Here is a 144,179-nt window from a genome sequence, read left to right on the forward strand (position 1 = left end):
TACCAGAACGTTAGAACACCTGGAACGCCTAGGTTGGATTATAAACCTAGAAAAGTCGTCCCTACAGCCTGCTACCAGGTTGGGGTATCTGGGCATGGTCATCGACACCGCTCAGGGTGGGGTGTTTCTACCAAGGCCAAAAGCCATGGCTATAGGGGATCTGGTGCGCCTAATTCTGGGCAGAAGATCTTCCCCCATTCGGTTGTGTATGAGACTGTTAGGGAAAATGGTTGCCTCCTTCGAGGCCATTCCATTCGCCCAGTTTCACTCAAGGCCTTTGCAAAGATGCATCCTTGCGGCTTGGAACAGGAAGCCCCAGGCCTTGGACCTTCCTATGTGTCTATCCCCAGGGACACGCAAGAGTCTTGTTTGGTGGTTACAGACCAAAAATCAGCTGAAAGGCAAAACTTTTCTTCCTCTTCCATGGAAGATTATAACTACAGATGCCAGCCTGACAGGCTGGGGAGCAGTATTGGAGGAGACGTGCTCACAGGGGAAATGGTCTGCAATCGAGAAGCTATTGCCCATAAATGTTTTAGAAATCTGGGCAGTTTATATGGCTCTCATAAACTGGTCTTACAGACTACAGGGTCTCCCTGTTCGAGTTCAGTCCGACAACGCCACAGCTGTGGCCTATATCAATCACCAGGGTGGCACCAGGAGTCTGGTTGCACAAAGAGAGGTGAATCGCATTCTTGCCTGGGCAGAAGGGCATGTTCCATGCCTTTCTGCAGTCTTTATTCCAGGAGTGGAAAATTGGCAAGCGGACTTTCTAAGCCACCAACAGGTATGCTCAGGAGAATGGGCTCTACACCCCGACATATTTTGGAACATATGTCACAAGTGGGGCACTCCGGACGTAGATCTGTTTGCGTCCAGATTCAACAGGAAACTGGACAAATTTGTGTCAAGGACAAGAGATGTACTTACTCAGGGGTCAGATACTCTGACAGTTCCCTGGGATCGGTACAATCTAATTTATGCCTTCCCACCATTCCACTTCTGTCACGGTTCCTGGGAAGAGTCAAGAGGGTAACAAAGTCGGTTCTTTTGGTAGCCCCGGTTTGGCCCAGGCGTCCATGGTACGCAGAGATCATGAAGTTGGCAGTAGGCAGGCCGTGGATCCTCCCTCTCCGGCCAGATCTACTCTCGCAGGGTCCAATTTACCATCCTGCTTTACACAGTCTGAATTTAACGGTTTGGCTGCTGAGACCCACATTCTGAGGGATCGTGGACTTTCGGAGCCAGTCCTTGCTACTCTGGTCAATGCCAGAAAGCCGGCCTCCAGGCTTATTTACTACAAGATCTGGAAGGCATATGTTTCCTGGTGTGAACCCAGGGGATGGCATCCTAGAAAGTATGTCATTAGCAGGATCTTGGCTTTCCTCCAATCAGGCCTAGAAATGAATTTGATCGTAAGCACTATCAAGGTGTAGATTTCGGCCTTGTCAGTGTTTTTCCAGAAGTCACTTGCATCACATTCCCTTGTGCAGGCTTTCATCCAGGGGGCTATGCAGTTAAGGCCGCCAGTCAAACCTCCGATATGCCCATGGGATCTGAATTTGGTTGTCTCGGCATTGCAAGGGCAACCATTTGAACCTTTGCATCAGGCTTCATTAGTTCTTTTGACTAAAAAGTTGGTTTACTTGATAGCCATATCCACAGCTAGAAGAGTGTCAGAACTAGCAGCTCTCTCCAGCAAGGAACCTTATCTAATTATTCATAAGGACCGCATAGTAATGCGTCCTAATAGGTCCTTTCTACCTAAGGTAGTTTCAGGATTCCATTTGAATCAAGATGTAATTCTACCATCCTTTTTTACGGATCCACAGTCCGCAGAAGAAGAGTCTTTGCACACTTTAGATGTGGTAAGGGCAATCAGTATCTATCTTCAGGCAACTGCTCAGATAAGGAAAACTGATTGCTTATTTATTTTGTGGGAAGGCCCTAGGAAGGGCCAGGCGGCATCAAAATCCACTCTCTCAAGGTGGATTAGACAGGTTATTTTTCAGGCCTATGGTGTAAAGGGGAAGAGTCCTCCTTTTCAAGTGAAAGCACACTCTACTAGGGCTGTAAGTGCTTCTTGGGCAGTGCATCACCAGGCCTCCCTGGCTCAGATCTGTAAGGCTGTGACTTGGTCATCAGTCCACACATTCACCAGATTTTATCGGGTGGATGTCAGAGGGCAAGAGGATACTGCCTTTGGGCGCAGTGTACTGCAGGCTGCAGTTTAGATCCTCTGGTCCATGGCGGTCTATGATTCTGATCTGTGTCTCCCTCCCCTCAAACTGAGCATTGCTTTGGGACATCCCACTATGTAATGAAGCTCCTGTGTCCCGTGATGTATGGTCAGGAAAATAGGATTTTTATATACAGCTTACCTGTAAAATCCTTTTCTTGAGAGTACATCACGGGACACAAGACTCCCGCCCTTCTTGAGTTTTACGTGGTTTCATATTGCTTTGCTACAAAACCATATGGGAGGGGTTATATAGGGGAGGAATTCTCCTTAATTGGGGGTTAACCAGTGTCCAATCACCAGAGGTGCCTATATAACCCTATATAACCCACTATGTAATGAAGTTCCTGTGTCCCGTAATGTACTCTCAAGAAAAGGATTTTACAGGTAAGCTGTATATAAAAATCTTATTTTTTTCCCCAAAAATTGCTTTTGAAAAATCACTGCACAAATACTGTGTGAAAAAAAATTGCAACACCCACCATTTTAATCTGTAGGGCCTTAGCTTTAAAAAAAATATATAATGTTTGGTTGTTCAAAGTAATTTTCTTGCAAAAAATAATATATTTTAATGTAAACAAAAAGTGTCAGAAAGGGCTTTGTCTTCATGTGGTTAGAAGAGTGGGTGATGTGCGACATAAGCTTCTAAATGTTGTGCATAAAATGCCAGGACAGTTCAAAACCACCCAAATTACCCCTTTCTGGAAAGTAGACACCCCAAGCTATTTGCTGATAAGCATGTTGAGTCCATTAAATATTTTATATTTTGCCACAAGTTTCAGAAAAATTACACTTTTTGTTTTATTTTATGCACAAAGTTTCCACTAAATTATATATTTTTCAAACATGGCAAGGTTATATGTGGAATTACACCCTAAAATATATTCTCTACTTCTCCTGTGTACAACGATACCATATGTGTGAGACTTTTTGGGAGCCTAGCCGTGTACAGGACCCCAGAAAGGTTAGAAGAGTGGGTGATATGCGACATAAGCTTATAAATGTTGAGCATAAAATGCCAGGACAGTTCAAAACCACCCAAATGACCCCTTTCTGGAAAGTTGACACCCCAAGCTATTTGCTGATAAGCATGTTGAGTCCATTAAATATTTTATATTTTGCCACAAGTTTCAGAAAAATTACACTTTTTGTTTTATTTTTGCACAAAGTTGCCACTAAATTATATATTTTTCAAACATGGCAAGGTTATATGTGGAAATACACCCTAAAATACATTCTCTACTTCTCCTGTGTACAAGGATACCATATGTGTGAGACTTTTTGGGAGCCTAGCCGTGTACAGGACCCCAGAAAGCAAGCACTACCTTTAGGTTTTCTAAGGCGTAAAATTGTGATTTTATTCCTCACTACCTATCACAGTTACGGAGGCCCCGAAATGTCCAGCTAGAACCCCCCCCCCCCCCAATGACCCCATTTTGGGAAGTGGACACCCCAAGGTATTTGCTAAGAGGAATGATGAAGAAAGAAAATAAATGTTATTTTTTCAATTTTCAAAACTTTGTGACAAAAAGCGAGATCTGCAAAAATACTCAACATGCCTCTCAGCAGATAGCTTGAGTAGTCTACTTTCCAAAATGGGGCGCGTTGCCCCCTGTACGTCTATTTCCCCTCTGTACCCCCCTGCACGTCTGTTCCCCCCCACACATTTATCTGTTCCCCCTCTGTACCCCACTACATGTCTGCCATCCCCCACATACATATATCTGTTTCCCCTCTGTACATCTGTCCCCCCCAAACTCACGGATCGGATCGTTCCTCGGATCAGAGTCACGGATCGGATCATTTTTCAGATCAGCAAATAACTGAATTTGCAAAAACCTGTGAAAATTCCACTGCCGTATAGTCCCCACTGTAATATCCACAATCTCCCCACTGTAATGTACATCTACCCCACTTTAATATCCACAATCTCCCTCACTGTACGACTGGGTATCACCGAGTATGGCTGGGTATTACCGAGTATTGCAGAGAATGGCTGGGTATTACCGAGTATTGCAGAGTATGGCTGGTTATCACTGAGTATGGCAGAGTATGGCAGATTATGGCTGGGTATGGCAGAGTATTGGCTGGGTATGGCAGAATATTGTCAGGGTATTGCAGAGTATTGGCAGGGTATTGCAGAGTATTTCAGAGTATTGTCAGGGTATGGCAGAGTATTGGCAGGGTATTGCAGAGTATTGTCAGGGTATTGCAGAGTATTGGCAGGGTATGGCAGAGTATTGTCAGGGTATTGCAGAGTATTGGCAGGGTATGGCAGAGTATTGGCAGGGTATGGCAGAGTATTGGCAGGGTATTGCAGAGTATTGGCAGGGTATTGCAGAGTATTTGCAGGGTATTGCAAAGTATTGGCAGGGTATTGCAGAATATTGCAGAGTATTGAAAGAGTACTGGCAGGGTATTGGCAGGGTATCGCAGAGTATTGGCAGGGTATTGCAGAGTATTGGCAGAGTATGGCAGAATATAGAGGGATGGCTGTGACTGCAATTGTCCCAGGGCAGCGCTGTGGGCACTACAGATCCAGCCCACAGTGCTGCTGGCATCCGATCTCTCCCCTCCACTATACAGATCTGTACACAGAGGGGAGAGAGGAACAGGTGTCATCATGATGCCGTTTTTTTTTACAAGTGATCGCTCCATCATTTGACGGAGCAATCACATTGTAAATGGCCGATGGGAGCACCAAGATGGCCGCCGCTCCGGAGTTAGGCCGAAGCCGCGGCCTTTCCTAAGGCCAAGGCCACGGAGCGCTCCATGAATTGCGACGGGTAACGACAGACTTGCAAACCCCGTGGGTGCCGGGCGATACAGAAAACAGGCCACTATGGGCCTGATGGAGGAGGGAGAAATGCCAGCTGTCCCTCTGGGAGCCCAGGAACGATGGCCAAGGAGGAGGAGGAGAGCAGACCAAGGACAGGAGGAACAGGCAGGCCGCTATGATAACATCAGGTAAGGCAATGGTCACTCTGCATTTTCCATGGTAATGGTGTCACTCTGCATTTCCTATGGCAATGATCAGGCTGCATTTCATGGGCACTGGAAAATATTTTAGTTCACCATTTGGTTCAGAATATTTTTTCTTATTTTCAACCTCTAAAACCTAGGTTTGTCTTATGGTCAGTTACGCCTTATGGTCTGTAAAATACGGTAGCTTGAAGTGTCTTCTTTCCAAAATGGAGTAATTTCATGGCCCCTGACACTGTTATAGGTAGTAGGGATAAGCCCCTTGTTCGAGTTGAGCATAAGTTTGACTAGAACATCTTGTGTTAGTCTGTTTGCTTAATAGCGAACAATTTGGGATGTTCCCTGCAAATTCGAAAGCCACAGAACACCCTTTAAAAGTCTATGGGAGAAATCAAAAGTGCTAATTTTAAAGGTTTATTTGCATGGTATTGTCATAAAAAGTGTTTGTGGACCTGGGTCCTGCCCCAGGGGATATGTATCAATGCAAAAAAAGTTTTAAAAAATGGCCGTTTTTCGAGAGCAGTGATTTTAATAATGTTTAAAGTGAAACAATAAAAGTGAAATATTAATTTAAATTTTGTACCTGGGGGGTGTCTATAGTATACCTGTAAAGTGGCGCATGTTTCCCGTGTTTAGAACAGTACGAGTGCAAAAGGACATTTCTAAAGGAAAAAAGTAATTTAAAAGTACTCGCAGCTATAATGAATTGTCGGTCCTGGCGATACACATAAAAGTAATTGAAAAAACAGCATGGGATTCCCCAGCAGTCAATTACCAGCCCCTTAGGGTCTGGTATGAATATCAAGGGGAACCCCAAAACACAAATAAAAAAAAAACACATGGGGTTCCCCTTAAAACCCATACCAAACCTGAAGGGTCTGGTATGGATTTTGAGAGGGACCCCACACCAAAATGTAAAAAAAATGGCGTGGGGGTCCCCCTCAAAATCTATACCAGACCCTTATCCAAGCATGCAAACTGGCAGGCCGCAGGAAAAGAGGGGGGACGAGAGAGCGCCCCCCCTCCTGAACCATGCCCCCCAAAACACCTTGTCCCCATGTTGATGGGGACAATGGCCTCATCCCCACAACCCTTGCCCAGTGGTTGTGGGGGTCTGCGGGCGGGGGGCTTATCGGAATCTGGAAGGCCCCAGATCCCGCCCCCCGTGTGAAATGGTAACGAGTAAATGCACCCCTACCATTTCACAAAAAAAGTGTCAAAATGGTAAATAAACAAAAGACACAACTTGGGACAAGTCCTTTATTAAAAAAATAAAAAAATAAAAATGTCCCACAAAGTCCATTCAACTTCTTTGCTCCGTCAAACCGAAAAAAAACCCAAAAAACTGCACGCCGCCACCATGGGAGGCACCCACCATAATGACCGGCCTCTCAAGTGACAGTTTTTTTTTTTAACTGAGGGGGGCCACATGATGATGTTGCCGGGTGACCCCGTCCCCCTCTGACGCACGGGGGCATCCCTATGGCTTTCCCGTAGCGTGAGAAGGGGGCACGGCCATTTTAAAACTTTTTTTGCATTGATACATGTCCGCTGGGGAAGGACCCAGGTTCCCAAACACTTTTTATGACAATAACTTACATATAAGCCTTTACAAATAGCTTTTGATGTTTCATGTTCGTGTCCCATAGACTTTAACGGTGTTTGTGTGTTCAATCAATTTTTTTTCCTGTTCGCATGTTCTGCTGCAAACTGAACTGGGGGGGGGGGGGGGGTGTTCGGCTCATCCCTAATAGGTAGTGAGGAAGTGAAATCACCATTTTACGCCCTTAGAAAGCCTGGGGTGCTTGGTTTTTGGGGTCCTGTATGTGGTTAGGCTCCCAAAAACTCTCACACATGTGGTATCCCCATATTCAGGAGAAGCAGCAGAATGTATTTTGGGGTGTAATTCCACATATAATCATGGTATGTGTGAGCAATATATCTTAGTGACATATTTAGTGACAACTTTGTGTAATTTTTTATTTTTATTTGTTGTCATATTTCAATCACTTGTGACAAAAAAATAAAATATTCAATGTGCTCATGACTCTCAACAATTTCCTTGGGGTGTTTACTTTCCAAAATGGGGTCATGGGGGTTATATTGCCCTGCCATTTTAGTACCTCAAGAATTGAGATAGGCAGTCATAAACGAAAAGCTGCGTAAATTCCAGAAAATCCACCCTAGTTTGTAGACGCTATAAATTTTGTGTGAACCAATAAATACATGCTTATTGACATTTTCTTTACCAAAGACATGTGGCTGAATACATTTTGGCCTAAATGTATGATTAAGATTGAGTTTATTACTTTTTTTTATAACAAAAATTTGAAAATATATATTTTTTTCAAAATGTTCGTTCTTTTTCCGTTTATATTGCAAAATATAAAAATCACAGAGGCAATCAAATACCACCAAAAGAAATCTCTATTTGTGGGAATAAAAGGGCACAAATTTAATTTGGGTACAGCATTGCAAGATCACGGAATTACCAGTTAAAGCAGCGCACTGGCAAATTGTAAAAAGTGCTCCGGTCATTTAGCAGCCAAATCCTCAGAGGCTGAATAGTGGTTAAAATTAGCATTTTTGATTTTTCATGTTCGTGTCCCATAGATTTTAACAGTGTTCTTCTGGTGCAAACCGAACCGGGGGTGGGGGGGGGGGGGGGGGTGATCGGCTCATCCTTATTCATGACCAAATCAAATCATCAAGATTATTCCAAAAAACATACAATCCAGTCCAAACATTATCGCAAATATCGTCCCCCAATTTTGCTAGCCATACACTACGTGGAGAGGCATTCCTGCTCATCTTTACAATCATTTAAAGAGTCTAAAATGATAAATTCCGCCTATTGTAACCTTTTGAGATATCGTTCATTTAGCAGGATTCCTCCAGACCTGTCATTAGTTTCCTTGGCACAAAGCGCCCCCCAACATCTACCAATTTTTGTCCGCTGACTTAACAAAATACAAACAAACCCTCCAAACAGAGGGCCAGTTTAGTCTAATTAGATTTACTAGGCTTAGATTACTAGATTTTTATCCTTTACCCTATTTAATAATCGTAATTGTATTTTAGATGATAGAAAAGGAATTGTTTTCGAATAAAGTTCCCTAGCAGGCATATGCATGGCCTCAATGATTCCCTATTAAGTCCCACACTAGGATAAATTAGCAGCTCTCAGCATGACATAATTTTAAATGCTCCTTTTAAAACTAGAAAAAGTGGCTCTGATAACACCTGTCTAAAACCACTTTTCAGTTAATAAGGTTAATGACTTATTTTCCATGTGACAGTTATATGATTTTATAAGGTGATTAGAGTCTTTAAAAATGATTTATAGAAGACTCCTGTTGCTAGGCTTGTATGTGTCATGTTTCTGTAAAAAGCACCCGCAACTAAGGCTCTCAGACTCATTATCTCACAGCAGTGGTTTACAAGCAAAGGCTCAGAGCCATTAATTTGCACCAAAAGGGCACCTGTCACTTTAGTGCAAACAAGCTCTGCCCAGCTGTATGTTTACACTCTCTCTCATCTTTCAATCATTAAGAATTGTACTATATGACACAAAATATGTTTACTGTAAGACATGTTTTTATCTGCTGTGTTTAATTCATGATATATCAAAAAAATATATTGTGTGCTTGGCCCCGTTTTATCAGTAAACAATGCTGTTTATGATGTTTGATTATCCACTATCATGTAATAAAAGAGACCACCAATCACATGGGGTAATATGAGTCAACCAAAAAAAATAAAAAAAATAAATGGTGTACAGAAAGATTGATATGTTTCTGAGGTACCAATTGTTTGTCTATTGATAGTTCAAATTGAAGAGGGTTTTACAGATAGAAAGTCCACAATGAATTTGAATGTCTTTTTTAAATGTCTATATGACAAAGAATAAGAAGATTACAAATATGCAAAATACTTTTGAGCAGCTATTCATAACAATTATATTGTTCCCTTAAATTGGGAGTAAGGCCGGCTTAATACGGTTCGAATTTCGTCTGGTTCCCGCTGAACAGGCCGGGATTCGAACCGTTAGTAGGCAGGCTGAATGCACCAAGTCAATCGAACAGCTTGAAAACAATCAGCCTGTGGATTTCTCATGTGATTATCACTAGTGGCTGCTATAGCCGCTAGCAATAATCACTGTTTTCTCCCAGGAAGGACGGCTTCCCCTTCCCTGCCCCTGCCCCCCCACTGGGAGAAGACAATTGCTGATTCCCCTGTCAACACTATCTATGGGGGGATTGTGCAAATTTCTTTCCTGCAACCTGGGGTTACAAGAAAGAAATTTGCACTGTGTTTTGCCAACCTAAGCATCTCTAGCTTTAATAATAGGGAGTGGTGACTAGTGAATCCAAGACAAAAGAAGTGGCGTTAACCCTTATTGTTAGGTATATTATAGTGTTATTTTGTGTATTAGTTATGTTTTTGTTTGAGGCAGGGCTGTGTAGATTAAAGTTACCAGATTTTCAAAAACAAAAATCCAGGGACACCACCATTTGTAGTCACATTTACAAAATCATGCAACTATTTTTAACACACCCTCAAACAACTGGGCACAGGCTTTTGTAACAAGAACAGGCAGACATTCAAGTTCAAGTTCAAGTTAAAAAGACGAAAAAAATTCAAATAAGGGGCACCAAAATGTGCATACATAGTAGATAGGAGGGAGGCCCTCAAGGAGTCAAGAAGAAAAATGTTAAGCGCAAATCACATGCAAACATCTAAAGACATATCAATAAACTGGGTGATGCTACTTGGTGTATGGTTTGTAGTAGTATTACAGGACTTTGGGTATGGCAAATGGTATAGGTTATAAAAAAAGCAAATGTAAAAAGAACTGGAAGACTTATAAGCATCTGAATTTTTACATATTTAGCATTTGGTTTGGTAACAAGCCATACTGACCACTTGGAAAATAAAGTAAATGGCAATTATAGATTTTTGTGTCTTTACTCAGGCTGATCATGGTTATGACCTAAGGCCTTACAGGCTGAAACTCCTCAACTGTCTTAATCTGCGTTTGTTTACTGTGGCTATCCAATAAAATAAAGACATTTTAAGAGCAAAAACCAGCATGCAGATAATTTTTTTCACATTACTCTAATCAGCCAGCGACTGTGGATCGAGCACCTGGGAGCTCTGCTATCTATGTGTTGTATGGGTAGTAGTACTGACTTTTCTGTTTACGCTCAGGCTGATCTGCCTTTATTGTCCAGGCAACTTTCCACCTGGAGAATCAATATAAATCAATGGGAAGTGCCAAAAATTTCAGAGAACCCAATTCATGTACAACATACTGAGCCATTTGGCAGCAGCTTGGTGGGCATCACAAGCACACAGTATAAGCCCCTTGTGTTAATTTTATAGGTTAATGTACATACCTAGTTCACTTTAGTAGGTACTACAAATGTCAACATGCTTCATGAGGTTTTACACGATTTACAGGTTGTAGAAACAGGTCTAGGTGTAACACTTCAATGAGAACTATAGCTAGAGCAAGGGAGGGTTATACCCCCTGTCAAATTTTTTTCACCATCTTTGTCCCATTGCATAGATTTCCCTTCACTTCCTGTCCCATCGCCAAACAAGAAGTGGCAGGAAATAGCTGCAGCTGCAGGCGGAGAAGGGAATGTGGCATACCTGGGAAGAGGGGAGGATGAGCAGAGTGCGGAGGACAGGGAGGAAAAAGGAGTCGCAATGGGAATATTATTGTGGTGTGCATCTCTTCAGGGAAGCCTATCTTGCCTCCACCTAACAACTAAATGTTTGTTTTTCCATCAGCTCATACCTCACAGGTATTACCTTTTGTACCACTTATGCCGCGTACACATGTATCAGACTATCCGGCGGACTTAGTCTGGTGGACAAACCGCCGGACTGTCCGCCGAACTTTCCGAACGAGCTACCTGCGCACACACGGCACTTTTGCGGCGGACTAGGTTAAAATACTAAGTCCGCCGGACTATCCGCAGTTCCGCTGGACTATCCGCCGTACTTTTGAAATGAACGGACTCGCCCACAAACACGGAGGAAAGTCCGTTCATTTTGAGTGTGGCTCCAGGTAGCCGGGACCAGCGAAGGAGGCCTCGCTGGCACCGTCACCTGGTATGGACTTAAAGGGGAATCCCTACGCCGAAAAAACGGCATGGGGGTCCCCCCCGGGTCCATTTCAGAAACTTATCCGAGCACACTACCCGGCCGGCCAGGAAAGGGGGTGGGGACGAGCGAGCGGTCCCCCCTCCTGAGCCGTACCAGGCCGTGTGCCTTCAACGCGGGGGGTGCTTTGGGGAAGGGGCGGCCGCATGGCCCCCCCACCCCAAAGCACCTTGTCCCCAGGTTGATGAGGACAAGGGCCTCTTCCTGACAACCCTGGTCGTTGGTTGTCGGGGTCTGCAGGCGGGGGGCTTATCGGAATCCGTGAGCCCCTTTAATAAGGGGGCCCCCAGATCCCCACCCTATGTGAATGAGTATGGAGTACAATGTACCCCTACCCATTCACCTGTGAAAAAAATGTAAAAAAAAAACACAACACACAAGGGTTAATAGTTTATTGCACAGCTCCTTGGGTCTTCATGATGGGCGGGGACATCATCCGGCGATGTCCCTATATAAGTCGCCGCACGCCACGTGCCTGTCATTGTGACCAGAGACAGCGACGAGGCAACAGCTCAAGAAGAGAAGGAGAGAAGAAGAGAACAGAAGACAGCGGCGACAGAAGACCGGGCCACCGCTTGTAAAAGAGCTGGAAGAAGGTGCGGTGGCAAGACCCCCGAAGAGGGGGACAAGACCCCCGAAGTCGGAAGAAGAGGGCAGCGGCAAAGAAGAAAGCCAGGCTCCTCCGCTAGTAAAAGAGCTAGCAGAAGATAGCGAAGGAGTCTGGCGAGAAGACCCCCGAAGACGGAAGAAGACCCACGGAGCTGTGCAATAAACTATTTTAACTCTTGTGTGTTGTGTTTTTTTTTCACAGGTAGCCGGATATCTGGTTGTCGGCCTGATGGCCTGGAACGCACGCCATATCAACAATTACGGAAGGTATACACTGTATCCATCGGATTGTGTGGTTTTTCGAAGGCGAGCAGCCCCAGTGCCGGGTCGGGCACATGACAATGTAAGAAGCCCTTTGGCTGTTTGTTTTATATTTTCTTTTAATAAAAATCAGTATTACGCTATGGATCTGTTGTGCCCTCTCTCTATATACTGCCTGAGATTGTGAAGGGGGGCGTACTATCCTGTGTATCCATGTCAACATTCATGTGAACAGGCAATTACCTGTACAGGCGCTGTTTGACTTACTTTTTAATTAAAGTGGTCAAACATATCTAGTAAGCAGATTGTATTTGCATCTCACGAGTGGGTGGCGTTGTTCCTCTGTAGAGGTATATGCAAGCTCGCTGGATCTGCTTTTTTATCACAGTTTACAAGATTTCCTGCACTTGGTGGATTTGGGATCATTCATCAAAGAAGCTGGAGTGACACACTTATGGGACTTTGTGTGATTGAACTATAATTAAGTTGTGAACAGTGTTCTTTGGTCACTTGATCACGAGTAGAATACTTATTATTATCGATGTCACATTTATTGTTTATTCATTTTGATTATTGAGTTGTTTTAGGTAATTTACATTATTAGAGTAATTAATTAAGAGTGCCCCTAAACCATTATTTTCACTATTTAGGAGGGTGTGTTTTTTTCACCTCACGTATATAAGGTGCAGCTTTTTGTTTTATTATTTGAATTTTGCTACATGGCGCAGAATTTGCACAATTGAGCTTCAGTTGTTTTTTCATGTAATATATTCTGCCCGATCCTCCCCTCCCTGTGACAACAGCATGGGGAGAAGTTCCCCGTACTAGCCGTCAGTTTTTTAAATCAGTGTGGCCATAAGTTCTGTGTATGAATGAACTCCAAGTTCCGACATCCTTGTTGGTGTCAGCCTGTAGTTCTCAATAAACTACTACGGTGCTGCGGAGCCCCATGGTAGTTTATTGATTCTTCCTGTCAGTGTATCTGCTCACCCATACAGGATGTGCTGGTACACAGATACACTAACACATCTGCAGGAGACCTGCATGGCACCAGCAATCTACTGATTCTGGTCCCTTAAAGCAGATTACACAGCACGGTGCTTGTGCTGTGTAATCTGCTCCCCTCTAAACTGTAAAAAAAAATCCTCCCTGAACCTGCCACTTCCTGTATGCCCTCTCTATACTGAACACGATAACCAGGGCTGCTCAGCCCTGGCCACCATATTCAAAGTATGTCCCTCTGTCATATGCTGCCCTGCTCTGCTCCCCTCTCTCCCCCTTCTTTCTGCCTGTCAGCTGTGTCTCTGTTTCCGAGACATTTCTTCTATGAGAGGTCACGTAATCTCCCAGGCTGATATCAGAAGAAGATCACACCCCATCCCGCAGAAGCAATGTCTCCAACCTGTAAAGTGGCCACGAGTCATGGGAGCTGCCTGAAGACAGCGCTAAAGAGGTATTTAGAATGCTTGTTTTTACAGAAGACTTGCATAGTGTGGCATGCCAGCCTCTAATTGAAGGACTGGCAGTGAATATACTATTTGCATTAACAAACACTTTGAAGAAGAACTTCATTAAAATAGTCAGGGGCTGCTTAGCAACCAGCAAGAGACAATAAACACTTTGGTCAGAAGTATGTAATGTGCAATATAGTGTACAGTACCTAGTGCAGGAGTCTATTAGGCACAGAAAGCAGGGGTGCAAGAGTTAGGAGTATGCATTGCATAGAGTGCCAGTGTCAGGTTTAAGAGTACAAAACATAGCTTAGGGGTGTGAAATTACAGAGCACAGAATCAGGAGTGTGTAATCAAATGAATTGAAGGGCCAGGGGTATGTAAGACACAAAATGTTGTGGTCAATCCCAGAATTTTGAGTTCAGGGGTCAGGAATTCATTAGGCACAGAGTGCAGGAGTCATGTGTATATAATGCACAGAGAGCAGTGGTCAAAAATACATAATACACATAATGCAAAGATCAGGCATGTGTGATGCACCATGTGCAGGGTTCAGGAGTATTTAATGCACAGATTTCAGAAATACAATACAAAGAGATTGCAGGAGTCACAGTGTGTAATGCAGGGGTCAGGAAAATAAAACAAAAAGAATACAGGAATCAGGGGTATGTAATGCAAAAGTGCGGGAGTCAGGAGGAAGCAAAATTCCCCCACAAGCAACTCTTGTGCATACTCCCCTCTCAGCAAAAAAGCCTCATTCCCCAAAAAATAAGCACTAATCTGCATGCTCATCCACACCTCCCCCCACCCATATTCCCTCTGCAAGCCAAAATTTCCAACAAATAAAAATGCTAAAATGACCCTCTCCTTCTAGGCTTTAATCCCCCCCCCCCCCAAGGAGAGATATTTGTTCTCTCAAAATCCCCACTCCCAACAACCCCCCCCCCCCACCACCAAGCACACACACTTCTCCGATCCCATCACAAATCTTCCCTCCCAAATCCCTCCTTCTAGCACAAATCGTGTAGCCCCGCAAATCCTCTATTTCAGCACAAATCTTCCCTCCCAAATCCTCCTCCCAGTCCACATCCTCTTCCTGCCCCTACAACTCTCCCCCTCTAAACTCTTTCCCCTCTCCAAACCCTAAAGACACTTGGATAGGATTACAGTGTATAAATATTGTAACCTTGAGGTGCCCGAAATCATCCACCAAGCACATTGTAAAAGCAAACATTCTTTATTTTCAAAAACAGGCCAACAGAAAAACAGCTTATCCTCGGAAAAACAACAGTCCATCAACTGTTGGTAAAAAAATAAAGGGTTGACTTACCACTAGTCACACTTGTTTCAAATTTCCTGTCTATCTTAGGGGTTCCAAAGGTGAGGTCTGTCAGGGCTGGCTTAGCCCTTCCTCCTCTGGGCTGGCCGCTCAGGTGTCGGCTAATTGCCAGCTCTCTTCTCTTTCCACAGTTACTAGCTGTTCTCGATGATGCTCGTCTGACCTGCCTATTTAAAGCCTTCCTGCTCACTTTTTCATTCACGCTGGTCACATCATAGGGAACCATCTCCTGCTGTTTGTTTTAAGACTGGCTTGCTGACGTCCCACCTGGCTTCTTATCCTGCTTGCGGTTGCTCTCCTTGGATCCCTGACTTCTGGCCTGGCTGATTACCGATCTGGTTAATGAACTTTGGACTGGCTGACTACCCGATCTGGTTACAGGACTCTGGCTATGCTTGACTACACTTTTTTCTATTTAACTTTTTATTTTTATTAATAAACAAGTGTGATTTGATCGTACTTCTGTCTCAGTCTGTTTCATGGTTTCTGACAAGGTCTCCATAGTTCAGCAATCGTTTCTCAGTCATAAGCCCCCACAGTCAAAGCTATGTTCTGCTCTATTCTACCTCGTAGACAGATGCTGGCTGTTTCCTCTTCTTTTTCTGGTCTCTGATGCAAACAGGTTAACCCTTTCAGGACCAAAGTCCCTGTAATCAGGCTTTAGCCTTTGTACACACGGTCGGAGATTCAGACGGAATGTGTTTGATCAGACCGTTTTGTCGGATTATCTGACTGTGTGTGGTCTTCATCGGACTGTTTCCGTCAGAGTATCCGACGGACCAAGTTTTCCAACTTGTTGGTAAAATTTTCTGACAACATGATCCAATCGGAACTTGTCCGATCATGTGAAGAGAATTCCGATTGAACAAAGTGCCACGCATGCTCAGATCTAATTCCTACACCAAAGCTATTGGCTACTAGCCTGAACGTAGTCCCGGCGTAACAAAATAACGTCATCACGTTCTGAACCATCGGATTTTCCGACAACTTTGTCTGACCATTTATATGCAACAGTTTTGGACAAAATCCGATCTTTTCTTTACTTTCAATCTGGAGTTTGAGACACAAGGCTGAATTCTTCAGGAATTGCATTGACAAGCTTTGGACCTGTGTCGATGGCATCAGATTAACATATTAAGACACTTCTGAGATCATACAAAATTCAGACAGATGCATTTGACCTACAGTTGACCTCTTTCTGACCTGCATTTGACCTACTTCAAGTGGGATTTGCATTCTCATAGAGCTTATTGGAAATGCAAATCCCGCCTAAACCGATCAAAAGCCCTACAACTCAAGTTCATATTCTGGCTTTAAGTTGTTTAAGTTATTAAACAAATTAAAAAGTTATTTGGTTGTTAAAATCTAGTGTTAAATTTAACCTCAATGAAGAACCTTTGTCGTCAAAATTCAAATTATGGTGTCTGTCATTAGTTTGAGTATATAATTGATGCCCTATGGTTTATACATTTATAGTTGCTGATTGTTGCTTAAATAGCATAGGCCTTTACAGTCCCATATGTAGGTCATGGGAAAATCCCCTACTGGCTTCACAGAAGTCACTCTGCAGCAGACTGCAAACAAAGTGGACTGTTCACATTCCTACTCACACTCTGGATAGACCGGATAGTGTATAGTGCAAAGATATATGTAAATAGTGACTTCTTACAATGCAGGTGCTAAGTGAATCAATAACACCCTTTCAAAAAGATGCATTAAGACAACCTGGAGCAAATAGGAGTAACCCCGATATAGAATATCAAAGCATATGGGTCTGAAAAAATTATACCTCAGTAAATAAAGGCCATCCACAAATGTCTAATGGAGTGTTTTTTCACAAGTCTATAAATATATATAGAGGTCCAAACAAAGAATTCACAGTTTGTCCTCATCTGCAGTCTCTACCCCAGGTAGGGTCTGAGGTATTTTTCACTGATGTTCATGTAAGATAAAGAAAACAGAAGAGAGAGAATGCGCCGCTATCTGAGTGTAGTATACCTTACAACACACAGGTAAATAACAGTACAGTCACAGATATTCTCAGATCTGTGACTGTGTACCATTCACATTACGACTCTTCACTTTCTCTGCGTAGTACAAATCTGGGACTTGGCAGCTAGCATGAAGAGGAATACCTTGGAGGGTAAAAAGAACTTTAAGGGCAAATGGTGATAGATGGTTATAGATGTATTACAAACAAATTAAAATTACTGCGCTATCAAAAAATCTAATGAAAAATGTGAAACCAAGCTGCAACTGTGCAAGATGTAAACACATTGCTTCCCTGGAAGCCCAGGTTCTGAATCTGGGGAAGCAACTGTCAGCACTAAGAAGTCCCTCCATACTAAAGGAGAGCCAGGACATAGATAGCAGGTGCCGGCAGGGGCCATCACAGAGGCACATGGAGACAAAGAGGTGCAGGCACTAGGAAAGAGTAGGTGGGTGACAGTCAGAAATGGTAGAGGGGGAAGTGCCAGGGAGGCTGATCCAGGGCTGGAGCATCCCAATAAGTATGCTCCATTCAGTGACATTGGTGAAACCAGTCAGGGACCAGCATTGCTGGAGCTGAGAAACTCTCCTAGCTGCCGGGGGAAGAACTCCTCCACTGAGAGTAGGGGAGTGGGGGGGAAGCGAAGGGAAAGGAAATACATATTGTGGTAGTAGGGTGCTCAATTCTTAGGACAGAGAGGCCAATATATAACAAAGACCTGAAGCGCTGAACTGTATGTCTACCGGGCGCTTGGGTTCGGCACATCACGGATCTGGTGGACAGATTACTGGGAGGGGCTAGGGAAAACCCATCTGTAATGGTGAATGTTGGCACCAAAGTCAAAGGCAGATAGAGTGTCCTAAAGAACAATTTTAGGGACTTGGGAGCTAAATTGAGGAAAAAGACCTCCAAGGTAGTATTCTCAGGAATGCTACTGGTACATTGAGCTACACCAGAAAGGCAGAGGGATATTGGGGAAGTAAACAAGTGGCTGAAGAGCTGGTGTAGTAAGGAGGGGTTTGGGTTCCTGGAGGACTGGGCCGACTTCTCAGTTGATCACCAGTAGTATAGAAGGAATGCACTACACCTAAATGAGGAGGGTGCAGATCAGCTGGGAAAGAAGATGGCCAAAAAGTTAGAGAGGTTTTTAAACCAGGCAAGGAGGGTCCAGAGGTAGAGATAGTCAGCGTGGAACATATTCCAGAGGGTAGTATTGGGGGCATTAGTGTTAGGGGCTAAAGATCTAATTATCTCCAACATCTACGCCCCTAATAACCCCCCTAAACAATTCTTTAGCGAATTATCCACCTGGCTCCTTGGGGACCCACACCTCCCACATATTATCGGTGGGGACTTTAATGTGACCCTCTATCCAATAGATGACAGATCCTCTACCAGATGTCCCTGCTCTCTACCCCAGAGATCTGACCCTACTCGCCTCCACAATAGAATCCTTACACCTCCATGATGTTTGGCATCTCAACCACCCAGCTGACAGGGAGTTCACCTTTTATTCTAACCCACACAACGTCTTCACCAGGATTGACTACTTTTTCTGCTCAGACGACATTGTCCCAATGATCTCGGACACTGACATCCATGACATCGCTAGCTTGGATCACGCTCCTGTATCAGGGACCCTTGACATCCCTGATCTACACCCAAATCCCAAACTATGGCGATTCCCCTCTTACCTACATAATATTTCTGATTTCCTACAGTATATGGAAAAAACATGGTCTGAATACTCTTCGGCCAATGCTCCACATCTTGATAATAACCGTAACCTATTTTGGGAAGCTGGGAAGGCTTTCCTTAGAGGTCGGATAATATCATATGCGGCCTCTTTCAAAAGGAACGCACTATCGCAGTACAAATTGGCTAGCTCCCAACTACACCAAGCTCCCTATACACAGCTGACTCCCCTGACAATAGGAAGGCCTGGCAAGTAGCTAAGCTAACCTTTGAATCTTGGGCAGACACTCTTGAATCAACAAAAAAGGCATACTTAGTGCATGCATCCTTGATCAGTAGCCACTGATGTGGTGGAAAGAATCCAAGGTCCCCTGACCCTGTCCTGGTGCCATACTCACACAGGTACTCATTGATGGCCCTCTGCTGTGTGTGCAGCCGCTGCAGCATTGCCAATACCTGGTAGGCATATCACAAAGGAGGCGGTTGGTGGGCAGGTTGCATTCTCTTTGAATGTCAGCCAGCTGAGCACTGGCATTGTATGACCGGTGGAAATTACCACAGACTTTTCTGGCCTGTCTTAGGAGATCATGTAAGCCTGGGTACCTGCTCAAGAACGGCTGCATCACCAAATTCAGGACGTGTGCCAAACATGGAACATGGGCCAAGTGTCCCTGTTGGAGGGCGGAGAGAAAGTTGGTGCCATAGTCGCATACATCCATTCCTGGATGAAGCTGGCATGGTGTCAACCACCTCTGAGCCTGCCCCTGAAGAGCTGACAGAATCTCTGCCCCAGTGTGGCTCCTGTCCCCTAGGCACACCAACTCAAGCACTGCATGGCATCTTTTTGCCTGAGTGCTTGCATAGGCCCTTGAAAGCTTACGGAGCACTGCTGGTTAAGAGAACAAATTTGCAGAAGAGGCCATAAAGGAAGAAGAGGGGAGGGGGAGAGTGTAGTGGCAGAATAACCACTAGCATTTTGGAGGCGTGGTGGCGGAACAAGCTCCAACAATACTGAACCATGTCCTGCATCCTTCCCAGCTACTAGTAGAGTTACCCAGTGCGACATGAAGGAAAGGTAACGTCCCTGCCCATGCCTGCTAGACCATGAGTCAGCGGTAATATGCACCTTACTGCTGACCGCCCTGTCCAACGAGGCAAAACATTGCCTTCCGCATGCTGGTAGAGAGCTGGAATGGCCTTCTGTGAAAAGAAAGGGCATTTTGGAACCTGCAACTGAGGTACAGAACATTCCACAAATTCACAAAAGAGGGCAGAGTCTACCAGCTGAAAAGGCAGCGATTGCAGTGCTAGCAATTTGGCCAAGCTAGCATTCAGACGCTGAGCATGTGAATGGCTGGGACCAAATTTATTTTTACAGTTTAGGAACTGGGGTAGGCAAATTTGCCTGCTAAAATCAGATGGTGGTGTACTGTTAGCAGATTGGCTGCAAGTACTTGGGACATCTATTGCTATACCTTTATTCCTCTCAGTGCAGGTTTTTGAGAGGCCTGGAAGTATAGTAGGAGATCCCAGATGAGGAGCAAGGAGAAGTTCTGCCTTTTTCTTTGATGTGGGTCTTTCAAGTGCTGTTGCCAAACGGCTTGTTGCCTTATGATTTTATGTGAAATCTCCATTAATAGCTGTAAAATATTTTAATTGTGAATATATTTTATTTAGCTTGTATCTATGTAGGGCGGAACATATTATCTTCACAGAAATCTCTGGTAGACCAGACAAGTCGGTGCCTAGGCTTGTGTATACAAACAATGGGATCCAAACCTCATTGTTTTACACATACTCACTTCAAAGAATCCCATGCTGGGATATGCAATGAAGGGAGGCCAACCCGTAATCAACTTCCTGGGAAAATTTAAGTTAATCTCCTGCTCAGAATAGTCACAAGGATTTGCATTAAAGGGGGCTGATTTATGCAAAATATAGGGATTGGAGATGTAGCCAATCCTTAACCAGGAATAGGGAAGCTCACCAATCAGAGCCATGCTATGCCAACCAATGAGGCATCAGCCTGTAATGATATACACAGACTAGATGGGAGGGAAACACACACTTTTATTTGAGAGCAGTCATCAGAATGGAACCTTGGTGCAAAGGGTAATTATGGGAAAGGTCTGCATTTTACTTGAAACTAAATATGTTTGTAGATTAATGCTTTAAGGAATATACTCAGTATTCCATCATGTAATTCTCTTTTTTTAACCTAATATTTTATTCCATGGTGTAGACTATAGATGGAAGATTGTGTATTAGACTTTCAACTACTCACCAATAAATGTTGTTATTTTGTTAAAGCTTTCACTCATGGTCAAATAACGCTCATTTAACCCAAATCATATCTGAGAGATTTTAAATCCCAAATATAGTATACGGGAACAGACTGCATGGGAGGTCGCCATATACCTGCTCAAGCATGTGGTGCCCAAGTGGCTACTGTTCTGACCACGCTTGATCCGCTTCAGACATAGGTTGCAAACAGCCACTGTGCGATCTGCTGCTCACGTGTCAAAAAAGGCCCACACCAAGGAACTTTTCAAAATCAGCAGGGAGTCAGCAGCGTCCTGCACCTGCGGAGCTCTGCAGTGAGATGCAGTAGGGTGGCTGCCCCTAAGCTGCCCCCTAGAGGACATCCTGCCTCATTGGAGTTGTGCCTCCTCTCTTCTATTAGGCACCCAAGTAGAGTCAGTGACCTCATCATCCCCTCACTCCTCGTCACTGGAGCAAACTTGGCACTATGCTGCAGCTGGGGGAACATGACTGCCAGTTTCTAGTCCTTCTTTGGTACCCCCTCTCTCTAGGCTCACATTACTCCCTTCCTCAACCTGGGAACCAACATCAGAGCCTTCAAATCCCTGTGCATCCTCCAGCAGCATGTACCCGACACTGTGGTTGAATAGTTCGGGGGACTCCTCCGCGCATTATGGTGGGGCTACGGAGTGACTGTGGACAAGGAGCCAGTGGAATAGGCCATTTTGGCAGCTGCATAGGAAGGCAAACTACTCTGAGCCTGGGTGACAGAGGATGAGGAGGATGAGGACGGCTTTGTTATCCACTCCACCAACTCTTCTGCATGTTCTGGCTCAATAACATGGCCATCAGCAGAGAAATAGGACAAGCATGCCCCCTGGCCACCTTCAGAGGATGCACCATATCCACGACCAGCACTGTTGACTATAGACACAGAGCCTGCTTGCCCTCTTTTAGTGGCCTGTGAGCGTCTGCCTCTCCTTGGTGGCCTTCCAGACAGATGTATATTTTGTTTTGCAACACCACACTACACTGTATTGTGTACTGTGTACACCACCAGAAAAGTAGTATCAACTGTACTATGGCTGCACTGTATTGTGTACTGTGTAAACAACCAGAAAAGTAGTAGCAACTGCACTACAGCTGCACTGTATTGTAATTACAATTTTTTATCTAATATTTCACAGCAGGGCCCATTCCTGCACCCACCAAGACTATCTGGGAGGGGTTACAGTGTCCTGGTACAACCAACACCTAAGGCCCAATTGTCTGCAGAGTATATAGGGCAGGCCATATAGTATATATACTTCTGTTCAGAGAATATAGTGGCGGGGGCCCCCCCACGCCATTTTTTAAAATTTGGGTGCGGGGTTCCCCTTAATATCTATACCAGATCCAAAGAGCCTGGTAATGGTCTGGGGGTGGGGGGTGACTTTTTTTCTCAGTAATTTTTATCTATCTTTCCGAGACCCGACAATTCATTACAGCCGCAAGCAGTTTTGAATTATTTTTTCCTTAAGAAATGTCATTTTGCTGTGGTATTGTTCTAAACACAGGAAAACTGTGCCCCTATACAGACATACTATAGACACCCCCCCCCCCCCCACCACAGCCATGATATTTAAAGGAATATTTCATTTTATTGTTTCATTTTAAGCATTGTTAAAATCACTGCTCCCGAAAAAACAGGCGTTTTTTAAAACTTTTTTTTGTATTGATACATGTCCCCTAGGGCAGGACCCAGGTCCCCAAATACTTTTTATAGCAATAACTTGCATATAAGCCTTTAAAATTAGCACTTTTGATTTTTCACATTCGTGTCCCATAGACTTTAACGGTCTTTGCATGTCCAAACAAATTGGCGCAAAATTTAACAAGGGAATCAGGTTTATATAAGTCAAGAGCTGGAAGGCTCTCTTCTTCTTCTTCTCTTCAATTCTAACAAATCTACAGAAATCTGCATACAGACTACTCTCAGGACAAATGAAATTTCAGCCGACAAGCGCATGGCAATGTACGTCGGCACAATGGCACAGCTGGGGAAAGGCACATACAGGTACGTTCCCTATAAATCATGGTGCTGTGAGCGTGCTCTACGACCGTGCCCACAGATCCCTTGGAATTGATGTCCACCAGGGGCCCGCAATCATTTCCTGGAGCGGAAGAATGGGGGATGCCTTTGTAAACAAGGCATTTCCCTGTTCTGCCTAGTGAAATGACAGGGAGCTACTACTCCCTGTCATCAGGAGCCGTGATTGCTGTCATGTCAGTGGAAGCCCATCCCCCCACAGTTAGAACACCTCCCTAAGACAATGGTCCCAAAATAGTGTCAAAAGTGTCCGATCTGTCCGCCATAATGTCACAGTCATGATAAAAATCACAGATTGCCGCCAAATGTAAAAATAAAAATGCTATAAATCTATCTCCTATTTTTTAGACGCTATATCGTTTGCGCAAACCAATCATTATACGCTTATTGTGATTTTTATATATATATATTTTTGGAGATATTTATTATAGCAAAAAGCAAAAAATATATATTTTTTTTTTCAAAATTGTCATTCTTTTTTTGTTTATAGCATAAAAAATAAAAACCGCAGAGGTGATAAAATACCATCAAAAGAAAGCTCTATTTGGGGGGAAAAGGGATGTCAATTTTGTTTGAGTGCAACGTCGCACGACTGCTCAATTGTCAGTTAAAGCAACACAGTGTCGTATCGCAAAAAGTGCTCTGGTCAGGAAGGGGGTAAATCCTTCCGGGGCTGAAGTGGTTAAGCACATGTCTTGAACTTATATTTTTGAAACAAACAACTTTATCTTATAATCTTTAATCTCACTTGAAGCAATATTTATTTTGTATTTGAATATACAACTTTTGTATGTATTTTTGTACCTTTTGTGTGGAAATAAAATCACACTATTTGATTCAAGCTGACTCAGTCATAGAACTAAGAAATCTATCTCACAATCATCCAGAAAAAGAAGAGTCTTTTCACAGCTATATTGACTTACATTGTCACATGCCATCCAGTATCAATTTGGCAGAATTTTTTTTTTACCACTTCCTTCCTTGATCAGAGGGGAGAAGTCATGTACTGAAATCAAAACTTCAGAAATGATTGAATGAACTTGGAAGAAAAATTGATTGATGATTGTGAAGACCTGAGAATTTCATGTGGAAATCAGAAGTCTTGAAAGATGGTTATTTGAGATCAGCGCATAAAGGGAAAAGTCCTATATTCGGTAAGTAGAAATCATGGAATGTGTTGATTGTCTAGCTAATTTAAGCAAATTGGAATTTAAAGGTTTAGCATTAGAGATGGACGAACTTCCGACGGGACGGGACTGGATGTTTCGCGAACGCGAACTGCGAACGCGGCCGAAAGTTTGCGAACCGCAAAGTTCGTGGCGGGCCCCATTGACTTCAATAGTAGGCAAACTTTAAAAACCTACAGGTCATATTTCCAGCCGCAAAATAATTACTAGCTGTACTCACATAGTCCCACCACATGGCCACTGACATAACACAGGTATGAAGTGAATCTGGGATCGACAACTACAAGTATTCTTTTTTTATCTGTGAAATTTTGACAATTCAGGACTCAGTAGTGCATGAAGGCAATGGAGGAGAGGAAAGGTCAGGGTAGGCTATGAAGAGGGTGCAGGAGATAATCACCAGCACCGTGATATAGAGCACTGACGCCAGCACCGTGATATAGAGCACTGACACCAGCACCGTGATAGAGTTCACTGACACCAGCACCGTGATAGAGAGCACTGACACCAGCACTGAGATAGAGTGCACTGACACCAGCACCGTGATATAGAGCACTGACACCAGCACCGTGATATAGAGCACTGACCCCAGCACTGTGATATAGAGCACTGACCCCAGCACCGTAATAGAGTGCACTGACAGCAGCACCGTGATAGAGAGCACTGACACCAGCACCGTGATAGAGTGCACTGACCCCAGCACCGTGATAGAGTGCACTGACACCAGCACCATGATATAGAGCACTTACACCAGCACCATGATAGATAGCACTGACACCAGCACCGTGATATAGAGCACTGACACCAGCACCGTGATAGAGTGCACTGACTCCAGCACCGTGATAGTGTGCACTGACACCAGCACCGTGATAGAGAGCACTGAGACCACACCAGCACCGAGACAGAGGGCACTGACACCACACCAGCACCATGATAGAGAGCACTGACACCAGCACCGTGATAGAGAGCACTGACACCATGCCAGCACCATGATAGAGAGCACTGACACCAGCACCATGATAGAGAGCACTGAGACTACACCAGCACCGAGATAGAGAGCACTGACACCACACCAGCACCGTGATAGAGAGCACTGACACCAGCACCGATATAGAGAGCACTGACACCACACCAGTGCCGTGATAGAGAGCACTGAGACCAGCAGTGAGATAGAGTGCACTGACACCAGCACCATGATATAGAGCACTGACACCAGCAATGTGATATAGAGCACTGACACCAGCACCGTGATATATAGCACCGACACCAGCACTGAGATAGAGAGCACTGACAGCAGCACTGATACCAGCAACTCGCTGCTGGGCCCCAAAAATATGACACCGCTCAACTTCTTCAAACAGGAGGGTACGGGCATATAGTACGGTGTGCTTTTTTTGTACAAGGAAGTGAGCCAAATGTAGAAAAAAGGTCTGTGTGCTAGATTAAATACATTGTTTATAGAGATATACATGGGCTACTGGTCACATGTGTTGAATTCCTCTGAGATCCATGCCTCATTCATTTTTAGAAATGTAAGGTAGTCAACACTGTCGTGACCTAGGCGAGTGCGCTTATCGGTCACAATCCCCCCTGCTGCGCTGAACGTCCTTTCGGACAGGACACTGGACGAGGGGCAAGCCAACAGTTCCATTGCAAATTGGGCAAGCTCTGGCCAGAGGTCAAGCCTGCCCACCCAGTAGTCCAGGGGTTCATCACTCCTCAGAGCGTTCACATCGGCCGTTAACCCGATGTAGACAGACACCTGTCGGTCTAGGCGTTCCCTGATGCTGGATCCGGATGACACCTGTCGATGGGTCAGCTGAAAGAATGAACCCCTTTAAGAAGTGACCAACACATCTTCAAACCGCCCTCTTCTTGCAGGTGCCGTTGGATTGGTACACGCAACTCTTTCTCTGGGAGTGGGAATTGCTCCTCTGTCAGCGCACGCAAAAGCAAAATGCCTAATTTCTCGAAGCAAGGCCTGTAAGTGCTCCATTCTGACAGCCCTCTGTGACGGTGTTAACATTTCCGCCATTGTGTCTTTGTACCGGGGGTCTAAGTACGTTACCACCCAGTACTGGTCCTTGACCCGTATGCTTTTTATACGGGGGTCCCTGTTAAAACACTGGAGCATGAAGGCCCCCATTTGCACTAAACTGGAAGCGGTGTGGTGGCCAAGCTCCTGCTCATCATCCAGGATAATGTCGTCCTCCTCGTTCTCCTCTCCCCATCCACAGACAACAACAGGGATCCCAGAAAGGTTTAAAGCATGCTCTTCTTGCTCCTCCTCATCCACCCCGGCACAATCCTCCTCTGACTCCTCTTCAGACTCCTGTTGTTGACTTGTTTCAGATAGAGTAGCCCCCCTGGGAATTCATCCAGCATTGCGACTACCTCATCTTCCCACTCCTGCTCCTCCATGGCTTGATCAATGACATGATGCAATGCAGGCTCCATAAAGAAGGTATAAGGCACCATGTCACTGATGGCGCCATGGCGGCGACTGACCAGTTTGGTGATCTCATCAAATGGCCGCAGAAGTCTGCATGCGTCATGCATGAGCAGCCACTGGCCCGGCACCATCCTCCTCTGACTCCTCTTCAGACTCCTGTTGTTGACTTGTCTCAGATAGAGTAGCCCCCCCTGGGAATTCATCCAGCATTGCGACTTCTGCATCTTCCTGTTCCTGCTCCTCCATGGCTTGATCAATGACACAACGCAATGCACGCTTCATAAAGAAGGCATAAGGTACCAGGTCACTGATGGTGCCATGGCTGCAACTGACCAGTTTGGTGATCTCATCAAATGGCCGCAGAAGTCTGCATGCGTCGTGCATGAGCAGCCACTGGCGCGGTGAAAAAAACCAAGCTCCCCAGAACCTGTTCTGCCGAAGAGGGCATACAGGTAGACGTTAACTGAACGTTTCTGCTGGAGCAGCCTATCAAGCATATAGAAGGTTGAGTTCCATTGCGTCGGGCAAATCGCAAATAATACGTCTGACCGGCAGATTGTGTCGCCGCTGAATGTCAGCAAGGCAAGCCATGGCCGTATAAGATCTTCTGAAATGGGCCGAGATTTTCCTTGCCTGCCGCAAGATGTCCTGGACCCCAGGGTATTTGACAACGAGTCGCTGCACAACCAAATTTAAGACGCGTGCCATGCATGGCACGTGCGTAATTTTGCCCTGTTTCAATGCGCTAAGCAGATTGGCACCGTTGTCACACACCAATATACCAACTGTCAAATTGAGCGGTGTTAGCCACTGATATGCCTGTGAACGCAAAGCTAAAAGCAGTGCTGGGCCAGTGTGGCTCTTGGCTTCCAGGCACAACGGACGCAGCACGGCATGGCAACGTCTCACCTGGCATGTCGAATAGGTTCTGGGGAGCTTGGGCGGTGCAGCAGAAGAGATGCTAGCAGCGGAAAAGGAGGAGTCAGCCGAGGAGGAGAGGGAGGAGGATGGAGTAGGAGTAGGAGGAGAAGAAGAGGCAGGCCTGCATACAATCCGTGGCGGTAAAACCAAATCTACACGGGTGCCACAGTTTACCTGCTTGACGGCCGTCAGAAGGTTCACCCAGTGGGCAGTAAAAGTGATATACCTTCCCTGCCCGTGTTTGCTAGACCAGGTGTCTGTGGTCAGATGTATCTTGGCACCGACACTGTGTGCCAGAGATACATTCACTTGCCGCTGAACATGGCCATATAGCTCTGGGATGCCCTTCTGTGAGAAATACTTCCTTCCTGGGACCTTCCATTGGGGTGTTCCAATGGGCACAAATTTTCAAAAGGCCTCCGAGTCCACCAGTTTATATGGCAGTAGTTGGCGGGCTATCAGTTCTGACAAGCCAGCCGTCAACCGTTGGGCAAGAGGGTTATCCGGCGTCATCATTTTTTTACGCTGGAACATTTGGCCCACTGAAGCCTGCCTTTTTGCAGAAAACGTGAGCTTGGCAGACAGAAGGTGGAATGGAGGACAATTGTGAGGAGAGAGGAGTAGGAGAAGTAAAAGACGAGGCTGGACGGTGAGAGCCTGGAGTGTGGCTTTGTGTGTTCCGTTGCTCCCACTGGGCTCGGTGATGGCAGCTCATGTGCATTATTAAGGCGGTCGTCCCTAGGTGAGTGTTGGGCTTACCGTGACTTATGTGCTGACTGCAAAGATTGCAGATGGCAACACTATTGTCAGCAGCGGACACGTTAAAAAAAGCCCACACTGCGGAGCCATGTGCCGGTGTCCTGGGAGCGCCAGATGTGACCGTACATGGTTGATGCCTCGCTTCTGATAAATTCACATTCTCCTTTGTCCCTCCTGTGCAATCTAAGTTCTTCCTGCTTCTCCTCCCTATCTGCTGGTCCATATCTCCCTCTGAACTCCCCTCCTCTTCCTCTCTTGTGGGCACCCACTGTCAGGAACCATGAAACAGACAGAGACAGAAGTACAATCAAATCACACTTGTTTATTAATAAAAATAAAAAAGTAAATAGGAAAAAGTGTAGTCAAGCAAGCCAGAGTTCAATAACCAGATCTGGTAGTCAGCCAGTCCAAAGTTCATAAACCAGATTGGGTAATCAGCCAGTCCAGAATTCAGAGATCCAGGGAGAGCAACTGCAAGCAGGATGGAAGCCAGGAGGGATGTAGCAAGCCAGTCTTGAAACAACAACAGGAGATGGTTCCTAGTTATGTGACCAAACGTGAAGACAAAGGAGAAATGAGCTGGAAGACTTTATATAGGCAGGCCAGACGAGCATCATCGGGAACAGCTGGTAACTGTGGAGAGAGAAGAGAGCTGGCAATTAGCCGACAGCTGAGTGGCCAGCCCAGAGGAGGAAGGGCTATGCCAGCCCTGGCACCCACGTGGCATCACTAGACATGTCATCATCGACGTCCCCTTCCCCACCGCTATAATTAGAGATCTTGGAGTAGGAAGCAACAGCGGGGACAAACCTCCTCCTTGGGCTGATCTGGGTACTGTCGTCAGATTGCTGAGTGGCGGTTGTTGCTACCTCCTCTTCCTGATCCAATGCCAAGAGTGGCTGCGCATTGGAAATGTCTTGATACGAATCAGAAAATAATTCCTGTGACTCAAGCGGAAGGTATATGGTGGTGTTGGTGGTAGTGTCCTTGGGGGTGCACATAGCAAAGAGTGAAGAAGAGGGTGCAGATTGAGAGGATGAGGAGGGTGCAGAAGAGTGAGGCCGCGTACACACGCGCGGACTGTTCGCCCAACCTTGTTCGGCAAACAGTTTGTCAAACAGTCCGCTCAAAATTTGCATGAGCGGACTTGCCCACACACGAGCGGACTGTTTGACGAACAAGGTTGGGCAAACAGTTCGCTCAACTTTTGAAATGAACGGACTCGCCCACGTAAGGAGGAGGCAAATCCGCCCATTTCGAGCGCGTGTACAGGTAGGCGGGGCCCGCGAAGGAGACGTCGCGGGCTCCGCCGCCTGGAATGGGCTTAAAGGGGAACCCCAACGCCGAAAAAAATCGGCGTGGGGGTTCCCCCCAAGTCCACACCAGACCCTTGTCCGAGCACGCTACCCGGCCGGCCAGGAAAGGGGGGCGAGCGAGCGCGCCCCCCCTCCTGAGCCGTACCAGGCCGCGTGCCCTCAACATGGGGGGTGCCTTGGGGAAGGGGGGGGCCGCGCGGCCCCCCCACCCCAAAGCACCTTGTCCCCATGTTGATGAGGACAAGGGCCTCTTCCCGACAACCCTGGCCGTTGGTTGTCGGGGTCTGCGGGCGGGGGGCTTATCGGAATCCGGGAGCCCCCTTTAAGAAGGGGGCCCCCGGATACCGGCCCCCCACCCTATGTGAATGAGTATGGGGTACAATGTACCCCTACCCATTCACCTGTGAAATAAAGTACAAATAAAAACACAACACAGGGGAAAAAATATTTTATTGCACAGCCGGGGGTCTTCCGTCTTCGGGGGTCTTCTCGCCGGACTCCTCCGCTATGTGTGTGTAGCTCTTTTGCCAGCGGAGGAGTCCGGCTTTCTTCCTCCCCGCCGCCGGCCTCTTCTCCCGACTTCGGGGGTCTTGTCCCCCTCTTCGGTTCTTCTGCCGGGCCACCGCGCCTGGTCCGGTGGCCCGGTCTTCTGTCGCCGTCTTCCGTTCTTCTGTCGCCGCCTTCGGTTCTTCTGCCGGGCCACCGCGCCTTCTTGTAGCTCTTTTACAGGCGGTGGCCCGGTCTTCTGTCGCCGTCGCCGCCTTCCGTTCGTGTTCTTCTTCTTGTTCTTCTCCAGGCGATGTTGACACGTCGCTCCCTCCGGCCGGAATGCCAGAGCCGCCCTGCGCTGTGACTTATATAGTGACAATGGGGCGGGGTCACATGGTATATGTCACATGGGTTGATGTCACATGGTGACCCCGCCCCCTTACGATGTCATAGCCCCCATGTGACATCAACCCATGTGACCAACCCATGTGACATATACCATGTGACCCCGCCCCATTGTCACTATATAAGTGACCGCACAGCGCGTCCCCGGCATTCCGGCCGGAGAGCTCGTCGAGTCAACATCTCCAGGAGAAGAACAAGAAGAACAAGAAGAAGAACACGAACGGAAGGCGGCGACGGCGACAGAAGACCGGGCCACCGCCTGTAAAAGAGCTACAAGAAGGCGCGGTGGCCCGGCAGAAGAACCGAAGGCGGCGACAGAAGAACGGAAGACGGCGACAGAAGACCGGGCCACCGGACCAGGCGCGGTGGCCCGGCAGAAGAACCGAAGAGGGGGACAAGACCCCCGAAGTCGGGAGAAGAGGCCGGCGGCGGGGAGGAAGAAAGCCGGACTCCTCCGCTGGCAAAAGAGCTACACACACATAGCGGAGGAGTCCGGCGAGAAGACCCCCGAAGACGGAAGACCCCCGGCTGTGCAATAAAATATTTTTTCCCCTGTGTTGTGTTTTTATTTGTACTTTATTTCACAGGTGAATGGGTAGGGGTACATTGTACCCCATACTCATTCACATAGGGTGGGGGGCCGGTATCCGGGGGCCCCCTTCTTAAAGGGGGCTCCCGGATTCCGATAAGCCCCCCGCCCGCAGACCCCGACAACCAACGGCCAGGGTTGTCGGGAAGAGGCCCTTGTCCTCATCAACATGGGGACAAGGTGCTTTGGGGTGGGGGGGCCGCGCGGCCCCCCCCTTCCCCAAGGCACCCCCCATGTTGAGGGCACGCGGCCTGGTACGGCTCAGGAGGGGGGGCGCGCTCGCTCGCCCCCCTTTCCTGGCCGGCCGGGTAGCGTGCTCGGACAAGGGTCTGGTGTGGACTTGGGGGGAACCCCCACGCCGATTTTTTTCGGCGTTGGGGTTCCCCTTTAAGCCCATTCCAGGCGGCGGAGCCCGCGACGTCTCCTTCGCGGGCCCCGCCTACCTGTACACGCGCTCGAAATGGGCGGACTTTCCGAGCGGGAACAGTCCGCTCATTTCGAAAGTACAGCGGACAGGCCCACACACGGGCGGACTGTTCGCTCAAACACAGTTTCAGCGGACAGTTTTTCGGAATTTCCGAAAGACATTGTCCGTCCAACTGTCCGCTGAAACTGTCCGCTGAAAGCCCACACACGAGCGGACTGTCCGCCCAAACACTGTTCAGCGGACAAGGTTGGGCGAACAGTCCGCCCGTGTGTACGCGGCCTAAGGCTGAGTGAGCCACTCAACCAAGTCTGGTGCGTCCTTTCACGTAATCGCACGCACCTTCTGCAACTTGCTACATTGGCTCAAGTATGTTGCTCCTTTCCTACCCCTACCACTCCTGCGGAAGGGCCTGCCTCTTCCTCTGCCTGTAATTTTTTAAATAACCCTGTGACAAAGGTCTCTAGAGAAGTGCACTATGTATGTGGAAGAAGGTATATAACACCAGCTTCAATCTGTTGTCTTTGGGGGCCACTGGTCTATCACACCAGTTATAATACTTTTTTTTATGGTGTTTGTCACTCTTTGTAGTATCGCTGCAGAACCGCTCTGCAGTCACAATGCTGCACAGTGGAAATGCACTATACTATGCTTTCTATATGTGCAAGTATTTTATATGTGTATTACACACCTATATACTGCACACCAAATAGTACACCTATACCAGTCCTTACAAGGACCTTTGTGGACCTAGTAGCTAGTAATTTTCAGACTGTACCTCAGTCCCTACACTGATAAAGGACTGCTGCAGAATAGGGCAGTAATCTGCAGCACAGCCCTGCACCAGCACCCTATATATTGTACACCTATACCAGTCCTTAAAGGACCTTTGTGAACCTAGTAGCTAGTGATTTGCAGACTGTACCTCAGTCCCTACACTGATAAAGGACTGCTGCAGAATAGGGCAGTAATCTGCAGCAGTGCACCACAACCCTATATATTGTACACCTATACCAGTCCTTACAAGGCCCTATGTGGACCTAGTAGCTAGTGATTTGCAGACTGTACCTCAGTCCCTACACTGATAAAGGACTGCTGCAGAATAGGGCAGTAATCTGCAGCACAGCCCTGCACCAGCAACCTATATATTGTACACCTATACCAGTCCTTACAAGGACCTTTGTGAACCTAGTAGCTAGTGATTTGCAGACTGTACCTCAGTCCCTACATTGGTAAAGGACTGCTGCAGAATAGGGCAGTAATCTGCAGCAGTGCACCACAACTCTATATATTGTACAACTATACCAGTCCTTACAAGGACCTTTGTGAACCTAGTAGCTAGTGATTTGCAGACTGTACCTCAGTCCCTACACTGATAAAGGACTGCTGCAGAATAGGGCAGTAATCTGCAACAGTGCACCACAACCCTATATATTGTACACCTATACCAGTTCTTACAAGGACCTTTGTGGACCTAGTAGCTAGTGTTTTGCAGACTGTACCTCGGTCCCTACACTGATAAAGGACTGCTGCAGAATAGGGCAGCAGTCAAGTATAATATTCTTTCTATATTTGGAAGAAAGTATATTATACGTGTACAACCCTATATACTGTACACCTATACCAGTCCTTAAAAGGACCTTTGTGGACCTAGTAGTAATAGCTAGTGATTAACCACTTTCAGACCGGACCATTTTGCTGGTAAATGACCAGAGGTCTTTTTACACTTTGGCACTGCGCTGCTTTAACTGGTAATTGCGCGGTCATGCAATGTTGTACCCAAACAAAATTTGCGTCCTTTTCTTCCCACAAATAGAGCTTTCTTTTGATGGTATTTGATTGCCTCTGCGATTTTTATTTTTTGCGATATAAACGTAAAAAGACCGCAAATTTTGAAAAAAAATGATATTTTCTACTTTTTGTTATTAGAAAAATCCAATAAACTCAAGTTTAGTCATACATTTAGGCCAAAATGTATTCAGCCACATGTCTTTGGTAAAAAAAAAGTCAATAATTGTATATTTATTGGTTTGCGCAAAAGTTGTCACATCTACAAACTAAGGTACGTTTTCTGCAATTTACGCAGCTTTTAGTTTACGACTGCCTATCTCATTTCTTGAGGTGCTAAAATGGCAGGGCAGTACAAAACCCCCCCAAATGACCCCATTTTGGAAAGTAGACCCCCTAAGGAAATTGATAAGAGGCATGTTGAGCCCATTGAATATTTTATTTTTTTGCCTCAAGCGATTGAATAATGACAAAAAAAAATTTTTTTTTTTTTTTTTACACAAAGTTGTCACTAAATGATATATTGCTCACACATGCTATGGGCGTATGTGAAATAACACCCCAAAATAAATTCTGCTGCTTCTCCTGAGTACGGGGATACCACATATGTGGGACTTTTTGGGAGCCTAGCCGCGTACGGGGCCCTGAAAACCAAGCACCGCCTTAAGGCTTTCTAAGGGCGTAAATTTTTGAGTTCACTTCTCACTACCTATTACAGTTTTGAAGGCCATAAAATGCCAAGATGGCACAAAACCCCCACAAATGACCCCATTTTAGAAAGTAGACACCCCAAGCTATTTGCTGAGAGGCATGTTGAGTTCATGGAATATTTTATATTTTGCCACAAGTTGCGGGAAAATTACAAACTTTTTTTTTTTTTTTTTTTTTCACAAAGTTGTCACTAAATGATATATTGCTCACACATGCCATGGGCATATGTGAAATGACACCCCAAAATAAATTCTGCTGCTTCTCCTGAGTACGGGGATACCACATATGTGGGACTTTTTGGGAGCCTAGCCGCGTACGGGGCCCCGAAAACCAAGCACCGCCTTCAGGCTTTCTAAGGGCGTAAATTTTTGAGTTCACTTCTCACTACCTATTACAGTTTTGAAGGCCATAAAATGCCAAGATGGCACAAAACCCCCACAAATGACCCCATTTTAGAAAGTAGACACCCCAAGCTATTTGCTGAGAGGCATGTTGAGTCCATGGAATATTTTATATTTTGCCACAAGTTGCGGGAAAATTACAAACTTTTTTTTTTTTTTTTTTTTTTCACAAAGTTGTCACTAAATGATATATTGCTCACGCATGCCATGGGCATATGTGAAATGACACCCCAAAATAAATTCTGCTGCTTCTCCTGAGTACGGGGATACCACATATGTGGGACTTTTTGGGAGCCTAGCCACGTACGGGGCCCCGAAAACCAAGCACCGCCTTCAGGCTTTCTAAGGGCGTTACAGTTTTGAAGGCCATAAAATGCCAAGATGGCACAAACCCCCCCCAAATGACCCCATTTTGGAAAGTAGACACCCCTAAATTTAGGGGTACACTAGTGAGACTAGGTAATAAATGGCGGGTGCCCTGAAACTATAAAAAAATAACTAACCAACCAGCGTCACCTGTAACAGTTATATGGTGATCACTGGTGAAAGGGTTAACTAGGGGGCAATCAGGGGGCTTTATGCGGTAGTATATGGGGGTCCCTGGCGCTATAAAAAGCTGCGGCGAACCTAAATACCTACCTGCCTAACTAGCGTCACCTGTGACACTAATACAGCGATCAGAAAAACGATCGCTTATTAGGCTGGGTTCACACTGGAGCGATGCGGGAACGCCACGAATGCGCGGCGGGTTCCCGCATCGCATGCCTCCCGGCGGCAGTTCACACTGCCCTATGCGAACTGCTGGGAGTGTCAGTGAAATGTTACTGACACCCCCAGATCAGTTCGCATATCGCAGTGCGATCTGCAAACTCGGATCGCATGGTGTGAACACCCATGCGATCCGATTCTGCTGCGGGCCAAAAAAAGGGTCCCGTGCGAATTTGCGGCGGGTGCGGCGGGTGTGGCGGGTGCGGCGGGTGCGGCGAATGGCTGAACTCGAATCGCACAGAGATCGGATGTGATTTGCACTGCAGTGCGGTGCGAATCACATCCGTTCTCATAAACCGCTGCAATGTGAACCCAGCCTTAGTGACACTGGCGACGGGGGGTGATCACGGGGTTAAACCTTTATTGGGGGGGTTAGGGGGGTACCTTAGAACTAAAGGGGGCTAACCCTAACTGCCCTAACAGTTATTAGTCACAAATGACACCCGCCGGGTGATCAGGGGGTTAAACCTTTATTAGGTAATAAATGGCGGGTGCCCTGAAACTATAAAAAATAACTAACCAACCAGCGTCACCTGTAACAGTTATATGGTGATCACTGGTGAAAGGGTTAACTAGGGGGCAATCAGGGGGCTTTATGCGGTAGTATATGGGGGTCCCTGGCGCTATAAAAAGCTGCGGCGAACCTAAATACCTACCTGCCTAACTAGCGTCACCTGTGACACTAATACGGCGATCAGAAAAATGATCGCTTATTAGGCTGGGTTCACACTGGAGCGATGCGGAAACGCCGCAAATCCGCGGCGGGTTCCCGCATCGCATGCCTCCCGGCGGCAGTTCACACTGCCCTATGCGAACTGCTGGGAGTGTCAGTGAAATGTTACTGACACCCCCAGATCAGTTCGCATATCGCAGTGCGATCTGCAAACTCGGATCGCATGGTGTGAACACCCATGCGATCCGATTCTGCTGCGGGCCAAAAAAAGGGTCCCGTGCGAATTTGCGGTGGGTGCGGCGGGTGTGGCATGTGCGGCGGGTGCGGCGAATGGCTGAACTCGAATCGCACAGAGATCGGATGTGATTTGCACTGCAGTGCGGTGCGAATCACATTCGTTCTCATAAACCGCTGCAATGTGAACCCAGCCTTAGTGACACTGGCGACGGGGGGTGATCACGGGGTTAAACCTTTATTGGGGGGGTTAGGGGGGTACATTAGAACTAAAGGGGGCTAACTCTAACTGCCCTAACAGTTATTACAGTCACAAATGACACCAATGCAAAAAAAAAAAAAAAAATGACATTGGTGTCACTGTGACTGGGGGGCAGGGGTAATTGGGGGGGTGATCGGGGGGTAAAGGGGGGGTGTGAGTGTGCCTGGCATGTTCTACTGTGTGTGTAGAGTGTTGGTGCAACTCACCGATCCGCTCTCCTCCGTGTCGGAACGAAAAATACCGACACGGAGGAGAGAATACATCACTTCCTCTCCTGTGTTTACATTACAGGAGAGGAAGTGATGTCACGGGGGATTCCTATTCGTCGGGAGCGATCGCGAGGGGGTGGCCATGAACGAATGGCCGTCCCCTCGTCCGGGATCGCTCCCGCACGAATACCGACCGCCGCAGGCACCGGGCGGGGGCCCGATCGGGCCCCCGACCCGCGGGAGGCAAGGGACGTACATGTACGCCAATATGCCTGCCCGTGCCATGCTATCGACGTACATCGTCGTGCGGCGGTCGGCAACTGGTTAAACTGACTATCCCTGCTGCACACAGCGTCCTGTCCCTCCCTGCACTGACAAAAGACAGGCTGCTGCAATCACCAGCACAGCAGTGCACTGAACCCTATATACTGTACTACATCTATAACATACCAGTCCTTAAAAGGACTTTTGTGGACCTAATAGCTAGCGATTTGTGTCACTACAGTCTCTCCCTGCTCCACACAGCAACCTCTCCCTATAATGACATAAGACATAATGTAAAATGGCCGCCAGATCAGGTCTATTTATTAGGTAGGGGGAATGTCCAATTGTCCATGTGCTGAAATGTCTCAATTGGCTGTCCTGTACCCCATGATGGATGTGTCATCATGGGTCAAAGTTCTTTCACACTGTAAACACATATGTCCGCCGGACGAACAGCAGCAATAGTCCGCCGATCGGGCGAATCGCGAACACGCAAAATTCGCCACGAAACAACCGCCGGGTGAACAGTTCGGCCATCCCTATTTAGCGTATCATGTGTCTGACATTATTTTGTGGAAATCAATATATGAACAATGTTTACAGGCAAATGTTGAAATTGATAAGGCTAGATTTTCATTAGCTAAAACAAAGAAAAAATTACATAATGTAATGAAGCTAGTTAGAGTTTTTAATTCAATGGTTTATGATATGCCAGAAAAACATATGCTTTGTGTAGTGAACAAATCAGGAGGTTAACATTTTTCAGAAATTACACAAAAACATGAGAATTTATCTATTGAACCTAGTATTTCAAACTGTGAATTTTTTTGTAACTATATTGAGCATTTGGAAAGTGAAATGGAAATGCAGAATGTTACAATTTCAAAAAAACAAACATATCTTGGTGGTTATGATGAGGAATATCAAAATGCAGTCAGAAGCGACTAAGGCCTCTTATATACCAGATTCTCCTTTGGAATTAGACAATGTGACTGAAGCATAAGTACGCAAGCAAAAGTTATTAGATAGAGCGTCTAAGTTTAAGTTGAAAATGCATGATCAGTTGATGAAAATTTTGAAAGATATCCCGTGCTACGATTTAAGAGCAGATGTGTTTCACAACAGGGATATCTTTGAAAGCTTTTGTGATCATTTCAACTTGAATGATGATCAAAGAAATAGAATTTTCTGTTTATGGATCCCTAATTTTATGGCACAGCATTTAAACAATTCACCATATCTTGATAATAATGGAACTGAAGTTCATAGTGAAGCATCTGAGAGATTGTGCAAGTTATTACTGTGTATTACAGGGGAGGAGACCCCGACGGCTGAAATATCGGACACCTTAAGAGTTACAATACATGATGACCCTTTTCATTCTAGAGAGAAATTGTCTAAGGCCTTCAAGATGGTATATGCGTTGGAGGATGAGAATTTGGCTTTAATAAGGGCATATGTTCAAAAATGTACATATTTATATCCTGTGTCAATGGTGTTGGCTAGTCAAAAAGAAGATTTAGATGAGGCAGCTTCAGTTATAGATATTGTAAGAAGACAATTAAAATAAAGTAATTTAAAAACCAAGATATCTAAAAACATTGGTAAAGAAAATGGACTGATATACATTTAACCTTCTGCCCCTTCCTTCAGCAGAAGTCAATACCTTTTCTCCTTACACTCCTCCGAGGAAAGAGCTAAGAGATTAGTATGAATATGAATGCACATTCATCCAGTGAAATTAATGGGAGACAGCCATTATTGGCATCCCCATGACAAATAGAGGAAAAAGAATTAGTATCTCACAATCTAGATTATGTAGCGCCCATATTTCTAGACAAGAGTGGTCGTCCTTTTTTAAAAGCTGAAATTAATGGACAAAAGGTGAGAACTCTATTGGATACAGGAGCTCAGATCAGTGTCACTGGTTTGAAATGACTCGTTTTATCAAATGCAGCAATTTGTACAATTGTTGGGTTTAATGGAACAGGTAATTCTCTGGTTAAAATGTGTAAAAAAAAATCTTTTGAAATCCCAGGTTGTTTGCAAACTTAAACAGACATGTGGTTTTGCCAGAGAGCAGAGAATATAATCTGTACAGATATTTTGTTTCAAAGAGGGTGGATAATTGATTTAGGCAATGGAGTGATTTGGAAAGGTTCAGCTAATCCTAAGCCTGTGGTAATTGACACAGCTGATTATTCAGAAGTCAGAAGCATTTTGTTTGACAGAAGCAGTTGACACTGATTACAAATGGCCTGATACAGGAGATAATTTGAAGTTAAAACAAGTGGTACAGTCACACAAAAAACTTTGGCGTCAGAAAAAGAACGAGGTTGGTTTATTTAAAGGTATTGAGGTTAACATTCAAGGTAAAGATCACCCATTTGTCAAGCCATACAAATTACCACCAGAGTCTGATGAACCTATTTCAATAATTATTCAATAATTATTCAAGAATTTTTGGAACAGGGAATCATCAGAAAGCTAATTTTGTGACAAATATACCTTTATTGGTAGTGGCTAAACGAGATGATCCTAGTGCATACAGACTCTTCATTGACTTAAGAATGCTGAACAAATACATACAATGTTGTTTGCTTATTGTAGCGGAAACATCAGGCATTATGTCACAATTAAACGCTAACGCAAAAGTGTTTTCTGTACTAGACAATTATTTTTTCTTTTTTAGCATTGCTCTGGCCAAAAGCTGCCAATATAAGCTCCATCCATACATTTGTGCAATATGTTTTTAATCGTCTTCCACAAGGCTTTCATAGTTTGCCATCTATATTTCATCAGTCGTTGGCAAATGTTTTATCAAAATTCTCTAGACCAGATTTTTTAATTCAGTATGTAGATGACATTCTTCTTTCAAGTGAAAATCGGGAGGAACACTTGACTCTTCTGGCAGAACTGTTGACACTTCTACAAGAAGAAGGTCTCAAGCTGATTACACACAAAGTTCAGCTCATAAAAAGTGAAGTAAAATTTCTAGGAGTTTTGATTGGTCCAGGAAAGAGGCAGCCTTTACAGGAACGTATTGAGGCTATTGCATCTCTACCTGTACCAACAACATTCAAAGCACTTTCTGGGATTGGTAAATTTCTCCAGAGATTTTATCAAGTCATTAGCAGAGAAGGCAAAACCGCTATATGAGTTGTTAAAACAAAGAGGAGCATGAATTTAGTCGAGCAAAAAGCTTTTGAAATGTTGAAAAATTATTGGCAGTCAGCTCCTGCACTAGATACTGTGGATAAACAAGCACCATTTGCCTTGCAAGTGCATGCTTCAGAAACTGCCATCTCAGCTGTTTTGCATCAGAAACAGGGAGATTGCAGAATTCTTCTGTATTTTTATCGTCTCATTACTCCTGCGGAAAAGGGGTTTGACGAATGTGTCCTTGCAATTAGTGGGTGTACATTATGCTGTAAAAGCAACAGAGCAGATAGTACCTTGAAGTTCCTTTTTGAAAAAAATGTTCCTGGAGTCTCCAATCAAAGATTTTTTTCAATGGTTGTTGGTTTCTGTCACCTACACAAATACAGGTTGAACACAAAGTCAAGTATATCCTTCCTCAGTTTATGGAATACAATGGGCTAGAACATGAATGTTTGTGGGAAGTCCATGAAACTCACTCTCCTCTCTGCCATAGAGAGGCAGAGAAAATTGATGAACCTGTATTTGTTGATGGTCCGAGATACTGTATGTCTGGTAATTATTACAGTGAGTATTCAATTTGGTATCCAGAGCGTAATCTTGCAATAAAACACAAGTTGCCAGGACATTTTTCAGCTCAATGAGCAGAACTTGATGCAGTAAAAACAGTATTGACAATTGACAAGGAAGAGAATAAAAAGGCCGCTAGTGAGCTATAGTGATAGTTCATATGTCATTCGTTCTCTTACTGACTACCTACCTTTTGGAAACGTAGAGTTTTGTAGAATCATCCAGTAAGACCCTTGTGCAAAAAGACAAATGATCATGATCATGACTAAGCCTATTTTTGGCATTTGTTGTTTACAGGTTCAAATCCATATTTTTTGATAGAAAATTACTTGGAACCCCCAAACATTATATATATTTTTTTAGCAGAGACTCTAGAGAATAAAACGGCGATTGTTGCAATATTTTATGTCACACAGTATTTGCGCAGCTGTGTTTTAAACACAACTTTTTGGGAAAAGGGACACTTTCATGAATTAAAAAAAAAACGAAACAGTAAAATTAGCCCAATTTTTTTACATAATGTGAAAAATAATATTACGCCGAGTAACTAGATACCAAACATGTCACACTTTATAATTGCACACACTCGTGGATTGACGACAAAGTACGGTACCTAAAAATCTCAATAGGCGACGCTTTAAAAAAATTGTATGGTTAGCGTTACAGACGATCACAGCGATACCTCACATGTGTGATTTGAACACCGTTTACATATGCGGTCGCGACTTTCGTATGCGTTTTCTTTGCTTCGCGAGCTCACGGGGACGGCGGGCACTTTAAAAATGTATTTTTTTTTATTTTTTTTAAAAGGACTAAATTGTTTTAAAAAAAAAAATGTGATCACTTTTATTGCTGTCACAAGGAATGTAAACATTCCTTGTGACAGTAATAGGTGGTGACAGGTACTCTTTATGGAGGGATGGGGGGTCTAAAAGACCCCCATCCCTCCTTTATACTTCAATGTATTCAGATCGCTGAAAACGGCGATTCTGAATACCGTATATTTTTTTTAAACCGGCGCCATTGGCAGCCGAGTAAACGGGAAGTGACGTCATGACGTCGTTTCCATGTTTACTATTAGGATACTGGAACAAAGCCAATTACGGCTTCATTCCAGTTCCTCCCCAGCAGCCGGAGGCATCAGATGTGGAATCGGTGCTCCCAATTGAGCGGGAGCATCGGTACCAGCGGCGTAAGGTGGCGGGAGGGGGGACGTCCCCTCCCGCTCCTCCGGCATAACAGCCGAGCAGCTTTTAGCCACATCAGTTGTTATGACTGGATAGCCAATCGCCCGCTGGAAAAAACGGTACCGGAATGATGCCTGCAGGTGCGGGCATCATCCCAGTATACCCCCCGGAAGCCGAGTACGCAGATCTGCGTACGCTCGGCGGGAAGGAGTTAATTCAGTTTTTGAACTTTCAGAGGAATCCTCTTGCATATCCTGTTGTAAAAATTCCATCACATAAAAAAGACAATAGTAAGTTAATTGTAGGCAATCTAACAGCAGACACATTAGCAAAGGAGGCAGCTTTGCGTGTAGTATTAGTGCTTCAACCTGAATCGGTCCTAGTTAATGTTGTGAGGAAAACAGACACACAGATTCCCTCATTTGCAGAGGAACAGAAAAGGGATGCTTCTGTTTTTTTCTTCTTCTCCGAGTGACGCAAAATCTTCCTTTGTTTGTGAAAACTGAATCTTATGTCATGACTTAGATGGGTTTCTGCATCCTGCTATACCACAAAACCTACTGGTGGAATTCACTAAATTCGATCATGAAAGCTTAGGTCAAATTGGTAAGCAGAAATTGACTGAAATGTTTAAAGAGAAGTTTTATTAGGATAAAATGGAAGAGACTGTAGACAGTGTAATTAAATCTTGTCTAATTTGTGCACACGTGAATCCTAGACCAAAGGTTCAGAAACCTCCTTAACAAAGCATTCCTCCAGCAGGACTAGAAAAACATGAGCAATTGGGGGTAGGCACAATACACCAACTGTAACTGCTGCAGCTGCCTTTGGTATAGGAGTAGAAAAACACAAGCAATTGGAGGTAGCTTCAGGTGTACACTGTGCAGGGGGCACAACACACCAACTGTAACTGCTGCAGCTGCCTATGGTATATGACTAGAACAACACCAGCAATTGGGGTAGCTTCAGGTATACACTGCACAGGGGGCACAATACACCAATTGTAACTTCTGCAGCTGCCTTTGGTATAGGACTAGTACAACATGAGCAATTGGGGGTAGCTTCAGGTGTACACTGTGCAGATGGCACAATACACCAACTGTAACTGCTGCAGCTGCCTGTGGTATAGGACTAGAACGACACCAGTAATTGGGGTAGCTTCAGGTGTACACTGTGCAGGTGGCACAATACACCGACAGTAACTGCTGCATCAGCCTGTGGTATAGGTAGAACAACACAAGCAATTGGGGTAGCTTCAGGTGTACACTGTACAGGGAGTACAATACACAGACTGTAACTGCTGCAGCTGCCTGTGGTATAGGACTAGAACAACACAAGCAATTGGGGGTATCTTTAGGTGTACACTGTGCAGGTGGCACAATACACTGACTGTAACTACTGCAGCTGCCCTTGGTATAGGACCAGAACAACACCAGCAATTGGGGTAGCTTCAGGTGTACACTGTGCAGGTGGCACAATACACTGACTGTAACTGCTACAGCTGCCTGTGGTATAAGACTAGAACAATACCAGCAATTGAGGGTAGCTTCAGGTGTACACTGTGTAGGTGGCACAATACACCAATTGTAACTGTTACAGCTGCCTGTGGTATAGGACTAGAACAACACCAGCAATTGGGGGTAGCTTCAGGTGTACACTGTGCAGGTGGCACAATACACCAACTGTAACTGCTGCAGCTGCCTGTGGTATAGGACTAGAACAACACCAGAAATTGGCGTAGCTTCAGGTGTACACTGTGCAGGGGGCACAATACACTGACTGTAACTGCTACAGCTGCCTGTGGTATAGGACTAGAACAAAACCAGCAATTGGGGGTAGCTTCAGGTGTACACTGTGCAGGTGGCACAATGCACCAACTGTAACTGCTGCAGCTGCCTGTGGTATAGGACTAGAACAACACCAGCAATTGGGGTAGCTTCAGGTGTACACGGTGCAGGGGGCACAATACACTGACTTCAACTGCTGCAGCTGCTTGTGGTATAGGACCAGAACAACACCAGCAATTGGGGGGAGCTTCAGGTAAACACTGGAGGCACAATACACCAACTGTAACTGCTGCAGCTGCCTGTGGTATAGGACCAGGACAACACCAGCAATTGGGGTAGCCCTAGGTGTACACTGTGCAGGGGGCACAATACACTGGCTGTAACTGCTTCAGCTGCCTGTGGTATAGGACCAGAACAACACCAGCAATTGGGGCAGCTCTAGGTGTACACTGTTCAGGTGGCACAATACGCCGACTGTAACTGCTGCAGCTGCCTGTGGTATAGGACCAGAACAACACCAGCAATTGGGATAGCTTCAGGTGTACACTGTGCATGGGGCACAATACACCAACTGTAATTGTGCCAGGTTCAAAAGAAATGTAGACACTGTCCCTGTCTATCTGTCTCTCTATGAGCCGCCGCAGCACACTATGGTGCAGGTGGCCTTATATAGTGGGGGGAGTGTACTAAACCCCCTGAGCTATAATTGGTTGCAGGCTCTCCTCGATGTCGGCACTGAGATTGGCCAAGCATGCGGGTCATAGTGCATGCTTAGCCAATCATCAGCCAGCAATGCACTGTGATGCAGCAGTGCATTGTGTGCCATGAGCGCCACACGAATGTGGCACGAATAGCCCACAAAGTTCTGGCTTCGCACGGGCGAACACCATGTGTTTGACTCGAACACACAGCTCATCCCTAGTCATCGATATACTTGTTGTATGCAATTGTATTTTATTCATAGTAATAATATTGAAGTTAAAGTTTAAATAGGATATAAAACAAAATTTGTTAAAATCCAGGAATCTTATAAACTAAATAACAGGACCCGAACCTTTGAATGTATTATAGTGGAAAGGGGTTCAGGTCAGTTTTTGTAAAAGATAATGACTCAACGATTTGGTCTGCAGATGCTACTTATAATATAATAAGCAATTTTATTACTTATTACAAAGTTTTGTAAAAATACTAGATCCAGAACATTTAAATATAAATGGAGACGAAAAAGGGGACATTGTAAAAATATGGGATTTTAAAGTAACAAGAAAATTAGCTAAAATAAGTGTAAAGCCCCATACACACTATCAGTTTTTCTGCTGAGGTTTTCCTTCGGATTTACCAAAACCATATAATATGAGGTCAAACCTTAGGAGTTTCAATGTGTATGCAATCAGGCAGGCCCTTCTACTACATGGTTTTGGTAAATCTGAAGGAAAAACTCAGCAGACAAACTGATAGTGTGTACGGGGCTTTACAATTAATATTACTGTGGTAGATATGATTGTTTCAGAAATAAAAGTGTCTCCCCAGTCTTTAAAAATTATTGAAGACTAAGATAGTTTTGCACTGTATTTATTGTTTGTTTCTACATATATAGTCTCCCACATGGGAGGTACATACACTAAAGCCGCGTACACACGGGCGGACTGTCTGGCCAACTTAGTCCGCTGAAACACATTTCAGCGGACAGTCCGCTCGTGTGTGGGCTTCAGCGGACTTTTTCAGCGTGCAGTCTGGCGGACTAAGTATTTCGGAATTTCCGTAATACTGTCCGTCGGACTCGCATTTCGGCGGACAATCCGCCCGTGTGTATGCCAGTCCGCCGTACTTTTGAAATGAGCGGACTTTTCCCGCCCGAAGAAAAGTCCGCTCATTTCGAGCGGGTATCCAGGTAGGCGGGGCCCGCGAAGGAGACGTCGCTGGCCCCGCCGCCTGGTATGGACTTAAAGGGGAACCCCAACGCCGGAAAAAATCGGCGTGGGGGTTCCCCCCAAGTCCACAACAGACCCTTGTCCGAGCACGCTACCCGGCCGGCCAGGAAAGGGGGGCGAGCGAGCACCCCCCCTCCTGAGCCGTACCAGGCCGCGTGCCCTCAACATGGGGGGGTGCCTTGGGGAAGGGGGGGCCGTGCGGCCCCCCCACCCCAAAGCACCTTGTCCCCATGTTGATGAAGACAAGGGCCTCTTCCCGACAACCCTGGCCGTTGGTTGTCGGGGTCTGCAGGCGGGGGGCTTATCGGAATCTGGGAGCCCCCTTTAATAAGGGGGCCCCCGGATACCGGCCCCCCACCCTATGTGAATGAGTATGGGGTACAATGTACCCCTACCCATTTACCTGTAAAATAAAAGTACAAAAAAAACCACAACACACGAGATAAAATACTTTATTGCACAGCTCCGGGGGTCTTCCGTCTTCGGGGGTCTTCTCGCCGGACTCCTCCGCTATCTTCTTGTAGCTCTTTTGCTAGCGGAGGAGTCCGGCTTTCTTCCTCCCTGCCGGCCTCTTCTCCCGACTTCGGGGGTCTTGTCCCCCTCTTCGGTTCTTCTGCCGGGCCACCGCGCCTTCTTATAGCTCTTTTACAGGCGGTGGCCCGGTCTTCTGTCGCCGCCGCCGCCGCCTTCCGTTCTTCTTCTTCTTCTTCTTCTTCTCCAGGAGATGTTGCCTCGACGATCTCTCCGGCCGGAATGCCAGGGACGCACTGCGTGGCCACTTATATAGGGACAAGGGGCGGTGTCACATGGCTTTATGTCACATGGGTTGGTCACATGGGTTGATGTCACATGGGGACTATGACATCGTAAGGGGACGGGGTCACCATGTGACACCAACCCATGTGACATAAAGCCATGTGACACCGCCCCTTGTCCCTATATAAGTGGCCGCGCAGTGCGTCCCTGGCATTCCGGCCGGAGAGATCGTCGAGGCAACATCTCCTGGAGAAGAAGAAGAAGAAGAACGGAAGGCGGCGGCGACAGAAGACCGGGCCACCGCCTGTAAAAGAGCTATAAGAAGGCGCGGTGGCCCGGCAGAAGAACCGAAGAGGGGGACAAGACCCCCGAAGTCGGGAGAAGAGGCCGGCGGCGAGGAAGAAAGCCGGACTCCTCCGCTAGCAAAAGAGCTACAAGAAGATAGCGGAGGAGTCCGGCGAGAAGACCCCCGAAGACGGAAGACCCCCGGAGCTGTGCAATAAAGTATTTTATCTCGTGTGTTGTGGTTTTTTTGTACTTTTATTTTACAGGTGAATGGGTAGGGGTACATTGTCATTCACATAGGGTGGGGGGCCGGTATCCGGGGGCCCCCTTATTAAAGGGGGCTCCCGGATTCCGATAAGCCCCCCGCCCGCAGACCCCGACAACCAACGGCCAGGGTTGTCGGGAAGAGGCCCTTGTCCTCATCAACATGGGGATAAGGTGCTTTGGGGTGGTCGGGCCGCGCGACCCCCCCTTCCCCAAGGCACCCCCCCATGTTGAGGGCACGCGGCCTGGTACGGCTCAGGAGGGGGGGCGCTCGCTCGCCCCCCTTTCCTGGCCGGCCGGGTAGCGTGCTCGGACAAGGGTCTGTTGTGGATTGGGGGGGACCCCCACGCCGATTTTTTTCAGCGTTGGGGTTCCCCTTTAAGTCCATACCAGGCGGCGGGGCCAGCAACGTCTCCTTCGCGGGCCCCGCCTACCTGGAGACGCGCTCGAAATGAGCAGACTTTCCTCCGCGTGTGTGGGCGAGTCCGTTCATTTCAAAAGTAGGGCGGATAGTATGGCGGACTTAGTACGCCGTATTAGTCCGCTCAAAAAGTGGTGTGTGTGGTCAAGTCCGTTCATTCGAAAGTATGACGGACTGTCCGTCGGATTGCCTGACGGACTAAGTTGGCCAGACAGTCCGCCTGTGTGTACGTGGCTTCAGATTATCTTTTAGGATAGCGCGGTTCTATTTGGGTCATGACTAAGATAGTTTGCATTCGGTATGTAGTACACAGATATATTTACCTCAAAGTTCATTGTTAATTTGGAAAAGGAATGGTGAATTTTTGGGTAATGCTATGCTACTAATATAATTCATAAAGGAATTTTTGGTAGTGTGAATTGTATTAATGATAAATGTATTTATCTTCAAATAGGTGTATCTTTAAATGATAGCGGTATATATGAGTGCTGTATATCAATAGAAAATGATCTGTTGAAATGTGCTAATGCAAGTGTTGTAATGTCTCCAAGGCAAACTCCATGTATTGATAAGAAAAGTGTCCTTGCTAATAAGGATTAACCGTTTCCAATCCAGAGCTCTCTTGAGAGAGGTAAAGTTTGTCATTATATTGCAGAACTTTAATATTTCAGAATGGAAAATTGCTACAAGATTTCCACAATGTCAAGGACATTTGGTTAATATAGAATTGGGTATTGAAAGATGTTTTTTAAGATGGAATTAATATTAGGAATCATAACAGAAATAAGCGTGGTATTGCTGAAGGTATTTTAGGAGGAATCCGTACTGTTGGAAGTATAACAAATAGTATAGATATTAACACTTTAAAGTCTGATGTTCAGACAGCTGGTTTGGTGGGAAGTAAAAGTATTAAGGAACAAAGAAATTTAAATCATATATTAGAAGATATGGTTATTAAAACAGCTAATGTAATGGGTCCATCTATATTACATCTTCAAAATATTAGTCTTAATTTAATGACAAGTGAACATCATTCTCATATAGCCAGAGCATGCTTAGAGATCCAGACTAAATATTACACAAATTTTATAATATGTATATATGTACATAGTATATGCAATAAATCACACAGATTTATGGGTAAATAAATGGATAGGATGCAATCAGAATGTATGTTATAGTTCTTCTATGATTCCAATAGCAGGGAAAGAACAAATATTGGTTCCAATTACTGTCTTGAGATTACTGGTAAGCAATACACAATTACATTATAAATTACAGTATACAGATTTTGCGTTTAACAGTGCCAATTTTGAATTAGAACAATTAGATCTGTCAGCATGTTTACAATTCCATTCTAATGTTATTTGTTTACCTAATTAAGACAAAAGTATATTTCATTCTTGTTATCATATTCATACATTATGTTCAGCAAGAATAAAAAAAGTTTAAACTACTTCCGAATTAATTACTCTTGTGGATAAAAAGAAGGTTTGTTTCCAAAACATGACAGACACAGAAAGGGTTAAAACTTTTTTCTCCTCTTCTACAAATACAGAAAACCTAAATCAAGTCTTGTACTGTATAGAAGGAGACATTGTAGCAATAAGTGTTAATGAGTTGAGAACAAATTTAACAAATATACTTTTGAAAAATTGAAGTGCTCTTTCCTCACAATACAATATCTCAGATAGATGAATTTCCTTGGGAAGAATGGGCAAATGTAATTCAAAAGGTTAAAGGTTTATTAACCACTTTCAGACTGGACCATTTTGCTGGCTTAAGACCAGACCACTTTTTGCGATTCAGCACTGTGTCGCTTTAACTGACAATTGCGCGGACACGCGACGTGGCTCCCAAACAAAATTGGCGTCCTTTTTTTCCCACAAATAGAGATTTCTTTTGGTGGTATTTGATCACCCCTGCGGTTTTTATTTTTTGCGCTAGAAACAAAAAAAGAGCGTAAATTTTGAAAAAAAAAACACATTATTTTTTACTTTTTGCTATAATAAATATCCCCCAAAAATATATATAATTTTTTTTTTTTTCCTACAGGCATCATTCAGATATTCCCACTGAAAGTCCAGGACATCATATTACCTCCTTGGGTGGGAAGTGGTTAAACATGAACAATTACATTTGCAAGAAATAGCTCATCAATGGTCTCAGGAAATAATTGGTGGAAAAAAATTCTGTAATAGTATATCAATTTGGGGGAAAACTTCAATTACTTCAGCACAAGGAAATATTTTATCTCATCCTATAGTTATTATTTTTATTATTATTATATTATGTTATGCATTATATTTCAGTTTGTTTCTCATCTCCCTCGGTTTCTCTCCCTCACTCAACTAATGTGATCCCAATGCTGATGGAGAGTGTCAAACAAGATTGCTGTGCAGGTGCCCGATGTCCTCCCTATCAACTGATGATGTTATTGGTTGTTAGGACACCGACGGCTAGAAGGTTGTAATGATGCAATATGAAAACCGGTGGCTTTGTGTAAATAAGTGTAGCAGTGCCCTGTAGGAGCCACTGAGTGTAGTGGCCCACCTGTCACCCTGCCCAGCCCGGCATTCACCTCTCAGTCACCTTAAGACAATGAACAGTCCATGTGCTTGTCTTTTGTTTGTTTTATTGAGGGAATTTAACTTGGCAGGGGTAAGGGAAATATGGGATGCCGGATGGATTGTATATCAATCAATTGGTGGATTGTATATCAATCAATTGGCAGATTGCATATCAATCAATTGGGACAACTATGTACACTTCTCTGTACAAGTCAAGTTACTGCTCCAGTCTCCTCCAGCACTTTTCTTGCTTGTAGACTATTCCTCTTCCTTCCTCCTGCACAACTCTTAATCCTCAGGACCAGCTGGCATGTAAGGTTAGGCCTTAGCCCCTGTACACACGGTCGGAGATTTCGACAACCAAATCCGTCGTATTTTGCCCATCGGATTTTGTCAGTCAGATCTTGTCCGAAACTGTTGCATACACAAGGTCAGACAAAGTTGTCGAAAAATCCGATCTTTCAGAACGTGATGACGTTACAATGGGACTACATTCAGGCTAGTAGCCAATAGCTTTGATGTAGGAATTTGATCTGAGCATGCGTGGCACTTGGTCCGATCAAAATTCTCTACACATGATCGGAGTATGTCCTATCGGACCAGTTTGTCAGGAAATATTTCCAACAAGTTGGAAAATTGGGTCCGACGGATATTCCGACGGAATCAGTCCGATGCATACCACACACAGTCGGATTATTCGACAACACGGTCCGATAGGACACATTCCGACGGATTCTCCGACCGTGTGTACAAGGGCTAACACTGGCTCAGCCAGGCCTCAACAATTGCCCTTTACAGGCAAGGACAATAGGCTCATATAGTGTAGCAGAAATAGAAAGTCTTTAGTGCTAACTGTTCTACTGATGGACTACTGCTCCCAGTCAGCCCTCCTGGCTGCAGCTGCCTGACTCCACTGTCCATGACATTGCAGTCCTCACTACTGACTCTGCACCCATCTCTGACTGTTTCTTTTCAGACATGCCTCCCTAGTCCTCCTGACTGCACATCTCACTCACCAGCCCTCCTGGCTGCAACCAGTGGTTCCCTCTTGAAGGCTACTAGGTTCTGCTGTCCTATTTTGCTCCTCCTGTGCCTCCTGTCCATAACCTTCATGCTTTTCTGAAAGGCTCCATCCTGGTCTGACCCTGGGTATTTAAGGAGGCCTGCTCCCTGCCAATTCAGGTTGGGGGTTGAGCAACCAGAGGCAGCTCCACCTCTCCTCTCATCCTCTCCTTCTAGAATCCTGTAGAAGAAAGAAGGAGGTCTCAGTGATGCTGCCTGTGAGTCACCAGCTGCTAACTCTGAGTCACTCCCAGCCCACAAAAAACAAAAGAAACAAGCCTGGCTGCCAGCCAGGCCTACTTAGATTTACCTACACTCACAAAAAGAATCCTAATCTAGCACCTACCTATGTAGAGGGTGCTACAAAAGAGGCAGGCTTTATCCAGCCACTGGCTTGTATACAATTTTTGGACAGTTTTTAGACATTTTGCAAGGGCACGCCTGAAGGCACCCCAGGGTACACCCTGATTGGAAAAGGCTGGTTTAGCCATTCAGGGAGAAATCTGGTAGTGTTAACAGAGACTGTTAGAAGATTGCATGCAATGTTTGTTAGGCAGTGTTATAACAGATTAGCGAGATATTTTAAGATTGTTATCAGGGACAGTTCCATGCTGGTGTTCATTGCTGAAAACATCCATAATTACAGTATGTTGAAACAGAGAATGTGTTATGCACACTCCTATAGCAGATTTAGGAGACATTCTATTGGTTTATTTTGTTTGCAGAAAAATATACTCATAACAGTGCAGGGCAGCCTCATCAGTGCTCATTGGTGAAGGAGAAAACGTACTTATTTAGAAAATTTTATAACAGAAACAAAAAAAAACTTTTTTTTTTTTCAACATTTTCTGACTTTTTTTAATTTGTTTAGCCCTGTGGTGATCAAATACCGCTAAAGCTATATTTGTGGAAAAAATAATAAACATTTTGTTGGGTACAGTGTTGCATGACCGCGCAATTGTCATTCAAAATGTGATAGCGCTGAAAGCTGAAAATTGGCCTGGGCAGGAAGGGGGTGAAAATGCCCTGTATTGAAGTGGTTAAAGGCTGTACAAATTCTCATTACAATATTCTGGAGTACTCTTTGCAGATAAAAAAATGCCCTATAATGCTCAATATTTTTTTTTCTTCTGCTTCTAAATGCTGTTAGCCTATGAGTCCATGCACACATTGGCATATACAGGAGTTTAGAGGCAGAAGCGTTTAGAGGCAGAAAAAAAAAACAACAAATTTGCATTCAGGAGAGAAGCTTTTGACCATAAAAAAGCTAAAACGTGCCTAAATGTGCCTAATTGCATGTAAATGTGTCTAAACTCACATTAATGCTAGGCTTGTTTAGCACTTGAGAATTCATTCATTCCAATGGTTCAATTTTGGTAGAAAGACAAATACATTGATGTCTATATTCTGGGTTAAGAAGAACTTCAGATCTACTCTGGTGTTTGCTTGTCAGCTTTTGCCATTAGATTTTTCAGGACAAATCCTCTAGAAAAGATGGAAATATATGTGAATATATAGGTGACTCTGTTTTTTTCCCTTTATTAATGGAGACCTAAGAGCAATTTTTTATTTTTTTTCTCTTATATTGACTTGTAAGGACACAAAGGAATTGTGTCATTCCATTGGTTGGCATTATTCTGCATATTTGAGGGATTTATATAATTTAACAGCACCTGGTGCAAAGGATGAATATCGTTCTGTACAGACGAACATTTCATGTCTTAATTTTTAGGGTATCTTGTATGTTAAAAATATATGCAGACATAAGTGTGACAAGTATTCCATAAGAATCAATGCAAGATAAAATCATCTGATAACAATAAACAATGCACTTGGATCAATAGAGGTAGCACTGCCCATATTTCGTATATGGCTAACATTATTTAGAATTTAATTCAGAATATAAGATGTCGGAAAATCTGTATAAAATACAGATGTCGAAAAAATGCAACCAAATTCTGCAGATCTGCAGCAAAATCCAGTGATCCAAGACAAAACACCCAACAAGTCTAATTTTATTTTTAAATAAGGAAATAATACAGCCCAATTATAAAGGTTGGGTCTGAATTTTTGCAATGTTTTTCATAAATTCTTTTAAACAACTTCAACAGTTGTGCTTTGTGCATACAATTGCTCTGTATAGTTTCTCAGACATTCCCCCAGGTTTTTAATGGGGTGTAAATAATGAAGAAAAATGTTATTTATTAATTGATTTTCTAATTCATAAAGACATATTTTTATTTTTCATCTAAAGTTTCAGGAAAAGTTGTGTGTGTGTATAATAATATATCTTATACACTGTTCTGCAACATTAAAACTTCCCCTGTTAAACATATAGAGACTGGAAAAAAAACAAAAAACAGGTGAGGTTAGATGTGTAGTTCACAACAACAAAAAGCAGTGACTTTGAAGATCTTTATAAATAGATTTACTGTGAAGACTATTTTCCTATAATTCAACAGATGCAACAGACTATATCCTATTTTGACATTTTTATCCAGCAGAGGTCAGGCTATATTCTGTAATAAATCATTATGATGACTGAGAGTTCTGAAAACATATTGTACCCTTCCTGCTTTTCTCTACTGAAGTGGCACTTTGACATTAAATTGGGTCAGATCTTTTTGTGAGTTTTATAATAATAATAAAAAAAAAAGTCATCAGTATCACACTCTTTTCATTTTCTTGCGGCAGAATATAATATAAAGTGTGGTCATGGGTCTGAAAAAATACCCCTTCACAGCCGATTACTGATTGCACTACGTTTGGTTGCAATGACTTTGATAAAGTAAAACTGGGTTTTGCAGGGTTGTGTACTTCCCTTAACCTTTGAACAGACCATTCCATAGTTTAAATTTTTAATCAGCCATGCTGATTTTAGTAATGATTGTTTTAAAAATTCTCCACCTGTACTTTGACCACTTCAATACACAATGCTTATACACCTTTCTGCCCAGACCAGTTTTCATCTTTCAGTGCTGTCACACTTTGAATGACAATTGCACGGTCATGCTACACTGTACCCAAACTAAATTTTTATCATTTTGTTCCGACAAATAGAGATTTCTTTTGGTGGTATTTGATCACCTCTGGGATTTTTATTTTTTGCTAAACAAATAAAAAAAAGACTGAAAATTTTGAAAAAATAATTTTTTTTGTTTCTGTTAAAAAAAATTGGAAAAAAAATTGTTTTCTCTTTCACTAATGGGCACTGATGGGGCTGCACTGACCAGCACTGATAAGGTGGCACTGATGGGCACCGATAAGGCGGCACTGATGATGGGCACCAATATGCGGCACTGATGGGGCACTGATAGGCGGCACTGATATGCGGCACTGATAGGCAGCACTGATAGGTGGCACTGATATGCAGCACTGATGGGTACACATAGGCGGCACTGATGGGCACTGAAAGGCAGCACAGGTGTGCAGTGATAGGTGGCACAGATGGGCACTGTGGCAGAGGGATGGGCATGGATGGGCACTGATAGGTGGCACTGATGTACACTAATGGATGGTACTGATGGGCATCATTGATTGGCAGACATCCATTGTGGGCACTGATTGGCATCCACTGTGGGCACTGATTGTTATCCCTGGTGGCCATGGGTGGCATACCTGGTGGTGATTACGGGTGGGCATCCCTGGTGGTCCTGGTGGCATCCCTGGTGGTCCAGTGTGGGCATCCTCAGGAGGGGCTGTGCTGATAAGCACAGCCCCCCCCCCCCCCCCCCCCATTAGAGGAGCAGTCGTTCAGCTCTCCTCTACTCGCGTCTGACAGAGGCGATTGAGAAAAAGCTGATCAGCGGCTCTTCCTGTTTACACTGTGATCAACTGTGATTGGACACAGCTTATCACGTGGTAAAGAGGCTCCGTCAGAGACTCTTTACCTGGATCGGTGTTACGGTGTGTCAGATTGACACACCACAACAATGATCGCTGTGATGCACACCCCAACGTGATGCTCAATTTCAGCCGTACATACCTAAATCCCTCATACTGACAGCGCTTTTGTATGCTGCATTGCCCACCCACTATTTTAAATGACTCTGCTTATGGTGTGATTAGAGTAAGTGATATAAATCTATATAAACAGTGGTGTGAAAAACTGTTCCTTTGCATGTTTGTCACACTTAAGTGTTTCGGAACATCAAACCAATTTAAACAATAGTCAAGGACAACACAAGTAAACACAAAATGCAATTTGTAAATGAAGGTGTTTATTATTAAAGGTGAAAAAAATCCAAACCATCATGGCCCTGTGTGAAAAAGTGATTGCCCCCTAAACCTAATAACTGGTTGGGCCACCCTTAGCAGCAACAACTGCAACCAAGCGTTTGCGATAACGTGCAATGAGGCTTTTACAGCGTCCTGGAGGAATTTTGGCCCACTCATCTTTGCAGAATTGTCCTAATTCAGTTACATTAGAGGGTTTTCGAGCATGAACGGCCTTTTTAAGGTCATACCACAACATCTCAATAGGATTCAGGTCAGGACTTTGGCTAGGCCACTCCAAAGTCTTCATTTTGTTTTTCTTCAGCCATTCGGTGGTGGACTTGCTGGTGTGTTTAGGATCATTGTCCTGCTGCAGAACCCAAGTTCGTTTCAGCTTGAGTACACGAACAGATGGTCGGACATTCTCCTTCAGGATCTCTTGGTAGACAGCAGAATTCATAGTTCCTTTTATCACGGCAAGTCTTCCAGGTCCTGAAGCAGCAAAACAGCCCCAGACCATCACACTACCACCACCATATTTTACTGTTGGTATAATGTTCTTTTTATGAAATGCCGTGTTCCTTCTACGCCAGATATACTTGGACACACACCTTCCAAAGAGTTCCACTTTTGTCTCATCGGTCCACAGAATGTTGTCCCAAAAGTCTTGGGGATCATCAAGATGTGTTGTGGAGAAATTGAGACGAGCTTTGATGTTCTTTTTGCTCAGCAGTGGTTTTCTCCTTGGAACTCTGCCATGCAGGCCATTTTTGCCCAGTCTTTTCCTGATGGTGGAGGCATGAACGCTGACCTTAACTGAGGCAAGTGAGGCCTGCAGTTCCTTGGACGTTGTTGTGGGGTCTTTTGTGACCTCTTGGATGAGTCGTCGCTGCGCTCTTGGGGTAATTTTGGGCGGCCGGCCACTCCTGGGAAGGTTCACCACTGTTCCATGTCTTCGCCATTTGTGGATAATGGCTCTCACTGTGGTTCGCTGGATTCCCAAAGCTTTGGAAATGGCTTTATAACCCTTTCCAGACTGATAGATCTCAATTACTTTCTTTCTCAATTGTTCCTGAATTTCTTTGGGTCTCGGCATTATGTGTAGCTTTTAAGGATCTTCTGGTGGACCTTACTGTGTCAAGCAGCTCCTATTTAAGTAATGCCTTGATTGTGAACAGGTGTGGCAATAATCAGGCCTGGGTGTGGCTAGAGAAATTGAACTCAGGTGTGGACAACCACAGTTATAGTATGTTTTAACAAGGGGGGTAATCACTTTTTCCCACAGGGCCATGATGGTTTGGATTTTTTTTCACCTTTAATAATAAACACCTTCATTTACAAATTGCATTTTGTGTTTACTTGTGTTGTCCTTGACTATTGTTTAAATTGGTTTGATGTTCCGAAACACTTAAGTGTGACAAACATGCAAAGGAACAGGAAATGAGGAAGGGGGCAAACACTTTTTCACACCACTGTAGATATATCTATCTATATATAGATATGTATACACTATATTGTCATAAGTATTGGGGCGCCTGCCTTTAGATGCACATTAACTTTAATGACATCCCAGTCTTCATCCGTAGGGTTCATGATTGAATTGGCCCACCTTTTGCAGCTTTAACAGGTTCAGCTCTTTTGGGAAGGCTGTCCACAAAGTTTAGGAGTGTGTCTATGGGAATGTTTGACCATTTTCCAGAAGCACATTTGTGAGGTCAGTCACTGATGTTGGGCGAGAAAGCTTGGCTCGCAGTCTCCGCTCTAATTTATCCCAAAGGTGTTCTATACGGTTGAGGTCAAGACTCAGTGCAGGTCAGTCAAGTTCCTCCACCTCAAACTTGCTCATCCATGTCTTTATGGACCTTGCTTTGTGCACTGGTTCAAATCATTTTGCGGAGGGGGGATTATGGTGTGGGGTTGTTTTCAGGAGTTGAGTTTGGCCCCTTAGTTACAGTGAAGGGAATTCTAAAAGTTTCAGCATACCAAGACATTTTGGACAATTTTATGCTCCCAACTTTGCAGGAACATTTTGGGGATGGTCCTTTCCTGTTCCAACACGACTGCGTACCAGTGCACAAAGCAAAGTCCTTAAAACCTCTTTGGCCTCTGTGGAGGTGGCGTAGTATGATGGTGACTGGCTGGAAACCCATATACCATTGTATGAGGATGCAGGATAATCTGTAAGTAGAGTATGCAATGTGTTTTGCATCCTGGTATGTAATGTACATTATATACAGTATATAATTGTTTGTTACTTTATTTGATGTTGATTGTTTTATAGATTTGAGAGAGTGATAATTCCCTGAAGAAGAGGACACTTTTTTCTTAAAACTCATTGGGTTCACTGTCCCATGGTTTCATACTCTGAAGAACCTAGGGGTCTTTCACTAGATTGTTCAACCCATGTGGGGACAGGTGTTACACTGTATGTTATAGGCATTGCTTTTATGCTATTTTATAGTTTTGGATTTTCTATGTGATTATTAAAATTGGATATATTTTTTTACTCATATTTCTTGTTACACATTCTCTGTTTACCCAAATCCATGGGGGTCAATTTCCTTTTGGTACTGGAAAAAGTGAAATACCGTGCTATACTAAAATAAATAGTAATACTAAATTCCTAAACTAAATTAAAAGCAGCCACTAAAAGTGAGATACACACAAATAATGAACAGAAAGAAATGTAGCAGCGCTAAATAAGGGAATAAGTGAATACCCCAAGTGCTAAAAAAAACTAAACATATTCCAAAGGTGTAATAACACAAAAATATATAAATGATGAAATAATCAGCTGGTGAATATATCAATAAATGAATCCATTGCTAAATACATAAATTAATTGATTGAAATCAGTTGATTAAGACCCTGGTACGCGGTGAAGCACGTTTCGTCAACACAATGACATTGTCTGGGGTCCCCCAGACAATGTCATTGTGTTGATGAAACGTGCGTCGGGAGGAGATGATGTGCTGACGTCACTGTATACCAGGGTCTTAGTGGACGGGTGTTCATGTACAGCCATCCGGCTATTTGCTGTTATCTATTTTTATATTCTAAGTGCATTTTAATCTTTAATTTTATTAAAATATGGTCTAGATGGTTTATTAAAATATGGTCTAGACGGTATTATGCTTTGGTGAGTCCCCTTGTTTTTCTGGGCTTCGTGTCACTGCCTTTTGGAGCTTCTCGTTCCTGACGAGTCTGCTAAGTTGTCTTTAACATCTGGTGGAGTGTGGATCAATGTTGTCCTAAATGACTGATGGTGATAAATAGAATCCACCTGTGTGTAATCAAGTCTCTGTATAAATGCACCTGCTCTGTGATAGTCTCAGGGTTCTGTTGAAAGCGCAGAGAGCATCATGAAGACCAAGGAACACACCAGGCAGGTCCGTAATACTGTTGTGGAGAAGTTTAAAGCCGGATTTGGATACAAAAAGATTTCCCAAGCTTTAAACATCCCAAGGAGCACTGTGCAAGCGATCATTTTGAAATGGAAGGATTATCAGACCACTGCAAATCTACCAAGACCTGGCCGTCCCTCTAAACTTTCAGCTCAGACAAGGAGAAGACTGATCAGAGATGCAGCCAAGAGGCCCATGATCACTCTGGATGAACTGCAGAGAACTACAGCTGAGGTGGGAGAGTCTGTCCATAGGACAACAATCAGTCATACACTGCACAAATCTGGCCTTTATGGAAGAGTGGCAAGAAGAATTTCTCAAAGATATCCATAAAAAGTCTTGTCTAAAGTTTGCCACAAGCCACCTGGGAGACATACCAAACATGTGGAAGAAGGTGCTCTGGTCAGATGAAACCAAAATCAAACTTTTTGCCCACAATACAAAACGATATGTTTGGCGTAAAAGCAACACAACTCATCACCCTCAACACACCATCCCCACTGTCAAACATGGTGGTGGCAGCATCATGGTTTGGGCCTGCTTTTCTTCAGCAGGGACAGGGAAGATGGTTAAAATTGAGGGGAAGATGGATGCAGCCAAATACAGGACCATTCTGGATGAAAACCTGTTGGAGTCTGCAAAAGACCTGAAACTGGGACGGAGATTTATCTTCCAACAAGACAATGATCCCAAACATACAGCAAAATCTACAAAGGAATGGTTCACAAATAAAGGTATCCAGGTGTTAGAATGGCCAAGTCAAAGTCCAGACCTGAATCCAATCGAGAATCTGTGGAAAGAGCTGAAAACTGCTGTTCACAAACGCTCTCCATCCAACCTCACTGAGCTCGAGCTGTTTTGCAAGGAAGAATGGGCAAGAATTTCAGTCTCTCGATGTGCAAAACTGATAGAGACATACCCCAAGCGACTTGCAGCTGTAATCGCAGCAAAAGGTGGCTCTAAAAAGTATTAACGCAAGGAGGCCGAATAATTTTGCAAGCCCCACTTTTCATTTTTTTATTAGTTAAAAAAGTTTCACAAATCCAATAGATTTCGTTCCACTTCACAATTGTGTCCCACTTGTTGGTGATTCTTTACAAAAAATAAAAATTTTATATCTTTATGTTTGAAGCCTGAAATGTGGCAAAAGGTTGAAAAGTTCAAGGGGGCCGAATACTTTCGCAAGGCACTGTATATTATTAAGTCTGCACGAAAGATATAGTGTCTGAAAACGATCTACAGTATACATGTGAAAGTTATCATCCCTAATGTACTGACTGCCTATCTCATCTCATTTCATTTCTTGAGCTCTTGAAATGCCGGGACTGTAGAGACGCCCCCAAAATTATATTTTTTGGAAAGCAGACATTTCAAGGTTTTTAAAAAGATGCATGGTGAGTTGTCAGTTAATAAGGTAATCCTAACACGCAGTATGGACATACTTAGAATTACACCCCAAAACACATTCTGCTATTCCTCCTGAATATGGGAGTGCCACATGACTTTTTTGTAGCCTAGCCACATATAGGAGCTCCAAATTCAGGGAATGCCTTCAGGCTTTGAAGGGGCATAAACTGGGCAACTGTTTTCCTGACTATGGTTTTTGTATGCTCTGAAACACTAGGACAGTATAAATGCCCACAAAATAACTACACCTTAAGGTAAGGTATTTTTTTAACTGCTTGCTGACCAGCGCACACCGATGTACTTCGGCAGAATGGCGCTGGTAGGCAAAAGGCGTACAGGTATGTTCCCTTTAAGAAGTGGTGTCACAGGCACACGCCTGCCACAATCTCCGTGACCGTGACCGCGGGTCCCACGGACTCGATGTCCTTCGGATGCCCGTGACCATGTTACAGAGAGGAAGAATTGGTAGATGCTTTTGTAAACAAAGCATTTCCCCGTTCTGCCTAGTGACAGGACAGAGATCACAGCTCTCTCTCATCGACAGCTGTAATCACTGTCCTGTGTGTTGAAGTCCAGCCCCCTAACAGTTAGAATCACTCCCTGGGACACACTTAACACCTTCACTGTCCCCTAGTGGTTAACCCCTTAACTTCCAGTGTAATTTACACAGTTATCAATTTTTATAGCATTGATCACTGTATAAATGACAATGTTCCCAAAATAGTGTCAAAAATTTGCAATGTGTCTGCCATAATGTTGCAGTCCTGAAAAAATAGCAGATCGCTGCCATTAATAATAATAAATAAATAAATAAATAAATAAATAAAAATGCCATAAAACTATCCCCTATTTTGTAGACACTATACATTTTGCACAAACCAATATATATATGCTTATTGCAATTTTTTTTTACCAAAAATATGTAGAAGAATACATATCGGCCTAAACTGAGGAAAAAAAAAACTTTTTTTTATATATATATTTTTGGGGGATATTTATTATAGCAATAAGTAAAAAAAATGTGTTTTTTTTCAAAATTTACGCTTTTTTTTGTTTATAGGGCAACAAATTAAAACCACAGAGGCAATCAAATACCACCAAAAGAAAGCTCTATTTGTGGGAAAAAAAGGACATCAATTTTGTTTGGGTATAACGTCACAAGGCCACGCAACTGTCAGTTAAAGCGACTAAGTACCGAATTACAAAAAGTGCTCTGGTCAGGAAGGGGGTAAAATCCCCCGGGGCTGAAGTGACTAAGTGGCGCTGTGAGTCTTTTGAATACTTAACTTACGCAAAGTTGGCAGCTTTATAAGCTATTACTCACACACAGCATAGGCATACTTAAAATTGCACCCCAAAACACATTCTGCAATTCCTCCCAAGTATGGCGATATACATGTGTGGGACTTTTTCAATGTTTGGAGTGATTATGTACTGAACATTGTATTTTGTGCATCAAAAAATCAAGCAATTGTATCAAAGACAGTGTACTGTAATGATTGCTTCTGTGTGAGTGGTAAGGGAATATAGCTTAGTGTAGCATTACCTCTAGCAGTCCCCATTCCTATAAGTCAAGCAAGCCTAGCCTACTGGTAGGTGACTGCCCCCTGGCATGCCATGTTCACTGACTAGGAGGTACAGGACTCAAAACAAAGGCTGAACAAATTAGATCCTGTAGTTAAAGGAGTGCAGTTGTCTACAGGGGATGGCTGAGACTAGTGTTTCACAGGAATGTTGTTAGCAGGATGTAGAAAAGGGTCAGTTCAGATAGCAGGCAGAGATATGGTCAGTAAACAGACAAAGGATTGGACCAGGCAGCAGGCAGAAACATGGTCAATAAACAGGCCAGGGTCAGTACAGGTGGCAGGCAGAGGCAACACTGCACTGGTGTGTTGGTGATCAGGAACACTGTTGCTGGCTACACTAGCTCTGGGGACACTGTACTGATTGGGTGGCAATTAGGGATACTGTTGATGGCTGCATTAGCTCTGGTATCACTGGCACTGGTGTGGAGACAATCAGGAACATTTTTGCTAACTACACTGGCATGGATACAGAGATTGGAGTTGTGGTGATCAGGAACATTATTGATGGTTTACATTGGTCTCTTGACACTGTGGCTGGTGTGGAGGCAATCAGAAACACTGGCTTACATTGGTCTGGTGAAACTGTGAGTGTTGTGGTGGTGATCAGGAACACTGTTGGTGGCTTACACTGGTGGTGAAGACTGAGACTTTTGTGGCAGTGATCAGGAATGCTGTTGCTGCCTTACACTGGTCTGGTGAAACTGTGGTTGGTGTGGTGGTGATCAGGAACACTGTTGCTGGCTTACACTGGTGGTGAAGACTGAGACTTTTGTGGCAGTGATCAGGAATGCTGTTGTTGGCATACACCGGTCTGGTGACACTGGGACAGGTGTGGCAGTGATCAGGAACACTGTTACTGGCTTACACTGGTCTGATGAAACTGTGGTTGGTGTGGTGGTGATCAGGAACACTGTTGTTGGCTTACACTGGTCTGGTGACACTGAGACTGGTGTGGCAGTGATCTGGAATGCGGTTGCTGGCAAAAACCGGTCTGATGACACTGAGACTGATGTGGCAGTGATCAAGAACACTATTAATGGCTTACACTGGTCTGGTGAAACTTGGACTGATGTTGGGGTAATCATAAACACTGTTGCTGGCATACACTGATCAGGCTACATTGGGACTGGCGTGGTGGTTATCAGGAACACTATTGCTGGCTAACACTAGTCTGGTTACACTGAGACTGGTGTGGCAGTGATTAGGAACACCATTGCTAACTGCATTGGTCTGGTGTGGTGGTAATCAGGAACATGGTTTTCGGCACACTAGTCTGACCACACAATCTGTGACGGTCTGCACTATTATGGTGAAACTGGGACTGCTGTGGTGGCAATCAGGGATCACTGTGACAGGTTGCACTAGTGTGATGACATTGTACTGTTATAGCTAGTGATCAGAGACAATTGCTGGCTGCTCTGCCATACAGTGATGTCAGAGCAGTTGGCCATTGTACATGATCACTAACCACAGCAGTACAATATCACCATAGTGACACTATACCACTCTGATGTGATAATTTTTGAGTGTTAACTAGTGCCAATTGCTGTGAGATGAAATAATTCACAAGCTACAAAAAGCAGGTGTGATCGCTGTGTTTGGTCATAAACTTCATTGGCCCCATACCCTGATCCGTGAGCTGCTGTGCCCAAGAGGGTGTGCACAAGCAGTGGGAGTTAGAGGCTGTATATATACCTGCAGGCCCTCAGGTAGGCACCCTCTGGTCATTGATGCACAATGGCTAGGTGGGAGGTAGTTAAAGTATATGTAAACCCTAATGCCGTGTACACGCGGTCAGACTTTCAGTCAGACGGAATCATTTCATCGGATATTCTGATCGTGTGTGGGCTTCAGCAGACTTTTTTTTTCGAAAATTCTGACGGACCTAGAAATAGAAAATATTTTAAATCTTTCCAATGGAATCAATTTCTATCAGGAAAACCGTTCTTCTGTATGCTTTTTCTGATGGGCCAAAAATGACGCAAGGGCAGCTACTGGCTACTAGCTATTGAATTTCCTTTTTCTAGTCCTGTTGTATGTGTTGTGCGTCACCGCATTCTAAACGATTGGACTTTGATGTGATTGTGTGTAAGCAAGTCTTTTTCAGTGGAACTCCGTTGGAAAAACCGTCAGAGTTTATTCTGACAGAAAAAACGGTTGTGTGTACGCAGCATAAGGCTTTGTTTACACTTGTGGTTGAGAGGTTGTGAAAATACATGGTTGAGCCAGGCTTTTACTGCTTACCATTTTAGTTATTCATACACCAGTTACGGTCATTGTTCCTGATTAAAACGGTCTTGCTGAAGGCCAATTTTACACTGCTGTTCCTCTGCATTCATCTTGTTTTTTTTTGTTGTAAAACCCCTATGTGTGCTCTTTGTTTATAGTAAATTTTTGCCTAAAATTGCTATTTAAAATTGTCCTGCTGCTGGCCAATTTTACACTGCTGTCTCATCTGTGGCTTTATAATTTCTATAGTAAACCCCTACCTGTGCTTTTGTCTGTACTAAATTTGTGCCTAAAAATGCTATTAAAAATTGTTGGGCTGAGGGATAATTTTGACACTGCTGTGTTAGTTATAGTCTCTTAATTCTTTTAGTAAATCCCCTACCCATGCACTTTGTCTGAAGTAAATTTTGGCCTAAAATTACTATTTAAAATTGTTAAACAAGAAAAGCGGGTACAGGACTTTATATGAAGCAGGAACCAAAGGGTTGAAATGTTGGTAAAATGTATTAACATTTCAATCATGGATTATCAAGATTTCATATTATCTAACCTATATCTAGAATAGTTCATCACAGCAACTCTGCTATTCTACCCTCCATTTTTTGTACCCTCCCTGTTCTGTTTTGAGAGGAATCCAGGAAGGTCATTCTGGCCACTTAGGCTCCAAGTGTATTATGATGTATACACATGTATCAGCTGCAATTAAGTGCTCATGCACACGGACGTTTTAAAAAACTGGCTGCAAAGCTAGCTCCGATGCCTGGAAAAATTGTTGTTAAAAACGTGATTTTTACCGCGTTTTGCATTGGCGTTTTTGCGAGTTTTTGCGCGTTTTTTAGCGTTAGCGTTAAGTAGCGTTTTTTAAGAAACACATCTCTTGGCTATAGCACTCATAAAACAAAGAAAATATGTTGCTCGTTTATGCGCGTTTTTGCGCGTTTATGCGCGTTTTTGCGCGTTTTCCCGCGATTCGCGTTTTTACAGCTCTAGTTCCACGCCACGGAACGCACTGGTCCTGGGTTTTTTTTACAGCTTAAAAACGCCTATGCCATTTGCAGCTCAAAAACGCCTAGGTGGGCATGAAGCCATAGACTAACATGGACAGCCGTTTTTAAGCTGCAAAAAAAGCTCAAAAAAGTGGCTGTAAAAACGTCCGTGTGCATGAGGCCTTATGCTTGTATTATATATGAATGTCTATTTGATTATGGTTTATTATATAATTTATGTTTTAGGTAATCAAAAAAATGTTTTGTTTTTAGGTTTATGCCCAAAATGTCTTATAAGAGATTATACAAAACAAAGAAATATAACTTCCCAGTCACTTGACTTCTTTTTGTGCTGCTGTGTGCTTCATATAAAGTCCACCTTCTCCCTCTACTATTTAAAATTGTTCTGCTGCTGACCAGTTTTACACTGCTGTATCCTCTGTGTGAGATCTCTTGAGTTGTGAGATCGCTTTTGAAACATTATCATTCCTACCTACACCTGATCCTGAAAGTCTGCATGCAAGCTGAATGCATTTTTTTTCTAGTATCTATCCATGTGTTTTTTTTTTTGTTTCATATCCATGTGTTTTGAGGTTTGTTAATTGCTGTATTTTTTAGCCTGGATCTACTTACTGTTCTAATGAAAATGTATATGATGCTGGTAGCTGAGAGTTTGCCTTTTCCTATAGAAACTGTGGGAAGTCCCTGTGCATGTACTACAATTTATTGTTATGTCTTTATATAATGCTTCCTTTCACAAACATATGACACTTGGAAAGTTAGCTGCTTGGCATGCTGCCTATTATTTATTTAGAGCAGTGGTTCTCAACCTGGGGGTCGAATGAGGTTTTGCCAGGAGTCATCGAATCCTGGGCTGTTCCTGAAGACCGCACCGCTCTCCCAGCCTTTTTGCGGCCACCTAGTAGGACTGTTCCTGGAGCCTGGCCACTCAGCCTCTTCGCAGCCGCCCATTCTGTTCATGGCATGGCTAGGGGACAGAGACTAGAGATCAGCTGACTGGTGAGGAATGTGAAGTGGGAGGGGCTTGATGAGACCCAGGGGCTTGAGGAGACTCTATCTCCTGATTTGGGCATAGGTGTCACTGTTACGAGACACCACAAAGTCTGAGACACAGTGAGTAATGCCGTGTACACATGATCAGACTATCCGGCGGACTTAGTCTGGCGGACAAATCACCGTAAAGTCCGCCGGACTTTCTGAACGAGCGGATCTGCCCACATACGGGACTTTTCCGGCGGACTAGGTCCGGCAGACATAGTCTGCCGCACTATCCGCTATACTTTTGAAATGAATGGACTTGCCCACCCACACGGAGGAATGGCCCTTCATTTTGAGCACGGCTCCAGGTAGCCAGGACTATCGAAGGAAGTCAATGTCACCACCTTCGGCGGCGAGATTGACACGTCCCTGGCCCCGTCACCTGGTATGGACTTAAAGGGGAAGCCCTACAGCGAAAAAACGGTGTGGGGTTCCCCCCCAGGTCCATATCAGACCCTTATCCGAGCACGCAACCTGGCCAGTCAGGAAAGGGTGTGGGGACAGGCGAGCGCCCCCCCCCCTGAACAGTACCAGGCCGTGTGCCCTCAACATGGGGGGGGTGCTTTGGGGAGGGGGGACGTGCGGTGGCCCTGTCTTCCCAGCATCCTCTGGGACTGTGACATCATAATGGGCGGGGACATCACCCGGCGATGTCCCTATATAAGTCGCCGCACGCAGTGTCCCTGTCAAGAAGAGAAGAAGAGAAGAGCAGAAGAACAGAAGGCGGCAAAGACAGCAGCGAAGACAGCGGCAACAGAAGACCAGCCACCGCCAGTAAAAGAGCTGGAAGAAGGAGTGGAGGCCCGGCAAGAAGAACCGAAGAGGGGGACAAGACCCCCGAAGTCGGAAGAAGACCCCCGGGCGGCGAAGAAGAAAGCCGGGCTCCTCCGTTGGTAAAAGAGCTAGCAGAAGATAGCGGAGGAGTTCGGCGAGAAAACCCCCCCAAGACGGAAGACCCCCGGAGCTGTGCAATAAACTATTTTTAACCCTTGTGTGTTGTGTTTTATTTACATTTTTTTCACAGGTAAATGGGTAGCGGTACATTGTACCCCATACTCATTCACATAGGGTGGGGGGCCAGGATCCGGGGGCCCCCTTATTAAAGGGGGCTCCCGGATTCCGATAAGCCCCCTGCCTGCAGTCCCCACACAACCAACGGCCAGGGTTGTCAGGAAGAGGCCCTTGTCCTCATCAACATGGGGACAAGGTGCTTTGGGGTGGGGGGCCGACCCATGTTGAGGGCACGTGGCCTGGAATGGCTCAGGAGGAGGGGTGCTCGCTCGTTCCCACCCCCTTTTCTGACCGGCCAGGTTATGTGCTCGGATAAGGGTCTGATATGGACCTGGGGGGGACCCCACACCGTTTTTTTCGGCGTAGGGCTTCCCCTTTAAGTCCATACCAGGTGACGGGGTCAGCAACGTGTCAATCTCGCCGCCGAAGGTGGTGACATTGACTTCCTTCGCTAGTCCCGGCTACCTTGAGCCACGCTCAAAATGTCTCTCTCTGTGCGGGAAAAGTCAGTTCATTTCAAAGGTACAGCAGACTAGCACACACACGGCCATATTGTCCGCCGGACTGCGAGTCCGGCGGACAAATTTTGATGCAAAACGACTTTCTAAGTCCGCCGGACTTTTGGGTAAAAAAAGTCACCCGGAGCCCGCACACAGGGGGATTATCCGGCGGACTCGAGTCCGCTGGACTTTTCCGCCGGATTGTTTGATCGTGTGTACGCAGCATTACACTACCTGTGATTATAGTTGCCATTAAAAGTCCCCACAGCAGTTTTCAGATCAGCAGATGACCTTGATCAAGTTAGCTGATCAGAACTCCCCCCAGCATTGACACGTACCCCAACTCCCCGCCAGCATTGCCACTTATCCTAACAACCTACTAGTACTGCCATTGATCCCATTCCCCCACCAAGGCATAAGAGAAGGAATGAAAGTAGAAAATACATGGAAGGGAGAGGAACAGAGGGGGAGGAATAAAGAAAAAGGGAGAGAAAGAATAAGAGAAAGAACAAGAAAGATGGCTAGAGAGAGGGATGGGGAAAAAAACCAAGAAATTTGGATAGAGAAAGAAAGGAGAACAAAGAGAAAGAGTGGTACATCCTAAAATGTACCATAAGGGGTTTCAATACTGTACCAGTGGAACGGACTCAGGGAGCGCTAAATGTCCATTAGAGGTGCAAATTACTTGTCTTGCCTTGGGTGCTGATAACCCAAGCTACGAACATAATTTTACTGTTAGGGGTGCCCACAGCTTGGGAAATTTTATCAAGGGATCATGGCACTAGTAGGGTTGAGAACCAAAGATTTAAAAGTGTCGTATTCTAGGGTCTCGCTGGAGGAAACCCAATCTATGGTTTCAGCACCCTTATTTATGTAGGTAAATCTTTATGTACTGATGTGATGTGGGTGTGCAACTGCTTACTTTTTGTTTTCCTAATTGGTTACTACTGTATTGTCTGCCATAGCTACACTTTAAAGCGCTTCTCCAGTCTTGCCAACAATAAATTAAAAGTCAGCAGCTACCTGTCCAGAGATCCAGCGCTGTCCTCACTCGAACCAATTTTTCAATTGGATTCGGGCCTAGAAATCAACATCTTAACTAAAGGAAACTGGCAGTGAAGCTTTCCTCACTCGAACCTATTCTTCAATCGGCTTCGGGTCCAGGAGCCAACATTTTAACTAAAGAAAACTGGCAGTGAAGCTTTGCCGCTTCACAGCTGGTTTGCCACTGTGCATGCTCGAGTCGTGCTGTGCTTTGTTAATGGTCCGGCAGTCTTCTTGGACCTGTGATGTGTCCCAGAAGACTGCGAAGGAAGGAGCAGGGGGCAAACCTTCACTCAGACCGCTGAGGCGATCTAACCAGAAGTGGGAAGAGGTAACTGTCAAAACCAGGTACCCACTCCTCTCCCAAAAAGTGACACATTTTAGGGGGAGGATGCATATAAGCATAACTTCTCTTTTTGGGTGAAATTAACTGTGTGGAAAAAGCCCTGGTTCACAAGTATGCAGATCTGGGTCCTGCAGGCTTTTTCACAATGCGATTTCCATGTGTGGGAAACCGCACAGTGTTTTTCAGTGCATGGGGGTGCCATTAGGGATTAATGGCAACCCTGCACATTTTCTGTAAGTGGCTGCATGCAAGTGCGGAATGCGTGCGATTTACACACACTTCTGCACCTGCATATATCTAAATGTAGCCTAAAAGTTGTAGCTAGATAAACAAATGCATAAATTATTTTTACCATTGAACAACATCTTCTTTGCTGTGTTTCTTTTCTTAAGATATATATTTTTGTGTGTATAATACTTTAAAAATAACTTATGCAATAGGTTAATTACATGTTTCTTATAGAACCATGCCTATTTTAAATGAATGCCCTACCCCTAAGTAAATTACATTCTCATCCTAGAATAGTTTGCCAGACGCATAGCAAAAAAGTGTCCCGGGAAACTTATTTGGAATGTTAGCAACTATGCACTTATTTTTCTATGTTACCATTAGGGTTGTTAATGCACAGTTAAGTTTATGGAAGCATATAGTAGTCCTGGATACTTACTATAACTTAAATAATGCTAGTGGTTAGCCAAGAAAGCATCACTTAGTAAGCTGTAAGTGCTTTTAGACATAATGAACAGTAGGTGGTGCTAAATACTTCTTAAAAAATAGATGTCAGCCTCTTATAAAAAGTATTTCACATTATCAAATTGCACTCTTGAATGTCCATAGTTTGGCTTTAGAGTCTACAAATAAATTATTTCAAATAGATCACTTTCTGTCTCTCTTAAAAAAAAAATCAAACCAGAATTACCTGTGCAACTTTGAGCAGGACTTACATTGATAGCTTAGATTATAAGCTCCTTGAGGGTAGGGATGGATGTGAATGTACAATATATATCTAATGCTGCATAAATTGAAGACTCTATATAAGTACCTATAATAAATAAAATAAATATTAAACCCAAAAGTAAACATTTATTATATTGCAGCTTGCCGTTTCTTAGATGTGATGGCTGCATTCATTTTTCTTTTTTAGGCTTTCTTTCATCAACTTTCATCTGGTGGCCAAGCCAGTAAGTCTGTTTTTCAAAAGATTAAGCTCTCTAGCAAAATGCATCCGTTATAGAGATGAGAAAAACCATTTAACACTAGCAGGGGTGTTTACAATGATCCACATTTTTTATTTATGTAAAATCTTTATCCTAAAAGGTAAAAAAACTGTTTGCTGTAACTGCTTATAAAATATTAAGCTGGCCAATCACACGTTTCTATTTAGTTTACCTGCTGTTTGAATGAAACAAAATGTTTTGATTTCCCCATCCACACACTCAATGTGTATCGGGGAGTCGAACCCACTAAGCTTCTGCATTTTGACAGCTGGAAAATGTCTCCACTGTCAGAATGTGCTCAACATCACTCTATAACCAGCGGTGCTGAATAAGAGAATATTTTCCAACAGACTGCTAGATCGAATTGTGTACAACCAGCCTGCCCATATAGGGATCACAATTTTGCTGGTTCCTGCTGAACCGGTTTGATACCACTTTAAAATATGGAAACTGTGGCTTGTAACCAAAAAAAATAAAATATTTGAAAAGAATTGAGGTTTTACTTTCAGAACCTGGACCTGGACCTAAAACTGAGTTTCTTTCTATGGAAATTCAGATAGCAATGATTCATGGTAACATTCAATAAAACCTTTAATGCCATATGGTGTCCCTGCTGGACAGTATATACCATCCATAATATTTTGATCAGCGTTAATGACCTCTGAGGATCATTGTAGCATAATTTCTCAAGATACCTCAGCATTCACACTTTAAGGCTGGGTTCACACTGTGTGCGGAGCAGCTCACAGCAGGGGGGGCCCATGCACCCCAGTTCACCGATTCAGGTCCGAATTTTTGGCTGAGTTCGGACCTGAAACTGAGCTAATGACGCACATGACTCTTCTGCTGTGTGCTCCCCAGAGATGTGTCAACCGGCTCCATTGAGAGTTAGGCACACTCTCCTGGCATGCAAATTGTATGTGGGCAAACCCTCATCCTATTCGCAATAGTGTGAACCAAGCCTAAATGTTTAAAATGCCTCTTAAAGTCAGGTTTGCTAACCTCCTGCAGAATTTTTTACTAACAAAACATGGAAAATTTTCTGGCAGAGCACATTTTTTACTGGCGACCTGAGAAATTACAGAACTCCTATTGAAAACTAACACAGTGAATATTTTAACAGTATAAACATGATATGGTAACACTGACAATACCTATAACAAAGTAATTTGCTAAAATAACACTTAAAGAGTCAACACAGCATGAAATTATCAGCCCCTGATATTTACTGGCAGTTGTAAAAAAAAATCACAGATTTTTACAAAAGGTCTGTAAATTTACTGGCGGTTGGCAACCTTGCTTAAAGTGATTGTAATGCCTCTTATTTACTTTCTTCATTTACAATTAAAAAGCTGCTATTCTTACCTGCTCTGTGCAATGATGTTACACAGAGCGGTCCCTTACCGCCTCTTCTGGAGTTCACTGATGGCACTCTCTACCCTTTCTTCCTATGAGTGCCCCATAGCAAGCTGTGTGCTATGGGGGCACCAGTGTAGGCGTGCTCCGAAGCTGAACTGCATGCGTCCATGGACACACATCTGTGGCTCTGCCACATCCCCACTCCCTCCTCACAGGATTTGACAGTCAGTTGCAGGAGCCTATGCCTCCAGCTCCTCACAGAGCCTCCTGTGAGAGCAGAAAGTGAAGAGAGTAGAGCTGCAGCTGAGCATAGCACTGGACTGATAGGGAAAGGGGGGGGGGGGGCGGAACTAGTATTGGAGCATGATTTACCTTTAGAATGTATTAAGGTAAACAAATTTAAGACTTTAGAACCACTTGAACCCAAAACCCAAAATTGAATATATGGCAACTTACTAGTTCTGGGCATGGTGGCTGCATTTGTTTTTTAAGTTTATTTTGCTTTATTTCCACCTGAAATCCTGTAAATAACACACGTCTTGTCCCTGGGTGACTGTATAACTCCTCTACTGTGTCTATGGAGAGAGTAATCGTTTTCATTCTAGGCTGCTCTCATGATATGAGCTACAAACATGTCCATATCTCTTAATTTCCATGACATGGGGGCAGGATATTTTGTTAGTTTACAAAAGATAGGTAAGAAAGATATTCTTCTGTGCAGCTAACAGGAAGTCCACTGTATTTCTTGTAGAATCAACAGTTTGTTTTTTTCCGCACTTGCTGAAATGTTCTTGAAAAAAAAAAATGCAGCCACTACATCTAAGGATTGAAAAATGCAATATATTACATTTTTGTTACATAGTTACATGGTTAGTAAGGTTGAATAAAGACACCAGTCTGTCCTGAGTGAATGTGGGTGCGTGTCTACAATTATTCCTATCCCTGTACATTGTGTCTCATTAAGATGCTCATCTATTATATTATTATTTATGGTACCCATATAGTGCCGTCAATTTACACATAGGACCCTACCTTCAAGGAGCCCACAATCCAAGGTCCCTACTCACATACACTAAGGCCAATTTTTGGACAGAAGCCAATTAACCTACCAGCATGTCTTTGGAGTTTGGGAGGAAACCCATGCAGGCACAGGGAGAACATGCAAACCCCAGGCAGATTTGAACCAGCAACCCTTTTTACTGATAGGTGAGAGTGCTACCCACTGTGCCACGTTTATAGGTGTAGTGCAGTTGAAGTTAAGGGTAACTAAGAAAGGGAATTTTTGTAAAAAAGCTTTGTTGCTTTCTATCATCCAATCATGTGGAAGCAAAAATGCATTTTTTTTTATTTTCCTTGCATGTGATTAGGCATTCTTTGCAAAGTGAAGCTTTACCTCAATTACTAAGCTCTGGACCAAGTGTACTTTGCCTTTAGTAAATCAACCCCAATGTAGGCTGCTTACAGCATTTCTCATTTTCTCTCTCTCAATTTTCTCATTTGGGTTCGCTGTTCTCCGTCCACTGCAGGGTCTTCTACAGATGGATTGGGATAGCACACAACACAACAGGATATGCACAATTATTTGTTGATGTCTGCAAACAGATGCCATGTATATTGTATTTTGTCAATTTTAATGTTTCTATATTATTAAATTACGTATTACTATTTCAATCTTATCTTGTATATTTTGTATGGCCACTTGCCCATGTCAAAGACCTCTCCCTAGAGGAGTAAAAGTGTGTTTCTTTTCAAATTATCTAACAGCATTTCTGATCACCACCACACCAGATAAGTGTTGCCAGCAACAGTGTTCCTGATTGCTGCCACACCAGGACCTATGTTACCAGAACAATGTAAGCCAGCAACATTGTACCTGATCCTTGCCACACTAGTGCAAGTGTCATCTGACCAGTGTAAGCCAGCCACAGTATTCCAGATCACTATCACACCAGACCAGTTTAGTCCAAGTGTCACAAGAGCAGTGTAAGCCAACAACAATGTTTCTGATCAATAGCCACACAAGTCCTAGTGTTAGCAGTCCAGTGTAAGCAAACAACAGTGTTTCTGATCACTAGCAGGAATAGGCAAACGGTTCAGGCCCGAGCATAAGTTCGGCCGAACTTTCGTTGATCGGATATCGGGCAAACATCCAAACCGACCACAATGCATTGTGGCACTGAACAGCGCATTCTAAGCCCTGATTGGCTGAAACAGTGAAAGCTTCAGCCAATCAGGGCACAGAGCACTGTCAGAGTCATGATTGGACACTGTCCTCATGACTTTATTCAATCATGGCTCATTCCCGTCCCACAGTATAAAAGTATTTTTTCAATGGAAGCCATTTTCAGTGTGATTTTGGCATGAAGGAAGATAGAACAGGGCTCTGTTGAGCGCTATTAGTTAGTTAGTGTGCTATACTGTGCTATTTTGCTTCAGTTGTCAGTGTGGAGTATTAGTTTAATGTCAGTCTAAGGATAGTGTAAGTGAAGTGAGGAGGACCATCATTCAGCTTTGCATAGTGTGCAGCTAGAGTAGGGACAACTCAGATTGTTTCACTGTAGTGTAGTGAGACCGTGTCAGTAATCTTTACATCAGTGTATAGCTAGAGACAGTTCAGATAGCATCAGTGTAGTGACAGTTGAACACTATCTATTTGTTTGCGTTATTGCCAGTTTTAGGCCGGGTTCACACCACAGCGATGCGGGAACGCCGCGAATCCGCTGCGTTTTCCCGCATCGCACACCTCCCGCCGGCAGTTCACACTGCCCTATGCGGACGGCTGGGAGTGTCAATGATATGTTAATGACACCCCCAGATCCGTTTGCATATCGCAGTGCGATCTGCAGACTCGCACAGGAATCGGATCGCATGGTGTGAACCCCCATGCGATCCGATTCTGTTGCGGACCAAAAAAAGGGTCCCGTGCGACTTTGCTGCGGGAGCGATGCGAATTTATCCATACTATCTGTATGGCTGAACTCGCATCGCTACGGAGATCGGATGTGATTTGCACTGCAGTGCGGGTGCGAATCACATCCGGGTCTCCCCCCGCAGCAGTGTGAACCCAGCCTAAAGCCATTTACTTCTGTGTGCGTTACTGCCAGTTCAAAACGCTATTTACTTCTGTGTGCGTTACTGCAAGTTTAACGCGATATAGTTTTGTATGTGTAACTGCCAGTTTAACGCCATATAGTTCTGTATGTGTGTTACTGGCAGTTTAACGTCATATCATTTTGTGTGCGTTACTTCCTTTTTAACACCATACAGTTCTGTGTGTGTAACTGCCAGTTTAACGCCATATAGTTTTGTGTGTGTTACTGCCAGTTTAACGCCATATAGTTTTGTGCGTTACTGCAATTTTAATGCCATTTACGCATGTGTGTGTTTCTGCCAGTTTAACGACACTTACTTTTGTGTGCATTACTGCCAGTTTAACACCATATTGTTTTGTGTGTTGTTGGGGGTCAGAATGGCATTTTAATGCACAAGATGTGTTAATAGAGGTTTGTGAGTGAGCAGGTTCAATTTCTGTGGGCGATGCCCATAAGCCTGGGTCTTTTTGGCTGGGCATTTGAGATTTTGAATTAGGGTGCAGCAGTTGCTCCCTGTGTAGTAACATCTGTGTACAGTGGTGCAGAGCATGACCTGTGGCTGTGCCTCTGCGGAGACCCCATATCTGCCTTCACTGCTGCTAGAGGATGTGCCCACTTTAATATGAGCACTCCCTGAGATGTGGCCTGGGTGGGGAGGCGCCGCCCCTCCAGTGTTCTTCACCACCACACATTGCCGACAATCGAGGCTAATATGGCACATGGTGGCATGGTAATTTCTCAAGGACAGGGAGGGGCTCCAATTGGAGGGCCCAGTTAAGCATAAACAAGAAGACACTCCTATCTCCCCCCTGCACCAAGGGTACATTTCCCAAATGGACGTAAATATATTGGACAGTTTATTCGTTTTTGATATTTACACAATATATTTGCAAATATAAGGTTCTTTAAGGCCCGTACATTTTGTCACTCTTTATGTCATTGTATACTTTGCATGAATACTTGCCTGTGTTTCCTTTTCTTCCATCCACTGTGATTGATGCCTGGATAGCACGACTGTGACTGTACCCTGGATGCCATCTTGCTTTAATAATTTTTAATGTATGCTTTGTAGAATTGTATGGGAAAATTATTGATCACATATTAAGATGTATCTAGTGGTCCCTTACAGATACTCACTTGGGTATATGATGGTTTATATTGCAGAGCGGCGAGCACTATACACCTCTTTATATCTCATAAAGAAGCAGGTCTGTTGATCTTAGAAACACCCTAAGTGCTCCACCATCAGCCAAGATGATAAAGAAGAACATGTATATTATGCCCATGTATATGAATCCACTGTAATCAGGAACTGATTTGTAGAGGTTCTGTGTTAAAACTATATATTATACATCTATGTATAATGTGAACAGCACTTGAGAATATATTTAAATATTGATTTTAATGTTGTAAATCAATAAAAAAAAAAAAAGTTAATATTTTAAGAACAGCTTTGTATCTATAGAATGTACTGTATGTAGTCCGGTACCTTAAAAGTAAAATTTCCCATTCGTTCATTGTCGGACATAGCACCTTTAATCTTGACCTTAGGGTTATATCGCCACCTTCAGGAGAGGACTAGGCAGAACATGTAAAAATAGCAAAATTGCGCAGAACCGCCCAGGGGGCGGTCCTATTAGCTATAACCCCTCACTCTGCTACCAGCAGCTAGGTTTTTTTCTGCCTAGTGTTGGAGAAGGACCTGGCTCCCTTTGGGGACCATTGATCCTGGGAATTTTTTTCTTTTTTCTGCTTTTTGATTCCTGTGATCTACAATCAACAGCCGGGCTGGGTAACAGGCTGGATAATATAGATCCTGGTAGTCTCCCCAGCCTGGCCATCGAGTGTAAGCAGACCTTAGCTACGCCCTGGGCCAGCCACGACATCCCCCGTCTGATCCAGGGGCGGCCGGTGATCTATATGCTCCGGGGCACACAAATCACCAGGCTACTGCTGTCCGTGTCACAGTGTGCCATGGCTGACAACCACCCCGTACTGCTCGGGTGATGGGTCTGCTAGTAGGAGCACTTATGACAGCAGTGCGGGATACCCTAAAGATGGAGGATAAGGCGGGGACATCTGCAGAGGTGTCGGTCCCTTTTCGTCTATTTCGGTCCCGAGACGGATGGTGGTGCGTTACCTCTTTGAGGAGAGTTTCCTGAAAAAATGGACGTCTCCTCCGGTCTTTGACCCCCTGGTTTCCCTGGTCTGCATGGAACTGGCAGACCAGTTGGTGCAGGACCTGAAGTATGCCTGTGATGCAGCCTTAGATACGGCCCCCTTGCTCTCTAGAGCCTCAGTATCAGCTGTGGTGGTGCTACATTGCCTGATTTGGCTAAAGTGCTGCAGGCATCTAAAAAAGAACTGGTGGATTTACCCTTCCAGGGGGAGAGGCTATTTGGATCCTCGCTGGATGAAATTATTAAGAATGTTACTGGGGGAAAGAGTACTTTGCTCCCACAGTCCAGGAAGGGTAAGGAGCCACGCTGTAGGCAGGGGCCCTCCTTTTCCGCTCAGAAGCAGATTTTTTGTCCGCCCGGGTCGGCAGGTAAGCGTTTCCAGTCTGACAAGTTGCCCGCTGAGGGACAAAAGTGTCCTTGGTTTTGCAAGCCAAACAAACCTGGGAGAAAATCTGTTGCTGCATGAAGGTTTGCCCCCCGCCCGACTCTCGGGTGGAGGGTAGCTTTTGGGAGTTTGAAGCCTGGTGGACCTCCCTCCTTTCCGACCAGTGGGTCAGTGAACTGGCTTCATCAGGCTAAAAGATAGATTTTTTCCCCTCCAACCTTCACCTTCTTCCGACTCTTTGGGAAGTACAGGACCTGCTGCGCAGGATGATAGTACCTGTGCCGATGCCAGAAAGGTTTCAGGGATTCTACTCCAATCTGTGGGATTCTACTCCAATCTGTGGGATTCTTACTGAAGGAACTTCAGTAAAAATCAAGCCAGTGACCCAAACTTTCTTTTACATCCAAGAAGTGTCTCGTGCCCAATAAGTTTAACAACTATACACCCGCCATGCCTCACAACCCACTACACACAGAAGGATGTCAGCTATCCCTGGCCCTGAAGGTTCTCATCAGATCAAAGGAGGCCTGGGACCTTGCTACATATATCCATACGCAGGAGTAGCAAAATGTGTTTTGGGGTTAAATTTTAAAGTAGAACTATAGGCAAACCTTTTTTTTTTATTCTAAGGGAAGGGTATGACCCCTGACAGTTGTTCTAATCCCTCCCCACTCTATCCAGAACTAGAAAAAATGCCTTTAGTTATACTTTAAGTATGTCCATGCTATTTGTGAAAAATATCTTATTTAGTTGACAAGTTTGTATAAAAAATAATAATAATAATAATTCATTTTCTTTCCACATTTTCTAAAAAAGGTGGGTCCAAAATGTATTCTTTAAAATACTATGCCTCCTATAAAATACCTTTGGAAGATTTTATCTGTAAAATGTAGTTATTTTGTGGGTGTCTCTATGGCCCTGGTGCTCCAGAAATCAGATGGGCAATCAAGAAATTAGATCCATAATTTATGCCCCTTGAAAGCCTGAAGGTGCTTCTTGGATTTTGTGCTCCTCTATATGGGTAGGCTGTGAAACAGTTGCATATACAGTATGTGGTGTCTCCATACCCTGAAGGAGTGGCAGAATGTGTTTTGGAATGTAATTCTACGTACCGGTATATCCATACTGTGTGTTGTGAGTATCTTATTAATTGACAACTTTGTGTAAAAAAATAAAATATATATTTTCTTTCTTCATTTTCCAAAAACGTGTGACAAGAAACAAAATGTTCAAAAGACGCACCATGCCTCTTAATTATGTTTGGGTGTTGGCTTTTTAAAATGAGGTAATTGTTTAGGTGTTTCTATTGTTCTGCCACTTCAGGGCCTTTAAAAAGTGATAGGTAGTCTGGAAATAGATGCCTAAGGCTTGGTTCACATCTATCTTGTTTCCTCGCGATCACGTTTGCTCATGCACAGCAGTCCATTCATTTGAATGGGATGCTTTACCCCTCTGAAAATGCAGGGAAAAGGTCCTTGCACCTTTTCATAAAGCACAGGCATGAAGGGAAACTGCTCTGGAGTTTCTAGTGCGTGGGATTGCCATTAGGATTAATGGTACCCTCACGCATCTAAATGGCATAGTGTTTTTAGGGTGAGTTTAAGAAGGCATGTAGGGATGAGCCGAACACCCCCCGGTTTGGTTCGCACCAGAACCTTGGAACGGACCTACAATTCGTATGAACTTTAGAACCCCATCAAAGTCTATGGGACCCAAACGTCCTAAATCAAAAGTGCTAATTTTAAAGGCTAATATGCAAGACTTTGTCCCTAAAAGGGTTTGGGGACCCGGCTCCTGCCCCAGGGGACATCGTTCAATGCAATATTTTTTTTAAAAAATAGCAGTTTTTTCGGGAGCATTGATTTTAATGACGATTAAAGTGAAAAAAAAAGTGAAATATTCCTTTAAATATCATACCTGGGGGGTGTCTATAGTATGCCTGTGAAGTGGCACATGTTTCCCGTGTTTAGAACAGTCCCTGCACAAAATGACATTTAACGGAAAAAAAAGTAATTTAATACTGCTTGTGGTTTTAATGTAATGTCTGGTTCCGGCAATACGGATGAAAATCATTGAGAAAAATGGCATGGGTAGCCCCCCTGCCCATTACCAGCCCCTCTGGGTCTTGTATTGATATTAGGGGAACCCCGTACCCAAATTAAAAAAAGGAAAGGCGTGGGGCCCCCAGGCCCTATATATTCAGAACAGCAGTATACAGGCGGTGAAAACAAGACAGGGACTGTGTAGGTTTGTTGTGTTAAGTAGAATCTGTTTGTAATTTTGAACTGGTACATTTTTTAAATGTAGATCCAGTCAAAAAATCTATTTTTAAGCTTTTTGGAAATCATAGGGAAGGGTTATCACCCCTGTATATTTTTTTTTTGGCCGTCCGTCTTTTTTTATCTCACTTCCTGTTGTCTCCTTCCGTTTGCAAGTAGGAGTCGTTTGTAAGTTGGATGTTTGAAAGTAGGGGCCTGCCCTATATGCTCTGCAGGAATTTGGCACTAAGGTGTTGGTGTTGCCACAAGTTAACACTGTAAGCCCTCAAAGTGATTCTTCTGCTGTCAACTATTATATCAAGAATTGTAATTACATGCCATTGTTGAACAGTGGTAGAAAAATTGGGCCTTTGGTGGTTGTGGTGGTGCTGGTGCCACAACACTGTAAGTCCTCACAGTTACTCTCGGTGGGCGCTAGAACAGGCCCTGCTGTGAAATATTATATCAAGAATTGTAATTACATGCACCTGTTAAACAGGGGCTGAAAAATTGGGCCTTAGGTGCTGGTGCCGGTGCCACGACACCGCAACCTCTCCCAGATACTCTAGTTGGAGTGCAGGAACGAGCCCTGCTGCAAAGCATTGCATCAAAAATTGTAATTACATGCCCCTGTTAAACAGGGGCTGAAAAATTGGGCATTAGCCACTGGTGGCGGCACCCAGAACCAAAAATGTTCTTTCAAGCTATCAGCAAGATCATTGAGGAGGAAGAGGATAGTCAGTCAACATAACAGGACAGTCACGAAGCATCAGCATAGGCAGTCTTCAAGGGATGTGACATTTCAAAAAATTCGGTTACATCAGCTTTAGGTGCTTGGTAGCTGGTGGTGATCCAAGACTGATTCATCTTTATAAAGGTCAGTCGATCAACCGAATCGGTGGACAGGTGCACTCTGTGATCAGTTGCAAAGCCTCCAGCAGCACTGAATGTGCGTTCCGAAAGAACGCTGGGTGCAGGACAGGCCAGTAGCTCAATTGCATACTGTGCAAGCTCTGGCCAGTGATCCATCCTCAAGACCCAGTAAGCCAGAGGATTTTCGGTGGGAAAGGTGTCCAAGTCTGACCTTGCCCCTAGGTATTCCTGTACCATGTAAATCAGACACTGGCAATGGTTACTGGAACCGATCATACCTTGGGGCTGGGGACTAAAAAATTGTCTGAACGCATCGGTGAGACAGCCACCTTCTCCACCGCTCCTTCTGTGACTGACCGAAGCCTCAGCAACACGTTGTCCAGGACCAGGAGTTTCTAACCTCCCAGTCATGTTGCACAGACCTTTCTGCAAGGCCTCCCGGAGATGTCTCATCCTCTGCTCCCTCTGCAATGGCAAGATAAGGTCTGCAACCTTACCCTTGTACCATAGAACAAGGAGAGTGGCCAGCCAGTTCTCCTTGATCTGAAGAATACAAGGATCTTTCCGCAGGCTTTGCAGGATCAGGGAGGCCATGCAGCATAGGTTAGCTGAGGCATTTGGTCCGGAGTCCTCTGGGTCACTGAGGACAACATGATCTGCAGCCACCTCCTCCCAGCCAAGTACAAGTCCACGGGTTTCTTGGGACTGTAAATCATCCCTAAAAGACTGCTGCTGCTGATGCTGAGTGCCAGGCTCCACTTCCATGCTGACACAATCCTCATCCTCCTCCTCCTCTTCCTGTGTGATGGTGGGACAGCAGGAACACTGTCTGGATAAAGGGGGCCTTGAGAGGCAAGGAAGTCCTCTTATCCTGCCTCTGTTCTGCCTCACGTGCCCTGTCCACTATTCCACGCAGCGTATGCTCCAATAGGTGGACAAGAGGTACAGTGCTCCACTGGTGTGGTGAAAAAAAAACTGAGCTCCCCTGAACCTGTCCTGGTGCCATAGTCGCACAGGTACTCATTGTGCAGCCGCTGCAGCATGGCCAACGTTGAGCTCCACCTGGTGGGCATGTCACATATAAGGCGGTTCTTGGGCAGGTTCAACTCCTTTTGGAGCTCAGCCAGCTGAGCACTGGCATTATATGATCAGTGGATATGCACAATGACTTCCCTGGCCTGCCTCAGGACATCCTGTAAGTTTGGGTAACTGCACAAGAACCGCTGCACCAGCAGGTTAAGGATGTGAGCCAGACAGGGCACATGGGTCAGTTGTCCCTGTTGGAGGGCGGAGAGGAGGTTGGTGCCATTGTCGCAAACCACCATTCCTAGCTTAAGCTGGCGTGGCGTCAACTGCCTCTCGGCCTGCCCCTGCATACCTGCGTACTTGCGTAGCCCCTTGAACGCCAACAGAGCACCGCTGGTTCCGAGGAAGAAGCACAGGAAGTGGCCATGGAGGAAGAAGAAGAGGAGGGGGTGGAGGAGAGAGGTGTGTCACAACCAGTAGTAGCATTTTGGAGGCGTGGTGGCGGAACAACCTCCAACACTACTGCACCTTGTTCTACAGCCTTCCCAGCTGCCAGAAGCGTGACTCAATGGGTCGTGAACGATAGGTAATGTCCCTGTCCATGCCTGCTGGACCATGAGTCATCGGTAATATGCACCTTACCGCTGACCACCCTGTTCAGCGAGGCCAAGACATTGCCTTCCACATACCGGTAGAGAGCCGAAATCACCTTCCGTGAGAAAAAGTGGCATTTGGGAACCTGCCACTGAGGAACCGCACATTGCACAAACTCACGGAAGGGGGCTGAGTCTACCAACTGAAAAGGCAGCAGTTGAAGTGCTAGCAATTTAGCCAAGCTAGCATTCAACTGCTGGGCATGTGGATGGCTGGGAGTAAACTTCTTTTGACGGTCCAGCAGCTGGGGCAGGGAAATTTGACTGCTACAATCGGACGTTGGTGTACTGCTAGCAGAGTGCCTGCAAGTACTTGGCTGTGACACACCTAATTCTACACCTTCAGGTTTCAGAGAGGACTGAAGGTATAATGGGGTTGGAGATCCCAGCTGATGAGGAGCAAGGAGAGGTCCGCTTTGTTCTTTGTTGTGGGTCTTTAAGGTACACTTGGCAATGAGCTGCATGGCATGTCAACATATGTCTGGTCAAGAATGTGGTGCCCAAGCGGCTGATGTTTTGGTCACGTGAGATATGCTTGATACATATGTTGCAAATAGCAGCGGTGCGATCTGATGCACTTGTCTCAAAAAAGGCCCACACCAAAGAACTTTTAGAATAACGTGCAGAGGCAGCGCCCTGCCAAGGCGGAGCTCTGCGGTGTGATTCGGTTGGTGTGCTGCCCTTAAGCTGGCCCCCGGAGCGCATCCTGCCTCCTCCTCTCTCCTTTCAGTCACCCACGTGGAGTCAGTGACCTCATCATCCCCTCACTCTTCATCACTGGAGCAAACCTGGCAGTATGCTGCAGCTGGTGGAACATGACTGCCAGATTGCTGTCCTTCTTGAGCATCCCATCTCTCTGCACTCACGCTACTGCCTTCCTCTAGCTGGGTATCATCATTAGAGCCTTCAAAACTCTGGGCATCCTCCTGCAGCATGTACCCAACACTGTGCTCAGACAGTTTGGGGGACTCCCAGGGGGACATGGTGGGTCAAGGGAAGGAGTGACTGATGACATTGAGATGAGGGAAGAGGACACATTGGCAGCTGCTTTGCTAGTACCCTGAACCTGGGTGAGAGAGGATGAGGAGGGCTTGGTCATCCACTCTACCAAGTCTTCGGCATGATGCGGCTCAACACGTCCATCTGCCAAAAATAAGGACAAGCGTGTCCCATGGCCACGTGCTGATGGCGATGCACCGCGTCCACGACTAGCAATTTGTCTCTAGACACAAAGCCTGCTTGCCCTCTTTTACTGGCTCGTAACTGTCTGCCTCTCCTTGTTGGCCTTCCAGACATACTAATGGCCTGCAGGGAGATGGGAAAACCAGCATTGGGGTAGCTTTAGGGGCACACTGAGCAGATCACACAGTGCACTGACTGTAATTACTGCAGCTGCCTGCCTGTGGTATAGGATCTGAAGAACACCAGCAATTGGGGTAGCTTCCGGTGTATACTGTGCAGGAGGCACACTACACCCACTGTAACTGCTGCAGATGCCTGTGTTACAGAAACAGAACAACACCAGCAATAAGGGGTATCTTCAGGTGTATACTGTGCAGGAGGCACACAACACCCACTCTAACTGCTGTAGATGCCTGTGTTACAGAAACAGAAAAACACCAGCAATAAGGGGTAGCCTCAGGTTTATACTGTGCAGGAGGCACACAACACCCACTGTACCTGCTGTAGATGCTTGTGTTAAAGAAACAGAACAACACCAGCAATAAGGGGTATCTTCAGGTGTATAATGTGCAGGAGGCACACAACATCCCCTCTAATGGCTGCAGATGCCTGTGTTACAGAAACAGAACAAGACCAGCAATAACTGGTATCTTCAGTTGTATACTGCGCAGGAGGCACACAACACCCTCTCTAACTGCTGCAGATGCCTGTGTTACAGAAACAGAACAACACCAGCAATAAGGGGTAGCTTCAGGTGTATACTGTGCAGGAGGCGCACTACACCCACTCCAGCTGCTGCAGATGCCTGTGTTAAAGAAACAGAACAACACCAGCAATAAGGGGTAGCTTCAGGTGTATACTATGCAGGAGGCACACACCACCAACTGTAACTGCTGTAGATGCCTGTGTTACAGAAACAGAACAACACCGGCAATAAGGGGTAGCTTCAGGTGTATACTGTGCAGGAGGCACACTACACCCACTCTAACTGCTATAGATGCCTGTGTTACAGAAACAGAACAACACCAGCAATAAGGGGTAGCTTCAGGTGTATACTGTGCAGGAGGCACACTACACCCACTCTAACTGCTGTAGATGCCTGTGTTACAGAAACAGAACAACACCAGCAATAAGGGGTAGCTTCAGGTGTATACTGTGCAGGAGGCACACAACACCCACTGTAACAGTGCTACGTTCACAAGCAAAAAGACACTGTCCCTGCCTATCCTGCTCTCTCCCTGCATGCCAACACACTACACAAGGCCGCCGCGCTGGCTGCCTTATATAGTGTGGGGCGTGTACTAAACCCCCTGAGCCATAATTGGCCACAGGCATCCTGCATGTGGCCAATTATGGCTCTCCTCACTGCCGGTGCTGTGATTGGCTAAACATGAGGGGTCACGGTGCATGCTTGGCCAATCATGAGCCAGCAATGCACTGCGCTGTGATTGGCCAAGCATGAGGGGTCACAGTGCATGCTTGGCCAATCATGAGCCAGCAATGCACTGCAATGGCGTAGTGCATTGTGGGCCGTTCGTGCCACACGAATATGGTGCGGACGGCCCACAAAGCTCTGGATTCGCCGAACAAGCGAATGGCCCAATTTGAACATGCGTTTGAGTCGAACACCGAGCTCATCCCTAAAGGCATGTGATTACATGTCTTCTTTTAGCCTTCAGTAATGTGAACATATCCTAATTTATAGTCCTTGCAAGCCTGAAGGTGCACTTTGGATTTTGGGTCCCGCTATGCAGCTAGCTTCCAAAAAAAGTCTCATGTGGTATTCCCAGACTCAGGAAGAATAGCAGAATGTGTTTTGGGGTTATAGTCTAAGCCCTTGTACACACGGTCGGAGATTCCGACAACCAAATCCGTCAGAGTAATTCCGACGGATTCATTCCGGAAGAGGTCCGGAAGTGATGTTGCATACACATGGTCGGACAAAGTTGTCGGAAAATCCGATTGTACATAACGTGATGACGTTATTTCGTTACGACGGGACTACGTTCAGGCTAGTAGCCAATAGCTTTGGTCTAGGAATTTGATCTGAGCATGCGTGGCACTTTGTCCGTCGGAGTAGGCTACACATGATCGGAGTATGTCCGATCGGAGCATTTTGTCTGAAAATTTTACCGGCAAGTTGGAAAAGTTGGTCCACACACAGTCGGAATATCCGACAAAACGGTCCGATAGGACACATTCCGTCGGAATCTACAACCGTGTGTACAAGGGCTAAGTATGCCAATGTTGTGTGTAGGGATGGCTGAAATATCAATATTTAAATATCATGCCTGGGGGGGGGGGTCCCCTTTGTCTGCCTGTAAAGTGGCACATCTGTGAGATGTGTAGAACATGTGGCTGCAATAATGACATTTGTAAAGGAAAAAAAAATGAATGCGACCCCCCCACCCCAAAGCACCTTTTTCCCATGTTGATGGGGATAAGGGCCTCTTTTCGACAGCCCTGGGCTGTGGTTGTCAGGGTCTGCGGGTGGGGGGCTCCCTCCGTGTTCGTGCGCTCCCACATACGAAAACAGTGTTCAAACCACACATGTGAGGTAACAACACAATCGTTAGAGAGAGAGCATTAATTCTAGTACTAGACCTTCTCTTCAACTTAAAACTGGTAACCTGTAGACATTTTTAAACTTCGCCTATGGAGATTTTTAAGTGGCAAAGTTTGTCGCCATTCCACGAGCAGGCGCAATTTTGAAGCTTGACATGTTGGGTATCAATTAACATAATCTTTCACAATATAGAAAAAAATGGGTTAACTTTTCTGTTTTCTTATTTTTTAATTCAAAAAAGTGTATTTTTTCCCCAAAAATTGTGTTTGTAAGACTGCTGCGCAAATACGGTGTGACATTGTGACAAGTATTGCAGCGATCACCATTTTATTCTCTATGGTGTCTGACATTGGGCCCAATTAGCCATTTTCCCTCCCTGTTGTCATGTGACTCGTTAGTGTTACAAGGTCTCAGGTGTGAATGGGGAGCAGGTGTGTTAAATTTGGTGTTATCGCTCTCACTCTTTCATACTGGTCACTGGAATTTCAGCATGGCACCTCATGGCAAAGAACTCTCTGAGAATCTGAAAAAAAGAATTGTTTCTCTACATAAAGATGGCCTAGGCTATAAGAAGACTGCCAAGACCCTGAAACTGAGCTGCAGCACGGTGGCCAAGACCATACAGCGGTTTAACAGGACAGCTTCCACTCAAAACAGGCCTCAATATGGTCGACCAATGAAGTTGAAGGCATGTGCTCAGCGTCATATTTAGAGGTTGTCTTTGGGAAATAGACGTATGAGTGCTGCCAGCATTGCTGCAGAGGTTGAAGGGGTAGGGGGTCAGCCTGTCAGTGCTCAGACCATGCAACGCACACTGCATCAAATAGGTCTGCATGGCTGTTGTATCAGAGTGTAAAGTGTAAGCGCTAAACTTGTGTTAATCTAGTATTCAGAAAAGTTTTAAAACATAACATATACAAAAGTGAACAATGTACGTGCCAAAAAAACACATATATATAAATGACACGAAAAGTGTCAATGTGACTGTGAGTTATATTATAAACCCATGTGTAAAGATAATATCCTAAAATAACAAAAAAAATATTTGTATATAAGCAATCAAGTCCTTATATTGGTGATCATAGATATACTGATATCTCAACAGTGGTGGTAACAACAGCAAATCCAAATTTGAAGTGACCGTAAAACAATTCCACCGTCGTGCCAATCCCACCACCTTATGAAGTGCAGGCTTACCGGAAGAAAATGACTCAAATAGACTTATGTCTAGAGAGTCACATTGACACTTTTCGTGTCATTTATATATACCGTATATACTCGAGTATAAGCCGAGATTTTCAGCCTCTTTTTTGAGGCTGAAAGTGCCCCCCTCGGCTTATACTCGAGTCATCGCTGTCTGCCCGCTCGATCAGCGTGTCGAGCAGACAGACAGCGGCCATTCTAGAATTCAAAAGCCGCGCCTCCGGCTCCGCCTTCGCCTGTGATAGGCGGAACACTGAATTTCCCAGCAGCCTGTGTTCCGCCTATCACGGGCATCGTCTCATCCTCGTACTACGGACGAGGATGAGACGATGCCCGTGATAGGCGGAACACAGGCTGCTGGGAAATTGAGTGTTCCGCCTATCACGGACATCCGATAGGCGGAACAGCAGTCAGTGGGAAATTGAGTGTTCCGCCTATCACCGACGGAGGCGCGGCTTTTGAATCCTAGAATGGCCGCCGACGAAGAGCTGAAGGACGGAGGCTCGGCTCGGGACGGGACGGGCCGGGCCGGGACGGGCCGGGACGGGACGCAGGCTGGACGGGACGCAGGCTGGACGGGACGCAGGCTGGACGGGACGCAGGCTGGACGGACACAGGCAGGCTGGACACAGGTAGGCTGCACGGACACACACACACACACACACACACACACACACACACACACACACACACACACAGATGCATGGACACACACACACACACACACGGATGCATGGACACACACACAGGGATGGATGGACCCACAGGGATGGACGGACACACAGGGATGGACAGGCATGTCTCACCCTCGGCTTATACACGAGTCAATAATTTTTTCCAGTTTTTTGGGGGTAAATTGGGGGCCTCGGCTTATATTCGGGTCGGCCTATACTCGAGTATATACGGTATGTGTTTTTTTGGCACGTACATTGTTCACTTTTGTAAATGTTATGTTTTAAAACTTTTCTGAATACTAGATTAACACAAGTATAGCGCTTACACTTTACACTCTGACACTTTCTCCAGCTAAAGAAATCCTAGTTTTAGCATGTTGGCAGCTTTATATATATATTTTTTTTCATATATTGTTGTATTGCGCAGTGTTTTTTGTTTGCATAAAGTTTCTGCATGGCTGTTGTACCAGAAGGATGCCTCTTCTATAAATGATGCACAAGAAAGCCCGCAAACAGTTTGCTGAAGACAAGCAGACTAAGGACATGTAGTACTGGAACCATGTCCTGTGGTCAGATGAGCTTTAAATAAACTTATTTGGTTCAGATGATGTCAAGAGTGTGTGGCGGCAACCAGGTGAGGAGTACAAAGAAAAGAGTGTCTTCCCTACAGTTAAGCATGGTGGTGGGAGTGTCATGGTCTGGGGCTACATGAGTGCTACCGCCACTGGGGAGCTACAATTCATTGAGGAAACCATGAATTCTAACATGTACTGTGACATACTGAAGCAGAGCATGATCCCTTCCCTTCGGAGACTGGGCCACAGGGCAGTATTCCAACATATCAACCCCAAACACACCCTGGTGACCACTGCCTTGCTAAAGAAGCTGAGAGGAAAGGTGATGGACTGGCTAAACCCTATTGAGCCTCTGTGGTGCATCTTAAAATGGAAAGCGGAGAAGCACAAAGTCTCTAACATCCACCAGCTCCATGATGTCGTCATGGAGGAGTGGAAGAGGACTCTAGTGGCAACCTATGATCTCTGGTGAACTCCAACAAGCTGTACACTCACTACTTTACATTTTAGCAAAGTGTAATTTTTTCAGTATTGTCACGTGAAAAGATATAATAAAATATTTACAAAAATGTGAGAGGTGTACTCACTTTTGTGAGATACTGTATAACGTTTGGGGATTCTAAGTTATTTTTTTAGTAAAAAAATTATTTTAACTTGTAAACATCAAGTGTGAAAAATAGGATTGGCCCTTAAGTGGTTAAAAAAGAAAATAGTGTCCCTCAATGTAATCCACAGACAATCACATCGCCCCTCAGACATGAAAGAATAGAAAGAAAAAAAGAACGGTCCACCGCCGTCTGCCTCCTCTCTGCTTTTGACAGCTCTTATATAGGCAAGAGGTGGGGCCACATCACATGACCTCAGAAGGGGCAGTGCCACCACGTGATGTAGCTGGGTGGCCCCGTCCTTTGCCCCAGGCCCCCTAAGGGTCTGATATGGATTTTGGGGGGACCCATAACGTTTTTTTTCTCCTAATTTTTGCATGGAGTTCCCCTTAAAATCAATACCAGACCCAGGGGGCCATTTTTTTTCTTAATTCTGTCATCGGGTTCCTGCCAAGACCAATTTTCAGCTTTCAGTGCTCTCACACTTTGAATGACAATTACTCAGTCATGCAACACTGTACCCAAACAACATTGTTATAATTTTTTCACTCAAATAGAGCTTTCCTTTGGTGGTATTTAACCACTTCCTGCCCTGTCTATTGCAAAATGACAGCCGGGTAGAGGTTCCGTTATCCTGACTGGGCGTCATATGACGTCCTTCAGGATAATAGCCGCTGCGTGCCCGTGGGGGCGCATACCGCAGCGATAGGTGGATCGGTGTGTAAGTCTGACACACCACTCCACCGATCTTGGTAAAGAGCCTCCGACAGAGGCTCTTTACCACATGATCAGCTGTGTCCAATCACGGCTGATGACGATGTCAACAGGAAAAGCCGTTGATCGGCTCTCCTCTACTCGCGTCTGACTGACGTGAGTAGAGGAGAGCCGATTGGTGGCTCTCCTGACAGGGGGGTCTGTGCTGATTATTTATCAGTGCAGCCTCCCCTCGGATGCCTACACTAGACCACCAGAAGAGCCGCCAGGACCACCAGGGAAGGGGGCAACATGTGGATGGCCAGGTATGTACCCCATGGCCAGCCACATGTTCAAATGATGCCCAATCTGTGCCAATCAGTGCTCATAAATGTGTCATCAGTGCCACCCATCAGTGTCCATCGGTGCCACCTATTAGTGCCCATCCATGCCCATCAGTTCCCACTTATCAGTGCCCATCAGTACCCATCCGTGCCACCAATCAGTGCCACCCATAAGTACCCATAAGTGCTACCCATAAGTATCCATTAGTCCCGCCTATGAGTGCCCATCAGTGCTGCCTATGAGTGTCCATTAGTGCCACCTATGAGTGCCCATCAGTGCCACCTATCAGTGCCACCTATCAGTGCCCATCATCAGTGCCCATCATCAGTGCCCATCAGTGCCACCTCATCAGTGCCATCTCATTGGTCCCACCTCATCAGTGCCGCTTTATAAGTGCCCTTCAGTGCAGCCATATCAGTGCCAGTCATTGAAGAAAAAAACGTAATTATTTACAAAAAAATTTAACAGAAACAAAGAAAAACTTGTTTTTTTTTCAAAATTATCGTTCTTTTTTTATTTGTTGCACAAAAAATAAAAACCACCAAAAGAAAATTATATTTGTGGGAACAAAATGATAAAAAATGTGTTTGGATATAGTGTAGCATGACCGTGCAATTGTGATTCAAATTGCGACAGTGCTGAAAGCTAAAAATTGGCCTGGGCAGGAAGGTGTCTAAGTACCTGGTATTGAAGTGGTTAATCACCACTGGGTTTTTTTTAGATTCTATTATATCATTTTGTTAATAAATTATTTTTGTTTCAAATTTCCCTTTATTTATATTATAAAACATCCATTCAAAATTTTCCATTCAAATTTCACATCATTATAAAACATTCCCCATACTCGAAAAAAAAAAAAAAAAAAATTATTTTTGTTCATAAACTTGGGGCAAAATCTAAACTGTTACATATCTTTGGTAACCCAACTTAGTGGATATTATTTAGTATTTTTATTTTTAATTTAGCTCTCAGTGGGGAATCTTTAACAACCTCCACATCCCACTAAGTGCACAGAAAGTTTGGGTGTTAGGCATGTACCTGAATGGGCAATGTTCAGGCCAAACCATTTGCCCATCCCTAGTGGTGCCTGAACGCTGTAACCCCTCAAAGTTACTCTTGTTGGGTGCAGGAATGGGCCCTGCTGTTAAAAATTAGACAAAATATTCAAATTACATGCACCTATCAAACAGGTGTAGGAAAATTGAGCCTTAGGTGTTGGTAGTGTCCTAAACTAAAAATATTGTTGGATGCTAGCATAATCAAGATTCAGGAATGGGACAGGCAGCATAGGAAATCTTCAAGGGATCCCAGAACCCTAACAAATGAAATCAGTTACATCAGCATCAGGGGCTTGATAGCTGCTATTGATCAAGGAATTATTTATTTTGATAAATGTCAGCCTGTCAACAGAGTCTGTAGACAGGAGCACTCTTTTATCCCTCACAAACCCACCAGAAGCACTGAATGTCCATTCAGAAAGCATGCTGGATGCAAGACAGGCAAGTAGCTTGATTGCATATTGATCAAGTTCTGGCCAGTGGTCCATTCTCAACATCCAGTAACCCAGTGGGTGCTCAGTTGAAAAGGGCTCCAATCTGCTCTTGCTCCCTAAATTTTCTAACAGAAACAAAAAAGTTATTTTTTTTCAAAATTTTCTTTCTTTTTTTGCTTGTTTAGCAAAAAAAAAAAAAAACAGTTGCATGACCCCACAAAGTGTGACAGTGCTGGAAGCTGAAAAGTGCTTATGATATGCAATATGATTTTCCTGTGTATAAAAGAAAAAGTGCATGTTTGTAAATTCTTTCATCAATTCAAGTGGAGATATTTGTGCCCCATAAAAGCCCTTTCCTTTTTGGCTTCTCTAGAGATCAACTCCTCCTTATTTTAGGCTTAGATTGAATCTGGTAAGAGCTATCAGTAAATGTCCAAAAGCAAAATCAGCTGCTTCAGGCATTTGGCCAGATGATCAGCTTTAAACAAATATTCTCTACAGCCCTTCTTGCACCTGGAATACTTGGGTCTGATCCTGGATTCATCTCAGGACTTTCTTCCAGAAGAGAAAGTTCTCTCACTAAGAGCTCATACTAGACAGCTGAAATCTAAAAGAAATCCCACTTTATCCTAATGGATCATCACTTCAACTGTAACATTTGGAAAATCCTTCCTTCCTTACAATTGAAAGGTACTTATAAATAGACTCAAGTCTGCCAGGCTAGGGGGAGTCCTACAATTCTTGACAGTTAAAAAAACATGGTCAAGAGAAGACCATCAACATCTTAGAGCTCAGAGCTGTCAGGCTGTCCCTGCAGCACTGGACCCCCCTTCTAAAGGGATACAGGATTCAAGTCCAGTCAAACAATGCCACCACGGAGGCATATATCGATCATCAAGGGGGCACAATAAGCCTAGATACCTTGGGGGAGACAAGCCATGCTTATTGCCTTACTTACTGCCTAGTGATTTTTGAGGTCCACATTCCAGGAGTGGCCAATTGAAAGATTATCTTAGACTAAACCACTTGGACCATGAATGGTCTTATCATCCAGGTGTGTTTAATCCGATATGCCAGAAATGGGGGATTCTGGATGTAGACACCCTAGCCTAAAGATCCAACAATAAACATTCTTTGTTTGTATCAAAAACCAGGGATCCCCTAGCTGCAGCTTCAGATGCTCTGGCCATCTCCTGGTCTCAGTTCAGGCTATTTCTTGCCTTCCCTCGACTGAATATTCTACCTAAACTGCTACACAAATTAGAGCAGGAAAGGAAGACAGTGATTCTTCTAGTACTAAATTGGCCCAGAAGAACCTGATATACAGACATACTCAGACTTTCACAACCAACCACTGGCCTCCTCCCAACAGGCCAGATCTGTTATCCTAAGGCCCGCTATTGAACCCTGCTTCACATTCTTTGGCTTGGATGGCACAGCTATTGAAACCCAGGTCTTAAAGCATAGAGGATTTTTTGAGTCTGTGATTTCTACCTTGCTAAAAGCAAGAAAAGCTACTTCCAGGAAGAATTATTATACCTAGAAATCATAATTTGCTTGGTATCTTTTACTTCAGTATCAGTGACTACTCTGTACTATGCATGCTGGCCTTCCTATAAAAAGGTATTGACCAGAATTTAGCTCTCAAACCCCTAAAAGGACAGATTTCAGCCTCATCTACCCTTTTCAAAGGCCTTTGGCTTTGCATTCTCCTACAAAAACCTTTATTCAAGGTGCTTCTCATACCAGACCTCTTGCAGCACTGAGTGATTTCCTAGGACATTATTTAGTTATATTTGCTTTATAAAAACCACCATTTGAACCCATCGGGATATCCCCTTAGAGATATTTGCCATCAAAGTAGACTTTTTGGTGTGTTTATGTAGTGTTGGCCCTTTCCTGAAAATAGGCTTTTCTCATACTTCAAAATGACAAGGTTGTAGTATGCCCAAGACCATATTTTTTTTCCAAAGGTGTTCCATCTCAAAGTTTCTTGTAGAGACACTATGAGACCTGTTGTTTTTTTTACCTATTGGCAAAGTTCTGTTGCTGCCCACCCTTGCATTTATTACTTTGGGATGTCCCATGGTATATAAATAAGTTGCATGTGTAAAAATCTGAGGAATTTTGACTTATCTGTAAATTCCATATCTTGGAGAATAGTACAGGACACAGAACTCCCTCCTTAAAGCCTCCTTGTTATTTTGCATTGCTTACTACAAAACTGCAAATGACAGAGTGGGGTCGAGTTATAGGGGAGCAAATGCAGGGTGCATGTCCAAAAAAGCTTTCCAGCGTCCAATCACTTGAACGTATGGGCTTCTAAACATGGTATATGAATAAGTTGCCGAAATTACTTTCTTTTATTTTCTTTCTTCATTTTCTAAAAACTGGTGACAAAAATGTCAAAAGACTCACTGTGCCTCTAATAAAGTACAGTATGTTGGAAGTTTTAGATTACAAAATGTGGTCTTTTGTAGTTGCCTCTCCTGTTTTGGCACTTCAGTTCCTCAAGAATAGGTATGAGCTTCAAGTTCGAGTTGAACTCATGTTCATCTCGAACATTGCCTGTTCGCCCATTTGCCGAACAGCCAACAATTTGGAGTGTTCGCTGCAAATTCGAAAAGCCGCGGAACACCCTGTAAAAGTCTATGGGAGAAATCTAAAATGCAAATTTTAAAGGCTTATATGCATGGTATTGTCATAAAAAGTGTTTGGGGACCTGGGTCCTGCCCCAGGAGACATGTATCAATGCAAATTAATTTTTTTAAAAGGGACGTTTTTTCAGGAGCAGTGATTTTAATAATGCTTAAAGTGAAACAATAAAAGTGTAATATTCCTTTAAATTTTATACCTAGGGGGTGTGTATAGTATGCCTGTAAAGGGGTGCATGTTTCCCGTTCTTAGAACTGTCCCTGCACAATGTGTCATTTCTGAAGGAAAAAAAGTAATTTAAAAGCACTCGCAGCTATAATGAATTGTCAGCTCTCGGTAATACAGAGAATATGACACACCCCATATACTCTCGGTATCCTGCGATGGGTGATCATCTCTCTGGAGTCCAGTGATGGATGATCTCTCCTCTCCAGGTCTAGGGTCCAGCGATGATGTCCAGCGCAGCGCATCCTGTCTTCACCGGAGACACAGCAGGAATCCCGGCAGCCTGACAGGTCTCTTAGCTGAGGACGGGGCCACCCATCACGTGACCCCATTCCCCTCTGGCGCAAGGAGAAACCCAGGATTCCCCAGTGACGTGCGGGTGACCCCACCCACCTCTGATGTAACGCAGGTTTCTGTTACATCAGAGGCTACACAGCTACACTGACAGTCTGCAGGAGCCTGAGCTTGCACCTGCAATGCTTTACAGGCTCCTAAATAAATAAAAATAAATGCACATTTTTTACCTGCAAAAAGATTCAAAATGTTTTAGGATGCTGTTTAAGCAGCACTTTTTGGCCACTAGAAGGGTGCTTTAAACCCCCAAGAAGGTGTTAAGAAGGGGTTCAAAGTGCTTGTGTTGCGTCACTTCTGAAGTGCTTTTAAGGCACTTCAGAAGCGCTTCCAATTAATTCCAAACTGCTCCAAAGATGCTGCTTGCCGAACTTTTGTTCCTGTCCTGCAAGCGCACCGGCCCAGTGTGAAAGCACTCAGGCTTTCATAATGGGGAGGCATGAGAGGCAGTTTTCAGACGCTTTACAGGCGTTATTTTTAGCGCTAAAATGCCCTATAACTTCCTCAGTGCAAAAATAGCCTTAATTTTTTTTTTTAAGGTAACCACAGAAAAGGGGTTATTATGACACAATTACATGATGCAAGTACAAAATATACTTGGCAGGTTTCGTTCACTGATAGCATATAAATATTATGACGCATAGAAAATGCATAGGATGATGCTTGTCACAGGTATGGTTGTGAGCCATAAAGGACATGGTGGGTGAGCTAGCCATCAAACAGGGAACTAGGTTCCAGCAGGTAAGGGCTTTATAGGCATCCTCCTGTGAAGTAATATAAGCAGAGATTTTATATACATCAAACCATATGTGAGCCCAGTCCTTGTCACTTTTATAGCCAGGGAAATGTTTCAGCAATTTATTAACAGGAGTGGACTGTGGGGGAGGAAAGGAGCATAAAGGGTTGAGACCAACTTAGGAGTGCATACGTGTCTACATAGATGCATTCAAATTGATTTATGGTGTTCAAGAACAGGTGTTGAGGAATAGGCAACCAGAATCAGTGTGTACTGTGTGTACTGTTTTGACCAATGGTAAAGGGCCGGACACTTAATAGTCCATTGGGTTTGCACTTCAAAGAGTGCCTGCATCAGCCCTTTACTTCAGTTACTCTGCAATCATAAGGTTTAAGTGTTGCCTGCAAAAAAGAAAGAAAAAGTGTCCCCAAGGTGGGGCTTTTTACCAGCATAATTACCTGTAAGCGCTAATAGCTATAAATGTAAAAGATACTGACATGTGACAAAAAAAAGGGCTCGTAATATAAATATTTTATTGATAAAAAAGAGGATTAGATAGGTAACACAGTGGTCAGGGACTGAACTCCACTATGTAAGTAAAAATGTATAATGTTACATGTATGAACAGAAATACACATATACATACAATTATAATGCTTGAAACATAATATCAATACAATAGAATAAAAGATATATGCATATAGATAATATAAACTCTTTACGCGTTTCGACCCTCTCGGGGGGTCTTCTTCAGAAGATTATTATCTATTATAAAAAGGAGGAAAGAAGCAAGCATAAATATATACCCATATATGATACACTGTGTTGTACTGAAAATAATCTGCTGTAGGCAGAGTATACATCAAACATTGTGAGATTACACAGTTAACGATCAAATGATATATATTAAATTATAACAATAAATACCTATATTGATCACAAAAATAATCCTCTTTAAAAGACAGGACTGGACTCCATCACTTCTCCCATAACCTTCATGGATGTGCCGACCTTGTATGGATGGAAACTGATGGCTAGCTCTACCAAGAAGGGAGAGCACGGAAAAATGGATCCGAGGGGTGAATGGCTTACAAGGGATCACATCCCTATTGCTGCCTCCAAGGTGCAATAATGGAGGAAGATATGGGTATGGGTAAACAGGATTAAGGGAAGGGGCAACCTACAGAGAAAGAGAAAGTATGAGACATATGTGTATATATGTATATATACAAAAGGGCCCTATTATAGGAGCTATCACCTCTGTATCGAGAGATAGAATATACCCGCATGCCGTGTCAGTAGTATACACATGTCAGGGGTATACATATGTCACAGTAAATCCTGCTATTTCAAAGTGGGATACTGCACTCAGTTAGAGTGTAAACAGTACATGCCCAGAGAAGGAACCAACACCGAATAGGAACACCATATGCAAAAGAAATGGGAAAGAAGGAAGGGAGAAAGGGGGGGGGGGGGAAATAGGGAAAAAAGGAAAAAAGAAAAATGAGGTGAACACAAGCTGGTGAAAGTAAACATGCTAAGTGAGCAAAACACAAACGTGACTGGAAAGGTGAAGGAAGGTTGAAAATAAAAGTGCAATAGTGTTACAACGTCCACTATAGCCCAGCATGACCACAGTGATGGTGGGATTAGGCAATATATATATATATATACCTGTGACCGATTTCCAATGGTTGCACATTAAGTAACCGAACCAAAAGGAAAACGCTATGGTAATTAGTGATGAGGTGATTAAGGGTGTTAATCTTTACAATACAGCCCCTCACATTAGTATGTTTTCCTGAAGCAAGAGAGGTCTTATGTCTGCAAATAGACAAGAAATAAACTTATATTCCTGCTAGTAGAACTATATATAGTGAAAATAAAAAAAGTAAAAAGACATTAAGTAAGCAAGAGTCAGAGACTTACCCCGATGTGTAAAAACAATACGTGTGTTGTCCTGTGATTGAAGGGATGGTGTGCCAGAGTGAAAGGGTGGGGTATAAATAGCCCAAGTTGGGTTGATTTATCAATCATGGTCTCCACCTGTTATGCCCTAGCCCCTATTGGTCGCCTAAACGGCCGACCGGATGTGGTCCCCTCGGCGTTCCGAAAGTAACCCTCCCAATACGGCGGGTACACGGTAGCGTCGCACTAGCGTGACGTAGGCGCGTCAAATCGTACGCGTAAAGCACGCGTGCGTAGTGAGGCCCCCTGTCCGATACCGTTCGGAATGCCGCCGACCAGATTTGTCGTCCCGGAAAGACGGGCGGTGTCCACCCGTTCGTAACCCGGGAAGACGGGCGGCGCTCACCCGTTCGTATCCCGGGACCTAATGGGGAGAGGCATTCGCGCGTCGATGCCGCTCCCCTCTTCTGGTCGTGAAGCCATATCCCCCTTGTCCATCCAATAGACATAAACAAGGACGGAAAAATCGCCTCAAATGGCGCCAGTGGAGGAAATGGGGAAATGCGTCCGAACCTGCCATCGTATAACATAACGAATACTATAGTATAGAAAAAAATATATTTTAAGTACATTTTAATAACAACATGTCAGAAGTAAAAGATCACAATACATAGGTATAAGCACAAACATTTGCAAAAACATTTCGTAATGAGCAAGTGATTTACAGGTAAACTGGGCATACAAGAAGAAAACTACTGGTTGGTCTATAGCAATATGGCAAATTGGTAATTACAGGGCACAGACTTATATATTGCATTGTTATATCATGTGTGTGCATGTGCATCCCGAAAGGCGCAAAAATGGACAAATGCAGATGACACGCACCCATTTCAATAAGTAATGGGATACAAATGCCCCATTTGCCCCCCAGGGACCCACACCAGGGACAGCAGTAAATATAGGTATACAATGAAAAAAGAGAGACCAAAAGATGTATTTAAATAGGACGACATGGGAGGTAACTAGCCACTCCACGGTGTGTTACTGGGTTTTACCAGACGTGAAGCCCTTTAGGAATGGAGCAAATGATATAGCTTCATTCAAGCCTGGGGAGATGGTGGCATTAAGCTTGAAGATCCATCTCTGTTCGAGTTGGAGAAGGGCCTTGTTCCAATCTCCTCCTCGAACAGGGATGTGTATACGGTCTAGGGCTACAAAGGAAACTACAGGCATCTTGTAGTTATGTGTAGTTACTACATGCCGTCCCAGAGGTACATAAAAGTTACCAATCTCCATATGATAGACATGTTTGGCTATCCTTTTATGTAGTTCTAACTTAGTTTTCCCTACATAGTACGACCCACACTCGCACTCGGAATGTTCGACCATTTGGAAGTCGGAAGATTTTATCCCGTTTAATGTACTTGCAGGTAGAGCAGTGCCTGCAGGGGAATGATCCCAAAACTGAGCAGTGCCCTGCTCGCCTTGCTTCATCTCTATATTCACTTTGTACCAGTTTGTCGCGAAAAGAGGTAGCGCGTTTGTAGGTAATTAGAGGATGTTTCGAAACCAATTTGCCAATTTTATGGTCATCTTTTAAAATGGACCAGTGTTTTTGGATAATATGACGAATCGGGACATGTTGCCTGGAAAAACGAAGGACGATCTTGGCAAAATGCCTAGTAGGATCGTCCTTCGCTGCCCCAGGGTGTAGCAGATTGTTACGAGATTGGGCCAATGTTCGGTTGAATGCCTTGCGCAGACATACTCGACTATAGCCACGGGCTAATAGTCTTGTCTGTAGTTGGGCAGCTTCGACCCTAAACAGGGCATCATCCGAACAGTTCCTGCGCAACCGCAGGTACTGGCCATATGGTATGGACTTTTTTAGATTTATTGGGTGGAAGCTATCTGCATGGAGAATAGTATTCCCTGCAGTACCCTTGCGGTACAAGGTGGTAGAGATTGAATTAGTGGGAGAACGCCCAATTTTTATGTCCAGGAAGGTGACCGAATGGAGATTATATGACATTGTAAATTTTAAAATGTATTCATTTACATTAATTTGTGTTATATATTTAAGCAGTTGGTCCTCCGTGCCCTCCCATATGACGAGAACATCGTCGATATATCGCCGCCATAAACGAATGTGGCGCGTAAAATCGACGAATCTCTCGTCAGACAGGAGGGATTTCTCCCACTCCCCCAGGTACAGATTGGCGCAGGCCGGGGGAAAACAACAAGTGCCCATGGCCACGCCCTGCACCTGGAGGTAGTGGGAGTTGTTGAATACAAAATAGTTATGATGTAAGATATACTCCAATCCCTGTATGATAAAATCACTCAGGGTCTGGTCATATAGCTCCCTATGTTGTAAGATGTTACGAATAGCTGCAATCCCTTTGGTATGGGGTATTGAGCTATAAAGGGCTTCTACATCAATTGCTACTAACCAAGCATTGGTCGGTAGTGTCATATTGTCAATGATCTGCAGAAGATGTATAGTGTCCTTGACAAATGACGGCATCTCCATCACAAGGGGTTGCAGGAAGGAATCGATTAACTTGCTAAGGTTTTCAGTTAGCCCTCCCCTACCTGAGATTATGGGTCTCCCAGGTGGACAAGATGGGTTCTTGTGAATTTTGGGGAGGCAGTAAAAGGTAGCTTTTGTAGGAAACTTGGTGCTGATGAAGGAGTGCTGGTCTCTGGTAATACTACCCATTTGCAATGCACCATCTATCAATTCATGGAACTGTTGATGATAGGTAAGTATTACCCTGGTGGAGATCATCCTATACCAGTTCGTATTGTCCAATATAGCCTGGCACATGTTGAGGTAATCGGAATTATCCATCAGCACCACGTTTCCCCCCTTATCAGAGGGTTTGATGGTAATATTTACATTGTTCCCTAATGATTGGATGGCTTTATATTCCTCACTGCTCAAATTTGCGGGATAGGTTTGTTTACGGCGAAGTTTGGAAATATCACTTAACACCTGTTTAACTAAGATCTCAATACATGGATTTAGGTTCAACGGGGGGAAGGAGCCTGAGGGTTTTTTCATGAATGAATGACATTTCACCTGATCAGTACTACTCACTAAAAGAGACTCTAAGTCAACCCGATCGATCAAGCCCAGAGTGTTGTTTTCCTCATACAGCAATGTTAGATCTCGTAGGGCTCTAAGTTCTCTCATGCCTAATTTGGGTGTCTCATGGTCCTCATCATCCACATTCGCCTTCGCATGCAGGCTCTGAAGGAGGAGCCTGCGTGCGAAGAGTTGGATGTCAGTTGTAACTTCAAAGACATCAAACTCCTCCTGTGGACAAAAAGTGAGGCCTCGCGATAGTACACTTATTTCTATTGGAGTCATAATGTGAGAGGACAAGTTGATTACACTCATGGATTCTGTGGGATTCTGGTGACAAAGGTGTCTAGATTGCCCAATCCCCTGGTGTTGCCTGCGACTTCTGCCTGTCCTTTACCCCACCAGTATACTATTCATGGGGTTTGGGTGGGCAAAATGTCTTCTTGGAATCCTTTCCTATTTCCTTAGCTTCCTTAATACCAACATCCCAATCCTCCACCTCATACTCGTCCTCCCCATGGGCCAATGCTGCTGGCACAGCCACTGCAGCATAGCCAAAGTTGAGTTATAATGCATGGGTGTATCACACATCAGTTGGTTCAAAGGGAGCTTGTGTTACTTCTGTATTTTGGTCAGTATGACTTCTTAAAGTGACCTTCACTCTTCTGACCTGCTGCAGGAAATGCTGGAAGCCAGGGTGCCTAACAAGGGATAGCTGCCCCATCATATCTGGTATGAATTTTAAAGGGGGATCCTATGCAAGAATCAGGAGAAAAAGGCCTGAGGTCCTATCCAAAATGCATACCAGGCCCCTATCTAAGGATGTAGGCCAAAAAAGGGGCATGCTGAACCATACTAGGATACATACCCTCAACATGGTGGGTACCTTGTTGTCATTGAGGACAAGGGCCTCTTCTCCACAACCTTAGCCCAGTAGTTGTAGGGGTCCATGGGCAGGGGGTTTATTGGAATATGAATGCCCCTTGAAAAAGAAGTGGGGTCCCCTGATATAACCCCCTATGTGAATGAGTACAGTGTACACAGTAGCCCTTCTTATTCAAAAACTCCCTTGATATAAATCCATTATCAATCACGTCATCCAGTGAAGCAGATCCACATCAACTATGATGAACAACATGTGCTGAATCGCCAAAAAAAAAAACTGCTGATCAAGAGAGACTTCTGATGTTACACATCGATGCTACATTTGCTGCAAATGATAGCTCTGGTTCCCACCGCTAAATGTAAACAAAGGGTCAAGGTATACCCAGTGATGTCATCGATTAAAAATGTCTTTCATTTGTATTATAAAATACCCTTAAAATATCAAAGCTGGTTCTAAGATGAATGTATTTTTTTGCTGAAAAAATAGGTCTAGAAGAATAATGACTACTTACAATAAATTAAATATGTACTATGGACTACAGGCAAACATAGAAACCTAGCAAAAGTACATGAAAAAAGTATAAATGCAGTTATTAGTACAAATGATTATATCCGACACAAAACAAAGTTCAGCAAACATTGGAAATCACTTGGGCTCATAGCAACGAGAATATCAGATTAACTCAGTACTGGACCAGCTTGTTTCCCAATTGGTACTCTTGAATTCAGCTAAAGATAAATGAATAAATAAACTAAAGGTGTTGCATAAAGCAGCCTTGAATGTCTGCAGTCAGTTTTCTAAATGTTCCCTGGAAGTTCAGTATTTGACAGGTCATTAGCTTATCTATGTGAAGAGGCAGAGAGAGAGTTTATAAACATTTGGATTATTCTTTTTAAACCAGTCAGATGATGCAATGACATTTTCCATGAGTATTAACTGCAAATTAGGTATGGCTTCACAACAGTCACCGTTTCACAAGAACTTGGAACAGTTTTCTATGCAGTTATGTAGATTGTCCACTAGGTGGCATTTTTCATTTTACTGAGAACTCAGGGGAAAGTACATCTGAAACATGGAATTGTTCCATACATGTGCTCAGATAGAATACCATTAACTAGTAAACAAATGTGATCAGACCTGTGAGAATTGCTGTTTTGGTAAATACATTGGGAGGAATTTATCCCAATGCATTTCACAAAACTGCAATTTATCTGCAAGCAGAATCTGGAGCAGCTATGCAGGGCAACCAATTGCTTCCATCTTTGGCTTGTTCAGTTAAGGTTTGAAAATGAAAAACAGAAGATAAGTTGTTGGCATGTACACCTGCTCCAGTTTTGGTAAGTTTTGATATTTAGAAATTCCTCTAGTTTTTTTATTCAATAACCCATGTGTTGAATAAATGCACCTTGGTTAAATTTGAAAGCATGATGCACGCTTGTCATTCACTCAATAATTTATCTATGTAGCACTTACTCCCGAAGGAGCCGCTGATTTGATTTGGACCTGCACTCTAGTAACAAAACCCCACAATATACCTGTATTGTCCTCTCAGGATCCACTGCCTCCACCTGCTGAGAGAAAACAATGCTCCACACAACGAGATACTCAACCAAAGTATATTTTACTATATATATATATATATATATATATATATATATATATATATATATATATATATATATATATATATATTTGTAAATAGGTGATTGTACTATCATCCAACATAGATTGACAGGACAATGAACTTTGGTAAAACAGTTACAAAAAAAAAAAAATGTATATATATATATATATATATATATATATATATATATGGGAGCTCCCCCTTACTTTTGTAGTTATGCATGAGATCTCACTTAAAGTACTCAGTCTTTATCTTCGGATCTTCGCTAGCAAGGGTAACTCCATATAAATTTGTAATCCAAGGTTAAAGCAGTTAAAATTGAATTAGGGATGATCCTAGTATTACTTCCACAAATATAATACGCTGTTTGAAGTGTGATAGTAAGTAGGCCTTATGCCTGCCAGTTGCTATACTCCTTCTCCATGGGACTAGGTATCCCAGCGAGGCCTGAATATAAGTCTGACTAGGTGCAATGGTTTAAAAAACGGTGGTTGGCAACCCACTCACCAACTGGATCGGAACCTTGGTATGGTAACTTTGGTCCGGTAATTGCAGCTTGCTTCTGCGTCAGCCAGCTCCGTCACTCTGTCCCGTTCCAACAGGTGGACCTGGCCTTCCGATGCTCAAACGAGTGTCTCTGGATCCTCTCAATCTGATCTCTGAGTCGCTGGCACTTCAGGTCACTCACACAACTGAGCAGGGTTGCCCTCCGGCAACAGGTCACTTCCTCCGGAAGGCCTCTCCACAAGACCTCACAGGCAGGCCATGCATTCCCAAGAGACCTAAAATGGCCACTCAGGGTCCTTTTATCTCCTACCCAGCATACAATGCAAGATAGGGTGTCCATGGGTAGGTCACTCAGCATCCCGGTTAAAGGGGTCAACTCTCCAATGTAAATAACAGTCACTTTCTGTAAATATTTCAATGCTTGAAAGCCAAATATCATTTAAGTTCACTTTCAGTATTTGGCCGTTGGATGGCGCCAGACACTAAGCTATAGAACTGTCCATAGACTTTCATTATAATGATAATACACATCAGAAGCCAAGGATATCAGCACTACATCTACAACAAATGTATTATTACTTATTATTTTTTAAAGATCTCGTACTTTAAAAGGCAATGTACCCTAGCTGAAAAACATATAATTTTGAAATTGATATCAACATAAAAGGACCCACATTAATAATAACTCTCCCATGTTAAAAAATGTTTATACAAGTTTTGAAACTCTGTGCACAACCAATGTTTTGCAACCACGTACTATAAGGTATAGGTGTTATGTTCTATTTAAATTAATAATAAACCCTGAGTTTATTTTTTAAAGTGGTTGTAAACCCTTATACCCAGTGAAGTGACTGGCTTCAGATGATACACAGAGATTAAATAAATCCTGTACCTGTTTATCTGCGGTCTTCTCTTCTCTACAACCATTTCAAATCCAGAATTTGCACAGCTTTTCTGAGCTTTCAGATGCAGAGGGTGGGATCTGATGTCACACATGGCACAGCTTAGAGAGGAGAGTTGAGTTTGATCTGAGACCTGAGTGGAGAGAATGGACACACCCCATCTACACAATCTCATAAGGAAGCACCCACAGCTGGGTCTATCACTCATCTGCTGCTTCTCTACCCACCCCATATGCCCTATCATTACAATTTTTGTTTTTGCTTTCATCAAGAGCACCTCTATAGGATTACAGTGGGAAGGCGCCCCCGACACCCAAAGATTAATTTTTCTGCACCTGTTTGATAGGTGCATATTGTTGCAATTTTTTACAGCAAGGCCAATTCTTGCTTTCATCAAGAGTACCTCTATAGGGTTACGGTGGGAAGGCGCCACAACACCCAAAGACCAATTTTTATGCACCCGTTACTTCTATACAAAGCCAAAGTGACACCAGAATGTATACAAAAAATCTCTAATCTTCCTAGTGCACTACATTGTGGCCTCATCATATACACTGGCTCCCCAGCTATTGCTGAGCAAAATAAAGGCAGCTTGCAGGGAAACATTTTTTTTTTTTTTGGCTTTATAAATGTAATTATTGCTGCAGCAGATTCTAGACATGGTACAGATCTGCCACTTTACAGGTAGACCAAGGGCAAAAATCATTGCTCATTCAAAAATTACATTTTCCACAAATTTTTATTTATTGATACATGTCCCCCAGGGCAGGACCCTGACCCCTATAACCATTGTATGCAATTACTTGCATATAAGCCTTCAAAATAGGCACTTTTGATTTTTGACGTTCAGGTCCCATTGACTTTATTGGGGTTCGTCATTCAGGTCTGAACTTTCGCGTTGTATGGAAGTTCTGGTGTGAACCGAACAGGGGTCCATTCGGCCCATCCCTAATACCCAATTGTTTGTATAAGTGGGAGAAGCAGTGCCATATCACTGGTGTCAGTAGAAGAAATAGAGACCCATTGGTGTCAGTGGGAGTAATGGTGCCCCACTGTTGGTGTCAGTGTAAGGAATAATGCCTCATAAATGGTGTCAGTGGGAGGAATAGTGCCCCATCAATGGTGTCAGTGAGGAATTGGGCCCCCACTGTTGGTGGCTGTGTAAGGAATAGTGCTTCATCATTGGTGTCAGTAGGAGGAATAGTGTCTCATATCAGTGGGAAAAACAGTGCCCCAAGGCCTGGCAAGCAAAAGGCCACATTTCGCCCACGGCAGGGGCAGACATACAGGGGTCACAGGAGTCACAGAAGTCGCCATCGTAACCAGACCCCTGTATGCCTAGATAAGTAGAGTGGCAAGGGTGGCTGAGACTTTGATTTTTTTTTTCTATGGTGCAAGTCAGTTACCAGACCTAGTTCTTCAGCTCTCTTCTGTCAGTTTAGCCAACTAGCACAATATACACTATTTACATATATTTAGCATGTTGCTAGATTGGGGTCTCAAAACTATGGCACTCCAGTTGTTCATGAACTACAATTCCCATCATGCCTAGTCATGTCTGTGAATGTCAGAGTTTTACAATGTCTCATGGGACATGTAGTTCTGCAACAGCTGAAGTTACGCAATTTGGAGATCCCTAAAGCTAGAAGATAAAAGACTGGCCAGAGAGGGATCACTTTGGCCAGCTTGAGCACGTATTTGCAGTACAGGTACTCCTCACTTAAAGACCAGGTTTCACTCTAGTGACCATGTTATTAAACAAATTGGTCGTTAAACGAGGAGCCACAAGTAATCAATATGTTAAGCATTCTTAACTATTGTACTGTACTGTATTCTGAAAAAAAAGGTCTAAACACAAAACTCCAACTCAATAACGATGTATTTGCATAAGTACAGAACACAAAAAGATAAACAACAACAATTCTGTACTGTACTGTACAATACAATGATGTACAGTGCATCGTCCGGGTAAGGAGAGCTAGTCATAAGTCAGAGCAGTCATTAAACGAGGAGCATCTGTACCTGTTATTGCTAGAAGTGAGTAACAGTGAAGAGAACTTGATGCAGAAGGTTAAATAAAAATATCCAATTTTGCGGGTTACACAAACTGTTCTTCCTTTAGTCACTTTGATAAATAGGGCCTATGTAGAAAGAACTGTTAGGATGGCTTATAGCCACTGATCATAGATATTAAAAAAGCCAAAAGAAATTTGTTTTCTCATCATGTCAAATAATTATCTTAGAAAATCAAAGAATCTTATTACCTGAAAGGAAAATTTCATCTTCGACTCTTTGGCAAAAGAAGCCCTGTGTTAGCCAATAGCCTCCCTGCATTACATTGTCTTTTAAAGCAGCTTCACCAAATCATTCCCAAAATCATTCCCACCACCCAACAGTCTCGTTTTCTTTTCTATTAAAATAACAAACATATTATACTTACCTGCTCTGTGCAGTCGTTTTGCACAGGGCAGCCCAGATCCTCCTCTTCTCGGGTCCCTGGCTGGAACTCCTGGCCCCTCCCTCCTGTTGAGTGCCCCCACAGCAAAAGACATTCAGACATGAGGCAGTAGTTCGGCCCCGCCTCTCTCTCTCCTCATTGGCTAACTGAGTTTCATTGATAGCAGCTGGAGCCAATAGTGCCACTGCTGTGTATCAGCCAATCAGAAGGAAGAGTCTCGGATGGCCGAGGCACTCATGTACATTGTTAGATCGAGATGGGGCTCAGGTAAGTATTAGGGGGGCCGAGGGGGGCTGCTGCATACAGAGGGCTTTTTATCTTAATGCATAGAATGCATTAAGATAAAAAAAAAAAAACCTTATGCCTTTACAACTCCTTTAACCACTTCAACCCCAGAAGATTTTACCCCCTTCCTGACCAGGGCACTTTTTGCGATTCGGCACTACGTAGCTTTAACTGACAATTGCGACAATTGCGGGGTCATGCGATGTTGCATCCAAACAAAATTTACGTCCTTTTTTTTCTCACAAATAGAGCTTTCTTTTGGTGGTATTTTCTCTGCGGTTTTTATTTTTTGCGCAATAAACAAAAAAAGAGCAACAATTTTGAAAAAAAAACACATTATTTTTTACGTATTGCTATAATAAATATCCCCCAAAAATATATAAAAAAATAACTGTTTTTCCTCAGTTTAGGCTGATATGTATTCTTCTACATATTTTTGGTATTTGGTTTTTAGGCAACAGAGGTTACGTTTAATTTTTTTTTTTTTAAATACATTTTATTACATATTATTTTCTTTATTTGTTCATTTACTTATATTTTTTTGACTTTATATGCTATCACAAGGAGGTTAACAAACCCCCATCTGTTAGCATTGGGCAGGTGACAGGTACTCTTTGTGGAGACATTGGGGATCTTTTAGTCTCCCCTGTTCTCCAAACCAACTAACCAACCACAGATCATATTTAGTTATCTGCCTCCCTCGCTGTAACAGCCAGAGAATGACAACTCTAAAACCAGAAGTGACTAAATCATTGTTGCTTCTGGCGTCATTCAGTGCACAGGAGAATGTGAAACAAATGTTCCAGTCTCCACCTGCTCAACATCCAGAAGCCATTTGATGTGTCCCCGGGCTCTCAGGAAGATCAGGACAGCCTGGTAACCACTTGGGGGGAACCACAAATTAATTTTACTGTACAAACGGGAGCTAGCTCAAAAAAATACAGTGCGCTTATGGATGCTACTGCAGCTATGAGCTTGTGCTTAACCCTTCACTCTTTGGATGTACTATGTTCTGCATCCAAAGAACTGAACTGGTTAATTAAATATGGACTCACTGGAATTCATCTATTCAGCCCTAACTGACTGTAGCAGGTATGGTAACAATAATTGGTCTACTAATTTACACTTTTCAATTTCTAAAGTTCCTTCTCCTTAGCAAACAACCAGCAGCATACCTGCACTAAAAGTCTGAATCTAACTGATAGGGAAATAACTCCTGTAATCCAGTAAGAAAATCTTGATACTTGAGGCCATCTTAAGTAATGTATCGTGAACAGGGCTTTTTTTCTCAGAGAATAGGTGCAGGAACTCAACAATGGCCGCCACACACACATACCTGCCAAATGGCATCAAATAGTAGCTCTTCCCTCTGCATACAACCCCCTCCCTCCACTGCCCTCATCTTCTCCCCCCTCCTTAAAAGCTCCACCATCTGTCATATGTCTTACACCTATCCGGCTGCAGTACCTCCCAGCATACAGTACTATACTACAGTCACTTGCAAGGGAGATCATGCAGTAGGAGCATCAACAATTGGTCGTCAGGTTAAAATGGAGACCACAGAGGGTGCAGCCTACCACGCACTCTCTCCTGCCCATGACTGCACTGAACCCTGGGCACCTGTTCTGTATCTCCCTTGTCTCTGTCCGGAACTCAGTAGGATCTGCGCAGGAGATCTGACCTGCAGGAGCTGCTGGGAGATAAGCTATCACTTGTAAACGTAGAAGCTGGATTTCAGTGTTACCAAATGATAGTGGTGAGCAGGGAGCAGAAGATCGGAGCCAGAGGTGGTGGAACTGAGTTCACCCTAGTTCCTGCTGAAAAAAAGCCCTGGTCTTGAAATTCAGAAGTAGCTCAAATGCCGTATGTTTTAGATGCTTCCTGGCTAAAGCTTAATCAAATCTGTTTTTAATGTTAGATTGAGTGGTGGAGGATTTGAATATCTGTCAGGTTTGTATTGCTGTCTGTGCCTCCTTAGGGAAATGTGCCCTCTTTATTTGTCATGTATACTGTTATCACTAAGAGTGAAAGTAAAAGAAAAGAAGAGAGCGCAAAGCCGCCCTAGTGTAACTCAGCTTTAATATGGTAAAGTTAAAAACATTGCAATGGTCAAAATTTAAGATAGATAAGGATTCCATAAGGATTCCATTGTGGCCGCACTGCTATAACCACCTCAAGATCCCAACAGAGGAAGGGGGAGCCGTGGACGTTCAACCTAGCTGCCTGGATCCTGACAGCACATCTGAGGCTATCCACCACCACACTCGACGTGCAGATCCTAATGCGCATGCATCCGGTCCAGCCAGCGCTGCTATTTGAGGATACACAAACCCACATGCACAGGGCTGGCCCAAGACATTGTGCTGCCTGGGCCCAAGAATGAAATGCTGCCCCCCCCCAAAAAAAATCACGCCCACCAAAAGGCACCCCACATTCATAACTTTATATCATGATAACTAAAATTTTGTCAGAAAATCAGATTAAAAATTCCATAAATCTATTCCCTATTTTGTAGGCGCTATAACCATTACACAACCCAATCAATATACCCTTATTGCAATTTTTTAATCAAAAATATGTAGCAGAATACATATTGGCATAAATTGATGAAGACATTTTTTTATAGCCAATATCTATAGGAGGGGTTTCCACCATCCCTGCTCAATTTAATTTTATACAGTATGTCTTATTTTCAGTGAGATGTGTATTATATGTAAAGTTGCGTATCAGAGACCGGTATTGTTGTACAATTGAAGGCTATTGAGATTTCCATACATTAGAGGATTCCACCATTATTGTTAAGTTATTGATCAGTAAGTTAGTGCTGCACTTTTTTTTTTTTTTTATGTGGTGTGAGAAAACATATAACAATGCTTAGCGGCAGGCCTTTTAATGATTTTTTATTTTACCTCCAGTAGTATATTTTAATTAGTAGTGAGGTAATTACTTATTATACTAAGGATCAGCGTGTGGAATTAATAAACATCAACAGATTTCAGTTGTGCCCCACCAGGCCGGCCCCTCATGGGCAATGTGCCTGGCTACTGAGTTCATTGCCCCATCCCTGCACTGATTGACACTGATAGGCAGCACTAATGGCACTGATAGGTTGCATTGATTGGCACTAATAGACAGCACTGATCGGCACTGATAGGCATCACTGATTGCCAGCATTTAGTGGCACTGATTGACAGCACTGATGGGCACTGATAGGTGGCACTCATGGGCATTGATTGGCAGCACTGATAGGCGGCCCTGATAGATGGCACTGATGGGTACAGATTGGAGACACTGGCACTAATTGGCAGCACTCATTGAAAACAATGCGACTGATAGGTGGCATTGGTTGGCACTGATATTAGGTGGCACTGATTGCCACTGACAGGTGGCACTGACAGGTGGCATTGATTGGAAACACTAAATAGCCCTGACTGACACTGACAGGTGGCACTGATTGGAAACATTGGTTGGCACTGACAGGTGGCACTGATTAGCACTGGCAGGTGGCACTGATTGGTGGCACTAATTGATACTGGCATGTGGCACTGATTGGCACTGACATTTGTCACTGGCACTGAGTGGTGGCACTGATTGGCACTGACAGGTAGCACTGATTGGCTCTGACAGAGGAGAGGGAGTTTCACACTGAGCCAATACTGACGCTTAGTAAAACTGTGTATGACACTGTCATGTAATGTAACTGCTTACAGAGGGAGACCAGCTGTCAAAATTCAGCGTGATGTTGGTGGTGGACGGGACCTGGGGTAGAAGGGACCCAGCAGCTATCAAACACAAGCCAATGATTGAGCTGCTTAACCACTTGAGATCCGCGCTATAGCCAAATGACGGCTACAGCGCGGATCTCCTTTGCCGGGACTACGTCTATTGACGTTGTCCCGTGCACGAGCGGCCTGCACGCCCCCTGAGGGGCGCGCACGGCGCGCTCTGTGATCAGCGAGTCCGTGAGACTCGCCTGATCACCGATCCATGCAAGGGGTCGATCCCGACCCCTTATCACGTGATCAGCTGTCAGCCAATGACAGCTGATCATGTGATATAACGGAGCCGGTAATCGGCTATTATTCCTCCTTGCGCTGACAGCGCGAGGAGAAAAAAAAAAGCCGATCACCGGCGGCCGTGATCGGGACATCAGTCCCGATCACGGCCAGGCCTGCTTGTGCCCACCTGCCCCCTTCCAGTGCCCACCTGCCCCCTCCAAGTGCCACAATAATAAAATGTAAGTGCCCCCCGTCAGTGCCACCCAGCAGTGCCCACAGTGCCACCCAGCAGTGCCCACAGTGCCACCCAGCAGTGTCACCCAGCAGTGCCACCCACAGTGCCACCCACAGTGCCCACAATCTGCCTCAAAGGTGCTGCACCCCAGTGCCACTTATCCGTGCCCATCAGTGTCATCTACCAGTGCCCAGCAGTGCCGCCCATCAGTGCCCAGCAGTGCCACCTATCAGTGCCACCTATCAGTGCCCATCAGTCCCATCTATCAGTGGTACCTATCAGTGCCCATCCATGCCACCCATCCGTGCCACCCATCTGTGCCACCCATCCGTGCCATCTTATCTGTGCCCATCTTTGCCCATCAGTGCCGCCTTATCTGTGCCCATCGGTGCCGCCTTATCTGTGCCTATTAGTGCCGCCTTAACTATGCCTATCAGTGCCCACCAGTGCAGCCTATCAGTGCCCACCAATGCAGCCTATCAGTGCCCACCAATGCAGCCCATCAGTGCCCACCAGTGCAGCCTATCAGTGCCGCCTAATCAGCGCACTTCAATGAAGGAGAAAAATGACCCGTTTGCAAAATTTTATAACAAACTATTAAACATGATTTTTTTTTTTGCATTTTTTTTTGTTTGTTTAGCAAAAAATAAAACTCCGAGCTGTAACTAAATACCACCAAAAGAAAGCTCTATTTGTGGGAAAAAAAAATGATAAAAATTTCATTTGGGTACAGTGTTGTATGCCTGCGCAATTGTCATTCAAAGTGCATCAGCGCTGAAAGCTGAAAATTGGTCTGGGACTGAGGGGGGTTTAAGTGCCCAGTAAGCAAGTGGTTAAGAAAGAGGGCGGAGCCACACACATAGCGGCCCGCCCTGACCTCATCCCATTGGCTGGTGTTTGATAGCTGCTGGGTGCCACTCACCCCCGACATCAATGTTCAATTTTGTCAGCTGGTCTCTCTCTGCATTCAGTTACATGACACACTCAGTGGCTCTGGTAAGCATCAATATTGGCTCAGTGTGAAACTGTCTCACAAGCAGCACACTCATTGGATGCAGCCTTTCACAGCAGTGCCACAGGTAGATCATGGGAGACAGCCGGCATGGGTGACCGTACAAGTACAACTTGTCCTTGCGACTGCTGCCCCTCTTAAAATGCTGCCTGGAACCATGGGCCCACTGGGTCCCATTTTAGGGCCGGCCCTGCACATGAGCAGGATACAGGGGGAAGAGAGTGAGGATTTCACACAGTTGCCATGACTCATTAGGCACCTTTCAGGGGAGGGGGGAGCAGATACCTGTCTAATACAGGTATTTGCTCCCAATTCCGGTGACAGATCGACGCAGTACCCGCGGCGATATGCCATGTCCGGCCCCTCCTCTGCCCCCCCACACGGGTCCCAGAAGACAGCAGGGACCAATCAGAACGTGCAGCACAACTTGCCCATGCACAGTAGGGAACCAGGCTGTGAAGCTGCAAGGCTTCACTTCCTGATTCCCTTACTAGCAATGCTGGTGCCTCCACCTGGAGCTGAGGGACGGGTCGGCTTCAGGTGAAGACATTGCGGGTGCCCTGGACAGGTAAGTGTCCTTATTTTAAAAGTAAGCAGCTGTAGTATTTGTAGCTGTTCACTCTTTTCTTTTTTTTTTTTTTTAGGCCAGAACTCCACTTTAAGTTGCCTTGAGTTGGTTCAGGTTGCTTCTGAACTTTTATTGATTTGTACGTAAAAGAGAAGCAGCTCACAAGCAAACAAAAACCCATGTGCATAAGCCCTTAGGATATATGTTGTCCTTATTTACCAGCACCCAGCAGGACCATAAGATAGTGAGATAGCAGCACAGGAATGTGTGCATACACAAAATTTTAGTGCATTTTATGTGGCTATAGCCCAGTGTTTCTCAACCTTTTTCCAATTAAGGCACCTTTTACAATTCTACACAATGCCAAGGCACCCCATTCTAAAATGTGAAAAACTACACTAATAGTTTTACATATCACTGCAACATCCACACACGTAGGACACCAAAAGTTAAAGGTGATTTATTATTCCAAAGAAAAACACCCCTTTGCATACAGGTACTGACTAGTATTCCAATGTTTCTCTTCCTTGCTCAGCTAATGTGACCTCAGTGCTGACAGAGAGGGGCAGGGGAGGGGCAAAAAAGGACGCTATGCAAGAGTGGGACGTCCTCCTTAACAACCAACGTCATTGGTTGTTAGGAGGCCAGTAAATAAAATGTTGTAATGGTGCACAATAAAAACCTGTGGCTTTCTGTAACTAAAAGGCAGGCTTGATCCACCCTTTGGTTTGTATACAAATTTTAGGTATTTTTCCAAGGCACCCCTGAAAAAACCTGAAGGCACTTTGGTTGAACAAGGCTGCTATTGATGACTTCAAATAGAATACTCAGAACGTCCCATACATCCTAAAGCCCATCTCCAGGTAAAGCACTTTGCATGCATAACTCCTGTATCATGGTCCACTTATATGGCACGCTCAGATATATTCATGAGCTATACTCTCCCACATTATGCACAATCAATGCAGAGTGTAAAATAATAAAAGAAAAACGAATGCAATATACAGATATAGAGACAGATTGAGCTCTATGCTCTTGTGGTCATTTCACCTTTTGGTATAGGTATGTGACAGGCACAGAGTTGTTTTTGCCAAGCAGGCCAGAGCCTTTGCAGCAATGTTACACTTTAAGCTGGAGTACAGGACTGTACAGCCAACACAGAATAGTCTGTTCCAGACCACATGGCTGGTTTTCTCATATGCTGTTCTGGACTTAATCCAATTAATAAAGAAAGAGCTATCAAGGGAGTAATGGAGATGGAACCAAATTAGTCTCTGTATAGAAGTACACAAGCATCTGGTTTCCCTATGTCTTGTTTCAGAAGAAGCAGGGTTTTAAATAGTGACACTAGGAGATGATTATACCTCTAGACTTGCATTAGTCATTCTGCCTAATAATTCCTGGGATTTGGGATTCTTTCATTTATGTGTACAGTGCCAGAGACAAGCTTTATAAGGATTTGTTACCATGCTGGGGAGTACTGAGAAGTTATGGTTAAGGGAGTCCTGGAGCAAAAAGAAAAGAAAAGGAATGAGCGGAGGGACAACATGACAGAGGTGGACAGTAGGACAGGTAGTTATAGTATAAGGTACCAGTAGCCCTTTACGGCAGGTGGGGGTGGGAGGGGTCCTGGGAAGTTTAGGGGGGAGGAGTGATCAGTGAGCAGCCAGTCGGGAGAAGAAAGTGAAAGGAGAAGCTTCCCATCCACCCTCCCTATGTTTTGTCTGTGTTCCAATGAGGCTGTCATGGCAGCCTGGCAGTGGTGGGTCTCTGCAGGAGGAGAAAAAGTCTGGAATATAAAATGGTTGGGATCCATCTGTGGTATGGGGTTCTCCGGCACATTCCAGTTAACGAGAGGTTTAACTTGGAATGGTTAAAATGTAGGGCACTGCGGATGATATCCTCTCTGAGGCAGTGTTTTGCGACTGGTGGCCTGAGTTGGAAAGAAATTTGTCGCAGTGAGCAAGTTGTGTGTCGTTGCCCTCAAAGACCACCAAGGTTTAGATACATTTTGGCTGATGTTAAATATGTTATTTATTTGAAGTTACATATTTGTTAAATCTTTGTCACGTCTTTTATCAGGTAATTTGGGAGTTGGAGGTTATGGTCTAGCGCAGGGGTGTCCAAACTTTTTTCAAAGAGGGCCAGATTTGATGAAGTGAACATGCACGAGGGCCGACTATTTTGTCTGACATTCTTTGAACCATTGAAAATTCAGTCTGAGGCCGCGTACACACGCGGGGACTGTTCGCTCAACTTTGACAGTTTCAGCGGACAGTTTGACGAACAAAGTTTTTCGGAAATCCCGAAAAACTGTCCGCTGAAACTTGGTTTGAGCGGACAGTTCGCTCGTGTGTAGGCTTGTTCGTCAAACTAAGTTCCGCGCATACTCAGAAAGAATTTACAGGGCGGAAGCGCTCGGTCTTGTAAAACTAGTGTTCGTATTGAAGCTAGCATATTCGTCATGCTGCTAATTTTGTGGTTTTTTAATATAGCCCGTTCTTTTCTTCTTCGTAATGCAAGAAAAGTGGAGTAGCTTTGCTGCTTATATTCACACAGAGTTATACTACATGTTTTTATTCATCCTCATCCTATGATTAATCTTCCAATTATAGAAAAAATATATTCCAAATTAAAAAACAAAACAAAAAAACCCCTATAAAAAAAAAATTTATATATATATATATATATATATATATATATATATATATATATATATATATATGTATATACAGTGGTGTGAAAAAGTGTTTGCCCCTTCCTCATTTCCTGTTCCTTTGCATGTTTGTCACACTTAAGTGTTTCGGAACATCAAACCAATTTAAACAATAGTCAAGGACAACACAAGTAAACACAAAATGCAATTTGTAAATGAAGGTGTTTATTATTAAAGGTGAAAAAAAATCCAAACCATCATGGCCCTGTGTGAAAAAGTGATTGCCCCCCTTGTTAAAACATACTATAACTGTGGTTGTCCACACCTGAGTTCAATTTCTCTAGCCACACCCAGGCCTGATTATTGCCACACCTGTTCACAATCAAGGCATCACTTAAATAGGAGCTGCTTGACACAGTAAGGTCCACCAGAAGATCCTTAAAAGCTACACATCATGCTGAGACCCAAAGAAATTCAGGAACAATTGAGAAAGAAAGTAATTGAGATCTATCAGTCTGGAAAGGGTTATAAAGCCATTTCCAAAGCTTTGGGAATCCAGCGAACCACAGTGAGAGCCATTATCCACAAATGGCGAAGACATGGAACAGTGAGGAACCTTCCCAGGAGTGGCCGGCCGCCCAAAATTACCCCAAGAGCGCAGCGACGACTCATCCTAGAGGTCACAAAAGACCCCACAACAACCTCCAAGGAACTGCAGGCCTCACTTGCCTCAGTTAAGGTCAGCGTTCATGCCTCCACCATCAGGAAAAGACTGGGCAAAAATGGCCTGCATGGCAGAGTTCCAAGGAGAAAACCACTGCTGAGCAAAAAGAACATCAAAGCTCGTCTCAATTTCTCCACAACACATCTTGATGATCCCCAAGACTTTTGGGACAACATTCTGTGGACCGATGAGACAAAAGTGGAACTCTTTGGAAGGTGTGTGTCCAAGTATATCTGGCGTAGAAGGAACACTGCATTTCATAAAAAGAACATTATACCAACAGTAAAATATGGTGGTGGTAGTGTGATGGTCTGGGGCTGTTTTGCTGCTTCAGGACCTGGAAGACTTGCTGTGATAAAAGGAACTATGAATTCTGCTGTCTACCAAGAGATCCTGAAGGAGAATGTCCGACCATCTGTTCGTGTACTCAAGCTGAAACGAACTTGGGTTCTGCAGCAGGACAATGATCCTAAACACACCAGCAAGTCCACCACCGAATGGCTGAAGAAAAACAAAATGAAGACTTTGGAGTGGCCTAGCCAAAGTCCTGACCTGAATCCTATTGAGATGTTGTGGTATGACCTTAAAAAGGCTGTTCATGCTCGAAAACCCTCTAATGTAACTGAATTAGGACAATTCCGCAAAGATGAGTGGGCCAAAATTCCTCCAGGACGCTGTAAAAGCCTCATTGCACGTTATCGCAAACGCTTGGTTGCAGTTGTTGCTGCTTAGGGTGGCCCAACCAGTTATTAGGTTTAGGGGGCAATCACTTTTTCACACAGGGCCATGATGGTTTGGATTTTTTTTCACCTTTAATAATAAACACCTTCATTTAAAAATTGCATTTTGTGTTTACTTGTGTTGTCCTTGACTATTGTTTAAATTGGTTTGATGTTCCGAAACACTTAAGTGTGACAACCATGCAAAGGAACAGGAAATGAGGAAGGGGGCAAACACTTTTTCACACCACTGTATATATATATATATATATATATATATATATATATATATATGTGTGTGTCTATCTTAAAAAAAAATTATAAAATAAAAAAAAAAAAAAAAAATTATATATATATTTTTATTTCTGAAAAAAAAAATATATAGAATTTATCTATTACTATATATTTTTGGAACTACTATTGTCATATTTTTTTTTTTTTGTGGGGGGGGGTTTGAAACAAGATGGACTTGCATTTTTTTTGGCCAAGCAGGACTATGCAAGTAGAGATAGATAGATAGATAGATAGATAGATAGATAGATAGATAGATAGATAGATAGATAGATAGATAGATAGATAGATACCCAAACCAGCATTTTAGCTTACACATGATTGCATGTTCAAAATCAGCAGAGCTTCCCCTCATTTCAAATGTTAAGCCTCAAATTTACAGCGACTGCACTTCCAAGTGCACTTGCAGTGCTTTAAAAATTGCACTTGAAGTTAGCATATTTACATGAACGTGTGTTTTGTAAATAACCCCCAGAGTCTTTTGACATGTATCTGCCTACTCACAAATAAACTTTGTTTTTTAAGCCAAAATTATACAAAAATATTTAAAAAAATAATAAAATAAAAAAAACATACAAGATTTTTTGGAAATAATAATTTTTTATTTTTCCTCAGAACAAAAATAAATCAAGAGGGAGGCAACACTGGAGACAATTTTGACGTTTGTGAAGCCTTTTGTCCCCCAGGCACACATCAAGTGAGTGGCCACCAAAATTCCGAACCTGTGTAGCATGTAAATGGGGAGCACAACCAGGTCCTAGAATCCCAAAGACCAGGAACAGCAGCAGATGAGATCTATGTCCCCAGACTGTGGTACTACAACAGCCTGCGTCTTCTTTCAGAGCAGACTGAAGCCAGGCAGTCACTTGCGACTCTTCCGTCTAGCCTTCCCTCCACGCGTCGCTGGAGGCTGTGCCTCTGGTGGTGGACTTGTGGTAGGAGGAGGAGGAGGAGGAGGAGGAGGAGCAGTAGGGTCTGTGTTGTAAAGCTTAGTGGTGGGTGTGAGCTCACCCTTCAGACCCCGTTGGATGGCATCAAAAAAGATTGCTTCACACAAGTTTCGCTGTGGTTTGTCCATTTCTTGTAGCTTACTAGCCAGATAAGTGGCATAGGCCTCCTCCGGATTGGGGGGTTTTGACAAAATTTGTGTGGCTTGGCGTATAAGCACCAAGGACTCCTCCTCTGTACGGCCCATCCTCCTGGGCCTTTTGCTGGCTAGGCGGAGGGGAGGGACCTGGCTTTCAGTCCGACTCCTGCTGGGCCCAGCTAGCTCCTGTGTGTGGCTGGTCCCGGCCTCCTCCTCCATACCACTGGTCCCGGCCTCCTCCTGGGTGAGCTCATCCTGTGTAAAAAAACAAAGAAATCAATAAATAAAATATGTCTATATTTTGAAATCATCAATCACTAACAATTTTACAGTTCTCACTTGCAAATACATTTGTCTTGAAATACAAAAGGCTATCATTTTGACACCATCATTTTTCCATCAGTTCACCAAGATTTGAGCCACATTTGTGTAAACTACTGTATCCTTCTATCTAATTTAATTTGTGATGAAATCCTAGATTTGGAAGCAATTCAAACATTGAACTTGACATCATTAATATTTGAGCAATCCAAACTTTAGAAACTAAAATATGAGGGCGCATGCGCGGAGGCTCCGAAGATGGACGCTTAGTCTGAGAGCTCCGTCCCGCTGCAGCAGCTCCGGCCTCTATACCGGCACCCTCGGACGCAATCTTCGCCTGAAACGAAGCCTCTAAACGAGTGGAAGCCTCGGGGACACCTTCGATGTACGCGGGAGCGGTGAGAAGAAATTTAACGACCGCTTTTGACGCCGCAGTGTCCCTGTCAGATTCAGCCAAGATGGCGGCGGCCTCGCGCTGCCCGGGCCCCGCTCGCCTGCCTAACTCAAACAATGCTGCATCCCCATCCATTTTGGCACCAGACCCCTTGCCTGACTTCCCCCCCCTTGGAGCCACTTCTCCTGCTTCTACAGCATCCCTCCTGGAGCATACCCTAGCAGACCTGGGACTCTCACCAATGGAGGCTGGCCCACCTCAGTCTCCTCACACACTACAGCCTGAGGCTTCAGGCCTACCGCAAAATCTGAATGTGGCTGATCTCTTTGCAAAATTTGCAGATCTCCTGAACATAACAGCGAATAAAATTACAAGCGATATTAAGGCAGACCTTCACAATATTGGCTTCCGCATAGAAATAGTGGAATCTAATTTGGAAACCACAATTTCTAGGACCAATCAAAATACGGCTTGCATACAGAATCTACAGGAGCAATTGGAGACTGCACAAGCTAAAATTGACGATCTCGAAAATAGAAATCGAAGGTATAATTTTAGGATCAGGGGGCTCCCTGAATCCTACAAGGAGGTTCCTGAAACGGTCTCATCTCTCATCAAAACACTTATTCCGGATATCCCGCACCACCGACTGGAACTAGACAGAGCTCACAGGGCTCTCAGGCCCCCCAGAGCGGATGGGCTCCCCCGAGACATTGTGGTTAAGCCCCACTTTTTTTCAGTCAAAGAGGAAATAATGCGCAAATCAAGATCCCTACCAAAGATCATTTTCCAAGGGCATCATTTACAGATCTTTGCAGACTTATCCCCGTCCACTATCCAAAAAAGAAGAGCCCTGAAACCCCTGCTTCAAGTTTTGCTGGACAAAGAAATTAAATACTGGTGGCTTTTTCCTTTCCAACTCAAATTCATGTTGCGTGGCAAAGCCTACACTTTTGGTTCCCTACATGAAGGGGAAAAACTCCTGCTGCAGCTAGGCCTTATCAGCCAAATTCCACATCCTACTCCTCAAGGAAACACGTTCCAGTCAGCTAAACGACAACTGCCCACCAGCCCCCTACCTCCAGTGTGGGAGACTGTACGATCCAAGAAATCTAAGGAAACTGGTCCCCCCTGAGTGTATCAACCACAGGACCTTCGAGTATTTTGCAACTTCTCAGATGCTCCCTGGGAGCAATTACCACCTTACTTGTGCCTTGGACTCTAGACCTTTCCTCTGTCCTCTATTTTAGCACCCATCTACAGAGGTGGTGCGGCGGGCATTGGAGGGTATCTAGGCCGTGCTACCCTCATGGGACTTTCCATTGTTGCTTACAATGCCCCATCTAATCCTAATAATTTTTTTCAGGGGGTGGGGAGGGTGAAGAAGATTGGTTCTTTTTTTTCTCCTGTGATGGCTCTGGGGGTGGTCCCGGAGGCCCCTCTCCCTGCCTCCCCTTATTGCTGTTTTTCACCATTTCCCCTGCCAAATATCCGAGACTTTCGCTTCCCTAAGTTTCAGGTGTTATATATAGTTCTGTTCATATGTATTACAATTATTGCTACATAATGGGCTCTTGGTCCTCCTTCCTTATGTCATTTTTAGTTTATCCCAATTTATTGCCAATGGAGGAGACACGAGGGCCATCGCTCTATGGGTGCCATGTTTAAGTTCAAGATTATTTTACTATGTATTATGGTTTTCCATAATTGTTGAGGCCTTCCTGCTGGGGCGGTGCTCATGTACCCCCCATTTGTCTGGCTCACTGGGACTTTTTGGTCCTGGTAACTGGACAAACCTTATCCCTACTTTTAGTAGGGTTGGGTTGTTTGATTGATTTGTCCTCACAGGTGGAGGACTCTGTCCCCTCCACTCTACGGATGACTCTCTTGTCACCCGTCTTTCTCTTCATTCCTATTCCCTTTCTTCCTTCTATCTGTACTAATTATTCTCTTATCTTTATCATTGCAGGAGTAGCCGGGGGGACCTTTCGGAGCAGCGCTTATCCTCATCAGGGTCCTCCTCTATGGAATGTAAGTTGGTTTGGAAATAGAGGATTTTGCAGAGTAAGTGCTTTTGTTTTTGCTGGCGGTCCTCCCTCTCTGCTCAATGGCTGATGCGACCTTACCTCCACTAACTCCACTCAAAATAATTTCCCACAATTCCCAAGGTCTAAACTCTCCCCTTAAACGGCGCAAAGTATTTCAGTATCTACACAAACATGGGGTGGATGTAGCTCTGCTTCAGGAAACACACTTCCCTAAAAGATTTAACCCCTCCTTTATACACTCCAAATTTCCCCTATTTTTTCTGGCCAATGCAGAGGATAAAACTAGGGGAGTGGGCATCTTTATCTCTAATAGATGCAAATTCACACTGAAATCTGAATTCCAGGATGCGGAGGGTAGATTTTTGTTATTAGTGGGTGAGCTTGATGGTAAACTATACTCCTTTGTATCTTACTATGCCCCCAACAAGGGCCAGTTAGCCTTTTTCCACCGTATGCTTTCCACCTTAACACCGTTACTTGAGGGTACGGTTCTTTTTGGAGGGGACTCCAACATCGCGTTTGACCAGGGTTTGGACACATCACGCCCCTTGGGCAAACGCTTGACTAGACCCACTAATCAAAGCTTACGTATAGCCAAGCTGCTTTTCCAGCAAGGTCTGGTTGATGTCTGGAGAGAGGTTAACCCGACTTTAAGAGACTTTACACACTATTCTAACCCTCACGGTTCCTTCTCCCGGATAGACCACATTCTTGTTGAATCTGCTTCCATTTCTCTTGCTCAAAGGGCTAGTATTAAGGAAGTGGTCTGGTCGGATCACTCAATGGTTGTCTTGACTCTCTCTCGTCCTGCATGCCACAGACCAAGTAGACGTTGGAGACTCAACGAGTCTATTTTGAGTGATCCCGCTAGAGCTCAGGAAATTGAACAAAGTATCCTACAATACTTTGCTACTAATGACACTCCCGACATAGATGATACCTGTCTGTGGGCAGCCCATAAGGCAGTAATTAGGGGTCATCTTATTCATATTTCTTCCCAAATTAACAAAACCAACAAAACTAATATTGATAATTTAGACAGGGAATACACAAAGCTAGCCAAACAACATAAAAAGAACCCAAGTTCTGTTCCAGTCTCCAAACTGGATGCTGCTAAATTGGCTTTGAACCTGGCCCTGACCACCAAAGCCGAAAAATGGTTGCGCTGGAACAGAGCCAGATTTTACTATCAGGGCGATAATATTGGTTCTATGCTGGCCAAGAGACTAACACCTAAATTCCGAGCTCCGGCCTTCCCTAAAATTAGAATCCAAGGCGGCTCCATGTCCCAAAACCCCCAGCGCATCATGCACGAATTCCGTGACTTCTACACATCATTATACAGTGGTACCCACAGCCCATCCCCTGCGGACATCAACAAATTCCTTGACACCCTCCCGATCCCCTCATTAGAGGATAGACACAAAGCAAGGTTGGATTCGCCCATCTCAGCAGAGGAGGTGTGTGCAGTGATTAAACATTTGAAAATGCATTCGGCCCCTGGACCGGATGGCTTTTCGATACCATACTATAAAGCGTTCGCCCCCACTCTTGCACCATACATGGCCCGTTTCTTCAACAACCTCCGTAGGGGGGGAAGTCTTGATTCCTCTCTCAATGAGGCTTATATCACGGTCCTCCCTAAACCCAATAAAGATGCTAGTTCAGTCAGTAATTATAGACCGATTTCCCTCATCAACAATGATTTGAAGATTCTGACCAAAATCCTTGCGGACCGTCTGGCTTCCTTCATTAGTTTATACATACACAAAGATCAAGTAGGATTCATTCCGGGACGACAGGGCCCTGATCAAACGCGTAGGGCCATAGACATCGTGCCGCTTCTTAATTCCAATTGGGACGGGAATTCTGCCAGGCAGGGTTGCCTCTTATCTTTAGATCTCCAAAAAGCGTTCGACTCCGTGCACTGGTCATATATTTTTACAACATTACAACGTTGGGGTTTTGGCGATTCCTTCCTCAATGTTTTGCGTGCCCTATACTCGTCTCCTACAGCCCAGGTTCGTATGCGGGGATTTTACTCAGAATCTTTCCCCATATCAAGAGGTACCAGACAAGGTTGTCCACTATCCCCTTTGGTTTTTGCAATAGCAATCGAATCTTTGGCTATAGCCATTAGGCATAATCCAAATATTCAAGGTATTCACTGTGGTTCTCAACAGCACAAATGTGCCTTATTTGCAGACGACATTCTGATGTTCGTCTCGTCTCCCCAGCCTCCTTACGGAATTTGGTTTAGTATCAGGTCTCAGGGTCAATTATCATAAATCTCAGGCTCTCAATGTTAATATCCCTGGCCCACTTATGGAAAGGCTCAGGGACAGCTTTAAATTCACCTGGAGTGATACTACGATATCATACCTGGGGATCAAATTAACCTCCAGGATTGATCTCCTCCATCAAGCTAATTACCCACCATTATTCCACAAACTGGAGGAGGATCTAAACAGGTGGTCTGGGCTGTCCCTGGGCTGGCTAGGTAGAATCAACACCATTAAGATGACGCTGCTCCCTTGTATTCTGTATCATTTCAGAGCTCTTCCCATCCCAGTAGACAGGGTGCGCTTAGAACGTTTTCAAGCTAAAGTTGTTAAATTTGTTTGGGGAAAGGGAGGACATAGATTCTCTAAATCCATTTTGTTCAGATCCAAATCGGAAGGAGGCTTGGGTCTCCCAAATTTACGTCTATACTACCAAGCAGCCCAGCTGGCACAGTTATCAGCTATCTATTCTAGATGGGAGAAGCCTGACTGGATACAGATCGAGAGACAGGCGGTTCCCAGGCACACGCTGGACTTTCTTATGTGGTGCCCCAAAAAAATGAGGCCCCCGATACTGTCCCCAACTCTTTCCCACTCCTTTTCAGTTTGGGATGGTCTAAAAAATAATTGTTGCCTTATTTCCCCGTTAAAACCTTTGTCCCACCTCTTTCATAACCCAGAATTTCCTCCGGGACGGGACATTAAAGCCTTTCAATGGTGGCTGGACAAGGGGATGTATAGAATAGGTCACTTCCTTAGACCTTTGGGCCCTGTTTCTAAAGCCTATTGTATCAGCAAACTTGACATGCCCTCTACTGAACTCTTTCGTTTCACTCAGATTTGAATTTCCTGCACAAAAAATGTAGACATCTTCCTAGTGGTCCCCAAGTGACTCCATATGAAACATGGTGCGGTCAGTCCAGCGAGCAGAGGGGGGGGATTTCAGTTGTTTATAAGGCACTCTCTTCCACACGCTCCAAAACAACTTACATGCTAGCATGGGAAGAGGATCTTAACCAATCCTGGAGCATTGACTTATGGCAAGGGCTTTTTCTCAAATCCTTCAAAGGCATTCTTAACTCGAGTATGATAGAAGCCGGTGTCAAGGTGATAACAAGATGGTACTTGGTTCCTTCGAAATTAGCTAAAATGTTTCCATCCACTTCCCCTCTGTGTTTCCGGGGTTGCGGCCTACGGGGTGACATGATACATACCTGGTGGACTTGCCCTAGAATACGGCAGTTCTGGTACAGGATTTTTACCTGGATCTCCAAAATCTCTACCATACCGGTCCAGATGTCTCCTCTGGTGGCGCTCCTCAATTTCCCTGTAGAGGGAGCCTCCAGGAATACGCAACGCCTCATCACTTTTATTTTACTAGGAGCTAAGCTTACTCTTGCCAAGGCCTGGAAACAACCCACTATTTCCACTGTATTGGCCAAGAGAAAAGTGTCCTGGATCATGCTCCAAGAAAAGTCGGCAAGCATACTCCTGGACCGCTCGGACAAATTCAGGGCCATTTGGGAGCCCTGGGCGAGCTTCGTGGGAGTAGCCCTTTCCCCATAATTGCGCTAGGATTTGGACCCTGGATATGATTTTATCCCCCCACGGTCGACTCCTGCTGGTAGTTGTCCTTCATCTTTTTATCTTTATTTTCCTTTTCTTTTCTTTCTTATTCCCTCTTCTCCGTTCCCTTTCTTTTCCCCCACTTTTAGCTTTCTTCTATGATGCCTAGAGGGGTACAATCTGCAATAGACGCTTCATTGTAGAGCGAGGTCAAGTCAATTGAACTCAATACCTGCCCTTGCGCTACCATGTTGACCTCAGTTTGTTGTTCTCGGTTTCCGGGAACCTGGGCTCCTTTACACCTAACTAGTTATGTTGGACCCCCAGATGCAATTTGTTTGGGTTTCCTATTTTGGTTTCATTGAATAGATCAATACCTCTGATGTGCATGTTCCTGGTCTTCTCTGATCTGAGTTACGGCGGGGGGTGGGGGGTTCTCGGCCACAGCAAGAGCCCTTATGGGGTGGTGGAGGACTCTACCTTCTTCCTGGACATTTCTTCTTACTAGGATTCTGCACAAATGTATTAGTTAATTCTGGTCTGTTAGAGGCTATTGACTTTTCCAGATGTTTAAGTTTGTACTCCCTATAACCCTTACTTTATATGAGCTCATGGTTCTTCTCCAATTATATTGATTGCCTGTTCACCCTCTAGGCGACTCAGGACGATGAATGGTTACACATCTGTATTACCTTTTGCTGTGTTATAGTATTTTCTACAATGTCTCTGTTACATTTTATTGATGCAAATAAAATATATTGAAATGGAAAAAAAAAAAAAAAAAAGAAACTAAAATATACCTGGCTCCAGCTGGGCGCATCAACTTCGTCCAGCAAGGAAGGGTCTGGATCTTCCAGGGATGGCTCACCTGAGGCGGAGGGAAGGGTGGAGGGACGGGTAGACGGAAGAGTCGAAAGTGACGGCCTGGCTTCTGACGTGTCATCCAGAAAATGCAGCCTGTCATAATACCACAGCCTAGGTACATAGACCTGACCTGCTGCTGATCCTGATGTTTGGGACACTAGGATCTTTCTTTGCTCCCGCCTATACACGCTACGCAGGTTCTTAATTTTGGCATTCACAAAGTCAGTGTCTGCCTGGGGGACTCGGGTTTTCACAAACGCCAAAACTGTCTCCAGTGTCTTCTTCCGGGCAGCACGGCTTGAATATTGGGGGTGTTTTGTATCCCAAAGATTGCTGTGCGACTCCACTAAATCGAGAAATGTTGAGAGGAAGGCCTCCTCCCTAAAGGGGTCTGCAGTATACCTTTGCATTTTCTGAAAAAAAAAAAAAAAAGACACAAAAAAAAATAAAAAAATAAAAAAAAAATAAAAAAAAATAAAGTCAGACCAAATGCACACTATATTGTGACAATGTAATGTAGGCGAGACACACACTACTACACACGCTACCCCCCACACACACACTACCCCCCCCCACACACACTACCCCCCCCACACACACACACACACTACCCCCCCCCCCCCTATACACCCACCTCCACCCCCACACTACCACACAAAACACCAACCCCACTCAACCACCAACCCACATAAAAATCAATTAAACATCAATAAGAATAAAATTCAATATGCACATCCCTAACGCAGGCTTTAAATTAAACGAAAATAAAACGATAACTATCTTACCGTCGCGTGTAGCACTCGCTGCTTCCGTTCGGACAAGCGTACGGCCTCGTGGTAACGCTGTATATACAGCGCATGGTGCGCTCAGGCTCCGCCTGCGTCGCCCGCCCCTGACGTTCCTTGCGTCCGTGTTTCCCCGCCCCTTTTACCCTCGTTCCGCTGTGGATGAATGAGAGGAGAAAATGGCGGACGCAAATTCTATGAGCAGCGTGAGCAGCGCGGAGGAAAGCCATGGGCCTCATGCTTCCGGAGGAAGGAGGAGATATAAGGCCACCAATATGGCCTTTGAAGAGATGGTGGAGATGGTGGCTATCTTAAAAAGGGAGGATTATGATGGGGAACATGGGCCGTACCCCAAACCTAATGTCCGGAAAAGCGCCATCTTGGATGAGGTAGTCACAACCTTGGAGACCAAATTTGGGGTACGAAGAGGCAAGGACCAGCTCCGGAAACGATGGTCCGACATCAAGTCCAGGGAGCCGGACCAATATTACCGCATCAAAAAGGTCCTGAAAAAAAGTGAGTAAACTCCGCGATTTGATCGTAATCGTTCGTGTAGATAGTGTATGTAAATCTGGCGGATTTTATCGTAATCGTTCGTGTAGGTAGTGTATGAAAACTGGCGGATTTGATCGTAATCGTTCGTGTAGATAGTGTATGTAAATCTGCGGATTTACCGTAGTCGTTCGTGTAGGTAGTGTATGTAAATCTGGCGGATGTTATCGTAATCGTTCGTGTAGGTAGTGTATGAAACTGGCGGATTTGATCGTAATCGTTCGTGTAGGTAGTTTATGTAAATCTGGCGGATTTGATCGTTCGTGTAGTTAATAGTTCATGTAATGAGCGCATATGGTTGTTCGTATATGTGGGCGTAAATAGCATGAATTTGTGTATGGTGTAAATTTATCTGGTGTTGGATTAGATTTTAATTAGTTATTTTTTTTTTTTGTATTGTTCATGATAAACTGAATTGTCATGCTCAGTTTATAGGATATAAATTTTTATTAAAGTTTCATAAATTTATTCAGTGCAATGTAGACTCAATTAAAAAAATGAGATAGATAGATAAAATGCTGGTTCAACATCTGGACTAGGAAACTTTTATAAGTGTAGTTTGGGCCATCATAGAACATTTTTGACATAATCACACACAGGTACTCCAGGCGATGATTCGAGTGTGTCCGTCTGTGAAACTTGGACAAAAGATATACAGTATCACAGTTTGGTTAAAGGCTAGGTTCACATTGCTGCAATGTACGAGATCAAATGTGATTTGCACCGCACTGCAGTGCAAATCACATGTGATCTCTGTGTGATGCGATTTCAGCCATGCATATAGTATGGCTGAATTTGCATCGCATCCGGCCCAAACTTGTACATGGCCCTTTTTTTAGTCCACAGCCGAATCGGATCACATGGGTGTTCACACCATGTGGTCCGATTCCTGTCCGAGTTTAAAGATTGCGCTGTGAAATGAGAACTAATTTGGAGGTGTCAATAAAACTTTACACTGATACTCCCAGCAGGTCACATAGGGCAGTGCGAACTGCGCATGCGATGCGTGAAACCACAGTAGATTTGCAGCGTTCGCACATCGCAGCAGTCTGAACACAGCCTAACTAAAAAAAAGTCATTTTAAGGATGTATTAAACTAGGATATTGTAATAACCAGCTAATAATTGTACACCACTTCAAACCAATGTTTCATATTCAAATTTCTGAACTCAAATATCACTATGCTTAAAAGTTTTTTTATTTTTTTTTTTTTTTTTCATTCTCATAGCGGAACAACGACTCAGACAAGAGGCGGAGCAGCCCAGGACCCCCCGACCTCGCCAGCCTGATTGGGCAATTAGCCCCAGCCCCAGCCCCCAGCCCCGTGTCGGTGATGGAGCCATCCAGCCCCGTGTCAGTGATGGAGCTTCCCAGCCCCGTGTCCCAGCTGGAGCAGACAAGCCCAGGGCTAGATGTGGAGGAGGAAGAGGTGGTGGAGATCCGCACCCCACAAAGTGAGTGTCTGACAACCCAGCTTAAGGTAAACAATTAATGGCTGTATATGTTAACCAATTTTTTATCTACACATGTTTTTAGGTGATGATCTGGTTGTGGAAGGACAAGACGAGCCATTTACCTCGGACAGTGCCCACAGGCTGATTGGGCAGGTCATGGCCTGGAATGCAAGAATGGATTTGATGGAGAGCAACATCCAGGCTATGCTACATCAAATCCAGGCTCTACAACAACAGCTGGTCCCTATGAGGCAGGAAATGAAGGACATGATTGATGTTTTAGGGAGAATCTAAGCCCCTTTTCCCTAAAACACAATCGATCATGTTCTTCATTTCCTTGCCAAAAAGTTTTTAAGGTTTTTACTTGATTTTTAGAGGCCAAATTTTGAAGATGCACACGGTGTGTCAACATGTGCTATGTGCCATCAGAGGATCGCAATGGACGCATTTGGTGTTTGCAAACCCTTCCTCATTCTAGTATGTGAGAGGAAGGGATTGCACACACCAAACACGTCCATTGATCACTCATGATGGTACATAGCACATGTTGACATTACCAATTTTTGGTGTGCATCTTCAAAATTTGGCTTTACCCCTTGTTTTATGTAAATAGTTAAAAATCTGATTTTATTTTTTTTATTTTTGTGATAATTGCATTTTTGATATATCTATATATTTCTATGTTTACCAAAAAAGAAAAAAAAAAAAAACAACAAAAAAGAATTTATAAAAAAAATATATATATATATAAAAAAAAATTTTTTTTAAAAAACAAATTCCAAAAAAAATAAAATAAAAAAAATAAAAAAAGAATTTATTAAAAAAAAAAAAAAAAAAAAAAGACACAAAAAAAAAAGATCTAAATAAGAGGCACTGGTTGGAATGTGCACTATTAAAAAATCAAAAAAAAAAAAAGGTGTGTGTGTGTGTGTCTACTTCTTTCAATACTCAATACCAGTTTGGGAAGTCATTTTGTGTTTTCTGTCACAAAGGGCCTTATTTCCTATTGTCAAAAACCACTTTGCTATACAAATGCACTAGGACAGGAATATGCAATTAGTGGAAATCCAGCTGTTGCAGAACTACAAGTCCCATGAAGCATAGCAAGACTGACAGCCACAAGCATGAGACCCAGAGGCATGATTGACTTGTAGTTTTGCACCAGCCGGAGGTTGGCCAATTGCATATCCCTGAATTAGGAGAATGTAGGATACAAGCAACGTGAAAAGCAAACAAGAACCAAACTTCAAAATTTGAACAGACAAGACATATTTCCAGAAAAATACATTTTTATTGGTCAGCTGGCATTGGAATAGCCCCCTACCATTAAAATAGCTGACATAGCGGTCACGCACCTCACGTGCTGTTTGGGGGGCTAAGCCAGGAAGGGCATGATCCAGCCCTGTGAGTTCTGGAAGCCTGAGTCCGGCCTCAGGCCCAATAGGCTGCAGGTACTGGTTACCTGAAAATTTCCTTAGAAAATTGTGCAGAATGCAGCAGCACAGAATCACATAGTTCAGTTTATATTCTGCAAGGTTGATCGCTGTCAGTAACAGACGGAACCGGCTGGCCATAATGTCAAAGGCACTCTCCACAACCCTTCTTGCTCTGGCCAGCCGGTAATTAAAAACCCTCCTCTCCGGGGTGAGGGTCCTTTGGGGGAAGGGTTTCATAAGATGTTCACTCAGACCGAACGCTTCATCAGCCAGAAACACAAACGGTAGACCCTCCACATTCTCGGCATCTGGTGGCAAGTCCAGGCCACCAGTGATAAGACGGTGGCAGAACTCGGTCTGCCTAAAGACTCCTCCGTCAGACATCCGGCCGTTCTTCCCCACATCCACATAAAGAAAGTCACATTGTGCCGACACCACCGCCATTAGCACCACACTATGGAACCCCTTATAATTCCAATAGTAGGACCCCGAATGGGATGGGGGCACAATCCTCACATGTTTCCCGTCGATCGCCCCTCCGCAGTTGGGAAAGTCCCAACGGGCAGCGAATTGGGAAGCCACAGTCTGCCATTCCTGTGGTGTGGAAGGACACTGGTGAGTCAAACACAGGAAAAAAAAAAATAGTCATTAAATAAAAACAATTCATAACAACTAAAACACCAAGCCCCAATATAGCACGAACTCGTTCCCGAGTACGTCCACTCTCCATGGCTTTCAAACGGTCGGATGGACAGACAAGCTCAACTGAACGCACTGAAGAACAGCCAGACCTATGAAGAACGACCTGAAACCCAGAAACGAGCGGACCAGAAGCGCCTAATAACAGGTACAACTGATCCATGCGTACCGAAAGACAGATATAAACCTCACAGGTAGACTGCGCTGTAGTGAACGGACAAATTAAGCTGAAGTCTGAAAAGCGCGAATCGTCTCTAACCAAACTTCTACTAACGCAAAGTCAGCAGAAGGAGCTCAAAGGGTGCTTTGCTGTGTCTTGGACTTCCTATTTCTAGTCCCGTCGTACGTGACGTACGTCATCGCGCACGGTTTCAGCGGAATGTTCGTTCGTCGTGTGTGGCCAAGTCCGTCCATGCTAATTTTGAGCGGACTGTCCGCTGAAACTGTTTGACGAACAAAGTTGAGCGAACAGTCCCCGTGTGTGTACGTGGCCTAAGTGTGTCCATCCGAGCACTAATACACGGCCCAACAAGAATTCTCTTGCCTTTGTCGCGCTCATTCCCAATACACAGACGAATGCTCTGCACTTTAGGGGGTATTGTTAATTCTTAATGGTACCCCACACATTGGAAAACGTGGGGTGCTTTTGGTGCAGTGCAATTAAAAAAAAAAAAAAAAAAAGAAAAAAGCTTGGGGGCTTCTTTCCCTGCATTTTTGTGAGTAGGGAAGTCCATTGAAATGAATGGGCTGCCCTACACACAGTACGCAGCCACACAGATGTGAACCAAGGGCTTGTTCACATGTCAGGTTGAAGGGGCAGTAAAACCACATGGTTAAGCTGTTTTTACCACCCCTAAATTCTCCCCTTTAGCTGCAGAGGGAGCAGCTGGGGGTGTACACATGCTGTGGCTGCAGCTGGAGGTATACCCAGGGTGAATGGGCCTGCACTTCAAGTACACACAGTTGCGGTATAGTGATGCTGCATTTACGGGCTTAAAACAGGTGGTGAGGAAGCAACATAATGCCTCTTTACCGCCATTCAAATGCCTCTGAAAAGAGATCTGTGCATGGATTGCTTTTCAGAGGAGCAGCAGTACTGGCTAATATCTCACACAAGCCCTACAAAAGCAGTTTTGATGGTACAAGAATGGGGGGGGGGGGGGGGGGGTTGTCCGTATTAAAAGTAACATACACACAGACACATGCACACACATGCAGACACACACAGACAAATGCACGCTGCACGCTGCACACACATACAGACACATGCATACACATACATACATGCACACACATACATACAAACACATGTGCACACACACATACATACACACACATACAGACACATGCATACACATACATACAGACACATACAGACATACATATAGACACATGCATACAGTCATACATACAGACACATGTGCACACACAGATATAGACATACATGCACACACAGACAGACATACAGACACGTGTGCACACACACAGACATACATACAGACACATGTGCACACACACAGACATACATACAGACACATGTACAGACACATACAGACACATGTGCACACACACACAGACACATGTGCACACACACACACACACACACACACACACACATACAGACACATGTGCACACACACATACAGACACATGTGCACACACACACATACAGACACATGTGCACACACACACATGTGCACACACACACACACACAGACACATGTGCGCACACACACACACACACACATACACATGCGCACACACACATGTGCACACACACACATACAGGCACATGTGCACACACACACACACATACAGACACATGTGCACACACACACACACACATACACATGTGCCCACACACACACATACAGACACATGTGCACACACACACATACAGACACATGTGCACACACACACATACAGACATACACGCACACACATACAGACATGCATGCATACACACACACATACACACACACACACACACACACACACACACACAAATAAAGCCCTTTTTAACACTAATTTAGCTTGTAGCATAGTACAGTACCTTTGCAGCTTCCTCATTCAGCCGGGTACTGCACTGTAGGGGGAAGCAGAGAGCACAGCACACTCCTCTGCACTTTACTTTCACTTTTGAAGCTCATGGAGCTTCTCACAGTGTCAGGGATCGGGCTCATCTGACAGCCCTGATCCCACGGCACACTAAATTGAGAAAGACCAGACGGGCCGTTCAAAACCGGACTGCGGGCCACAATTGGCCCGCGGGCCAGACTTTGGATATGCCTGGTCTAGCAGGTTGGGTTAAGGCTGGAGATTATCTGTCCTTCACATGTCATGAGCAGATCAGATTATCCATTTATTGATTTGGTAACACACCATGAATGATAGTTTATATACTGTGATGTTCTCTTCAAGCATACCCAGAAATTCCAAACATCTTATGGGATCTGTGTCAGATCAGCTAATCAGAGGACAGGTTGGGTTTGTCTGAGTATATGTGCTAAATATGTAATGCAAGCTGGCCATTAAATGCGTGAAACATTTTAAAAGGTGTAGACTGTGTAAAGATTGAACACTGTAATGCCGCGTACACACGATCGGAATGTCTGACAACAAATGTTCGATGTGAGCTTGTTGTCGGAAATTCCGACCGTGAGTAGGCTCCATCAAACTTTTTTTGTCATAATTTCCGACCAACAAAATTTGAGAGCTGGTTCTCCGTTGTCGTAAATTCCGATCATGTGTACAAAATTCCGATGCACAAAATTCCACGTCTGCTCGGAATCAAGCAGAAGAGCCACACTCGTTATTGAACTTCCTTTTTCTAATCCCATCGTACGTGTTGTACGTCAGTGCGTTCTTGACGTTCTGAGTTTCAGCCAACATCCGTCGGAAATAAATCCACGGTTTGGTTATCGGAAATTCCGATTGTCTATGCGTGGCATAAGAGTTCAGTTGTAATTATTTCTAAATAACACCCCAATCACTGACAATGTCACACTACCATCTGAGATTGTCTAGAGTTTTGGTTGCGGTAGGTATAGCTTCTATATGTTATTGGCTTTAAATTCACAAACACATACCACATGCACTATTTTTATTAGTATATGTCATCGATAAAAAGGGTTAAAAGTGCCCGCAAAGTGCCACTGCCAAGGAGCTTCGGCGCCGCTGCCCACTGATTTCAATGGGCAGGGCCGCTTTAGGAGCAGTGTATACACCACTCCTAACATGCCCCAAAGATGCAGCTTGCAGGACATTTTTATTGTCCTGCCAACGCAGTGCCCCAGTGTGAAAGCACTCGGGCTTTCACACTGGGATTGCAGATGAGGCTTTTTACAGGTGCTATTTAAGCCCAAAGCGCCTGTAAAACGTCTCCAGTGTGAAAGGGCTCTAAAAGTCTGTTCACAATGATCATTGGTATTAGTTATCGCTCCTAAAAAATGTCACTTGCTTTCGACTGGTAATATCTGTTTCATTTAGGAGTCAATTAAGGGAAAGGAGCCATTCAAGGTGGTGATAAAATATTGGTTTCTGAGCAAAAATATAATTTTATTAGAAATAAGTCCTTAAAAGAAGGCATTTTATGCAAAAAAAAATCACTTCACAACTATATGTATGTTTTAAAAATCACAAGGGATAAGCAAATAATTTCCCTTCAGATCTAAATCATGGCTAATGAATGTTCACAAAATTGCTAATCCACTGGTTGATTTTCTGGACCCTCTGCTGCTTTTTACTTCAGTTTTACAGTTATTTTTTCAACTGAGAAAAGCGTTACCACCTTGATATGAATACTGGCTCAGGATTCCAGAAATATGGGTTAACCATAGTGAGGGCTACAGGCAGGCAGGCCCTCTGTTATACTGATACCAGCACGTGGACCTTTTATTACTGAATGGGATAGGCATTTGGGCAGGGGCGGACTGACAACTCATGGGGCCCCCGGGCAACAGGAGATTATGGGGCCCCCAGGCAATCAGAGATTATGGGGCCACACAGTATACACACACACAGTATACAATCACACAGTATACACATACATATACACACAGTATACAAAGACATGTTTCTATTGGCTGAGAAGGTACTGGAGAGGTGTGACAGCTATAATCTCAGGATTTTTAGACCAAAATGATGTCGGTAAGGGACTTTTCAGAGACAGATGTAAAAAAAACACAGATTTTTACATACTGTCCCTGGTTTTACTGAGACTGGCAGCCCTGATGGGGCCCCCTAGTGGCTCGGGGCCCTCGGGCAGTGCCTGAGTGGCCAAATGGTCACTCTGCCCCTGCATTTGGGCTTTTTGCATCACTTGTGTGTTGGGTAAATTGGTAAAATCTCCAAAAATAATTCCTTATCAGTCTGATACACACACACATTTTCAGTAATAATCTGATTTCATAAATTCCTGCACATCTCTAATTTTGCAGTGATAAAATGGCTGATGATGTTCAACCATTTGCAATGTTATCCAACCAAACAGTAGTTTAGTTATTGAATTTGCCCTTATAGCAGATGTAGCCTCAGAGATGTTCTTTCACGTTATAGGTGCACCAGTTGGTAGTTTTCTCTAATGCCGCGTACACATGACCAGATTTTTCGACGGACTAAGTCCGACGGTCTTCCCGACGGACTTTCAGCAGACTTTCCGAATGAATGGACGTGGACACACACAATCACACCAAAGTCCGACGGATTTGAACGTGATGACGTACGACCGGACTAGAATAAGGAAGTTCATAGCCAGTAGTCAATAGCTGCCCTAGTGTCGATTTTTGTCCGTCGGACTAGCATACACACGAACGGATTTCTCGATAGGAACTGGGTCCGGCAGAGTTTCGGCGGGAACATGTAAAACATGTTCTATTTCTAAAGTCTGCCAGATTTTTGGCAAGCAAAGGTCCGATGGAGCCCACACATGATCGAATTGTCCGACAGACTCATTCCGTCTGACCTTTGCTGTCAAAAAGTCCAGTCGTGTGTACGGGGCATTAGTGAATCACTTGCAAGCCTCTAAAATGATGCTGTCTCCAAAGCCATCTTTGTTCAGGCACCATCTAGGGCTCAGCATCTATGTTTTAGACTAAAATACCAACCAAAAGATTAACCACTTGCTGCCCGCCCTATAGCAAAATGACGGCGGCAAAGTGGTTTCAAAATCCTGACCGGGCGTCATATGACATCCTCAGGATTTTGAGCCGCTGCGCGCCCCCGGGGGCGCGCATCGCGGCGATCGTTGTTGCGAGGTGTCAGTCTGATACACCGCAACTACGATCTCGGTAAAGAGTCTCCGACGGATGTGATCAGCCGTGTCCCACAGTGTAAATAGGAAGAGCCGGTGATCGGCTTTTCCTTACTCGTGTCTGTCAGACGCGAGTAGTGGAGAGTCGGTCGGCTGCTCCTCTGACAGGGGGGGTCTGTGCTGATCGATTATCAGCGCAGCCCCCCCCATGGATGCCCACACTGGACCACCAGAGAAGCCACCATACCACCAGGGATGCCCAGCACCAGGAATGCCACCCTAGACCACCAGGGATGCCAGTCAGTGCCCACAATGGATGCCAAGCAGTGCCCACAATGGATGCCAATCAGTTCCTACAATGGGCATCACTGATTGGCATGCATTATTGTTTGGCACTGATTGCCATCCATCAGTACAATATAATACAATACAATGCAATACAATACAATACAGTGCCCATCCGTGCTGCCTATCAGTGCTCATCCGTGCCACCAATCAGTGCCCATCCCTGCCACCTATCAGTGCCCATCCCTGCCACCTATCAGTGCCCATTCATGCCGCCTATCAGTGCCCATCCATGCTCATTCGTGCCACCTATCCATGCCCATCTGTGCTGCCTATCCATGCCCATCCATGCCGCCTATCCACGCCAATCTGTGCCAGCTATGAGTGCCAATTTGTGCCACCTATCAGTGCCCATCCGTGTCACCCATTAGTGCCGCCTATCAGTGCCACATATCAGTGCCCATCAATGCCACCTCATCAGTGCCACTTCATTGGTGCCACCTCATCGGTGCCCATCAGTGCCCGTTAGTGCAGCCCCATCAGTGCCCATCAGTTAAGGAGAAAAACTTACTTACTTACAAAGTTTTGCAACTGAAACAAAAAAAAAATGTTTTCAAAATTTACGTGGTTTTTTATTTGTTTAGCAAAAAGTAAAAACCGTAGAGGTGATCAAATACCACCAAAAGAAAGCTCTATTTGTGGGGGGGAATTTGGGTACAGTGTTGTATGACTGTACAATTGTCATTCAAAGTGTGACAGCGCTGAAAGCTCAAAATTGATCTGGGCAGGAAGGTGTTTAACCACTTCAATACAGGGCACTTAAACACCTTCCTGCCCAGACCAATTTTGAGCTTTCAGCACTGTCGCACTTTGAATGACAATTGCGCGGTCATGCTACACTGTACCCAAATGAAATTTTTATCATTTTTTTCCCACAAATAGAGCTTTCTTTTGGTGGTATTTGATCACCTCTACGGTTTTTATTTTTTGCGCTACAAATAAAAACATACCGAAAATTTTGAAAAAAAAATGTTTTTTTTTGTTTCAGTTTCAAAACTTTGTAAATAAGTATGTTTTCTCCTTCACTGATGGGCACTGATGGGGCTACACTGATGGGCACTGATAAGGTGGCACTGATGGGCACCAATGTGGCACCAATGAAGTGGCACTGATAGGCGGCACTGATGAGCGACACGGATGGGCGACACGGATGGGCGACACGGATGGGCGACACGGACAGACACTGATAGGTGGCACAAATTGGCACTGATAGCTGGCACGGATGGGCGGCACGGATGGGCATGGATAGGCGGCACAGGTGGGCATGGATAGGCGGCACAGGTGGGCATAGATAGGCGGCACAGGTGGGCATAGATAGGCGGCACAGGTGGGCATGGATAGGCGGCACAGGTGGGCACTCATAGGCGGCACAGGTGGGCACTCAGGCGGCACAGGTGGGCACTCAGGCGGCACAGGTGGGCACTCATAGGCGGCACAGGTGGGCACTCATAGGCGGCATCGGTGTTATAGTAATGGATGCCAATCAGTGCCAAACAATAATGCATGCCAATCAGTGATGCCCATTGTGGCCACTGATTGGCATCCATTATGGGCACTGATTGGCACCCATTGTGCTGACTGGCACCCTGGTGGTCTAGGGAGGATTATGGATTTTTATTACCTTTTCCCTGGTGGTCTAGTGGTGTCCCTGGTGGTCCAGTGTGGGCATCCTCGGGGGGGCTGTGCTGATAATCGATCAGCACAGACCCCCCCTGTCAGAGGAGCAGCCGATCGGCTCTCCTCTACTCGCGTCTGACAGACGCGAGTGAGGGAAAGCCGATCACCGGCTCTTCCCATTTACACTGTGATCAGCCGTGATTGGACACGGCTGATCACATGGTAAAGAGTCTCCGTCGGAGACTCTTTACCGAGATCGTAGTTGCCGGGTGTCAGACTGACACCCCGCAACAACGATCGCCGCGATGCGCGCCCCCGGGGGCGCGCAGCGGCTCATTATCCTAATCACGTCATATGACGTCCGGTTAGGATAATGAAACCACTTTGCCGCCGTCAATTTGTAATAGGGCGGGCGGCAAGTGGTTAAAGTGGTTGTAAACCCATGGTAAAAAAAAAGCAACCTGTAAGGCAAGGGCATAAGGAGCTAGTATGCATAGCATACTAGCTCATTATTAATAACTTACCTGAGAACGAACCCCCCGAAGCGGTCCTCCGTCTTCATGTCCGCCGCTGCCATGGATCCTGAAGTGACTTCCGGGTCTCACTGCTCCGGCGCTGGAGCAGCGATGGCGTCACTCCCGCGCATGCATGCGGGAGCCGACACTCGCGGCCTATCGCTGCGATCTGTGGCCTGCCCAGTGCGCCTGCGTGCCGCTGTCTACAGCGCATGCACCATAGACAGCGGTGGCTGTCTTTTTATAAATATCTCCTAAACCATGTAGGTTTAGGAGATATTTCTTGGACCTACAGGTAAGCCTTAATCTAGGCTTACCTGTAGGTCAAAGTGGTTTGTAAGGGTTTACAACCACTTTAAGTGCCTGGTATTGAGGTGGTTAAACAATCTTGTAAATCACAATGTCTTCTCAGCAATCTGTATGTTCTTGGTTATATAAAAACATACTGTCTATCTCACATGGTTCATATAATTGCTGCTGTTCCTCGGTTTGTGAGCTGTAAAAGAAAGTTACAATGTTACAAGTGACCTAGCAAGTGGTCACCGGGGAAGAGAACAGGAAAAAAAATCAGCACATATGTAATCAGGTGCTTGGCAAAAACAATATGGAGGAGACAGTGGATTTAATTTACCAAAACTGGAGAGTGCAAAAACTGGTGCATCTGTGCATAATAGCCAATCAGTTCCTAACTTCAGCTTGTTCAATTAAGCTTGGGCAAAAAAAATGGAAGCTGACTGTTTTTTAGGCAGAGCTGCACCACATTTTGAACTCTACAGTTTTTGTGAATAACCCCATTGCCTTTTATTTTTCTCTCCCTCTACTGAGATACTGACATTATGCTGCACCATTCTCCTCTGGCCAGCAGAGGGAGAGCTAAAGCCAAGCAAACCAGAGAGAATCCTAAGCCCTTGTACACACATTCGGAGAATCCGCCGGAATGTGTCCTATCGGACCGTGTCGTCGGATAATCTGACTGTGTGTGGTATGCATCGGACTGATTCTGTCGGAATATCCATCTGACCCAATTTTCCAACATGTTGGAAATATTTCCCGACCAGCTGGGCCGATCGGACATACTCCGATCATGTGTAGAGAATTTTGATCGGACCAAGTGCCACTCATGCTCAGATCAAATTCCTACATCAAAGCTATTGGCTACTAGCCTGAATGTAGTCCCATCGTAACGAAATTACATCATCACGTTCTGAAAGATCGGATTTTTTCGCCAACTTTGTCCGACCGTGTGTATGCAACTGTTTCGGACAAGATCCGACGGACAAAATCCGATGGGCAAAATCCGACGGATTTGGTTGTGGAAATCTCTGACCGTGTGTACAGGGGCTTAGAGTTGCAGTTAACCACTTCAGTACAGGGCATTTTCACCCCCCTCCTGCCCAGGCCAATTTTCAGTTTTCAGCGCTGTCGCATTTTGAGTGACAATTGCGTGGTCATGCAACACTGTACCCAAATTACATTTTTCTCTTTTCCCCCCCACAAACAGAACTTTATTTTGATGGTATTTGATCATCTCTGCGGTTTTTATTTTTTGCACTATAAACAGAAGAAGAGCGACAAGTCTGAAAAAACACAATATTTTTTTCCTTTTTACTATAATAAATATCCCCGTTTTTTTAAAAAAAGAAACACATTTTTTCCTCAGTTTAGGTTGATATGTATTCTTCTACATATTATTGGTAATAAAAATCACAATAAGCGTATATTGATTGGTTTGCACAAAAGTTATAGCGTCTACAAAATAGGGGATAGTTTTATGGCATTTTTATTATTTATTTTTTTACTAGTAATGGTGGCGATCTGCGATTTTTATTGTGACTGTGACATTGCGGTGGACATATCGGACAATTTTGACACCATTTTGATGCATTGATTACTGTATACATGTCACAGGCAGGGAAGGGGTTAACACTAGGGAGCAATCAAGGGGTTAATGTGTTACCTAGGGGTTGATTCTAACTGTAGGGGAATGGGACTCACAAGGGGAGGAGACCGATCGGTGTTCCTCTGTACTGGGAACACACCATAGGTCTCCTCTCACCTGACAGGAAGTGGATCTGTGTGTTTACACACACAGATCCACATCCCGGCTCTGTTACCGGGCAATCGCAGGTGCCTGGCAGGCATTGCGGCCATCAGGCACCTGCTTGGGCTCCTGAGTGACGCGGCGCATGCGCTCCCCTCAGATGGCCAGGAAGCCCAGGATGTCATACGACACCCACCCAGGATGGGAGATCCCTCCTGCAGACATCATTCGACTATGACTTTGACTATCGTCATTTTTTTTCTAAAAATTGTTGCTCTTTTTTAGTTTATAGCGCAAATAGTAAAAACCACAGAGGTGATCAAATACCACCAAAAGAAAGCTCTATTTGTGGGAAGAAAATGATAAACATTTAGTTTGGGTGCAGTGTTGTATGACCACGCAATTGTCATTCAAAATGTGACATCGCTGAAAGTTAAAAATTGTCCTGGGCAGGAAGGGGGGAAAGGGCTCGGTATTGTAGTAGTTAAATAACAAACTTGTCATACTTATCTGCTTTATGCAATTTAGCAAGGAGCAGCCCGATCATCCTCTTCTAAGGTGCCCCACAGGCGCTCCTGGCTCCTCTCCTCTGCCAAGTGCCCCTATAGCACAATGGCTATCTGAGCTTGGCTCAGCCCCCCCCACACACACTCTGCTCACTGGCTGTAACTGACAGTAGCAGGAGCCTATGGATCTCGCTGGTGCCTCCATGTCCAATGAGGAGAGAGAGGACAGAGACAGCAATTGCTCTTGGGCGCAGCACTGAATCAAGATTGGGCTCAGGTAAGTAAATGGAAAAAGAACATTTTTCCACCCTAATGCAGAAAATGCATTAAGCTAACAAGCTTTTCCCTTGGCAACAATTTTAAACTACATTTAACTAGTATAGAAGGTTGCCAGGAGAAATGTTGTTTTTTCAAAGTTACAGTTTGCTGGGTATGACTGCAAGTTTGATTTGAACCTGCGTTTTGTTTATTGACGCCACCATACAAAAGTGTTGCTTTATAATCATGTCAAACAGGATGCTGTCACCCATATAGCAAGGATAACGTGCCACAAATTTGTGGCAGTGTTGAATTTAAAGTCTGTTAACTTGCTGCACGTTTGCACTGGCAAGTTGTACACTTGCAGAGCGCTTGAAGCACAAGTTCTAGTTGACACTTTTCCAATTTGTAGCAAATATATGTGGCAAGTCTGTAACAAGAGCAAAGTTGCAGTGGTGAGTCTACAGCAAGAGCTCTGCAAGTCTACAGCATGAAAATTCAGCCACAGTCATGCCCTGTGGTGGGATGACTATTGCAAAACATAACTGAAGCAGAACTTGCAGCATATTTGCAAAGAAAGTTGATCTGGAGTCATGCAATGCAGACTTGCTGTAATTGTGCAACAAACTTGTGAAGCCTGGCAAGTCTAGCAATAGCTTAGCAAGTCATTTTCAAACTTGCGGCTCAATTGATTGCTATCTGGGGCAGTTCCAGCACCATTTTAAAATGGCACTTGCTGCAGAGAGTGTGAGACCACACTGGCTAGTGAGGACCAAGCACTCAGTTCAGGACCTAAATAGGTTATCTCCTGGGTTATCAATCCACCTGTAGAAGGCTCCTTGTGAGTGTTTACTAGAACAATGTAATCGTAGTCCCAAACTGTAAGCTCTACTGTTTGCCCCCACATTGTAAAGCACTGCACAAACTGTTGGCGCTATATAAATCCTGTATAACAGTAATCATAATCAGGGCTTTTTTTTGTCAGAGAATAGGTGCAGGAACTCAACCATGCCTGCCACACACACATACCTGCCAAATGGCATCAAATAGTAGTTCTTCCCTCTGCATACAACCCCCTCCCTCCACTGCCCTTATCTTCTCCCCCTCCTTAAAAGCTCCACCATCTGTCATATGTTGCAATATTAAGCTGAAACACCTATCTGGCTGTAGTACCTCCCAGCATACAATACTATACTACAGTCACTTGCAAGGGAGATCATGCAGTAGGAGCATCAACAGCTGGTCACCAGGGAAAAATGGAGACCACAGAGGGTGCAGCCTACCACACATACTCTCCTGCCTTTGGCTGCGCTGAACCCTGGGCACCCGTTCTGTATCTCCCTTGTCCCTGTCCCGGAACTGAGTGAGATCTGTGCAGGAGATCTGACCTGTGGGAGCTACTGGGAGATAAGCTATCACTTTTAAACACAGAAGTTGGACTTCAGTGTTACCAAGTGATAGTGGTGAGCAGGGAGCAGAAGACCTGAGCCAGAGGTGGTGGAACTGAGTTCCCCCTAGTTCCTGCTGAAAAAAAGCCCTGATTATAATAATAGTACTTCCATGAAAAATACCAGGAATTTCCATAAGCTTTAGTGGCAGCTCTGTCTCCCCTCTGCTACAAAATATTACAGCAGCAGTGATATACTGCTTAAATTCTGAGGGGTTTATTTACTACAGAGTGCAAAATCCGGTGCAGCTCTGCGTAGGAACCAGTTAGCTTCCAGTTTTTTTTTTTTCTGAATTGAACAAGCTGAAGTTAGAAGATGATTGGCAACCATGCACATCTGCACCAGATTTTGCACTCTCCTGTTTTAGTAAATAAACCCCAGTGACTATTAGTGCAGCCCCTCTTGACTTGGTCCAGTCCTCACAGAAGGTGGGTTAAGATGTTGGCTACCCCTCTCCCTATTTACACCCAGGTCTTAATAAACACAGTCAATACCTGGATGACATATGTGCTTATTGCTTGAGTGTCTAAAGTGTATGCAATAGAAAAGGGGGGTTGAGGTGTGCTATGGACGTTAACATTTTTTTTTGAAATCCAAAACCAAAATGTGAGAACTTATAAACAAAGGACGATTAATGATGAAAGGAGGGGCTGCCACTACCTTAAATATTCAACCCAAAAGGTTAAAAAACATAGACAATCATTAAAAAGGTAGTTATGGTGCTCACCTGCTGTTAATTACACCTAGTGTCTGCAGGGAACTCACCTGCTAATAAGTGTACCTTGTGTGAGGGGGTTCGCTCGGTAGCGGGTGTGTGTGACCCCCTGGATGGGTTCACAACACAAAGTCAGGCACAGCAGACAGCGGTGTAGGTGCAAAAAAACAAAAGGTCCGGTTTATTTAGGCTACATGCAGTGATACATATAACAGCCAAACAAAATAAAACAAGAAAATAAATCCTGGTCAGCTTGACCTCTAACTACACACGTAGACTCCCTGTCTAACAACTGGGTGCAGCCTTGTGCTGCCCCAGTCCCTGTCTCTATTGTAGGGGTTTGCCACACAGGCGTTAACTCACCGCACAGAACAGATCTCAGACTCCCCAGTCTATACACACAAAACTGGTTCCAGGATGGAGCATCTCCCTATGCATGCTGGGGTTTTTTGTAGAGGTCTTAATGAGCCCACTTACTTCAGCTGGGCTCATTAACTCTTCCCCTCTAATTGTAAAAGTCTGCATAAAGCCTGAATCTAGGACACACATATTTCCCATCCTGAATACAACCAGGTGATTTTTACCTGCGTGCTGCCACATACCCCCCCCCTCTTGTTTCAACCTTGGGGTTGTAACACAAGCAGCCAGACACGCATGTATCCGAGACAAAGCATCCACATTCCCCATTTTAACACCAGGGCGATGCTTAACTGTAAAGTTAAATTCCTGTAGGGCCAGGAACCACCTATTTACCCTTCTATTGGTCTCCTTGTTTTGAGCCATCCACTTTAAAGGAGCGTGATCAGTCACCAGGTCAAAGTGCCTACCTAGCAGATAGTACCGAAGGGAATCTAGAGCCCACTTCACTGCTAAACATTCCTTCTCAATCGTGGAGTAATTTACCTCATGGGACTTCAACTTCCTGCTGAGGTAAATGACTGGGTGCTCTTCCCCGTTCCAGACCTGGGATAACACTGCTCCTAACCCAATGTCTGATGCATCAGTTTGTACAACAAAGTCCTTAGAGAAGTCTGGTGAGTACAACACTGGCTGGCTACATAAGG

This window comes from Lithobates pipiens, unplaced genomic scaffold, assembly GCF_037356315.1.
Source record: "Lithobates pipiens isolate NorthernLeopardFrog02 unplaced genomic scaffold, aLitPip1_a1.2 Scaffold_18, whole genome shotgun sequence".
NCBI classification, from domain to species: Eukaryota; Metazoa; Chordata; class Amphibia; order Anura; family Ranidae; genus Lithobates; species Lithobates pipiens.